We start from the raw sequence: 144179 nt of genomic DNA, 5'->3' as shown, positions 1-144179 counted from the left end.
CATACGTGTTCTCTCTCCAGGCGGTTTCTGTCCTCTCGCTCCAGTGTTGTAACTGTTGTGCTTGACTGAACACGTTTTTTTTTGTTTTTTTTAAGTGAGGTGAGATCAGGTCGCGTGTGAAACCTGAACATTCAAATTCAAAATCTATTGACGTGTTGTTGTTTAACAATCACGCACACATGATAAAGATTTATGTGATTTATAGCATTTTTTCTATTAGTTATTCCTCTTTGGCTGTTATAAATAAAGTTTATTATCTTTAAATGTTGCTTTATCACAACCACAATGCTACAATGAATCAGATCGAACCTTCACCCAGAAAAAAAAAGAAGCTCTCTCATTCATATTTTCTTTGATGCAATGGATAATAATAATTAAAACACACATTCAAATGACGGCTAATCGCCCTAATTAGGAGCGGATTGGTTGCTTGTCATGTGTTGACCTTTCACCAGTGCAATTTAAATCCACGGACGTCTCAGCTCCAAGAGCAGCAACTGTCATTCTTGGCTCTTTCCCCTGCACGGCGAATGTGAGCCGCCCGCTTCCCCCCCCGCGCCGCGGTTCAAACCCTCACAATATGCCCAACAACTGCACGGCGGAGGAGAAACGGGAATGCCCGGTATGTGCTTACAGCATCACATCTCCTCTCACATGGACTAATATGGCCACAATCAAACACTCACAGGTGTGTGTTTCTTTATTTAAAAAAAAAGAGGGGGTCCAATAACTCCTGATGAGCGGTGATGATTTGTGGAATTGATTAACGAGTGTGTGGCTATCTTTGTCTCCCGCTGTGAATAATCTCCAAACAAAATCGTCTGCTCTATAAATAGTCTTTATCTTGGGAAAGAAAAAAAGCAGGTGCTTGGCACTCCCAGCAGAGGGCAATGGTCAGCTGCAGTGGAACTTCCTCCAGTCGCTTTGTACTGCTGAACCATCAAATTAACGCCGTCCAAGCCTCCCAGTCCATCTTTCATTGTGCAGAAATTACCTTCTACAGCCAGAGAGTGGAAACACCAAATGTGTGTGTGTTTTAAATGCAATCACACTTTCATTTATAGCGATTAAAAATATTTTTTGTTTAAAATGTTTATATTTTGTAAATTAAACATTATACAAAAGATTTCTTTTTGCCTCATGTGCATGTCTGTGTTGCAGCTTTGTTCCTCTGTAGGAAACCTTGAGGAGGCACTCAGAATTATAATTTATTTGATGTCAGCTTTACAAAGCCTGCCCTTGAAAAAAGAAAAATACAATCAATAATTCCTTCTTTGGCTTTATTATTTCGTCTCAAGTTTTGGCTCGGGTACAAGCATTGGCTTGTTGACTCTGTGCAGCATTTATCTGATCTGACACAGTTTCATTAGGCATTAGTAATCATTTCCATAGCACACAACATTAGAGTAGTCCTGTTTGTAAAACAGCAGATGAGGCTAATGCCGTTCCTCTGGGGAGAAATTCAATATAATTCGTTAATTAAATGGAATAATTTAATTACAGTAACTTAGAAAGCATTCATCAATATAATTGTTTCTGGAGCCACCGTTATAATTGAGGTTTAAGTGAAAACAAGTCCGTTTCTAATGTTGGATAATGTGCTGACATAGTTTTCTACCCGCCCTCCGTTTGTTCCTCCCTGTGATCTTTTTTCCTCCACGTTGTTTTTCCCGTTTGATAGCCGGCCCCGAAAAACCACATCGGCAAGAAGTAAAAAAAAAAAAAAAACATTTATTACAGCCGTTTAATTTAACCTCTCTACAGGCACGGACACGAGGACAGGGATGATAGCACGGCGGCGCTGAAAGACTCTCGCTGTTCAGGCTTTTTCTAATCTGATCCTCTCTGCTGCCCTTTCATAAAAGACACCGGAGCATTAGCCCCCCCGACTCCAAAACATACCTCGGCCATTTAAACTGTCTTAGATTTCACCGACTTAGAAGAGAGTCCGATTCATTCTCCTGCGGGGCCAAATAATAAAACATAATTTTCCTCTAATCTGCCTGAGGAATGTCCTCCTGTTTGAAGTTGACGGTGCTCTATCTTCTGGGAGGGGAATAATTGCCTTTTTTTTTTTTTTTTTTTAGTACAGCACAGGAGAGGGGCCACGGAGGTAAGCCGGTCCAGGGTCTGCACCTTACAGGTGTGCCCTTGGACGGACAAACCTCCTCCTTGTTCTGCAAAGAGCCAGACTGAAAGAATTCATCTGCCGCTCCAAACTTATAGAGAAAAAAGGCCTCGCATAGCAGCGCCACCCTGCAATCTCCACAATCACCGTGTGGTCAAAGTGAGGCTGAACAAAGACGCACTCATGTCCAGTCATTCCTCCCTGTCGGGAGGAGTTTATCATTTCTTATGTCGGGACACGGTTTGTGAAATTGACCTGGTTGTAATCTGGATAACAAAGTGGCTGAAAGTTATTGTTCATAAATGTAAGGGAACACTTTCTCAATCCACCGAAATCCTGAAAAGTTGGATTTCTCCATCGTTATTTCAAGTTATTTATATCATTTACATTTATATTTGGGCATTTAGCAGACACTTTTGTCCAAAGCGACTTACAATAAATACATTTGTCCAAAGAAAGAAACCACAACATATCATTGCCGATAAAGAGCTAAAAATAGAAACAAGTGTTCGGTCCTCGTCTGATTAAAGTAGTAGCTGTTCAGCAAACATACCTTAAGAACAACAGTGCTATGATCAAATTATAGTATATATATAGTTCTATTTTTGAAGGATAAATCAAAGCTCTGCTTCATTTGTCCAACTTGCCCACCAGATTTTTTGTCTTGTTTTAATGGGGCCTATTAATTGAGCAGAGAAATCTGCCCTCCCTTTTCTAAACATGGCATTGAAAGCCGCCGAACAGCTGTCCCAGCTCTGGAGAATCATATGGAAGAATGCATTATGGGCCTTGTTTGAATATTCCCTTAGATTTGGAATAATCAGGCAGCTATTCAGCGGTGAGATGGCCACGCACAGATGCCAAAGCACAGCTGAGGGGGAGCACGGCGGTGCGATGCCGCTCAAACACAGCGAAGCGGCGGCACGGCGGAGAAAAAGAACAGAAACGTGCATAATGCAGGTGTGCCTTCGTTCTGTATAGTGTGCTTAACATACATAATAGCCAAGACACTCTCCTCCAGTCCTTTCATCTTCTTTCTTCTTCTTCTTCTCTTGTTCAAGGTGATCCCAGCTTTGCATATGGCTGATTAATCTTATTGCACAGCAGCTAGCATTGATCACAGAAATGATTAGAAATGCATTAGTCAGCAGACTGTTTGGAGTGGTCGAGGTTTAAGTGCTAGTGCCAAGCTGGGGGTTTTTTTTCTTTCCCATAGGTGTCCATGTTTTTAATTTTGTTATATAGAATTTTGCAAATGGATGCGTTGCACGCCGCCCCAAACACAGCATCAGAGCTTTAATGCTTACGGACATAATTTAATCTCCGAGATGGCAGCACTGATGGACTGTGTAGAGAGAGGCCTGCCTGCTAAATTCATTATGCTAAAAGTTGCTAGATCTCACAGGCTGGAGAGAGAGAGAGAGAGACAGAGAGAGAGAGAGAGAGAGAGAGAGAGAGAGAGAGAGAGAGAGAGAGAGAGAGCGATGAGAGCTTTCACCGATTCCACAAAGGTTTCGGCGAGGTCGCGTTTCTTTTGTCTGCCGGGCGTCGATCTCGTCGACTGCACCGCTGAAGTGCCGGTTTTGTTTGAGACGTGACACCGCCACCTAGTGAACCGGCTCCGTCGCTCGTCTCTCACACTTCTACATCCACGTCCATTCGGGGAGAAAAACACAACAGTGGCGTTCCATAATCCCTTCAAAATAAAAGTTAAATGCAGAAAGAAAAAATCCCAACACACTTTTTTAAGCCATTCTTCATTTTCCCCTGACCTCACTGCCCTCCTCCTCCTCCTCCTCCTCCTCCTCCTCACTCATGGCTCAGATGCCTCCTTTAATCATTAAACAAAGTCTCTCTTTATTCACAAAATGTCTTTCTTCTCCTGATTTCAGAGGTAGTGGGAGTTCAAGTTCACTCTGAATGCCTTTTAGCATTTTTATATTTACTGTACTTCGGTAACACTCCCAAAAAAATAAAAGTGTATATTAATAATGAAACTTTGCAGAGATCATATGGGAATGTATGCAGGAAATAAATGAATTGTGCTTTAGTTTTATAGCGACAAAAGAGTAAACATTTAAAAAAGTCAAATCGCTGCTTGAATAAAAGAGGCTCGTACAAGTTTCCAAACAATAAAAAAATGCGCCCGATGACTTCGCAAAGGGACATCTACTCAATTAAAAAAAAAAAAAAGAAGCATGGCAACAGCGGAGGTGCAACTCATAAGGGTCCCACCAAGACAACTCTTGCCACATGTTCAACACTCCCCATTAAAAACCTGGGGAAATTAATGAGCTTCCATTGGCACCCTCACAACAAAGGGATCTATAAAAGCAGCCTTAATGTTCTCAGGGAAACTTTACTCTTCAGTAGTTCCCAATCAACCGGTAGCAGCAGATTTGGTTTTATTTCCCCTGTAACCTACAACGGGAGCTAAAAAAAAAAAATGCTACTCGCTGCAACTTTACATAAATGTTATCCCTGATTCAAAAAAAATAATCGCTCTGAGCTCACTCTTAATCAAAGAGTTGTCGATAATTAACCATGTTGGGTTGTCAGAATTTAATTATGTATAAATATACTTGAAATAAAAGGCTGAGCAGTGTGCTTTCAAAAAAAAAATCTATCAAATATTGCCAAACATGTATTTGTTATGTATTCATAGTTGGAAACAAACCCCCCTTCACGCTGCGAGCATTGATTCCTATTTCCTACCTGCTTGTACACAATTAAGAACACTTAGGAATCAAAGAGCGCAGAGGTTTTGCAGAAAGGTATTAATTAGAACTTTATTTATGCAGATGCTTTGTAAATTTGCATAAAAAGCAATTCCACAGATGGGTTTATGGCAGTAATGACTGTTCCAGTCTGCAATAAAACATCTGCTTAATCACAACAGAGACAGTCAATGGCTGCTGTGAAAACAGGCTGTCCAAGTACATCTCAAAGAAAAGTAGCGAGGTGAGAAGCCGGCGCGGACAGGTAAGGAAAAAAAACAGCAAAAAAGGGATTGAAGGAGGAGAAAAAAAAGCTGTTCAAAAGCAGCGTTAGTTAAAAGAGACACACTTCTTTCTCCCCCAAAACATTTTGCTGGAGTGTCTCTGATGTTGAGAGAAAAATACCCTTATCGTGTTGGCAGAACAATCCACTTACTGTGTCTAAGAGAAGAGAATTCTGTTCAAGTCAAGCCAAGTCTTTGTCTGCGTGTGCCAACTATTTTGAAAATATTCCACTTTGTGTCTTTTTTTTTAATCCAAAAGGAGAGCCACACACACGGATAGGCGTGCACACACAAACACACACACACACACACATGCAGTGTGGCTGCAAGGTCACTCCAAGTATTGATAAATCACCCAGCTGTGATTCCCTCCTGACAGCTCAAACTAACATCAAGCTGGATGGGGGAGAACAAAAGACCATCAAGCGGCCCTTTTCCTGACACTTTTATTCAATCACGGCCAGATTGCTTACGACAGCACCAGCAGCTGTTTCGTCTTCATCTTTCCCCATTTGATAAAGCGTGTCAAGTCATATTTCTGTAAGTACTTCACCTCACCCCATACTGTGCAGATCCGCGGCGATTCGGCATATGCACATTCCACATGAGGGGATCGTCAAATGGGTCAGGGAGTAATGACACCCCTCTGAAGGTCGCGGCGCACTGGCGTTGGGAGGGTGGGATGGGGGGGGGAGCAGGTACGTGGGTGGGGAGGGAGGAGGTGGGGGGCGACGACAAAGCAACAAGCTGAAGGTCAAAGATAAGAACGGCCGCGGAGATATCTAAGATAGCCGGCAGAAATTAAACAATGAGGGAAAAAGGCAGTCGGGCTTTGATTGCGTGATTGTGTTGTTTAAGAGCGACGAGAGGGGGGGGGGGGGGGGGGGGGGGGGTTATTTTGGGACTCGCCGTCCTCCATTCAGAGCTCTTCTGTTGACCTTGTTCCTCACGGGATGGAGGTCTGTGACAGGACAGAGAGAAACACTCCTATTGTTTGTTTGTGATCAGACGGCGGCCCGCGCAAAAGGAATGAGATTTCCACCTTTTTGTTTTTTATGTTTACGCTTTACAAGGCCGCTCCGGGCTTCCTGCACAAGTGTCTGATAACAAATACAGGTGTTTTTTTTAGGAGTTTATTGTTTAGGATGGGGGGAGAGAATGTCAGGTTCATAAAAGTAGCTGGGATTATTTCCACGTTATTATTTGAGGTCATTAAGTCACGTGAGTGTGATGGTGAACCGTCAAACCCCTAAATGTTGTATTTGTATTTCTATGTGTTTGAGTACTTTATTTTAGTTTTGTATTCTGTATTTGTCCATCATCTAATGTTAAGTGTGAGTAGTCAAAAAAAGTGCTATATAAGTCCTATGATAATAATAATTATCTGCAGATAATCTGCAGAAACGAACCGAAAATGTACCTGCATCAAACTTTTATATCACACGTCATTAGAAGAGACCCAAAACAGTGTCACGAAGATACACCTGCTCCAAGTCTCTTAAAGCAGAGATCTGCAACAGGGTCCAGGACCCCTAGAGGGTCTGCAGAGTTACTGCAGGGGGATCCCCACAATTATGTGATCCCAAAGTTTATTTAAATATGTCCAAAGGAAAACCTTGACATGAACAGATTACATTTTTCCTGTTTGTTAAATGCTATGTTGTGAAATTGTGATGTAGAAATGCTGATATATAACTAAAATATGTTGAATCTGTCAACAAGTATTATTGTAATGGCTTTTGCATTGTTTACATCCATCAAGACAATTACTGTTTGGCTTCATGTCCCGCCGAAGTCAGAGAATCAAATAATTAAAGCCCTGGTCAGCCCTCTGAAAAGCTGCTATAGATTCACTTCTAGGCTTAGAAGGCATTGGTGCAATAGCCTGTATGTCCTATAGGCTAATATGTGATTTTTGTATTTGTGTATTTTGTATGTCCTTTTATACTATTGTATTATGTATGTGTATGATATGGACCTGTGTCTGCAATAAAGCTTCATATTACAAAGTGTTTATACATGGAACTATAGGCTGCTACACATTATTATTATTGGCCCGGTTTAATCATTTGATATGATGTATGTAATGGGGGGTCCCTCCACCAGGTCACTATCAGCCTTGGTGGTCCTTGGTCTGAACTACACTGTCTTAAAGCACTTCATCTGAAACACGTCTGCATCACCTTTTCAGCATCTGTGGTCAGAAACAAAAACATTTTTAAAAAATCGAAGTTGAGTGCTATTTTTGATCCAGAGAGTGAACGGCCCCCACTATTAAGAAGGGGGGAGACATGTAAATCAGGTGGAATGTGGGAGAGACGCTCGCATCAAAAAAAAAAAAAAAAATAGGACAGCTCACTCCACTCAGACTTGGCCTGGCTCCCAGGAATGCAGTTAGCTAGCGCACAATCACTGCCTATTCACGGTGGCACAGCTGCTGTGGACATATGTTCCCCCACCAAAGGAGGAGGACATCAACCGGGCGCACCTTGAACAGGTTAGCAGATGAATGGCGTTCGCTCCCTTTGACAGTCTGCCCTCGTCGCGTTTGCATTTTTCCCTTGCTCGACAAATAAAGTTCCTCTCTGGTGTGACCTAAACTTTTAAACCCCCCCTCCACATCCACCTCCCATTTTCTGTTCATCCGTGACAAAACCCGAGGGCAGATAACGCAAATCTGAGATTAACGCCACTTCTGTAAATAAATATCATTTAGACTGTTTCAGAGGGACAATGGAAACCTCAAGGAACAGTAATAAGGAATATTAATAGCGAAAGCACGTACAAAGACTTTTTTCGTGGTCCTCAGCAAACGGCCAAATGTGAGAGAGAAAAAAAAAGATTACATTTATTCATGGTCGTCTTTCATCAAGAAGCTTAAAATCCAAACTTCCAATGTAACCCCAAATTATATGCATATTGAAGCTGACCTCTTTCACCCTTTTTTCTTAAAGCCACGGTGGAGGTGTGATATGCAAAAAAAAAAAAAAAAAAAAAAACCTACAGATCCTTCAGCTCATCATTTAGACGATTTCAGCACTTTTTGGTTTTTGCTGCTGTCCAAGGGTGATCACGCTAGTCGCTAATAGATAAAGAAAGAGGCTCCCCCATTAGCATGGAGGTCACACAGTGAATCCTAAATCTAGCAGCCGGAGAGAATGGAGGGGGGGGGCTGAAGAAGAAGAAACAACAATGTGATTTGCACTCGAGATTCACTCGATGCAATGTCAAACACTTTGAATTCAAGAGACGGAGAAAGCGCAAGATAACTGCAATCTATTCGCACATTATCCATTGTTAACACTCGCACTTTTGTCACCCCCCACCTCTGCAGCTATGACCTATTAGCTTTTTTAGTGAAGTGCTCCGAGGGGCCACCACGGAGCCGACGTGGCTCACCCATCCAACACCCCCCCCGCCCCATTTACAGGAGAGAGACCCCGGAGACGCAGCGCAGCAGCCCTCTCTAATGACTCCATCAGCCACACTGATGGGAGCAAATGGCACCCAGAGATTTCAACACATCCCCCCCCAGCACACATCACATTTCCTTATTTTCCCTTATTGTGTCGGAATGGTAATGCATGTAAGGGCATTTGTGAACTGCAGCAATTTGAGATTAATATATATATATATTCTGCAATTGAGTGTGCTCCAAAAGTTGATGCAACTGAAGTTGCAAAAACATCTTCAAATGATCCGTTAGCTCTTTAACCTAAATGCAAACCGAGGCATAATTATTGTGATTTCCAAAAGGGAAGCTGCGTTGATCTTCCACCTCAATCCAACAATTACAGGAAACTTTGTGCAAGATAAAAAAACAAGAATACGTTGCTTCTCCTTTTGTGAGAGATGGTGTGAAGTCACAGGAGTATTCATTAAGGCCTTTTGTGTCCTGTTTGAAATAGTGCTGTTAAAGGCTTTAGCTGTGGGCATCTCTCTGGAAGAGATATAATGATCCTCCAATTAGAGACAGAATCATGAGACCTGTTTATTAGTCCTAATTCATCTCCTCATTGTGCTGAGCATATCAAATACCGCAGAGGAGGGAGGGGAAAAAAATAAATAAAAAAATCAACAATTTGCCCCACCATAATTACAAATCTATTAATAGTTTCACAACAGTGACAAGAGACACTATTCACATCATTTTGTGCAGTCAAGAACAATACCGCGGCACTGTCAACGTGTCCATTAAAGCCCGCATTTATACCAGCTCGGTGACATCTCGCATTTCAAAAGATGACTCTGAGCCTTTACAGATAAATTACACTTTTTCATTAGGCGGAACCGTTGTGGAATTATTAATTCTAAATGGATTTTTTGAGACACCTCTTTGCATTTGTAGCTTATCGTACAATAGCAGGCTTTTGTGGCTGTGAAGGTATTTTCAATTAAGAACAAGAAAATAAAAAAATGCAATGAAATGTTGTTTTTTTTTTGTTTCAGGAGACAAAAAGGTAAAAAAAGAGAGAAGAAATTAGTATAACGTAGTGCATTGACAAATAATGATGACTTGTAATACACATTTAGATGGAGACCACTGTCCTGCTCAGATAAACATAATCCTTAATGTTAGTCTGTTTTTAACTCTAAAATATGACGACAAATGCAAAATGAGCAAATTAATTCTTGATTTTCTGAGTGTGCAAATGTCCCCCGTAATGACTTCAAGTCAGCACTGGGTCTATATGGCTCGGAAAGATACAGTTGTTTATCGTTACGAATACATATTCCATTAATTTCATATATGCATCATCCAACAAATATTGGAGTCAAAAGAGTTACAAGTTTCAACTTATTTTCATGCAGTTAATTAGCTGTTAAGGTCCAGAAATACAACATCGGGTGGCATTTTCTTTCACCATTGTTGGTGATGTCATGGTACCAGTAAGGAGTACTGGTACTGGTCTTGGTACTGGTGTGAATAACCAGGCCAGGGTACTGGTCACAGTTCAAATAGTCAACAATGGTTTGTGCTTGAATTATACACTGACAATAATCATGGGACGATATGAAAATTCCATGCCACGATCATCCCTGGCCAAAAATAATTGCGATTCACAATATTATCCTAATAATCATCAAAATTAAGATGCTTAAAATGGCAGCAAAACAACATTTCGTTAAGTGATTCCATTAAATATGTATGAATGTGTGTAAATGTGTATGCATTAAACATGTTAAATATGTATTATTTAAAATCAGGCTCTATTTTTCCACTTAATCTACCATGTCAGCGACCTTACAATTCCGATAATGGAAATTCATCACCTATTTTTTAATGTATTTATCGCGATTCGCAATATAATCAGACACACTGGTACTTACGTAACTGCGCATTATATATTTGTATATCAAAACCAGGACAACGATCTGATTTCCGGTATCGCGAGACATTACACCGCGCGTTTTCTGCGTTAGGTAAAATTAAAAGTGACAAGTGTGTTTGCTCACCTGTATTTGGAGCTCCGGCGTTGTCCGGCCTCCGTCCTTCCCCGTCCTGCCGACCGAAGGTCAGTCCGAAGAGGAGCCAGCAGTAGCCGGATAAACCTCCGGAAACGTCCATCGGAGCGGCTCCAGCGGCCGTTACGGACACGAATCAGTTGACGTTAGTGCGCAAGGTAAGAATGTTCCGGCTAGTTAAAAAAAAAAAAAAAAGTTGTCTTCAAAGCTATTCATCCCGATGACACAGCATTAAAAGCTTTGCTCGGAGGTACTAGCCATGTTGGCTAACGCTGTTAGCCAATGTTAGCTAACGCTGTCAGTTAATGTTAGCTAACGCTGTTAGCCAATGTTAGCTAACGCTGTCAGTTAATGTTAGCTAACGCTGTTAGCCAATGTTAGCTGACGCTTTTAGTTAATGTTAGCTCACTCTGTTAGCCGATGCTAGCTAACGCTGTTAATACATGTTAGCCGACGCTATTACTGTTAGCCAACGTTAGCTAATAGTGTAATAACGACTCCGAAGGCTTCCCACGTTGTGACGTCGTTATTACGAGAATGTCACGTTCAAGTGCTTTTGCTGTCGGGACGAATTGAGAGGGGGGAAAATGGCGGACGTAACTGTGGACAAGGTAACGTCAGTAACGTAATTACGTTGCACCGCGCTATCTGACTGTAGTTCATTTGTTATAGGTAGAACTACAATAGCATTGGTTTCTTATTAAATAAAGAGTGAATTATATACACAAGCTACAGCTCATACTTGTATCCCCGAGTTGGCAACTCGTATTTACTATAATGCTGATAACACTGGAAGGCAGCATAAAATAGTGTTAGTTTAAACTAATACAGTTTAAAAAAAATGTTGGTAGTATGCAAACAATATACAAACACAACTAAAACAGTTAAAAGTAAAAACAGAGGGAATGTCAGGAAGAATACATAATTAAAAACTGATTAAATATGAAATGCTTATGTTGGACAAAAGGGAATGTTTTACACAAGGTGATATTGCACGTATGAATACTGCACTTGTTATTCATAATAATTAATTCATAATTATTACGTATCCTTTGTTTATGTAGGGAGATCTTTTGATTTATGATCATCTTTAACATTATTTGATTATTTTTCACTAAAAAGATGTCTCATCTGTGATGTAATAAATATATTTATTTATTCACAAAATATAAAATGATTCCAGTAATGTTTTTCTGTAATTTTAAGAGTTTTAAGCACATTTTCATGATCACCTGGATGATATCGTGAATTATTTTGGCTGGGATAATAGAGACATGAAAGATTTCCACCTCGTCCCACGTCTAATGATAAGATCTACTGGTTTCCCTGAACGTTTGTGCAGGCTGATGAGACGCAAGGACGTTGTAATGGAACATTGGCCGTATTCAAATAGTTACATTTTACAGTCCAAACATTTTACAGTCACTGACCAGAAAATACAGCCTGCCTCCTGTACAATTTAATGCCACAAAGCACAAGAGCGAGGCTATAAATCCTCTTAACTTGGTGAAACTTAAAATATGACTTCTTTTTTTTCCTCTTTTTTTTCCCTGAGACTGTGACAGAGAGGTGTTGATTCACCTTTATGGCTCACAATACTTTATTGGGTGATTATATTTTCACTGCATGAGGTGACACGATCTCACCATTAACTCACTTCACAACATCGCAGACACTGCTTTGCTGTGGGGAAAGTAACTGATTTCAGGGTCTAGAGGACGTTTGTCAGCAGGAAACCTGTTTGGCAATGTGTTAATAGTAATTTAGTCATTAACAGGCTTAGTGCTACGGTATTGTTGAACTATGAAAAGATAATACATTATCATTATACTGGTAAAATGTTTCATCATGCAGTGGTATCAAGCGGCCACAGTCCTTGCTATATTTTGTGTTAAACTAAAAATAATCGCAGCATTTCTGCGAGGCTTTATTTAACTCTTAATCAAAATGACTTCAAATTGGCTGAAGCCCAAATTACACTTTCCTCAACCTACATGACTGAGCTTCCATGTAATGTTACGTTTATCATCCGTCCACATCCGTCAGCGTTACTTTTACTGCCCTGCTGAAGATTTAGGAAAATTATGTGGAATGTGAATTTGATAAGGGTTAGGACATTTTTCAACATGTTTATGTTAGTTCTGGTTTTATAATTCTAGTCGCTCTTAATTGGTCATAAACGAAATATAAATATGTTCACGGCTAGTCATTCTTGGTACTTATTCACTCATTTTACTCTTCCTTAATAATCATTTCCCTTTGTGTCTAAATGTCTGCTAATGATGGGTCTGTTTGTGTTATGTGACTCTGTCGTGGTCCTGTGTGGACTTTAATTAAAGATGCTAATTCCGAGCGCGTCTCGATTGAGGGATTTCCTCCACACAGCTCTCAACGTGGCAACGGCAACACTGCCGCTAGTGCAAATGTATCAGTTTATTTTGATTTACAATGTTGTTTTTACCTAAATGACCCTGAGATAATGGTGTACATAATTGAAATCAGGAAGAAGAAAAATAAGTAAATACTTCCACATATACGCATTTGTTAATCGCAGTGAACTGGTTTCAAAGTGTGATGTAAAAACAAAACCATGTCTTTGAAATAATACTCTCTATTTGCTGAGAATTATAAAATTATAATTATATATAAGTTATAAGTCAACACATTACTATATGATTCCATCGAAGGACGATAAATTGTCGTATTGAACTATGAATGGGACATGCTATTAAAATAAACCACAGAGAAGCTCGTATAACAACACACACAGAGGGAGGGTGACTTCATTCTGCTCAGGTAGACGTTGCTCTGTTACACCTTTACATAGCAAATTGCTGTTTGCTGCTATATTGACGCTCCAAATTTTTAATTGAGCACGTTTAGGCAATGCGAATGAAAACCAGGCTAACATCAAGCGTGTGTTTATTATTTATTACAGTACGCTATCATCCTAATTAGGCAACATGTTTTGAAATTGCAGGGTTTCAGTGATTTTTCTGCAGCACCCGGTCCATCCACCTCCACCTGGCTCCAGATCGTTGGCAAGCTTCTCCGATCCCCCACAGCGATGCCGACCTCAAGTCAAGGTAATCCTCGTTAAGAGGCAGAATAGTTTCATAGTTATCAACTTTAGAAAAGCCACAACAGCAGAAAGAACACATTTGATACGGTATTCAGGACAGCTGTCAACCCCCCCAAACCCGACTTGTCACGCTTACATTTCCTGTCCCCCCCCGAAGAAGAAGAATCTCTGCTGCCTCTGTGATGAATAGTTCGGCCCACGGCAGCGGAAGCTTTTTGGGAACAAATCGTGGACTGCACCAGCGCATCAGTTTCACGTGGTGCCGGCTTCCTCCTGAACTCCATCATATTACCAGCCAGAATGAGGCCAACACGTTGGCACAGCAGAGGAAAAAAAAAAAGAAAACGCGAGGTCGTCTTACCAGTGCAGCTGAACCTGTCCCTGGCCCCCGCTCACGCAACAACACAATGCAACATCATCCGGCATTGTAACTCGAACAAGGTAATTCCAGTTTATCTCCCCATCGAGTTGTAAAACACAGTCTCTCGTAGTATTATAAACCACCGTGCAGTGTTTTGGCATCTGATAAACCTTCAGACTCCTGGATCAATTACTCAAATCTGTCCTCCTGGATTGTATTTCCCTTCCGCTTTATTTTCTTTTGTTTTTGAAGTCTGGACAGCCAGCTAATCTGCAACATTACGTTTCACAAAATCCCCGGAATAATTTTCACTCCGTGTTTGCTCTTTTTCTCTCGGCTTAAACAAAGCATTATTTGTGTCCATTCAGAGTTGATTTATTTGTGAATGGTTGAGTTCCGTGTCTGATTTGAACAGAATTTATACAATATAATGGGCTTGAGAGACAGATTGACCCGTAAAGAACATCTCTGTAACTTTTCCATAAGTTTGGGTCTTGCTAATAATATAATAACTATTGTTTTGGCGATAACATTAAAGCAAGAGGGCTTTTTATGAATCCCTATAAATGATTTTGATGTCAACACAACTTTATAGTTTGTAGTTGTATACATTCCTAACATGGTTTGGTGATTAAAGTTGATCATTAATTGGTATGGTTAATTATTCTCACCATGTGCCCCACTGTAAATAAGAATACAATCAAAGGTAAACCATGTGTTCGCCAGGCGTCTAAAGTGAGACAGACCGAGGACCCGTCTGTCTGTTTGGGACGGGGCAGCTCTGCTTTGGACAAATTAATCTCCAGCAAAGATGACTTGGATCAACTTTGAAAAACACTAAGATGAAAACCCATAAAAATGATTAGGAACGGCGGCCAGAATGACAAGTATTATCAACAAAAATTAATCAGGTGCATCTTTTCATGAACTCAATTAATAATGTGCAACAACGGGGTCTTTTTTCCCTGGAATGAAAATTAATTAGCAGGGGAAGGTCACTCGGAGATGCTGACATCACTCATCAGGCCGCCGTGGCAGTTCTAATTATTTGTCTTCTAGGCTTGGCTGATCAAAAATTATTGCCATACCTGAGCAACATTTAGAAAAAAAGCTTTGTTTAAAGCGCTTTTAATTAGACCTGCTATTTGATTAATGCCGTGTAAGCGCCCAGGATCGGCCCTCTTATCAGCATTTCTGACAAGTTTGCTGGGTATTGTTGTGTGAAAGACGTTTTACTGACGCTAAGCGACTGTTTAGTATCTAATTCGTTCACTTTGGTTGCAATTAAAAAGCTATTTACTGCGAGGGGGCACTTGTTGATATTAATATAGATGTTGTAAACTTTGACAAAGCACTCTGTGCCGATACTTGAAATAAATGTGGCATTAAGTGATAATAAGCAAATAATCTGGCACGATGTGGATTAGACGTAATAAAGTTGCTAACAAGCTGCGATATCGGGGCGGCGTTATGAATTGTGCAACGATCACCCGGGTTGCTCCCTGCTCATTGTTGGAGTGAGTGAGTGTAGCTCTGAGGTCCCACAATGTATTGTGTGTTCGTCAGCCGTAATTAATAACAAAAGACAAAGGTCAGCGCGAGCAAACAGGATTGCCTAACCCCCGCCTGATAACAAATCTCACCACGACTGGGCCCCTTTGGTCACATACTGTACAGACGAGATGAGTCACAAAGCGCCGTTGTGACCGAGCCCCCCTTTTTTTCTTTTTTTTTTTCTCTCCGCGTGGACTCATCGCCCGGACTGTCTCCAATCCTCACTGCATCAATTCACATTACCTGCAAATTAGCAAAGTTCTTACTTTCAAGCCCGCGCGGTGTACGTTTGATCCAAATAGACTCTAAATGCCATTTCTGTTCCTATTAACCTACGGATCGGTGTGGCAGATATTTTCATGAGGTTGCCGGGGAAAAAACACGAGGCTAATGGCTCGGTTGTGACAGCGCTATTCATGATGATTTATGATTCTGTGTTTAAGTTGATTACTCCACTGCTGACTCGGAATACTATTTCAATTAGTGCACTGAAGGTCACTCCGCGAAATCCCTCCATAATCTATTCCTATTAACACTAATGCGCCGAGTATCCATATCTGTTCACCCTTGTTGATTCAAATCATCCCCACTCCTAACGGCCAGCTTGTTTACCAGTTTACTGGTTCGGACGTATCCTAGATGGTAATTTTCTCTCCTCGGTGTATCATTAATGTCTTCAGTCTTGACACATGGCTAGGAGGGACATCTCAATACAGCTCGGTTGCATTTTTATTGCTTTTATTATTTCTAATTTGTTTTACAGATCAAGTGATATTTATGCTGAATGAAATTGATCCTGAAAGCCCTATAGGCAAACATGGTAATATTGCGAGGTTAGGAAAAAGCAACAACCCCCCCTATTACTTGTCATCATGAGAAACCAAAATAGCCTCGGCGTGATCAAAATTTTAGAGGTCTAAATTAATTTTACATCACTTTCATTCATACTCCCACTCACCCATGCAGAGGAGGAAATTAGCTACCTGTATTTAATGTAATATGTTCTCACTGTAAGCGCTGGTGGACATGAGAGACTTAATCAGTTCACGCCACATCAAAAAAGCTCAGCAGACAGCGCTGAACAATGTGCAGGTTTCTGGGTAATAGAGGCCTACTTTATTTTACAGCGTACTCTCACCGTTAGTAGTACTGAGGGCGAGATGTAAATCAGATATCCAGCCAGTTATAACATTCAACTTTCTGCTTTGTTTGGGGTTGAGCAGCAAAAATGTTTTATTACATTTTAAACAAGATCTGCAGTGAAAAAGGTCAAAACTCGAGCGGCTCTTATCAGCCACAACAGGCCTTCGGGACGGGAAGCATCCTTTTTTTTTTTTGAGGGAAGGGTAAAAGTGCTGACATTGTCACCAGTTGATGGGACTCTATCCATAGGGATAGGTGAAAACACTTGGGCACAGTGACATCAATTTTCAAGATGATTTAACTCCAATGCTCCTGTGTTGGAGGAGAGAAACTTCAGGCCTCTGATTTACCTCCGATGACAGCCACGCGGCCCCCCGAAACAATGTTTCCAAGGCTACTAGCGAATGACGAGTGGTCACGTCTGTACAGCCGTCCCCATTGGTTTGATTTATGTGACCGGGATCCAATAAAAATGGCAATCAAATCAACCCAGCCACTTTACAGGTAGAGGGCTGTCTGATTGAGTTGTCGAAGGCATGGCTGAGGCTCAGAATGATTATGCCAGGAAACGGAGAGGGGTCCATCTCTCCCGCGCCCAACAAGGACACCATACATCTCCCCATGCAGCTTTCCTACTCCACTGTGAAATGTATCCAAAATAACTGCACACCTACCGCTCGCCTGCCTCCCCGCTCTGAAGGTTATTTGTCGTCTGAAGGACTCTCCCTGTCAGCGCATGATGAATACCATGTACACAGACAAGAGCAGCGTCAGGTCCGGGATTAGCCGGAAAACTCACTGATCTGTGAATAACCTAAAAAAGAGGAGCCGAAGATTAGCAATGATGCTTTTAGGAATGATCCATCAAACTCAACTACCTCAGTCACTCAAATGAATCATCTCACTTGATTCTTTAACCCAGGCGAAGTGCGAGCGACTGCCGCGCTACCTGCAGGTCACAGAGATCATTTCGAGGATGTTTATTAAATCAGTGCTATCAATTTTCTTACTGATCATCTTTTATCTGTCCCGTCCTTGGGGACGAGTCAAGCGCACAATGATGTTAAAGGTTGCGGTGTTCAACTTATGGCTTTTCCATTCCACCTCCAGAAGCTCCGCTGGCAATATTGAATTACAGCCATCGCCGCGACGTACAAATTGATACCTGAAATACGCCCCGTATTGAGAGGGGCCTGTCACCGAAGTTAACTCACTTCTGTTAGCGGCAAGCAGCGACTGTACAAAGCAGAACAACAACAACAAAAAAAGAAATGGCAAACAATAATTGTGAACTATTTGCCTTGGCTTTGAACTAATGACAACTTAGGCAGGCCTGTTTACTGTGCATGAGGAAGCACACATTCAGGAAGTAAATTGGATCAAAGTACAAGCAGCTGCTTAAGTACTTACTCGCTTCAATAAGCAGAGTGAAATCACCATCATTGTTGCATTAGAGTGACTTGCTTCAGTCACCGCCAGGAAAAAGCAGACAGGAAGAGGAGAGCGGGAGCTGATAGTGTACCAGCTCCATGTGTCATGAAGGAGCCGCTGGCGAACCGCCAGCCTGAAAGAGAACAATTGAACATCGCCGTAGAGTCTTTTTGTGCTGGAAACACAATCACCTTGTTAGAGAACAGAATGCATTGTACAACAGGTACAAACACATCCTCTGGAATAATAGCCGAGCGTGTGCAATTTAACCAAATCAGTCTGCACACTTCAAGACACACAGAAGTGTTTTTTTTTCTTCCCTTCTGGCTGTAATATTATTTCACAGAAAAGTCAACAGAATAGAAATTTAAATCAAAAGATGGAATGAGCTTGTTAGTTATGATAAGCAAACAAACGAGCCCCCCGTTTCAATATTTTCCTTTTTAAGGGAGTCGAGGCGGAGAGCGAAAACACACACAAAAAATCGTCTCATCCAAAAAAAAAAAGGACCCGGAATGACATCATCTCGAGTTTCCACTGAACTCCGAAGACCTTTTCCTCTCCGGCAACGAGGACACGGGGGAAAGTTCAAGGATTGAGCAAGTCAGTTGGACTAACATGCCATGAAACAGGAAATAGCCATTCATTGATTTTGTGTGTGTCCAGAAAGATCAATTTTATTCTTCCTTTGTTTTCAGACTACAATGCACTAAAGCTCCTTGCAGCAGCAGGATGTGTTTCGTACAACCGCGGTCCAAATGAAGCTATAAATCAAGTGTTGGAGCAGAAACACATAATGTCATCCCCCATAGACCACGTACTGTACAGAGCGCCGCGCCTCAAACTCCTCCATTCTGCTTCCTTTTCTGTCTGTGCAAACAACCTCACGAACGTCAGACAAACTGATTAATACGACTGTCAAAACACGGGGAACACCGAGGAGAAAAGGTGGCGCGACGCATGTTATTTTATTTCGGATATGTAGGCGTGTTCTTGCTTCGAAACTCATGAAGAAGTTAGTCACGGTTTGATTACATCGCCATGCATTCACCTCTTTTTTTATGACTGTTATCGGCCTCGGCATCACTCTGTTGTTATGCAGTTTGCTGATTAAGTGCGTGCGCGTGCGTGCGTGCATTAACTGACACTTCTTTAATTGTATTGCACTCGTGCTATCTGCCGCCGGAGTTAACTCGTAAAAGTGAAGTCTCAAGCAGATTCCCAGCGTCTGCCTATTTAAGATTCATAGAAAAGACCATCCACCCCAATCAATATCTACTTGAGATTTAAGTTGCATTATGTGTCCCCTTCACAGGCATGATTTAAAACATCAGCACAAAGTATTCTTAATTTTATTGCCTGCCGTAAATTAAAATTAATGATGCTGACATCCACAATTAACAATGAAAAATGCAGATTCTTATAATTACTTTAGCAGTAATATTGTTTTCAGCCCGGGCTCAAGGTGCTCCTCATATGCTCCTCAACATTCAGTAAAACACAAAAAGACAGCTTCATTACATTTTATTTGCTATAGGAAACAAAAAAAAGGGGGTCTAACAAAAATCCACAGCTCATTTGGGAATATCTCGCCATGCATAATTAAGCAAATTTGATTGGAATTAAGCATGACTTCTTTTGGTTGGGTTTTAATGAATGCAAATCAGGCATCTACATCCCTAAGATTAATTTCAGCCAATTAAAAAACAAAGCTTGTTGGAAAGTGTAAAAGTGTTCAAAGCAGGGTAGCAAAGCAGTCTCTCTCTCTCTCTCTCTCTCTCTCCTCTCTCTCTCTCTCTCTCTCTCTCTCTCTCTCTCACTCTCTCTCTCTCTCTCCCCTCATCTCATCTTCATAACTTGCACTCAGGAGAATCCCCCCCCCCTCCTCAACTTTGATCATTAGCATGAAGTTACAGGCAAACAGTATGAATTCAAATGTGGCTGAAATCCACTGCCAAGATCCTTACGTCTTTTTTTTTTTTTTTTAATCTCAAAGTTGTACCCCCTTAATCGTTTCTTTGCACAATTACTGTTTGAGCACTTCTGTTCTAACGCACCGACGGGACAGTTAGAAGACACGTTTGTCAGTAGGTCGACCCAAAATATACTCCAATATTGACACGATGTGCTAATTTCTCACTCGTGATTGCAAAAGGTAAAAAGAAACCTGCGTTAAATATATCATTGTTCTGGGTTTTTTGACGGGGGACAAAAAATATGACGATTATTCTGCATTAGCCGGCCCCCCACAATAATGTTGGCACAACCCCTCGAAATCAACCTTTATCAGTGTTCAAGAGCATTCAATCCATCTGACTTAAGCGCTCTGGAGATCTCATCGTGGTATTTTCCATGTGAAGGCACCAATGCACACCGGACCAGTGACAAATAAGGCTGCTCCACCAATAACAAATGCCAGTGTCAGGCAGTGTATGTGGCTTTATGTGGTCTCATTATGACAGCCTTACATTACCCCTCCATCTTTAAACGTGCTGCAGTTTATTATATATATGTTTTTGTTCTTGCAGCTATCAGTGTGCACCGAGTAAATCCTGATTATTTGGAGAGTCGAGATGCAAACGCTAATGATCGAGGGCAAGCAGGCACCTTCGGGCTAATGCTAATCTGCCTGCACATTGCTCGCAGAACGGCGTGTACATTGATTTGATCTCTCACATCAAAAGACAAACAGTGGTGCAAGTCAGCACATCCCCAGTCAATGTCATTCCTTGAAGTGATCCCCCCCTCCCCCCTACACGTGCATCTTCATGGGCCTGCCGAGAGAGGGGGAGGAAGGGGGGTATACAGAATGAGGTGATCGGATCTATTGGCATTTCTTTAAAGGAGATTCATGGTGGGAGGACACAGGAAAAGTGAGGAAAAGTGGCTCCCCGGTCGCCTGGCGAGCCAGGGCCAGTTCTGAGAGGCTTGCTGTGTTTAGATTGCATTAATCCCTCTGTCTCTACCTGTTACAGAGCTTTCATTAATGTTGTCTTTTAACATCAAGTCTCCTGCAGAGTGGGGAATAAGTGGAGAGTTCTCAGAACTCGGACCGTAAGTTCAAAGCGCCGCGAGAAAAAAGAAAAAAACCCTTTATGTGTTGTCCCCTTAATCATTCAAAAAGCCCGTCCTAGTATGCCACTTGCGTAGCTCCTCCATATGACGAGAAGAATTAATATTTGGCCTCTGATGCATTCTTTTTGAAAGAATAAAGGAATGTGAAGGAAAAGCATTATCTATTCAAGGAGCGCGGGGAATACTCCGGCTGGTGTCTCAGTTCTGTTGTAGCTGCTGCGTCTCATTTTGTCTGTGGCAGATCACAGGGCCGCAGACTGGTGCGTTTCTGGGAGGATGGCGAGCGGGGAAATTGTACTGTTTTATTAGAACCCTGTGGGAGAGTTTTGTAGAGGCAGGCATGTCATTGAGCCTATTTGCATCATGCTAGCAGTGAATAGATATGATAATATTGTAATACTTTGGAATCACTTCCACACAGAAAAAGTGGTGTATGTGATGATTTTTTATGTCGAGAGCCTCTGGCAGAAGCCCTCGTGATATCGGAGCGATGGGTGCAGTTTGCTGGGTCTTTATGTTCATTTATTTTCACACAGAAGCACACCTTTTTAGACGATAACTTATGAGCCCCACTTTGGCGCAGAAGGATTTGTCAAGATATAAGCCAGAATAATTATTATTTCAGTACAGTTCTCTATCATTTGTTCTGCTCTGCTTTTCTCTTATAGTATATTTTTGTCTGTTAGCCCCCTCCCGTGTTAATGTATTAACTCCGATGCCTTAGGCTTTTCATTTTCATTCAGTAAAGCCTCATTGCTATAGAGTTGGCCTTATGCTTACTTTATGCACCAAGGACCACACATTCAAGTTCATCAGAGCAGACCTACGCGCCTTTTGAAGCACTTGGACCGCGTTATTATGAAAGTGTAGCGTTCGTACATTTGTAACTGCAATTGCAACTCAGCCATCAGTGTAAAATGTGCTATTCTGAGGTTTCCTGAATGCAACTAGACAGAGGTGGGGGTGTACCCTTTATTTTCCACACATAATAACACAACAGAGATGATTATTCAGGGGATAAAACCAATGAAAGCCTATTCAGTGCATTTGTTTTCAGACTGGAAAACTAAAAACTGGAGCACTTTTATAGCATTCTATACATTCAGTGGTAGCATTTAAATTAATTTCATTAAATTGCATTTAATTATTTATAAAGAGGGCACTGTGGAGAGAAAAATACCCCGTGTGTCTGCTAGGTGTAGGGCTAAATCGTGTGAAGAGATGTTACTGGGAGATGGGAAGCCCAAGGGACAAGCAGGAGGACAATGCTGTCTCTTGGGAGGATTTTATGCTGCTGAAGTGAATTTGAATACATAAAGGAGAACTCGGGTAAAAAGGAAAAGGGGGGTACAACATAGCCTGTGTTCTCCTGGTCCCCTGTGTGGGAAAAAGAGGCAGATTACCCAACGTTTTTTTCTTTTTTTTATTATTATTATGGCCCTATTTTCAATGACGAATTTTTGCATTTTAAGGTCTGCAATTGTGCCACGACAAGTACGTTCTCAAGGATTGCATATTTTATATCATCACATCCCACTTCCAAGTGTCAAATGTGTTGCTCTTCAATGGTAGTTAATCTATTTCTAATGAAACGATCCATCAGCGCTTCAGAAATCTCTTGCAGATACATTGAATTGCAGTAAAAGTGTTGCTGAGATTTATTGCTTCCGTGAGAAAGAAGTTGCACGTTTTCCACATTTTTTTTTTCTGCCTCTCTCTTTTGTCAGCCGGATATCTCCAAAAACCCCTCAATAGATTAGCACCCAAAAACAAATTTGGTGGACAGATGGGCGTCTCGCCAAGAAGCGAAGGATTAGATTCTGGTTTGTGCTCTGGATCCAGGATTTCCTGATTTAGGACTCGTCTTATGTGTGGCTCTAAGAAACCTGATCTCAAACCTCGTTCTCTAAGAATCTATTTATGCTCCGATTGTGTATACATAAAGAGAACTGGGATGCTTTCTGTGATTACATCTTTAGTTTAAAAAAAAAAACTTGCAGAAAAACAACAAAAAAAAGAAAGCAACATATTCGTATCAGTACATTTTCCGTTGCAGGCCGACAACGCCCCGCACATTCTCCCTTCTTAGTTTTCCTGTTTGGTCTGCCCTCTTTACTTTGGGCCTTATCTAAGCATCATTCATTCCTCATCCGTGATCCTGCACTTGGCTGTGGTCTGCCTGGCTTGGCTCCTCTACCCCACTAAAGACACTGCTCGCCACTGTTCTTTGTTTGCAACTCAAAAGCAGAGGGGTCGGGTGTGTGTGCGAGGGCTTCTACTTGTTGATATGCAGCAGCCTCACCTGTTTGCTTTGCACCTTTTCCGTAAAGTCTCTCTGCATCTTGATCAGGACGTACAACTAGGGACGTCAACAGTATCGTGTTTAAATGTGAAATCTTAGATTTAGATCATATGTTCCGTTTCTTTTTAAGCAATATCAGTTTTGGTCTTTTTTTGGTTCATGGGTCCCTGTTGGTCCTTGTTGAGCTGGATCCAAACTGATCCAAAGTAGGCATGGCATAATATGCACATTTTAACCTTAAGATTAACCTGCCCAAATAATTACGATTCCAGATAATCAACAAAATGTGTCTAAAACTCTTGTCACTAAAAGATACTGGAATCTGTACAAACAAATATTGATAAGGTTTAATCTAGGTAAACATCCATTTTAGTGAAAAACAATCAAAATATCTGAATTAAGATGATCATAAATCATAACGTCTTCCTGCATGAATAAAGGATAAATACATGTTTCACATCTCTACCATGAAACAGCTTACACGATTATCCCAAATATTGAAATGCATATTATGACACATTGTTTTTATCCATACTGCGATAAAGACCTATATTATATTATAAAATTCATAATAATATCACATAGAGCATACAGTCAAAGAATCTTAACGACCATACATAAACCTGATTCTAATACCACCAGTATATCAGCAGCCAGAGATTTTTTTCTTTTGTGCAACAAAACCCGGTCAATTAAAGGCTTAATGCATCCGTTTCAGTGGTGCGAGAAGTGAAAACATCCCTGAGACATGCAGAGGCATGCGACGGTGTCACAGTGAGCATGAACCAGATTCACTCGGTGTGTTGTGTGCTCCTGTAGAGGTCACTGTTGTGTGGTGCCTCCCCTGTCAGATTGGGATGCCATCAGCAGTGCCTTCCCTTGTTATAGATATATTCTTCTTATGAAGTCTGCAGCGAGGCACTGTGACATTGAAATAGGACTAACAGAACGCCAGAATTACAAAGTTAATTTTGTTTTGCCACGCCAAGATGTCTAGTGCAAACAACATCTTGAAAAGGAAAACTTTGTCGGTGCTTAATCTGTACAATGATGAACAGTAATTATTCCTTGTGCCAGCCGTTAATCATGCTGTACCAGTGGTAAGTTAATTTGCAACCAAATAAAGAATCTTATGTACATATGTCTGAAGGCATCTTAGAATTGTAGGATTAATTCCCCTCTGGAAGAAAACACATTATGTTAATCACAAAATCCCCCCATATTTGTGTATCTGGGAGATGATTGTAGTGAGCAATTAAAGAGTGGGCTTTATTGCCACGAACACAAATTAGACGCCATGAATGAGTTCATCCCAAGCATTTGTATGTGCCATTTAACTCCGAAATCCTTGTTTAATAAACTCCAATTGCACATATGAATCAACTGTTTTGGCATTAATCACAAAGTACAAGGGCCCAGATGGTACAATCTTAGCCAAGCTTGAATTAATACGAAAGGTTGAATCGCTGCTGCGTGGAGATCCTCTCAAGGACCTTTGAAGAATGACATGAATAATCATTGTTGTTGGATGCATAGTTTACTAAGTCAGCAGAGCATAGTAACCTACTGCAAACTGAGAGATATTATAGCACACGGCGCTGCCCTGCTAACCCTTTTCTGATGTATTACCACGCCGACGCCATAAGTGAAGAATGACTTCCTCGCACTAACTCGTAATGTAAAATTTTTAGTATCGTATCATGCACCTTAATATGAGAATCATACGGTGATAATGATAACTAAACACAGACACGGACAGCATGACAAGCCGATAATGGTTACGCACCATTGGTTCCCCTCCATTGTTGTGGCCTGCTGATGCCATTAATGGTGAACAGCCTCTATTTAGCTTGGCTTGCATTACTGGCAGTCATTTCGAAGTTTGTCTTTTGGTGTTCACGTTAATGAGCCAATGGTCCGATACTGAAGTGGTGTCAGTGCTGATGGTGACCTTAACTCATTGGGTATTGGCCCGGCATCAGTGATGCACGTTAACTGCACACTTTAACATGTTGTTTCTTTTAAAGCAAAGAAACCCATCAATACTGATGTTAATATTGACTGAAATGTATTTAAAATCTGATTTTCATGGTTCAAAACCTCTGGATCTGAGAAGTAAAGCCAAATCTGAAGTGCCTAAAACCTGCATTCTATCTGCTGATCTATGAGAAAATGGTCCTGCTTCTCTCTGCTGGCCACCAGGGGGCGACTCCTCTCTGGTTGTATAGAAGTCTATGAGAAAATGGTCCTACTTCTCTCTGCTGGCCACCAGGGGGCGACTCCTCTCTGGTTGTATAGAAGTCTATGAGAAAATGGTCCCACTTCTCTCTGCTGGCCACCAGGGGGCGACTCCTCTCTGGTTGTATAGAAGTCTATGAGAAAATGGTCCTACTTCTCTCTTGATGTATTATCTCAGTAAACATTGTAAACATGAGTTTATGGTCTCAATCTCTAGTTTCAAGTCTTCTTCAATCCAGCATGATGTTCATTTAGTACATTATGGTCCATTTAGAGTATATAGATAATAGAAGCTAACTTTGTTAGAATCCAGATGGATGGTTGTTTGTGATGATCAAACTTTTGCTGTGACAAGTTGTTTTATTTTACTTGTATAGCGGCTGGCTACCTAGCTTCCTTTTTTTTAACATACCTGAACCCACGGGACCCGAAAAAGTATTCGTTAATCAACCACCCAAACGTGACCCACAAACCACCAACTTTATGCATTATAATAGCACAATAGACAAGGACAGAGACAAGGACAGAGACTAGGACTGCGTGTGTGTGTGTGTGTGTGTGTGTGTGTGAGAGGGGCACACACACACACACACACACACACACACACACACACACACACACACGTCCCCCTGAAAATAATGGATTAAGAAGCACTTTTCTCATTATGGAAGTTACACCAGGCCAATGTCCACCGCGATGCGACCGAGGAGAACTTGGTCAGTCAGGAAGTTGTCAGCCCGACAAACTGTTCACGTTTATAAATCTTTTAGAGCGCTGTGATTAAAATGTACTCAAACTTATAAAGTAATAAAGTCGAGTCAACAGCTCGATGTGACCTTTTACGTGCAGAAGAATATTTTCCTAATCAATTTGGTTCTACGCGGTCAGAGAAAAATGAAACCAAAACACTTAACCTCGTAGAGTAAGACATGTTTGCTTTTGCTAATTAATCTTGATATAACTTGGATAATAATAATAAGCAGCCCACAAATATCACTGTAAGATCGTATTTATTTTAATCTCACCCATTACCATATATACGTTATAGCTATTCGGCTATTTACACCCAGCCAAGCTAAATATGCTTCTGAATTTAGCAACAATTAGCTGGCCGAAAGGAGATTTAGGTGCAGTGGTAACACATTATGTTCATTATTATTATTATTGTGGTGAATGGATGGGTCAAACTCAGGACTTTCACCCAGGAGACTGGGCTCCAAGTCCTGTGAGAAGCTTACTTTTACACTTAAATGACTTTTTATTTTCTGTTTTTTCATTGTTATTGTAGGGCAACAAAAATATTTGGTTATGTTTCGACAACAATATATCCAGCCTCCAGTAGACTAGATCTTATAGTATCTTACGTGTGCCGATCACCCTAGAGGAACCCGGGTGTAATTAGCCACGTTGGCTATTCCACCCGGGTGCAAATAGCATCTATCACAGTTCAATATGTCTTATATTAATATCGGACAATAAGAAGAAGAGGAAATGGAGAAGAAACAGTAGCCATAACAAACAAAGGTCCCATGGCAGCTATACTGTCCTCCAGTGCAATTAAATGACACCTGAACATATAGAAGACTGTGTGGGATTACAACTCATATATATATATACATCCTTTTGTTCTCCACAGAAACAGTCCTGCTCCACTTTTGCTGTGTCCTCGCCTGTAATGTATTCCAGTTTAGCTGATTTCCTGATTCCAAAGGACATTGCATCTCATTTCTGTGTCACTTGTCTCCTAAATTCCTAAAGGTACAATTAGCATTTTGTTTGACGAAATGTTGAAAGGTTCATAGATTGATATTTGCAAAAAAAAAAAATGAAGCAGGGAGGGTTTTTTTTTTCTCCGAATGCAAATTCTGACATTTATTAACTTTTATTACGGATACTCTGTTTATGGATTGTAAAACTCGGCATAGATTTAATGGGAATAAAGTAAAATTACAATGTTTAAACACAATCAGTGTGGCAAACCAGCAAGTGTGTAATTTAGTGTTGTGTGGCAATGAAATGTTTTACGGGGGCCTGATTTATGTCCTGTGCATGGCATTTCTAATGAGAGAGACCAACATTGCAGAGCGCCTGTGTTCCAGGAAACTACATTTACAGCAGATCTTTTTTTCTCAAGAGTGTTTTTCCCCTGTGAAATAATGTCAGCACTTTCCCACCTTCAAAGTCCTTTTGTTTCCAGATCTATTAACAATTCTAATTGTACAGGAACACTTGTTAAGTAAGGCTGGTAAATAAAGCAGGAAGCGCATTATTTCCTTTTAGTGCAGATTAAAGGTACAGCTATGCTGGGTTGAAACACATTAATGAGGTTTTAAATAAAAATGCTGGCAGGGAATTTACACCGCTGACTGGTTTAACTGCAGTAAGCAGTTGATTTTCCTTGATGTTAAAGGGGAACATTATTTCACCCACTAATGAAAAATACATCTTTTCCACCCTCCTATCTGTTAATTAACGTGTTTGCGTTAAGGGATTTTCAAAAAGGGGATACAATCGCTTTCAATCTGATTAAAGTAAGCGATACATAATAGGGAGGTTGTTTTCCTTGGGTCCTTCTGTTAATTGAATAGCTTTGTATGACTTGGAATGTTTTTCCTAGTCACAACAGTTTTTTTGCCCGGGCCCGGGCTGCTCGGGATGGCCTCCCTATCTTAATTACGGATCATTTTCCAAATGTGGTTCAATTTCCTCAGCAGGACAGTTTCTGTTAACTGCTATTTTTAAGGCCAATAACAACGTCAAAGCTCGGGATGATTAAAGCAATTAAAGTTTCCCTTTGTTTTTTGAAAGCGCGGGCGAGATAGCGGCGGCCTGTTTGTACAGCATTTATTAAACATTTACTAAATGGAATTGAATCTGTCATCGATGAAGTTTTCCGAGACAATTACCTTTTAGCATGGCAAACAGTGTTTCACTCAGCTCAACGTCTCACAGCTTATGGCTGTGATTAGCCATTTGATTTCATCAAGCCAAACTGAAATCCTCCAGCAGAGAGAGAGGGAGAGAGAGGGAGGGAGGGAGAGGTTTAAATATAATTTTACCATCGGAATTTCTCAATTAGCATACCACATTTTCTCCATTAGATAAACTGCCTTTAGAGAGCTGGCTGGTTTAATCTGTTTAATGTCCGTGTAAACTATAATCTCCCGATTCTAAAAAGAAATCCCTTAAGGACATCATTCGCATGCACTCTTCACGAGACAGTTTTTTGAAAGACACGATCGAGTGCGGCTTTTTTTATTTAAAAAAAAAAGAGAGGGATTGTTATGCTTATCATGCGGATTGTGCAAGTTGTGTCTTTTCGAGTTTTTTAACCGATCATTCGGTAATTACGTTTTTCTTAAGAGCTTGTCCTTGCCGGACTATCACGAGAACTTACAGTAATTCCACGAGTGTCTCTGAAATCGTACGTCACTCCTCTGGAAAGATGGCGTTCTGCGAAAAAAAGATAATTCAGAAGTGAAATCGCAACACAAATCGAACGATGGATGCAGAAGCAGATGGTTAGCATCAGGATTTTTGTCGTTATCCTATTGAACAATGAGCAGGGGGGTGGGGGGTGAAATCAGAGTGTTTACATGCATATCATTGCCTTCCATCACACACTGCAGGCTGTGTGAATTAGGGCCGGCGAACGCAGCCTCATTCTCCTTGCATCACGCCAAGAGTCACTCCATTGATTACCCTTCCCCGCTCCCAGGAAATGGCTCATGCATCTCATGTACATTATAACAAATGTTCTCTTTGCATTACAATTGAATTGTGATTGTTATGTTCAATCAATGGGGAAAGGTCACGGGATCGCTCCTGCCAGCGCTTTAATGGAGAAGTCGATGAGGATTCATTTTAATCACTGCGGCAGTGGCAGAATGAGCACAACACTGAGAGACTGTCAATGGCCCGGTAATTACCGCTGTTTATACAGGTTTCTGCTTTGGCAATTTAGATATCCACAAATCTCTCTGTTTTTCTACGCGGCGCCCGTTATATTGGAAGCCGCGTGGCATCAAATGAAGTGCTGTGGGACGCCGGCCGTGACTACTCTAATTGTGGGTGAGGCTGCGCTCTTTGAAAATGAAGTGAGCTCCATTTGCTCCTCTTTTGAGCAGTCACATTACCAGAAAGCTGTTATTTTATTTTTACATCCGTGGCGTGAAGGGGGCTCGCTATTGGCTGGAGTCCTGCATGCAGCCGCAGCATCGAAGCAGTAGGGGGGGGGGGGGGGGTGTACATCAGCCATGTTTACTCTTGAAGAAACACTGATTGCAAACAGAAGTGGAGAACCTCATTTCCCAGAATTCTCGCCAACTCGCTGCTGACTTTTTAACTTTATTCTCTTCGTCGTGCATCTTCGGTCTTTTTAAAAAACATATTCTTCACATTGACTTTAACTTTGTACATAAACCTTGGACAGAGTTAGCTTATACGCTAATTTACATGCGTAGTCCCTGGGCAGCTAAAACGGGTTCATGAATCACGTCGGCAATCTAGGCAACTGAATTTAAAATCGGTGAAAGCCGATGTGTGCTGCATCACTAAAGTCACCTTTTTGTTGGTCATCCTCCCGTTATATGACGAGGTGCTATGAACTGTTTGTAATGGTGTAAACTGATCACTAGTCCAACGCTGGCAAAGAAAATTATGTATATAAGCAATAAGAATAATAAGTGAATTTGCTGAATATTATTTAAGGTTTGCAGTCCAGAGTGGAGGGGCTTCAAATGTCTTGTGTTGTCCAAAGAGATTCACTTTTCAATGATATAAATGGGATAAAAAGGGCTTAAATGGTTAATGGATCTGCTGATTGATTTGAATGTGCTCCATATCTTTGGATTGTGTGTTTCTTGTGCCGCTAAACGCTCGGTGAGTTACCGTTATGAGGAGTCTCACGTTCTGCTGATATGTAATTAGAAAGAAATCGGCGTGTCCGGTCGTGGAGAGTTATCACGCGGCCACCGCCGACATCGTGCTCCCTGACATCCCCCCCTCCTCCTCCTCACCCCTCCCTCCTCCTCACCCCCAAGTGGCATGTTTGTGTTGGACGGCGACGCGAGGATAGATGGGGTCAAGGCGGCGTAACCTTGGAGAAACAAATATTCATGATCAATAAGTGCTTTATTCCGAGCATCTAAATGATTCTAATGTTTGAATCCGCCCCTCCTCCTCCTCCCCCATGCGTAAAAGCAGTATGAAGATTTATGCAGACTAGGTAAAAGGACATTTTAAAAGACTACACAGTATCACTGCTTTCAAATGTCATGCAATCATAGGTTAGAGGGAGAGTGCCGGGCACACACAGCTAAGTGATGTTACAGATAATGAATTGCCTCTGAAATATAATACAACGCCAGTATGATTCTTTGTCCCGAGCTCCGTACGCCGACTCCGTTCAATTAAAGTTATTTATCTCTCTTGTTTTTTAAGTCCATCAATTATATTGTGGTACACTTAATGTCCATAAGAGGATGATGTATGATTGGTCTAATTATTTCTTATTCACCATGCTTTCTAAAGCATATCAATTTTGTTAATACCATGTAATTAAAACACGTCAGCGCGCTACAAGTTGCCGGCTGTATTAATGACTGTGAAAATTATTTTAATTAAATAGCCAATTATAGAAAAATCCTAACCATGAGAATTGACATTTAAATGAATTCAATTTAAATTGCTTTTCAACATTGTTTTATCAAAGCTTTATGGGGTGAATAAATTATTACATCAAACAATATACTGTGTCATTGATCATACACAAGTCTTGTCCCCATATCTGTACATTTTTGAAAACACTTTTTTTCCACGATGCCATTCATCACGCCGGGTGATTACATTCTGACAGAGTCATTTGTTTACCACAATCTCATCCACGTGTACTGTACTTCGGTGTACTTTTCTTCAGGAGAACGGCTGGAAACTTCATCCCACGTACTATTTTCAAACTGTTTTTGTGCCTGAAGAAAATACCTGGTTTTCTCAAGTAAACAGCTAAAGATAGCTTTCCATAAATGTTTTTTTTTCTATAGGGGTTTGGTTATTTTTTTGTATTTGTGCTGAGTTATAACAACAAAGTTGACAGACTTTGTTTTCGTGTTGCGCTGTGTTTTCACGACCCGGGGTCAGACACAAGCAGCCCACCCAGCCTGTTGAAAGGCGTTTGTATCTGAAACATCATACATATCCTGTGGTGCCTTTTAATACCTATTAGGCTTCTCTGGCTCCTGCATAATCTTAATGAAAGTCATTTTTCAGACATTACAAGCACAATGATTTGCAGTTAACCCATGCAAACAAGAGAAATAGTGGGCAAACTGTTGTGACATTCATTGTATATAATGAAATCTTAATATGGTGCATATTTAAGTGAAAGGTTAGCAACATAAAGGGCAAATGGATTGCCTGGCAATGAATTTTAAGCAGCTATTGATTTTACACTACAAGCTACCTCCTTTCCCTGAATGATAATTTTGAAATGGCACGCTGCTTATCTTAAAGCTGATCTGACACAACAGGACAACAGGGATACGCTGCATATTAAGGCAAAAACGCAGACTGTGATGAGCAACACCTTTCCTGATGTGCCTCATACTCATCCCACCTAATGAGAACACTCGCTACGTGCTGATGAATTCACCTTTTATAAATACATCTAACAGCGAGACGGCAACTTTAATAAAATAAAGCGGTGCAAAAAGCAAAAGTAGAAGCAAGAAACCTGTGACTCACACTTTCGTAAAGTGCCTCAAGACCCCACTGCTAATTTCAAAGTGTAATAATAATCTAATGAACGCCCTCACATTGAGGAGCAGACGGGTAAAAAAATAAAAAATAAAAAGCCCTCACAGTTGTTAAATATCCACTTTGACTTCTGCAGGAACTCCACACGGACTTCCTGCTAAAACCCAGAGTTCAATAAGTCCACATGCGGTCGGCGTGGAGGTATTTTTACTGGTTCTGTCTCAGCATATCTAAGTCCTGCTTCCCTTCATGGAGTGTGATCTGTTCGTCCGAGTCGGGATGATCCAGCTGCTTGTTTGCACAGTTCGCTGATTGATCCAGCTTTTAATTCGTGGTGTGCATACGAACATGTGTAAACTCTTTATGAGCTCTTATTGTACGTGGACTTCACTCTGCATCCCCCATGATGCACTGCTGCACTTCCTCCCTCTCTGCCTTTTTATAACCGTCCCTCCTGTGCTGACTGAGATTGAGAGAAACTTGGCTCCGAACTCGGGCATCATAAAACGGTGCTGGTGTGGCTGTTCTGGTCTAAATGGTTTAAATTGTTGATTTTATTTTTTTTTAATGATTTTTTTTCTCCCACTTCAGGTTCTTAAACGTAACGAACTCCGGCTTCGGTTTCTGTCGTGTACAGTGACGCCTCTTTTATTTACAGCTAATTGGAGTTCATTAACTGTTTTAACACTGTTGTCACACGGTCACAGCGCCCACCTCTAATTCTAACGCAGTAAAGGAACAGTTATTACAGCCCGTGTGCATGAAACGGACAGTAAAGATGGTATAACTTTTAAGTGACCACAGTCAAACTTTAATGAGAAGCTGTGTTTATATTTATATTCACATATAAATATATACATATATATATACACTGTTGCTTATAAAGTTGGAATATTAACTTTGAGACATAATCCTCTGCTTATTCCTATTTAAGTGCATCAGTCATCTTGTTTGAAATGTGTTTTGGTGCTATAAAGGAAAATATATTTGCAAATTACTCCAACTTTATGGGCGACCCTGTGTATATATATATTTTTATATATGTATATTTATACAGTGTACACCATTATTGTGTCACACTGCTACTTTTGACTGTAAATGCACTAATTAAATGAGACATTTTCCCTCTCTACAGGTGACTCATACTGGCACTCTCACTCAGAAAACATGACAAATTGGTCCATGACATCAGATTTAAGGAAAATAATATTTAAAAATGCATTGCACTATGAATGTCTTCATGAAAGGAACAACCTGAGGTTTGCAGAAACTCCAGGATGCACTAAAGAAAGTGAAATGGCTCAGTGGGTTTGCATGCAAGCAGGTGTTTGTTTCCTTTATAAAGCAAATAAATGCTCGTGCACATTTCTCCACCACTGCTAATGAGAGCAGACCTGGACGAGTAGCTGCAGCCCGGTCTGTGTGCTCTTCGGAGGCTCGCTGTCCCCTAGCTCCTCCCTCTCTGTACCGTGTGACAACAACAACTCATCCACAGAGCGGAGCTGCACTTTTCAGCTCATTTTCCTCCTGTCATTCCTCCTCCTATCTTTGATCATTGTCCCGCCGCTCAGCCCCCCCTCAAGCCCCTCACTCAGCACGCCTTTTTTATTCTACTTCCCAACTTATCCGAGGAGCTAAACTCTCGTGGATTCTTTCATTTCGGGGTTTTGTCTCGGCAGGCTGGGTGTAATACTTTGAACTTCGGGCTTACTCTCGTCTCTCCCCCCCCTCCCCTCCTCCAGCCTGTAGGTGACCATGGCCGTGCCGGCTGCTCTGATCCCTCCGACTCCTCTGGTCCCGCCGCCTCCGATCTCGACTCCCTCCGCGACCACGTCCCCGCCGACGACAACTTCCTCGCCGTCTCCATCCCTGGCGCTGCCGCCGCCGTCCGGACCCCAGCAGAACCTGTTCCGATCGGAGCTGCTCGCCACCGGCAGCCCGGGCATCCAGACCGCGGGGCTGCCGCCCGGCAAGCCCGTGTACTCGACCCCGTCGCCCGTCGAGAACATCCCGCAGAACAACGAGTGCAAGATGGTCGAGTTGCGCGGCGCCAAGGTGGCCTCGTTCACCGTGGACGGCTGCGAGCTCATCTGCCTCCCGCAGGCGTTCGACCTGTTCCTGAAGCACCTGGTCGGCGGGCTGCACACGGTCTACACCAAGCTGAAGCGGCTGGAGATCACGCCGGTGGTGTGCAATGTGGAGCAGGTCCGCATCCTCCGAGGGCTCGGCGCCATCCAACCCGGCGTGAACCGCTGCAAGCTCATCTCCAGAAAGGACTTCGAGACGCTGTACAACGACTGCACCAACGCGAGGTAAGACGCGGCTCCGTGACCCTTTTTTCCTTTTTCTTTTGCGGGGTTTAAATGTCTCCGTCGGAGCGCCGTGCGTAAAGGCGCGGGAGCGAGCAAAGGGGGAGACATTTTCCCCTTTTTTTCTTTTTATTTTATTGTTGCTATAAAGTGTGTGAATATGTTATTAGTGCGTGAATATGCGAGGTTTTCTAAATGTGCAATGTGCTTGTGGTTGGATGTTGGATGGGGAAGAGGCCGGTGCGCAACATCGTGAAACAAAGTTCAGTGAAAGTTTTTTTTGGGGGGGGGGGTTAACACGTGCAGGGCAAAGCTGTGCCATGATGGATGAAGCCATGTATGAATGGATAATTTAGGTGCCGAGTTCCACTGTGCTTCTCTGATGAACTTCAGCTGGAACACAATTTTACTTTACTGTAATTCCTCTCTATTCGACTTTTAGCCAAACTTTATTTCAAAACACTCTGGGAGAAAAGTGGTTTATGTGTTATTATATGCCCCTTGCCAAAGGGGCAAAACAATGTCAATTCTAAGTTTGAATTTTAGAAGGTAAACGAGACAAAACCACTCCAGATTATCAGAATTAATTTGTGTTAATTGTCCTCTCGGTGTTGACGTCTCCTGTGAATCCAGTTCCTCACGCTGTAAACTCACACACACATACGAGTGAACCTCAATCAATAATCCTTCATTTGTATGAAACAAAGAGATTTATATAAAGTGACGTGACATGTAAATGAACTCTGTGTTACCAAATTAAATATTTTGAGCCGTATATGTTTTTAACATGGGGGGGTGATTTAAGTGGGAGGATCAATATTTGATTAAAAGCCATTTTTACTGTCCTGTTGCTCTTGGCTTTGATGTATCGCTCAGTCTCACAGGATGGTTCAGCCTGGTCAAATTTACCATCTTACCTGTCACTATGATTGATTCCATATTGATCTCCTAGCCAGAAATGAGCTGGAAATGCAAATATGATGGAAAGGCTCACATCAGTGGGGAATAGCAATAAACACTTTGAGTCACTTGGTTATCTCAGCGTTAAAAAAAAAGAAGCATTTTGTATTAAAAAAAAAAGAAAATTATAGAGATTCAATTTAATTCCCTCCTTTTTAAAAGATGCTTAGTTATCACAAGCATATGTGTGTGTGGGAACACTCATGCACACACTTTGCAAACAGACAGATTTTTTTATGTACCATTTTGTGCCATTAAGATCCATATGTATGATGAGGTGGAATACGTTCTGACCCTGTAAGAACTGCTGTATCTGCAAAGTGCTCTATTAGGGGCCTGGTCAGAAGGGAGAGAGGGAGCTTATCACAGTGCAACATTTTTAATTTAAAGCTTTTTTATTTTATGTATTTGAAAAATTGTATACAAGCGTTGCATTATATTGGGTGCTTATAAACGCTCCGTATTTCCATTCCCGTTGCAATCGTCTCAACAACTCACCTGTGCACTTTCATGCTTCATTTACATAAAGCATCAAGGGAGCAGACCCCCCCTCCTCTCTCTCGTTCTCTTTATAGAGGAAAAACATACCGAGCTGTGATCCTCTCCTCCAGCCTGTCGTGGGGCTTCAGGTGACAAAGTACGTGGTTGAACTCTCCGGGTTGTCAATGGGGGGATGGCCAGCGATGGGGTTAAAGGATAATGCAGTGCCTCGCGTCGCTTTAATGACGCTAAAGTGGTGGGCTATTACGGGCACACGGACAGGACTGTAATTGTCTCTGAAAGCAGCCAGGTACTCCCGGTGCCGGGGCTGAAATCAATCACTCAGACCCCGGCCTGCCCGCCCGCCCGCCTGCCTCCCTGCCTGCCTGCCTGCCTGCCCCATTTGGAGAATTACATCACGGAGCGGTCGAGGCATCCGCCTGGATAAAAGGCTTCTGTTACTTTTAGAAAAAAATAAGAGTTGATTTTATTTGCGGGGATGTGCGGCGGTGCTTTACACCCGTCTGCCGTTTGAAATCACCGCTGACAAAATGATCAGTAAACAGGATGCCCCTCATTCTCTCTGAAGCGTTTTGTTTCTTGCTGTCAGTTTTTTAAAAAAGCATCCCAGTCCACCGGTTGACCCCCCCTTCTTCTTTTTGCTCGGGTTACACAACAACAGCCTGCTGCCCGGGTTAGTTTAGCCTCCCATCACACGGCAACGCCACTGCTCTTATTATACAGTGGCGGAGTGGTAACAATGAAGTGAATAATACTCCCGTACAATGGCTCGTACTATTTCACATGCTGTTTTTTTTGCCCCTCTCTCCCACCGTCTATTGTGTTAAGACAACACTACTCTCATTTTGCACACAGTGTGAATGTGAATAGCATCACAGAGCACCGCCGCATCCCTGCTGCTTTTCACTTCTGATGTGGACACAAACAAGCTCCGACCGAATCGTCCCCCACCATGCTTACTTTAGCAGAACGCTTTCCAAACACTGAATGGAAAAGGGTGTTTTTATTTTAAATGCAGTTTTAATTCATGATGCTGAATACGCAGTAATTATTGTTCATCTTTATAGCGACTAGGAGTGATTTTTGACCCCTTCATATTCTGAAGGACTCTCGTGCCAGATTAGCAGTGTTCATTCTGACTCCCAGACTGATCCAGGTTCAGTAATCCCCCCCCCCCTCCCTATACATTATGACTCCGGCTCTCCAGGAGCCCTCCAGGAGCCCTCTGTTCCAGCTACTTGTTTTCCTTTTCATTTTCCTCCCGTGGTGGGATGGAAAAGGTCCTTATTGCCGTGTGACACTTGAACTCACTGAAAGGTTATTATAACACGAAGGGGGCGGCGCAGAGATATCGCATATCTCTCATTGGCCTGCTTTTGTAAAGGGGGGTGGGGGGGCAGGCTATCCGACGCCGGGGCGCAGAAATGCAGCAGTTAATTGACAATCATTGTCTACCCTTGAAGGTTAACCACACGCCCCAGACAATGTCCCACCACTGGGAATGGGACGGCTTTTTTTTTTTTTTTTTTTTTTTCACTTACATGCCCTTCTTAAATAGATTTTCTCCCCGGCTCGTTTCAGTCAAACGGATCTCACTCCGAAATGTTCCGAGTGACAGGTCACAGCGGAGCGGCTTCTTCCTCCAACAGATATATTTAATTGATACTGATATGACAGAGAGTCTTGCAAGAGCTATCACCTCTCTTGTCTCCCCCACCTCCCCTCCCTCCCCCCCAGTTTTCAAGAGTGTTTATGCCTAAACACACATATTTGCAAATGACGGTAATTGTTTTGTTTAGCGCTCAGTGTGAGCTGCCACCGAGGGTGCCAGCTTGTCTCTCTCCCTCCTCTCCTCCGCTGAGCTCTTCTTATAATATATTTGTTTTCTACAAGGCACGGATGTGTTTACAGGTACTCGGGGGAGATTTCTGGATTCCATTCAAATCATTCCCAGTCAGAGTGGGTGCTAAGATACCCCGTCACCCAGCAACCACATCCAAGAGGGAGCTGGGCGATAATAACTTCAAAAACAGAGTGACAGATGCCTGATTAGAGGGAGAGGGAGAGAGAATGGTATACAAAGCTGTTTAAAATCCAAATCTATTCAAGTACTTTCTTGAAAGTCAAATTGGCCCTCATATTGCGAGTTGTTTCTTTATTAAAGGGAATGAAACACACTCTCTCGGTCTTTTTTCTTCTTTTTTTTTTTACATTTTTAATCCTTCAGTGGGGCTCTGCTAAATTTGATTAGGTATAGTACATGTGCTCAAGTCAACTGTGCAGTTGGCAGATGGCAGCAAGGTGTTTTTTCTTTTTTCTTTTTTACAAACAAATAGTCTCCTTGAAAATCAGAATTGCTTTATTGACTTAACGTTCATTCAGTTGGAACGAGTACAAATTAAAAGTTTTTTTTTTCTTTTTAAACAAAAATCCACGCACAAGCTCAGTTAACAAAAAAGTAACATTCATTTATTTTAAGAATTAAGAAAAGGGTTTTTTTTCTAGCTTGCAGTGAAGCTGAGCCAAGACTGTGGAAACTCCCAGATTTCACTCGTTAAAGAGGCTTTGTTTGACACCGTCTAGTGTCATTTGTTGGATTTAGAAGGCTGTTTGCATGGCAAAGAGGTCTCTATTGTTAATTTGCCTGTTGGACGCATTAGTTGTCCAGGCCTCCTATCTTATTTGCATGCCTTTACTGGATCGGCAACAGCAATTGAATCACCAATTAATTCCCTTTTTTGCAGAAGAAACGGATGTAAAAAAAAAAAAAATGGCACATGAACATCTTTCCACGTTAATCAGCATATTTAAATGAGCTATTTTTTATGATGCTCACCAACCATAAAGTGGCATTAGCTTTGTTTGTTTTTTGTTTAACAGACAAGAGACTTAAGCTGTTTAAAATCTATCTGTCGACCCGACTTATCTCAACACGTTGGACAAGATGTGCTAACGGGTGATTTTACCTGATGATGTTACACGAGAGACTGATTGCCGCGATGGATTTTGGGTCAGTCTGATTTCCGTTTGCCTCGTTGTCCCCCCCTAGTCAGAGCTCCCTTGCTTGTCTTCACTCGCGGGCTCCTTCACATTACAGCACAGTTAGGGAGCATGGCGGAAGTCACTGACGCTCGTACCAGGATATTAAATGCTACTGACAGAAGTTAGAGGGAGCAGATGAGATTTTCTGATTGGAGAAGGAATGCAGGCCCTCGCCTGGCTCTGTCTAATATGGTCACATAGAGAAATTGATTTTCCTCAGAAATTAATTAATTTTTCATATAGCCCAAAGCTGGAGTTTAAAAAAGAGTGCTCACTTGCTGGTTTCCTATTTTCCCCTTTTTTTTTTAAAGAATTATTGCCTAATCATATTAATACTTTTGCCCCAAGGATGAAAAGATAATTGTACAAATGCATTTGGAAATATGTATCACTGAGTATTTATGATTAAATTATGCAAATAACTCCGCTCCCATCCTTCGTGGGCCCAGATTGTCTAATTAGGATTGATATGGCGAATAGATGTTGGGGAATCTGAATACAAGCATGTCCAAAGAGCAGAAAATTGAAAATGACAAGGCTGGAATCCTTAAAAAGTGTTCAGGGTTTTTTTTTCTTTTCTCCCCCCTTTCTCTGTCTAATTCAGCGTAGCTGTATCAGGAGTTAATTTTCCCCGGCTTCATTTCTCGTCTGAGCTGACAGGAAAAGGAATCCATCAGGGAAGCAATCTCAGATGGGATTCCACAAATTTCCTCCACTTGTTTTTTCTCTCCCTCTTCATTTTCGCGGAGGCTATCAGGGATGAATCTTCTCCTGAGTAAACATGCAGATGTTATTCCTGCAGTGTCGATGTTTTCGGAGCTCTCCACTCAATACAAAAGACTCCTCCTAATAATTGAAGTATATTAAGAAAGGAATGTCATCCAACAGAAAAGCCCCTTTGTACTTTGGGAATTTCAGTGAAGTGAACGCACAGCATTTATTATGATAGCACAAGTTTTGTTTTCTCATTTCACTGAGAGAGAAACCCCCTACGCAGATGCACCTTCCTGCATGCAAAGAGAATATTGGTCTCAGGACACGCAATTCACATTGCATCTCGTGTCAAGTTCAATGAAAGTTAGGAGTCGGCTTTCATGTGCTGGTGGCAGGTGATTGCAGAGTACATTTGTTCAAATGTCTTCAATCTATCGCTGTATATTCCTATTAAATAAACCACAAACATGGATGTGTTCCTGCTAGTGCAGGTCATAGAAAACAACAAATCATCTTTATCGTAGTTATGCAGACGACATGCCGATTTATATCGCTGGATCCCAATACGAGTACCTAAGAAGTTCAACGAAAATTAGCGTAGCTACGCAGACGACATGCCGATTTATATCGCTGGATCCCAATACGAGTACCTAAGAAGTTCAACGAAAATTAGCGTAGCTACGCAGACGACATGCCGATTTATATCACCATAAATGACTTGGCTCTCAGCAGGATTTAGAAAAAGTTGCTTCCATGTGTTTTTGTCTTTATGAGTCTCTAAAAAGGTCCATCAGACCGCTGCAGCTGATTCAGAGTCCTCACTAAGACCAGGAGAGACCACATCACTCCAGACCACCAGATCGTCACACTGGCTTCCTGTTAGTCAACGAGTTTTTATAATGCTACTGTTGGTTTATGAAGCACGCAGAATGGTTAAGACCTTTTTGAATTGCTTTGTTTTTGAATGGTAGATCCCTTACCTAGAGGTGCGCCTTTTTAAAATCTAGTTGGACCTACCTGAACACACACAGTCAGACAGACAGACAGACAGACAGACAGACAGACAGACAGACAGCACATCGACACTAGTTTGAGCAGTTACATGTGATTTAACAGCAGCTCCTCGGGAAATTACATAGACTTCAACACACTCTTCTTCTTCTTCTTCTTCTTCTGTTAGCGTCAGATGAACGGCTCCGTTGCCTCCAACAGTATCTATTAAAGGGCTGATTGTTATCTAATCTTTACCTGGCGCTAGCTGGAAAAGCCCCCAAGCTAATGACACTTGAGACTAGCAGCACATTCTATGGCGGTTCAAAGGCATCTGCTTAGTCAATACCTTCTGATGGGGGAAAAAAAAACCCGGCCCCAAAGCTATTTACGTGAAGTCTGAATTCACTTAGACGCCAGAAACACTTTATGCAGTCAATTTGTTGCGTTGAATTATAACTAACAACGTGCGTGAAAGGAGATCGCAGACTAGAGCTCAGCTGCTTTCTTGTGTCTGAGCTTCAGACTCTGATGTTTAAATGTGGATTTTAAAAAGTAAATCAAACGTTTATATTGAGGTTAAGCTAAAAGATCATAAGTAAACAAGTGATCTCTGTGCTACAGATTTAGTTTGCTCTCTTAATACATTTAAAGGTCATAAAGGAAGGCTCTTGCAACAGCATTTGGACACTGATCAGCAGATTGTCCCAGATCTGTCTTTCAAACGATGGAGAGAGAGAGAGAGAAAAATTAATAAATATATAACCTTGCTGTATCTGCTCAATCAAAATTCAGTCATTAATCTAAAGGTCATGGTCAGCAGAATACTTTTTAAATTAGAAAATGAAGAAAAAAAAGTGAACATGTGCCTACCGTTAAATAATAATAATTAAATTAGCTGATATATTCCCTTTTTTCCCTTCCCTTTTTAAAGAAAAAGTCAGCAGTTCAAAGTGAACGAGGCAGCTTGAAAAAAAAAAAAACGATAAGGTTTGCAATTTTGGCTGCCATCCACGGAGATGGCCACACCCCGAAAGCTGCTTCCTGACGGCATGGCACACCTGTAGAGGTTATGAGCGGGGTATCAATATCACCGGGTCAACACATTTTCATCTAACACTGACATCTCTTCTTTGCCTCTCTCTCCCTCCTCCCTGTAAGCCTGGTGAGAATATAGGTGGGAGTCTTTTTTATTGGTTGCAGTGCTTAGGTTTCTCCCCTCGTAGACTCAAATGTCAGCGTCTCCCTGATGTTTCTTTAAAATCGGCTGTGCCACCACTTGCTGTGGCGCCCCGGCTATTATTACCCTCCTCTTAAAGAGTGACAGTCGGGGTCCTCGGAGACGTGACACAAGCCTTTCCGCGGATGGAGCTGTAACGCTGTGTGTGTCGAAGCCAACCGCTCAGATAGCATGGGGGGAAAAAACGGGTTCGGTTTGCGTACGTTAGCGACGTACGAAAAAATAACGAGTTTGTTGAACAGGAATGAATTTGAACTGTGATGTAAAGTTGATGCGTGGAGCAGCGTTTACTTGGGAATGTTCCCAGTGAATCCCACGGTTAACGCACATAATGCAGGGAGACGCGTTCTCTATGGAGACCGACATTGGTTATTATGATAATGGCTGAAATGGTTTGTCCACATACATTAACCCTGTGCCACTTTCACATTGAAAGCGTGTGAGCCCCGTTCGCTTGGGTTGCTCGGCGAGAGAGAGACAGAGAGACAGACAGAGAGAGAGAGAGAGAGAGAGAGAGACCCCTCGCACAACTTCACATATGAATGGTCTTGTGTGAAAAGGAGGATGAATTGAGTCAAGCTGACATAGCATGCCAATAAGCTTTGTCTCATTTCCAATGCCGTATTCATTTGTGCCACAGAGAGATTTATTGCATGATTGACAATTATGAGAGGGTGACCTAGTTCTTTGTGATGGAACAAAAATGGTTTTCATCAGTTGCCTTTGCTGTCTTTTGCATTGTGTGTGTGTGTGTGTGTGTGTGTGTCTGCCTGCTAAAGAATAGGGATAGTCTCCGTGCAATGAGATACTTTTTTTTTTCTCCTCCCAACTATTGAAACTCATGCATTTTTCTAGTAATGGCTTCATATATTTTGCATAGAATCACATCATCCACTATGTCTGAGGAAGAGGGAAGAAAAAAAAATGAATTTCCTACCCCATTAAGCAATGTGAGCTGTCCAAATGGATCACGTTAAAGTGACATTTTTTACGAATGCTCTTCAATCTCCAACTTTGGTGGGGAAATAAAAAAGAAAAGGCAGAGTTTTGCCTTCTGTGAATATGTATAAATATTTATGTCATCGCGTGTTTTTATGGTTGTTAACTGATCACTCAAATCACAAATACATTCATCCTTTTACCGTTTTGACTGTCAGTAATGGGCTTCATTTGTGCCTTACGTTTCCTGATTCCTTTATTCCTTTATGGTTCATTCTACCTGTCTATTAGCTGTGTGTTTTCTGTGTGTGTGTGTGTGTGTGTGTGTGTGTGCATGCACGTGCGCGCCCAGTCAAGCTTAGATTACTACGACTGTGAGGAGGAAGTCTCTGCTCCTCCTGGGACTCCTGCTTGACTGGCCCCACAAATGATACAAGCCAGGGTTTAGTTGGGAGTTAATATCCTGCAAAATTGTCCTGCACAGCCTCGGCAGAATGTGGATGATTAAATGACACAAGCATATCAAAAACATTTTTCTCAGACTAGTGGCTGTTAAGTGTTGCGCCGGTGCAGCCCGTCTCCCAAGGTTACCATTAAAAAGAAAGGAATATTCAGCGGGAAGTGGGTGTCATTGAGCTGTGAATGTGTGTGTGTGTGTGTTTCCTTTTTTGTTGCACCTGTATGAGCGTGTGCGTGCTTTTAGATGTTTTGTGTAATGCAGCCTGTTTGAGTGGTGGTAATATCTCAATAGGATTCCAGGGTCTCATTGAGAGGTTTGGTAGAAGGTTGAGAGGACATATGCTAATTGTGCCTGAGAAGAATCGCTTTTTTTTTTCCCCCGTTCAGAAACACATCCCACAAGAGTTTTTCCTTGTACACTGGATGCCAGAATCTCCCAGTGACAAAAAGGCTTGAGGCTCCAAAGCGATCCATTTTATCCCTTCTTTTTCAAAGGATGCAATGCTTTGTTTTAACCTCTGCAGGAAAGGAGATGAAAGGCAGCGTAATAAAGCCAAAAGGTCTTTCTGTAGTTATCAAATGGCCTTTCACTCCTGACCTTTTAAGATGCCACAGTAGGAACTGGAGACAATGCTAGAAATACAGATCGGATTTCAGAGATCAAACACGTCTTTGTGTAGTTTTTTACTTGCACAGCAGAAGAAAAGAAACAACCTTTCACAAGCCCCCATCATTTCCAACGCAGGAAAAATAAACCACGTTAAAAAAAATATATTTGCTAAAGAATGTAGTGCCTTGTCGGCGCCGGCACGGATCAAAAAGTCAAAAGCAACGCAGCAACATTTCGGTTCCTTTTATGTGATGTTCTGCTGCCACGGCGATGGATTTTTTCAATGATGCTCTTCTGGGACGTGACTCTTAAATGTGTGTGTGTACTGCTCTTTATATCATAATGTATGTCATTGACACGTAATAGAAACCGTGTCATGAAGCCGTGCCTTCTGCACTTCCTGCTGCTGCTTGTCAGAGAGGCTAACAACATTTTAATAGATAGCCTTCCACCGGAAAAAAGCTTTTCACTACGCCAAGAGTGGACTAAACCGAAGAATGTTGCAGCTTTAGGGGAGATAGATGTGTTAATCTGAGTTTCTGAGCTGTACTTACTGGACTCTGGTGCCTCCATTTACACACAGATTCATTTTTAATTAATATGGCCACTGAAATGATTGATGTCCGATGTGATTCGGGGGTTGGGGTGACTCAAAAGTGACAGTAATGACAGGCCTACAATACCCAGCAGCCCATTTGTTCATAAACTGAGGGAAGGAGGGCTGACTACAGCTAATCATGCTCTTAGATGTAGAATGTTATCAGGAGGCGTGATGGCACCCAGCATTCCTGTCATTCCCCACATTCTGGCAGAGCGGGCCACTCCACTCTTGAGCCTCTCTCTGGACCCCGAAGGAGGCCCAGTCGGCCCCCCCCCAGCTGGGGTCCGGGCCCTGTTGACAGTTCCTTGGCACTGTTGTCTCAGCAGGAAGACATCAGTTGGAGGCCGTGGATGGTCAGCTGTAGAGAGAATGGGAGATTGGGAGAAGCTTAGGCTTCACCCGCGGGTCATTGTGTTCCCAGAGACCGGGGCCCCGGGGCCCTCGGTGTTGTTAAAGGGGAAAAAGGTCAGGTCCGACGACCAGGCTAAGCCTATTAAACAACCCGCACAGCTTCGTCCTGGAGACCTGACTGTGCTTTCTCTTAACTACCGAGCGGGGGGGGGGCATCAGCTTTGAACAGCTGAGGTCGGCCATATCCTGATGTGAACTGGAGACCGCAGCTAATTGAAAATAATATAACTGTACACCCATATGAAAGCATTGCAATCACGCTCCGATCATAAACGCCAGGCAGCAGTTTCATATTGCATGTTTCATTTTCTGTGAGTGGCTAATTGTTTCACAGAGAGTCGGCGTGTGTGTGTGTGTGTGTGTGTGTGTGGCTGCCGGAGGTTTTTCTTTTTTTTTGCTCTGACAGATCCTTACCAGCGTCGGACAAATCCTCACATTTATATCCTCTCAGTGCTAAACGCTTATGTACCGCATTCATAAGGTCGTCTGAGCCCCAACACACTCCCATAAGTCTCCTTTAGCCGCGGTGATGGCTGATGTCAGGGATGTCTGCCGAATGAAAGGAAACACGGGGCGAGATAGCGTTTGATCCGTGATGGAGATGAGTCCACATAGAAGTGGGGGAGCCGGTGATTAATAATGGCGCATCTGGGTAAAAAAAAAAAAGGGGGATGTCATCCCCTGGACGTTTAATGAAAGCTCTTGAACATATCTGGGAGAGGCGATATGTTGACAGTGGATGATGCAAATGAGGCTAAATGTGAGAGGAAACCTGAAATGAATCACCCCGCTGTCTCTCTCTCTGTGTGTGTGTGTGTGGTTGTGTGTGTGTGTGTGTGTGTTACCGACTAGCAGCCAGCCGTTTTACGCCGTACAAAGCTCGGTGTGACACTCTCTCTCCTTTGTCTCAAACTGCTAACTGTATTTAATTTCACATCTTATCGGGCCGGGCTTTGTCTGTCTGTGAGTCTCTGCACAGTGGAGGCGACCCCCGGAGATAAACTCTGTCAGGCTCTGGGGTGATTTATTAAATTCTGATTTCTGTGAAGGACTTTAATGTCGAGGGGGTGGGCAGAGCGGGGAGGGTGGATGGAAGGGAGGGGGGGTGGAGGGGTGAGTGTTGGCGGGAGGAGGAGGGGGGAGAAAATATGTCGCAGGTGTCTCTGCCAGCCCCGGGCACTGTTCTCTCTCCATTACCAGTATTGTTAGGTATAGAGAGGCAGGAGAAAAGAGAGAAGTAGGAATCTATGCTGAATTTCCTGTCTTTGTTGTGGCAGCGGGCTTGTTTTTTCCCTCCGTTCCAGGCCAGAACAACGCTATCAAAATCTCCACTTGTTTGGACTGGAGATAGCGGCTGGTGTGTGGAACGTGGGTCGGTTTCTCCGACCCCGGCTCAGGGTTTTTTACATTTTATAACGCTTATATATATATATATATACTCTTCCATGAACCTGAACAGGGGAAGGGGGGGCCTCTAACCCTCCATCCAGATCTATTAGGTAAATCCTTTGACCTCCTTATCCTCCCCATGATATTCGAATAAATCCCCGATGTCAAGACGTGTGTGACACATTCAGCAGATTTTCGTGTGCAGCTCCGTCTTTTTTCAAACACTTCCTTCGTCGAGCACACTTCACAGGTCAACTGAGCCGAAGCTCGACGTGTTAATTTTAATATCATTTTCTTCATCTCCGATGCATCTGCTCCTCCTCCTCCCACCTCGAAAAAACCCGTTTTACATTTCTCTTTCATATCACCTTAATCTAAATTGATGTGTTATCATACATGGATCTCAGAGGAGGGGGATCAAATAATGGCTGTCAGTGGTGTGCACAGTGAACTGTGTTTTTTGAACATAATTTAGTCCTCTGCATTATAAAGCGTGCTTTTAAAAAGCTAAATCACAAGGTGCTTTTCACATGACCCTCTCCTTTGTCAGGATTGTTTTTTAAACAGGCAACAGAGCTGTAAAAGTGATGTGTTGCTTCCTCTTGATATCTGTGAAGCAGTTTTGATCAAAAGGTAATATTGGCGAGGGGGAGGCCGCCGCCGCCTCCACCGCCGCTTCCTCCTCGTCTCCCACGCGCCGCCTCCCAAAGGGGCTCTTTTCCTCTCTGACACCTCGATTCTCCAAAGTGATGAGCGGATGATAAAGAGTTGTGGATTCCATATATTTATTTATTGCTCGTACTGAAGAAGTTAATAGAAGAGCGCGGGGTCGTGATGCGTGAAGGGCTGCACGGGACGGCACTCCCCTCCCGGCTGGGGATGCAGAACGGTAGGAACGCATACATCAAAGCACACAGACAGTGTGCGTGTGCACGACGCCACGCAGATGCTCTATATCAAATAGTTTACCCCCCCCTCCCAATCCCATCTTTCTTCTCAAACCAGGACATGGGCTAGCCCCGCTCTCTGTGTGGCTACTAAATCACAAACCCAGAAGATGAGTTTGCAAAAGCCGGAAACTCCAACCCTGCTTGTACTTTTCTATAAACAGGCGGAGCTCCGTTTTAAAACACACTTTCTCCCTCTCTTCCGGCGGGAAGCGAGAGTTTGTTTGACCCAGTATGCAAACCCCCTTTTTTTTTTTTTTTTGATTGAGCGGAGCCGGGGATCTTTGAGGGCCCGGCGCTCCTCTGATACCTACGTCTCCCTGTCTCCATTGTTCTCGGCGAGTCAGCATCTTTTGTCTTTGCCACTGATTTGTCTTTTGATCTGTGCGAGTGATTTATCTGCATGGAATCGTTTTTCTCTCTTGTTTCCCCCCTCAGGAAATTTGGAATGAGGCTGGCCTAACCTTGCCAGGGCCAAACAAAGCCCGAGAGCTGATCTCATGTATTTTGATGCTGTTTGTGAAAACGACACACACACTGAGAGAGCTCAAAAAGAGAGAGAGAGAGAGTGGGAAAAGCACCCTGGTGGTGTCCGTTGTTTAGTGTTTTCTCTCCGACAGATGTAAGTACCTCCCAGCAAAAAGAATTTCCATTTGGAAGTGACATGTTTTTCAACTTGAAATCATTAAATGGTAGCAAGTGGATTTAAGTGGCTACTTCTGACGCGTCGGTTGTACGCCGCTCCACGCCGAGGGCTCTAAACTTGTGGGCCGAGATGGCCAGGTAGGGCTAATGGAACGATGTCTTCCCGACTGCAACAGTTTCCCTCTGTTTGCCTGGTTAAAAACGCCAGAGGTTGGGGAGGGTGGAGGGTTGGGGGGGATTGGAGTTGACAACCCTGAGGGGATTGGAGCTGTTTGCCTTGTGTGTGCTTTTTTTTTTTTTCCACCCACCCTCATGTGCAGCTGTTATAGCGTCCTCCTCCTCCTACCAGCTGCCAGAGAGAGAGAGAGAGGGAGGGAGAGACATAGCAAGACAGAGAGAGAAAGGGAAAAAGAGCCTCAGTGAGAGGGAAGGGTAGGAAGGAGGCGGTGGAGGTGGGGGGGGAGTAAACACAACCACTCAACACCTGCTGCCCGGTGAGCAGGAAAAAGGTGTGTGCAGGAGAGAATGGGAAGAAGGTGGAGGTGGTGGAGGAACAGATACGTGGTGAGGGGAGAGGCGACATGAGTACAAAAGCCGGAGATTGTGTTAATGTGGGAGTGGGGATTGTGAAAATGCAAAGATTAGAGGAGAAGACAGGTGGAGGGGGGGTATGCAGGTAGGCTACAGTATCACACAGTCAAAAAAACAACCTTTGGTATTCTAAGTGCTTCCCTCATGCAGCAGGCTGCTTATCTCCGGTGGTGATCCTGGAAAAATATAGATAGATATCTTTGTTCCAGTCGTTGCTCCAGATGTTTACGTGCTTTGATCAACATTGTTTTTTTTGGGGGGGGTTGTGAAGCCCAGTGTGTTTGTCCGAGACTCTCAGAGAGAGAGAGGGGAAACTTTTCCTCAGCAACGCTAATTATTTTTCCATCACCACGCCGTCACCGGTGAGATGTCCTCACATCGCCAACATGTTCACACTGGGAGGAGCTGTTGATTGTTTGCACAATTAATGTTCACAAATGAATAATGAGAAAAAATATAAATAATATATATATATATATATATATATATATATATATATATATATATATACTGTGACTTCAACAAATACTTACAGCACGATAGCATTTGCGATACGTTTTGGAGCGTGCAAAAGGTGTTTGACTCCTGTCCAAAATATATGCATTTAAATCAAATCTTTCTTTTTTTTTTAATCAGCCATTTTCTCTGTATCAGAGAAGTGCAGACCCCCCCCCCCCCCCTGTTCCGTTTGGGACCGAATTGTCAATTGGCTGACATTATCTAAACAAGAAATATTAAAACTAATTAAAGAAATGTCTCTGTGAAATCTTGATAAGGCTTAGGTTATTCTCTCTCTCTCTCTCCCCCCCGACTAGCTGCTCTGTTCGGAGACTTGCCACAGGCTTGCCTGAGTAGAGGAAGTTATGAAACTCCGACTGCCATATCATTTGCACAAGGAAGTTTCAGCCTGTTCCTCTGGCTCTGTTGACTGGAGTCCATAAAACAGCTTTATTAAAAATGACACCATTCCACTCTGTATTTGCTCAGTGGCTGCTCATCTAGATTAGGTCACATGTTGCCGCGGAGCGCCGGGGCCAACAATAGCCATAGAGTTTATGACAGATAGCAGCTGTCTGGGGGCCCCCGACCCGTGTTGTGATAACATATTGCACACTGTACATCTCTAAAATCTGCTGCCGTCTCATTGAAATAATCTGCTTCTGTTTTTCGACAGAAAACTGTCTCAACCACAGTTCAAAAGCAAGTCAGCGCTGTTCCAATTTCCTGTAACCAACTGCACATGATAGTAAATCATGAAACCTGACGTGACATGGCAAACGCCGCCCCGGCTCTGTTCTGCAGAAATTGATGTAACACACCGCTACTTTGCATTGCACATTGCAAAACCCTGACGTTAAATACTTCAATGAGGAAATGTGTGTTTCTCAACCGAAACGTGTCTGATTAAAGGCCTTGGACGTCGAAGTGCAGCAGCAGTAGTGTGTTGGTGTGCAGGAGAGCTTGTGTGTGCATGCCCACGGATGTATAACACAACGCCACGGAGAGGGAGGGGCAGAGCATTCAGAATTATGTTATGGCTGCCTCCTGTTTAGCTTTTTTTCTTCCCGGAGCCCCCCAGGCGACTGGAAGGCATCAAGGACACCTGGGTGCGACTTTATTAAAGTATGAAATGAGAGGTCAGCGACGCGGCGGTCCCACACATGACATCCTGCTGCTGGCCCTTTCTTCGCCGCCGCCGCCGCCTCCTCCCCTCAGCCCCATGTGCTCTGATGCCTCCTCTATGAAAGTCTGTTTCATTAATCCCCCTGAGGGACCCCTCAACTGCTCTTTCTGCCGCCGATACAAATTTAATTCCTGATAGGTCTGTTAGATGGAAGCCCGCGTCTATCAAGGCTTTTAATTAATGTGGCACTACTCGCCGTGTATCACAATGTTTATCCGAAATTCATGACCAGGGCGAGGACGGACGGGATTCTTCAAAGATGAGCTTGTTTTCCCTTTTTGGGTGAAATGTGAATTTTAATTAGACATGGTTGTTACTCTGAGGGCTTGTAAAAAAGAAAGAAAAGGGGGCTCTGTGCTTGTTATAGGGACACGGTGTGTGTGTGTGTGTGTGTGTGTGTGTGTGTGTGTGTGTGCAAGGTTACCACGACACTTTTATCTGTTCGCTTACCGTCACACCTTTTTTTTTTTTTTCCCAATGTGTTTATTTTCCTTGTATTAATGCTCAAGGATGCTAAATGCTAAAGGGAAACAATACCGTGAAAAGGTTCCAGGAAACTACCTACAAAAGTGCAATTGACTTAGATTCTTTGGGCTTCGCTGTAAATCCTGAGACCTGACAATGGGCTGGCCCGACCAACTGTTTGTATTGGCAGGCTATTTCCAGCCTCCTAATAGCTGTACAGTATCATTGTCAGCCTCTTATCATGGCAGGCACAGCCCTTTCTGACACACTGACACTTCAATGGTGGCGTGAGTGTGAATAGTGCACACTTGTTTGCATGCATACATCTTTTTTTTTTATTGTTATATATAGATTTATTTCAAAATCTGTTTGTCTAAGAGAGAAGGTTTCCTGGCAGAAAGTGTCGCAGATTGCGATTTTCCGTGGCGTTATTTGCGCAGCACACTTGTTAGTCCTCGTCCCCGAGTCTGGTTTCGCGGAGGCTAATTTGTATGCTGTCCTTAATTGTTGTGTGTTTGGGTTTGCGTCTGAGTAGCACAAAGCCTTTTAATTGTGAGGTTTAACATTTTGCAATTAAAAATCTCCCCTCATTGCTCTGAGGAATGAATGAGCCGTCTTTGATGTGCTCTAATCAGCCGAGATGTATTGTAGTTTAAGAAGCATAAAGATGCCAGATACATTTCTGATTTTAAATTGACACACTCTTTCCACCTTTGAAGATGATAGTTCCCCCCCACCACCCCACCCACCAACCCACCCTCCTCCACCCGCTGGCTTAAAGCAGTGAAAGCTCAGTCCCTTGAACCCCACTCTCAGATTCTGGGGCAACAGATCCCTATCTGCCGTTCTAAAGTGGCCAAACAGGATTAGCGAGAGGAGCGCTTCTGTTTCACCAGGACCAACGGAAACAAACCGACGATTCACCGGAGCCTGACTAAACATCTAACATGCACACTGTGACTGTATCAGCTGTTATGTTCCTCACCTGTTAGACGGGGCTTTTAGTCATCCTCTGGAAGACATGCTGATGTGATCAAAAAGACAATCCACTATGAATTTTTGATTTGTTGGATTGCTAATTCCAGGTTGCACCATTAGGAAATGCGCTGGAATGTAGATGCCACTCTCCTGAGGTATCCTTGCCTCGCTGAATTGTTGAATAAAAAAACACTCATTAAGATCAGGTGGGGGTGGGGGTGGGGGGAAATATTTGTATCGGCGAAATAGAGGTGGCGGTTTGATGAGGGCTGATTGGGAGCATCTGGAGGCTGCTTTCAGTGGACGTAACCCTGAGCGAGCAACCCTGGCATTTGAGTTTCGGCCCCCGCTCCTAGAAAACGGGGAAAAAAAATCTCCCAGCGAGCAAATTAACAGGGCGCAGGGATTCGGTAGTAATGGAGGTCCACGGCTTTTGTTTCACCGTGACAGATGGACAGTGTGTGCTCAAATTGAATTTGGCTTTAATTGCGTTGTGGCGTTTGTAATTTATCTGCTCCACAGATTTTGTTTACAGGTTTACGGGGTCTTGAAATGTGTGTTTGCTCCCCTTTTTCCCCTCTCTCTTCTAGTTTTCGTCTGTTTTTTTCCCTGTGTGTGTGTGTGTGTGTGTGTGTGTGTGTGTGTGTGTGTGTGTGTGTGTGTGTGTGTGTGTGTGTGTGTGTGTGTGTGTGTGTGTGTCGGCCCAGATCCTTTTTCATCCTCCACTACAGCAGGATAAAGGACACTGTAATTCTCTGAGAGTGTGGTGTTCATTACCGTAGCAGTTTGCCCTCCAGGGTGAATGTGTTCAATAAGTGAGATTGTCTTTTTTCCAATATACACTTAAACGGTATAAGATTGCAAATGTAAGCTCCGTCTGCTCCAATGCTCAGTGTTCAAATCATTTGGATCACTTGGATAGGTGAACACAATATAATCAAATATCTCTCCCTCTTTTTGAATAACTCGTGCACACAAGGACAACGCGACGAGGCGAGAGGGCAACGCTGACGCCGCCGACGTCGGCGCTGCTTTTTTTCCTCCCGCCGTTATGTCCTCCTGTCCTTCTCTCGTATCCCGGCTGGTTGCCGTCTTGTAACGTCCATGCAAATAAGAGGTGGACACTGGAGAAGCAGTCAACGCTTATTTGTGTCTTCAGAGGGAGAAACGTCGACGCGGCGAGCTTGACGAGCCGCTCTCTGATTACTCGAATCTCATTCTAGCCACGGATATAAAGCTGGTGCTTTGTCTCATTAATTTGTGCAATATTGGAGCTTTTTTTTTTTTTTTTTTGACCCCCTCCTTTGGACAGACCTCCTGCAGCATCGCACCGTGGTGATAAAGATTATATGCTTGTCTCCTGCTCCATCTAGCCCGTCTCTCCTCTCCTTATCCTAGCCTCTGCCACCCTCTAATTGATGCACCCCTGCCAATTTACACTTCAGCCCTAGCTCTGACCCCTATTAACTACCTGGCCTCGCTCTCCCAGGGATAGCACTGTGTTCAGGGAGAAGCCTCCACCCCCAATCAGCTCCTCTTAAGACCTGCCGCTAAACACATTTTCATACTCAGCCAGAGAGAGAGGGAGAGAGACGCACTTCACACTCTGGCCAACTTTTATCTGGATGAGTGAGAAGGATAAGCCCCTAAACACACAGCGGCCCACAACACAGCAGTTTGTGTTATGGCCTCACGGTCATTCCACAAAAAGGGCTCTTTTATTTATTTATTTTTTCATCCCGTCCCTCAGATTACTGTGTTAGCGGCGCTGCGGCGGCCACTCGTCATTGTCTGTGTTTCACTTGTCCTAGATCGGAGGGTATTTTGAGGAATGTCCGCTCTGTTCTCTGTACCTGTCCCAGAAGTCGGCTCATGTGGGCTGTGGGAAGGAAAGAGAAAGTGGTGTGTGTGTGTGTGTGTGTGTGTGTGTGTGTGAGTGTGTGTGTGTGTGTGTGTCTGCCTGCAGCATTCAGGCTGTGTCTCTATCAGCTCTATGGCTTATTTGTGGTGGGCTTAGCCTGACATATCTACTCCGGGTTTTAACTTGACCTGATGTTATATCATCATGAAAGTTCTTTGAGGGTCCTGACTGAGATAATCGTGTGTGTGTGTGTGTGTGTGTGTGTGTGTGTGTGTGTGTGTGTGTGTGTGTGTGGGAGCCGCTGATCGTCTTATGTTTATATTTAGACGATGCGGTCGACTCCAGTGGACATATTTAGAGGATTGCTGGGATGGTGGACGCCCAAATAAAATACGGGGGTTAGTCACGTCGTTTGCTGCAGACTGTTAGGTCTGTGTACGCGGTAATGAAGTAGGGAATCATTCTGTGTTCTCGATTAACAGTAATCACAAAGCAATTGAAGCGTGAAAAATGAATTTGTTTCTTGCAATGCAGAACAGTCTCACACAGCAAACGTATTAATTATAAAGCGCCCGTTGTCGCTAGCGGAATAATATTTTTTTGAAACCGCTTGTCATGTTTTGTCTGCTTAATTGTAAACTATTGCACATGTTTCCCATTAAAGTAGGAAAGTGAAAGAAAACAGAAGCAGTTAGTTTTTACACACACACACACACACACACACACACCATCAGCTCCACTCAAGTAACATTGCGGCTCTTTAGCCACTTTTCTCTGGGCAAATTGTTTTTGTGACCCGTGGAATGTTAGAGGAAATGCTTCTTTCTCATTGGCGGTCCCCCGGGTGTGGAGGCCATGGCCCCTGTCATCGGCCCCAGTGCACACACACACACACACACACAGACACACACACACAGGATCACTCTTTGCTACAGGAAAGCAATCCACCACAGGAGAGGGACCTCCAGGCCTTTTTATAGCACCAACACCCCCCCTTTACCCCCCAGACTCCCAGACGTGACATCACAACAATCGGAGATCATTTTCAGTGGTATTATCATAACCACACACCCTCACAAACAAAGACAGCTCACATCCTTTTCCCCTTTGATTTTTCCTTTCTGTATCTTCATCCACCGTTTGCTCTTCTGCTTTTTGTTTTTTGTTTTAAGGGGGGAGGTTTTTTTTTTTTGCATTCAGTTTGCGTTATCGTTAATTAACCCTTGCTTTGCACAAATAAACAGACACCAGACAGCGATGATTTTTTTTTTCTTCCTTCTCCCAACCTCCTTAAAGAGACGTTAAAAAGTAATCATGAACAGGTCCCAATTCGAAAAGGATTTCCCTAGAATGTGCAGTGAAATATGCTCCTCAGATCAATTAAGTGTTTACAGCCTGTAAGAATCAGCAGCACAATAGAGAAGCTGTCTCTCCTGGACCCCCGGAGGCTACCGTAGCAATGTTTCATTAAGTGCACTCACTCCTGTGGCCCCCTATAAACACACATTAATTAAGGCACACAGAAACGCAGCCTCTGAGCTTGCACTATGGTAATGATGATATGACCCCAAAAGGAGAGGTGCACCAGGGGTCAGGGAATAAAAGCAGGGAGCGTTTTAATGCCGAGGCTCCGGCTGATCAGTCAGAAAAAACGCCGTCTTAACCGCTCCAAATTCAAATTAGGCTGAGATTTTGTCGTAACTGACTAATTTAGACGGTAGATTCATTTTCCAGCGGCGAGTATATAGCAAGTGGGCGTTTTCTCCTTCCATAAAAATTATGAGGAAGGGGTCAAGATGACAATATCTACGTATGTCAGCGCTTATATAATCATTTATACACACTGGGGAAACGACTTAATAATAGTTAGAACAGTCTGTATTCTATATAAAGCTATAAAATGTATCATTCACCTTGCTTATAATAATCATACGGACATAGGCAGATCTTTTGTTTCTACTGCACAGCGGCTGCACATGTGTTCTTTGACATGCCGCTACGTGAGATTGAAGATTTCCAGAACTCAGAGCTGTACTTTGTGCCCCCTTAAACGGATGAAAGTACCTCGTGGAGGCGCTGACCTAAGATCAGCGGTTGCTCATCCCTCAAATCACCCTGTTTTCCAATAACACTCCACCTCCCGTAGACAGTTTAGGTAGATTTGACAGTGGCAAATGGGTGTCATCAATATGATCCCAAACATTGACATTTTCCTTTTGGTTGGGGGCTAAGTGGAAAGGCCCGACCCATCCTCTGAAGATCTGCGGCGAGAGGCCGGGGGGGGGGGGGCTGGTATCCATCTTCGTAACGGTGACTGTGTTTTGGAGGAGGAGTTGAAGGAAGAGGAGGCGAAGAGATGGAGGAGAGAGGGAGAGGCAGCATGTCAATGAGCCTGCCCAGTGTCACTGAGCACCACACAGAACAGCCATCTGGAGAATCAAAGACTCCTACCATCTGGCTGCCTCACCCACTCTCTACCCCCACAGAATAAGAATCAACCAGATAGTACTTTGCCATAACACTCCTTGGCCTCTCCGAGAGGAGGAGGAGGAGAACAAAAAAAAGAAAAGTCAGGTAAAACTACTTTCAAGTCACAAAACATTTAAAACATGGTAGCCTCCGTTTTCACCGAGGGAAGGTAGGATTCATCACGTGTTAAATCAGACTTCATAATGAACACTCCACTACTTACTAACCCTCCAGATTTGTCTCGCGCTTCAAACTGGTTTTCACACCTGCATGGAAAATGTTCACTTGTTTTAGATCTGAAGTGTAGGGAAAGTTTCAGAACGACAGTATTCATGCTTAATAACGAACAATAACAGCACATCATCACCTAATCATATTTCACTTTCATTAAATGCTAATTTACTGATGATTAACACACTATTTTTAGCCCACAGACACTTCTGCACTTGCGTGTTCTGCAAATTGTACATTAGACTTTACCCTCTTTTCAACGCTGGTTTTCACACAGATATTAAAGTCTTTGGTGAAACCCTGAAGTTCTACTAAACCGTATCGTGGTCCTCTTAACAAGGAACCAGTCTTGCTCGGTGGACCCCTCAGAGTCTTGATTTAAATTATGCATGCTCTGTAAGTATGTATTTGGCAGGAAAGAGTGTGGAGAGGAAGCAGGAGGAGGAGGGGAGGAACCCCAAAAAGTCATCAGCCATATTCCAAAAATGCCATTTGCGTGTTGCCGAGGTACCATTGTTTACAGGGGCTTTGATGGAGAGGTGCCCTGATCGCCACTAGCTGTTTCTCTTCCCCTCTCTCTTTTCTCTTCCCTCTCTTAGTTGGAGAGAAATCTCCTGACGCTGTAAAATGGGCAATGATGACATATGTGGATGCAGGCCTGTTCATATCTTTGTGGGGCCTTTAGGGAAATAAATATCTGAGAACATTCAGTGAAATGAAGCTCACTCAATAAATCACCATGACACAATAAACACTTCTGGCACATGAGCACCCCCCTACCCACCATCCCCTGGTGCCCAGCCCCCTCACACACACACACACACACACACACACACACACACACACACACACACACACACACACACACACACTCAGACACCACCTACTTCTCCCCGCCTCTTCTTGTGCTACCAAATGGTGCCTCCCCACAGGCCAGTAAATCAAATCCCAGCACAAATACAGTGGGAATTTATTTGGAATGGGCTTTTGTTCTCTTTAACGCCTGATTGTTAGGCCGACTAGGTCGCATGATAAATTCTGAGCAGGTTGTTTTCTGTCTTTGTTGCCCCCCCCCCCCCCTCCGCCTCGTATCCAACGTGAATCACACCGTCTTTAAAATCCACTCCGTCGCCCATTTGCAACGTAATGTAGAAAAACGGTGTAAAAGGGAACCTGTGCCCAGAAGGGATGGTGGTCCTTTACACCATCCGCCTGTTTAAAAAAAACACATGGAGTAGAAATATGAGGGGAAAGTTGGTGTATCGATGCAACGGAAACAGACTTTATAAAGTAATCGTTATTTAACGTACAAAAGAGAAGAAAAACCTGGAACTGAAATAAAATACGAGATATATTTGGAGACTTAGGAATCGAATGATACGTCTTAAAAAACACTTTCATTATCGGGATAATAGTCAATATCGTCCTGAGTAACTCGAATAAGCTAGCTAGCTCTCATTGTAGAGAAGAGAAAAATATGATTCTTGATCGTCTTATTTAAGATTATTTGAGGGTTTGTCTTATCCGTGATGCAATGTAAATGGAATGCAAAGTGATGCCAGTATGTTTAAGTGATGATTATCGGGATAATATCGCGATTAGCGATCATTTCGGCCACGATAATCGTATTTTCATATCGTCCGATGTCTCAGGAGACCGTGACCCTCCCTCATATTAATACGTGAAAAATACATTCATTTTGTTTTGAGATTTGACGTTCACTCTCTTCTTCTGCGATGGTTTAACTAGCTGGAAAATTAGCGCCACCATCTCTGCATTCGTTGCCCCCCGATAATCCCGATACAACCTTTTGAGGGCCGATGGCGATTATTGCTAATCGAGGAGAGCGCTGACCGATATTTGAAACCGATATTTGTCTGCGGTAAACACAAACTCTTAACGCAAAACGTCTTAACGCACATTTATTCACAGAACCTTTCAACATGACCTGAACACAAAAGTGTTAATAATAAACAAATACAAAAAACATCAAATAAACAGAAGTTAAAATAAATGAAATAAAGGCCATAGAGAAGTGACTGAATGGTACTTTTTAAAAATTACATAATTTTAGCGGCAAACAGACTATAATAAAATGGGCGATACCGTTAACCATAAAAATGCTGAATATCGGTGCTAACTCACCACAGCTGATGGTCTTCTCTTGACGATGTTCTAGAAATGTGTTTAAACTTGGCTATAGACGAGTGAGTTGAAAGTACAACTCTATTTTAATGATATTAGCTTCTTTTTAAAATGTAAATAATGAGTTAATGGAAACAGAAAAGCCTGTTTGGGTCTCGGTAACGACGGCGACGCCTCCTCGGCGTTTCCCTTGGCTCGTGACACCCAGTCAGTCTCCTCCGACAGCCGCTGTTTATGCAGAGGTAATACAAGCGGCAATATAACAGACTCTAATTGGTTTATCAGTGTTTGCTATGGTAACCCACATGGAAACGGCCTCTTAAACAATTATATTTTTAAACCGCTGGCCAGGATGTATTTTTGCTTTATCTACGGGCAGTGCGGATATGATTGCTCACTGTTATAAATGGCACCTAGTTAGTGCGCGGAGAGAAAGACATTGTTTACACTAGGCCTCATGCGGTGAATCTGTCCAGTGTAAGGTAATCTGCAGTAATAAGCTCCATTTGTTTTGTTTAGCTTTTAAGCTGAGGGAAAGAGGAAGGGGAGAGAGAGAGGGAAAAAAAATCTCATTTCAAATCCTACCCACCTTCTTATCTCTATTTGTTCAGTTGTTTTTAATGCCACATACTGAAAGAATTTCAATGGCTGTTTTGCCATGAAGTCATTTGTTATCCTTCAGCGGGCTTTCGTCTCCCTATTGTGTGACAGCCCCCGAGTGCTCAAATCCTCCAGATGGAGCAGGTCAGACACACACACACACACACACACACACAGGCACAGGCAGGTTCTCACACACACACTTTCTTTTCAATGCTTGACATAGATCTACTTGCCTTGTGACATATACGGAAATGATAATGTCATTTTCTGCAATTTGTCTTCCCCTCTACTTTTCTGCCGGTTGGCTGTTAAGAAGCCGGCTGGCAGTTCTAACAGCATCATGTCATGTTTACAAACAGTCCAAATGAAAATGTTTCACCACGCTCGTTCTCATTTCATACACGCATATTGTCAGGCGGTCTGTTATTCATTTGTGAAGATTTCTCCTCTTCCTTCCTTCCCAAAAAAAAAAAGACTCTCTCTGAACAGATGCATCTGCTTTGTCTTATTTTTGGCAATTATACTCATCGAAGGAGTCCTGCCCAAAAACAAAAAAACACAAACAAACACAAAATGTGAAACTCTTTATTCTGGAGATGAAACACATTATGGTTTCTCTCTTTCACTTCAGAGTTTGACTGACTTCCCCCTCCTGTTTTCTCTTTTCCATGTGCCGTCCTGCTGTTGGGATCCTCTGACGTTCAGGTTAGTAGTCTTTATCCTCCCTTTTATTTCTCTTATATCTGCCCCTTAACTAAACGCTCCACACTTTGACCCTAAACGTGACGACACAAGTTTGCAACATAACACCTCAGTTATGTTGAGACAGATGGTTCACGCAGCAGACATCCAAGGAATATATGTTATGTGTTATCATGAAAAACAACAGGTGCAATCCGGCTGAGTGTTCACTTTCACTCGCCGGCAATAAAGGTAAGAGCGGGTTCCATAACAAGCCAAACGTAATAACCGTAACAGCCCCCCCTTTGTAAATGATTTGATTGACTCACGCTAGACCTCAGCGCTCCATTTTAAACCCTAATGGTGTCTGGGTATAATTTGACCACGCGCTGATTGACAGCCCCTTTTCTCTATCTCAACAGTAACCCCTGACGATGTACATTAGAGTCGGATTAAGGCGAGGTGCTAACGCATATTAAAAAATTAAGCCCAAGCCACTGGACTGGTAAAGCTCCTTTTTCCCCCTCTCTCTCTCTCCACGCAGCTCCTTTTTCATATGGTCCAACATTATAATTTCAATGGCGTGAAGTAGCGATAGGAAGTTGGTTAATGCGGCGGCGACTTGCCCTTGTGGGTGAAATCAAATGACACAGTGCAGCAGGCCAGAGAGGGGAAGACTGATAGGTACATTATACCGCTCACACGGAGCCTTGTAGCGTAGAACAACGCAGCCTTCGTAACTAGCTGCTTAATTTATCAAAATGCCTCACGTTTTTATGTTTTAAGTCGAGGGCATGTTTTCCAGCGCCTCCAGCCCCTTGGCATATTTAAGAGGAGCGCGGTTGGTTTTTCCTGCGGCAGGATACCAGCCTTATTGTAGCGCTTCGGCTGCTGTAAATAGTAGTAAATCTCACGGTGTTGCATTTATTCTAGCATGACACCAAAGCCTTCCCCTCCTTCCCTCCCCGACGCGGGGTGATTGAACGCAACTTATTCCATTCTGCTTCCCCTCATTTGGGGGATTTTTTGTGAAGAGCTGCTTCTGGAAGACAATGAAGTAACAGAAGATTGTTTTAACAGCTGCGTGTCTTTGATTACACGCTCCGTCTTTGAAGTAATACTTTAACTCGTAGCCTTTGAACTTGGACGGAGATCAGAAATGAAGCAGGCTTCTTTTTGATGTGAGGACGAGGACGAGGAGGGTTTATTGTTGAAATGTTCATAAACTGCTCCCGACCGTTTAGAGAACAAGTTCAGTGTTGATTTTTAAATTGAGGAGGGGGGGGGGAGAGGGGAAAAAGGAGGGTGAACGCCGGTTTTCGTGTTCATGCACCCGATGACGAGGAAGAGGAAATCAACATTTATCCCCCCCGCCGCCACCAGAGGAGACTTCTTCATCTTCAAGTTCCTCCAAAAGTCAGTCGCGTGGCTCGTTAGAACAATATGCCATCCATATGTTACTCTAAACGACCCCCCCTCCCCATACATGAGGCGTTAAACCTTCCTGCAGCAGTTCTACTTAATCTGCTTGTTGCGTCTGACAGCAGTAATAATGGTCGCATTTGAGGTACTTTGTTGTTTTTTTGGGGGGGCAATAGTCAAATTCTATTAAAGGATTAAGTAATTGAACACTAATCTAAAAGACTTGAGGTTTCTGTTCTTGGGTAATGCCTTTTAATCTTGGCACAGTTTTAGAAAAGAGAAAAAAAGGCAGTGAAGTAGTGAGTCACCGAGGGGAAAAGCAGATTAGTTCAATATCACGTATTTCTTTTTTATAAAGGGGGGTGCACTAGCTTAGATGGATTACTGTAGAATCAGTGAATTGAAAAGCATAAAAGAGTGACGCAAAAATATCTATTTGCATAAAAGTGCAGCTGTGTCAACTTCCCCTTCGTCAATTAACAGGGAGAGGTGGATCATGGGAATTGTGTGGGCTGTTTGTGTACTTTAAAAAAAACAGAAAAACATCAGTCGTGGTGATTTATTACTTTTATTTCAAAATGAAAATGAAAGTGTTGCTCAGTATCGGATTGGTGAAACTACAAATTTCACACAATACCAAATGTAGTACTATACAACACAATCAGCTGTAGGCCATTGTGTCCCTTTTCTTTCTTTATAATTTCCAAATTAATCATGCTCCAGATCCACTCCTATTGTTCATTTTTTTTACTGTTACCAGTAACAATAAAGAAACAAAAGTTGGAAGAAATTGCTTGCCCTACATCTGTCATTGTCACTGAGAGACTGGCCATAATACTTTATTTATATTCCGCTCTGCAGATATTCCTGTTGTAAATGTTCATTGATTCAAGGGCAGACAAATATACCCCCCCGACACCCTGCGTGACCCACATAGAGCAATACGTGCAATTCACCCTCCATTAAAATAACATGATGGACACAAATAAACCCTATTATACATTTTGGTTACCCTTGCAGCTCACTCCTAAAATTACATTTTCAATGTCGTCCACTCAATCTTGCTCTCGTCTTTTGTGTCTTCTTTGATATAAATAGACATTCTGGGGGTCTGAAGAGTGGAAGTTGGAATTAAAAAAAAAAAGGGAAAGAGAGGGAAATTTAGATATTTTTAAATGATGTCCTACATTTTGTCAGCTAAAATCAGGATATTGCCTGAGCGGGGAGAAGCCATGTTCTTCAGTTGTCAAAAGGCAGTAAGTAATGATTAAAATAGCAGTGTGAAACGCGGGGAGATTAAAGTGATGCTAATGATAAGTGAGAGAAGAAAAGGGCAAGCTATATTTTAATTCCTGGGAGAATGGTTAATGACTTCTATTGCCTGAGATTAAACTAAACCTGTCTCATCAGCTTTTTCTGCTCGCTGAGGAAAAAAAAAAAGGAAAAAAAAAAAGCCCCCTGCACTTTAATTTATTAAACTCTTTTAAGGAAGCACATTGATCTACATAGGTTAAACTTTCAAAAAAATTTGGGTGAAAAGATGCCCCCATAAAGCTGTCATGCAGGGCAAAGCTGTTGAGTTGCTGAAGGCACACTATAAAGAATTCATTATGTCCAAACTGCCACATTTAATCAGAAAATATCAATTATTTAAAAGGGGGGACTTTGCTCCTGTTTAGAGCATCAGGTTTTTACTGGATTTAACAGGCACGGTGAATAGATTTCCCTGCTGCTGCTGTGAACTTCTCCATTTGATTATTTATTTTATTTTCTACACCTTTTTTGGCTGGGTTAAAACGTGGCCACTTTTAAACGGGGGTTGCCCGTGTAATCACATCAACGGCATAATATCATCCAACAAGTAAAAAAAAAACCCAAATGTTTATCTCCCGGTTTCAGCTTGTCGGCGGGACTGAGACTGTCTCGGCTTTGGCGTGAACACAGAACGCGGCGGTGACCTCTGTAATGAAATGTATGGTACTGTTGACACGGCATTACAGCGATTCAACGCCGTTCATTAATCTTTGTTTTGCTAGAACCCTTCTGGCATGTCCTTCGCCAAGGTGCGGAGCCATGCCAGAAATTGTAAGGCTCACCACATATTTCTGATGGCAATTAGCATGCATTCCGATCCACTGAGCCCCCCTCGCATAACAGCCCCATGCTTACAGCGGGCCAGAGTCTTTATCAGCGCCCGGGTGATAGGAGTCATTGAACATTCTGCTGACAGCAGATTATTTTTGTTTTTATACAGATGTCAGGCTTGAGTAGGTGGTGTTTTCCACTCTTTCTCTGCGGACCGTGGGCCACTCTTTTTTTTTTTTTTTTTTCCATCCACAGTTTCTACATTCCCTCGCCTCTTTGTCTTCTCTTTTTTTTTTATCTCTGCCTTATCTTAACCTCGTCGTTTCCCAGTCTGGAAATAGGTCTGATATTTAAGGCTACTTGGTAAAGAGTAGCTGTCATCCCCCCTCGGAGGACAAATAACAACACTCCCAACCAGCCTCCTAAATCCTCAGTGGATCTGTCAGCGGGGGGAAGCAGGCGTGCAATTAAAAAATAAAAAAGACTCTTTTTTTTACCCTTAATGTCGCAGTTTCTGCCAAAAAATGGAGGGACGGAAATTGAAGAGACATTTAACACGGAAGATTTTCTCTCTGAAGAGAGGAAGCACATTTCTAAAGTGCCGACTTGATGGCCCGAGTATTGTCACAGTAGCCGGCGTGATTGTGATCGATATCATCAATGGCCGTTGCCGCCGTGCAGGATTTGATCCAAGAGTCTCGTCAGACACAATGTAATCTTCTTCTTTTCTTTGAATCAATGACACTTTTCTTTTTTTTAATAGTCTCATTTTTACTTTAACACTTCTGGAGTTTGCAGGATGTGAAGCGCTCGCGAGTTATGGCGCTTTACGATCATCGGCGAGGTCGGAGGGAAACTTCCACAACCTCGCCGGCGCTCCGTGGCACTGAGCGTGACCTCCTCGCGTTGTACGAAAATTCAAATTTTTCATCTTCTCTGGAGTGTTAATGATTTAAATCTGTAGATTTTGCCTGAAGTCAAGAGGAAACACATCTCTGTATTATTTTTGTTGACATATTCAGGATGAAATTATATATTTTTTTCTCCTTCCTCCTCTTCCTTGTTGCGTAAAAGTAATATCTCCGTGTTTCTGGGGACACATTACAATAATGCATTAAGAAATCACATTAATAATGCACATATTTTGTCACATATTTATAACTATCCCCCAGACATCAACATGTCACAGTTGTTGTTAGATCCCCTTTGGTTTCAATTAAAATCTCGCTGAGGCAATAAAAATAGCCAATTAAATTGGAGCATGCTCTTCAGAGGTACAATTGGTCTGATTAGATTAACCTTGAACATCAATTAGGGTTAAAAAATAAGCCTAAATATACTATAATAACTGCCCACCGTGTTTTGACGCTGAACTACGCTATGTCACCCCCTGTATTGGCCGGCATAAGTGCCATTATTTTCACTTGATTAGCCTGCGTTATAGTTTATTTGTGGCTTAATTATTTAGACTCGAGTGTTTTCTGAAACATTGAGACTTCATTATCTAATTACAGGAGTGCGTTTCCAACTTACAACAGACAATAGAGATGTAATGATGTATAACAGGCGTCGTTCTACATGTTAATCAACGATAGAAGCTGAAAAGCAGAGGCTTTCTCCAGCCGTGCTCCTTCCTCTCCGTGTCACTCATCGCTGCAGTGTGTCACGCTTTCCTCTCGCCGCTGATGCCTGGCTGCCTTTCAGTCATCCCACCTGGTGACGCCGAGCCACCGCGGACGCTAAAAATACCGCCTGACGCTAATGTCGCACCCCCTTGGCATTTCCAGCACCCGGGTTCCCAAAAGCCCAGGCTGGTGTGAACGGGGGAGTGAGGCGAGCAGACATCTTTGTAATTCTTTTAATAACATGTGTAAATGGGCAAGGGGCCTATCGGTCTTTATCAGGCCTGGCGAGCGGAGCAGAGCAGCTGATACCACCTAGGGGCTGGGAAACGCCTGATTCATCTAACAGCCCGTGAAGCTGATTAATTTCACTCTTCATTAAGAGTGTGTTGTGGCGTCTTCTCTGGACTCCAGCATACCGCGTATCTCTCTCTCTGCTCGCCACTCGGTCATCTTTTTTTTTTTTCTCACGTCTTTTTCCTGGGCAGCGTTAGCAAGCGCCGGCCACCACCCTCCTCCTCCTCCTCCTCCTCCTCTCTTTTGCGCCCTTGGCAAATGAAAGGTCAAAGACGCTGCAGTGATTAATGAGCAGTAGACTCTGGGATCTCTCCGTCAACCCCCCGCTAGTCCCCCCCTTCCCCTCCTGCCCTCCCCCTGCTCTTTGCATTATTTCATCTGCTAATCTCACACAACACTACTTAGTTATAGCATGTCGCGGGGAGACGACGACACCAAACTTTTCTTTCCCCCGCGGAGCATAAAGACGACGGAGGGGAGAGCATTATCGAGGACGGGTGGAATGTTTTTAGGGCTGAAGAAAAGGTGCTGTAGTGTAAATGCTGAGCTCTCCACTCTGAGCTTTTCATCTCAAGATGTTGCTACCAAGTCTAATGATTTAAGTAGTGCCCCCCCCCCCCCCTCCCTCCTCCACTTCAGAAGCTGGGCGGTTTTTATGGCGTAATTGAATGCGAGCGTCACCGCTCCCTTTCACAGGATAGATGACACTTCACGGGCTCAGACCAACTGTTTATTTGAAAAAGTAATGAAATATTTACTCTCCATTGCAGTACAGATTAGCAGCAGTAATTGACTGAGGTCTGTGCACAAGTATGTGTGCGTTTTATAGAGAGAGAGGGAGGGAGGGAGGGAGGGAGAGAGCTAGAGGGCCCCTCATGTTTGAATGCAGATCTTCAGCACACAATAGGCCTGTTAGCGAGGCTGAGTTTTGTGCCTGTCACTTTCTCTCCACATGTTGCTTTTTCTTTCAGAGATAAGTGGGCCTAATGCTGAACAAATAGTGGAAATCAGAAGCCACTGAGAATCATTTGCCTCTCCTTTTCCCAGGGCTCCCACATAGACACCCAGACTCAGAGACGGAGGGGAGTGACGATGGGAGGAGGGGGGGAAGAAAACCTCAATGAGCAAAACAATTTTGTCACCACAAGCAGATCCAATTGAAAAGTCTCCTGGATGGGGAAGAGCTGGAGTTGTCAGATCAGGGCCACGGCGATGAATAGATCCAAGCAGGCTAAATTGGCATCAGGTGTGGGCTTCCCCTGGCCGGTGATAGGCTCCCACATTGTGCCGGCTAGACATTTGGCCATTTTCAAATATAATGGGAGAAATGAATGCAAATGAGTGGACTGAAATGTATTTAAATGCAGATTTGAATGGTGGAGGGGTGGAGGGGGGGGCTCTGCGGAGCGCCTGATAACAAGTTGCTTTAGGAGAAGGGCCACATTGTGTTGGATCATCCCCTTCCAACCCCCACCACTACCCATCACCCCCCTCTGTTGCACTTGTGTCTCATAAGGGCCCATTGTTCACTGGGTAAACTCTCTCAAAACTATTTACACTACTCATTTATTTGAATTTCAAATATTTTGGGTGCTTTTCTTTCTGCTGCATGTATAGCTGACACACATGCAGCCTCAGGCCAGCCAGTAAAGCAGTAATTGCAATAGGACGAGAGGGAGGGGGGGCAGAAAAGCCGGAAAAGGAGGGGCTCAATCATTAATGATAATGTTGCTTATGTCCATAGCCTCATTAGAGGCAGTACAGCAGCTAGTAGCATGTGTTGTTCCCGCTGCCCACCGCCGGTCCAACCTGCGAGCCCTACGGCCATCCATCTTCTCAAACGTCTCCTTCCCCATATTTAAGGAGCTCTCGTTACAAGCCCTTTTCCTCCAGACCCGTGAATTTATGGTGCACTCCAAGCGGTTAGCATAATCGCAGGGAATGCAAGTCGTTTTCAGTGTGGGGGAATGTGGGAATTAGGCCAGGAGAGGGGGAGGGGGGAGGGGACGGGAAAAGCTTGTTTGGTGCGTTAATTGAATTTCATAAGAATCACTTTTTTTAGCAGCGTGGACAGGTAGAGCTCTGAATCCCATCCTCCCTCACTGTTTCTCTATAGGACGCTTCATATCAGACTTTTACAAACTGTTCATCTTCATGCTCTCTGATCTCAAGTCCAGAGTAACAACAGTGTTTTCTCCTCATAAAACAAGCTTTTTATTTATTTCTTTATTCCTCATCTGCATTTATAATACAATTTACATGCAATTAAATTTGATTAATTAGAGACACTAACCTCTGCCTGTTTCCACGTGTGTCACGCATTTCAATGTCAAACCGACTCCATGTTTACATCGTCTTTGTGCTTATCCAGTGCCATCCTTATGTTTAGTTTCCATAAAGTCATTTATTTATATAAATATATATAAAAAAACAAACATTTCACACGTTGAACCCTTCAACATAATGACACTGGCTTGAGGGGAGGGGAGCTTTACTTTTAGATAAACAAGAAGTTTTTCCCCTGAATGCAGGGTTATTTAAAGTTAGCGCTTGTTAGCATAAGGCGACTCGGCAGCGACTGCAGAGATGTTTCAGTGTCCAGAAGTTTCCATGCGGTGATTAATAGGGGGGGTAATGTAGTGGGGAAATGAGTAAACACTCCCTTGCTCCTGGCTTTGTGCTTCAGCGGCTTGATGACAAGGGCAGAGCAAGGTGAGAATTAAACAGAGCCGCGAGAAGAAGAGGAAAAGGAAGAAAAAAAGGGGGGTGATGGGGTTGGAGGGAGGAGTGAAGCATGACAGACCTGGGCAGTTGAGTGGGAGTGAAGGTAAAAAAAAAAAAAAGAAAGAAAGAAGAAGGCCTCCCCGCTCCCTGACACACACAAAAAAAAGTGGAAGTGGAAGTTTCTCCCGAAGAAGAATAATTAAAAGCGCTCAAGGGAGGGCAGTTTTAATTTCACATGTAAGGGGGGGGCTAAAGATTTCATTTAAAAGGCAGTGGCGAGCGGAGAGGAGGTTAATAAGATGAACAAAGCGGGAGAATGTGAGAACATACAGTGTTGAGGAAGCACGTTGGACTTTTCACCTGACACGTTTTTAATTATTGAACCTCTGATATTTCTCCGTCTGAATAGAGACGCGGGGTTAAAACAGAAAGGAGATTAACTGATTAATTGGTTGCGGTGACCAATTACTCACGTAAGGGGAGGGAGGGGGGAGGGAGGGGGTAGATGTAACTTTTAGTAACGCTGCTCTTCGCCGTCCAACACCAAAGCTAAAAGCATACTACTGGGAACACAAACCACAGCATTGCATAATAACTCCTTCCAAAAAAAAAAGGAAAGTGAACTTCTACAGTTGAAATATGCGCTCTTGATCATTGAAATCTCACTCCATTAGCGCTATCTGAAGTTGATGTATCCCAATTATCATAATCAGATCAGCTCGGTCCCGTACTCCGTGGGACTCCAAACTCTCTCACCGCCACACAAAAATGATCAAAAGCACTGTGAACTGGACTCCAGAGTCCCAGCTGTGGGCTGATTTGTTCAGTAGTTGTGAGAAGAAGGAGAGGGAAAAAAGCACTTTAATTGAATATGATGTATTTCTTTACTTGGGGAGGGAGGGAGGGGGGGGGGGGGGGGCTCCCCTGTCTGCTTAGAACAGAACAACAGAGACTCTGTATGGCAGCTTCTTTTTTTATTATCATCTCAGCTAGATATCAACCCCAAGAATACTTTTCTTTACTTAGATCACCGTTCAAGGATATAATACAATTCAATGTTTGCCAAACCTGCACCCCCCAGATAGACTTCCTGTCTGTGATGTCAGCCGCCCCCCCTCTTCATGAAATCATATGTAGAGCCCGACCGATAAAGGATTTTGAAGGCAGATACCGATACAAATGTTTGTTGATTTAAAAATCTGATATTCCGATATATCGGCCGAGAATTTATTTATTTATTTTTTATTTCAGAAATTTGTAACAAAACATTAACAGATTTCCCTAACATTAGTGATTTGTAGTTATGTAGTCTTCACTTAAATAATATGATAATGCAGTTTAAAAATAAACCTGTTTACAGGAACAGAGGAAAATCTAAATATATTAAAGTTCTGATAAATAAAATGTATAAAAATACAAACTTAAAGTCCTTTGAACAAAAACACGATAACAACAACAACCAAACACAAAGTTACCAGTATTAAAAGACTTGGTAAGCTTCATAAATATAACTTCCAACAAGACTGGAGACAAAATCTGTTAAGTTCTATAAGGGTGTTTCGTCCGTTTTTAATTTTAAAATATTCATTTATCGGCCATTATAAATGCCGATACCGATAGTTTGGAAAATGCCTAATATCGGCCGATAAATCGGTCGGGCTGTAGTTACATGTTTATCCCCTGAAACACAGACAGGTTCCCCTCTTGCACAAGGGATGCTGTGTTTCATTAATTGCCCTTAAGGATCCTTGGGCTCACAAAAAGACTGGTCCTATTGCAGCCTCCCCCCTCCTCCCCCTCCTCCCCCCTGGAGAGGGGAAGATATTAAGCAGCGTCTGCACTCTCTCCTTCAGTCTCTCTCTCCTTCAGTCTCTCTCTCCTTCAGTCTCTCTCTCCTTCCCTCTCTCTCCCTTGGAAGTTGGGAGGTGTCTCTTCCCATTTCCTCAGCCGGGCGTTACTTGACCACGGCGTTTGACAAACAGAGCCGTGTCAGTTAATTTGTCAGGTTGTGTTTGTGATTGATTTATTCATCTCCGAGCCGCTCAACAAATGTTTGTCCTGCGATGAATTCCCCCCCCCCCGAACCATAATTTACTGCAAATTAAAAACCTCTCAGGCCTCTAATGACACACGGACACGTATGTAGGGTCTTGATTAAAACCATAACACCTTCCTTTCTTTCTTTTTTATTACTTAGTTGGGACATTTTAAAGATTTGTGAAGATGAAATCGCACCAAAAGACATTTATAACTTTTTTTTTACTTCTTCTTCACTTTGTACATCTCTAATCACGGCAGTGTTTTAGGGCCACCGTAGGATAAAAAATGCAAATTTGCTAGTTTATAAAGTGGCAGTTGATGTTTATTGTTGGTTTTTATTCATATGAGGCCATGTTGTCATCTTATGGGTGTTTTTATTGATCGGGGTGGTTGGGCAAAGAAGCTAGAGGTAGCTTTCACTTGTTTCATAGCCGTTTCATAAGACCGGATGTTTCCCGTTGCTATGACAACGACTTTTTTCTTTCCTACAGTGGCCCTAATACGCCGTTGTGTGTAATTAGTCTCCCTGTAATTCTTAATTTGTATCGCCATCTCTTCACATTCATCTCCGCTTGTTACTCAGAGTTTATTTTCCACAGCTCGTTGTTTTTCTTTTCAAACGTGAGAAACTCCTCTTCAATCCCCGCCGCGTCGTCTCCTCTCACGATGAGCCGTGATCTCTCCATTACAACGTGACAAAACATTTGTTCTCGCCAAGAAAATTACGGTCTGTAACATCCCCTTAATGTGATTCACAGTTTATTTGCAAGTCCGTCGTCGTCGGAAACGAAGGAGGGTTACGAACGCGTCGCCACACAGATAATTCTAAGCAGATGCATCTGGCGTTGAGGCTACTACCACGCTATGATTAGTTTCCAGAGCGTTTTGTGTGAGTGTGTAAACCATGGCTGACACGGATGAAATATAGCCCAGGTTCACTGGGAGTGCAGGCAGAAGAAATGTACCCCCCATCTGTAATACACTGTGTAGACTAATATCAGCTCCTTTTCTCTGATATTGCAGCGAGATATCGATCTGGTGAAATTGTCCCATATTGGAGCTGTCTGTTGTGATATTCATCATGCTGTCACCTCCACCCAACACCTACGCGTTATTAGAAACCCGGGTTTGAAGAGGTTGAAGGGTTTTAGTCTCCGAGATGTAGCGAACAATTCATCATGAGTGAGAGAGAGAGATGGAGAGAGAGAGAAAAGGATTCAGGTGAGGTGATGCTTGGGTAAGATTTATGTCTAGTCAGGCTGTACATTAAGAATTATATCATCAAGCGAGAGGACACCAGCAGCCTCCCTGCTATCTGCTGAGCAGGCCTATTTGCTCTGCTGCCAGCCTTAAATGGAGCTTTTCTCTGTCTTATGAAGCTTTTAAAAGGAGTCTGGAGGAGAGCAGTATCTCACACAAACACACTGTGAAATAAACGCTGGCCTGTCGAAAGCCATTCTTATACATGTCTTCTAGACATATATATATATATATATATATATATATATAGGAATAATTTGCTTGTCTTTCATAACGCCAAACATATGTTATGCATGAATTCATTTCACCTAAATAGTAGTTCTAGTTTCTAGGATCTACACATTATCTAACTGATTCGTACACGTATTAGACTTATCTTTATTGATCTTTATGGATGACTCCCGCAAGGAAATTGGATATCCAGCAGCTTACAAAAAACTTATCGAAATATAGTACATATATATATATATTTATATATATATATATGTGTGTATATATATATATATATATATATATATATATATATATATATATATATATATATATATATTTAAAGTAGAGATAAGAATACAAGTAAAAAAATAAAAATAAGTGTAGAGAACTGTATAGAGGATGGATATAAATAAGTATGTATGAGTATATATATATACTATATTCCGGCCCCCTGCTGTTGATGGGGGCGGGACTCTCCTCGTCGGAGTTTCCTGTCCTTTTCTCCTCACCATCTCAGTCCAGAGATTTCTTCCGGGAGGATCACAGAAAAAAAAATCTCTTCACAGACGGAATCCGACTGGCCTCGCAGACGGAGTCAGACTTTGATGCGTCTTTAACTCGGTGCGAATGCTCGTCTGGGAATGTGGTGGCTGCTGGGGGGGGGGGGCTCCCCCCTCTCTCTCTGTTAGCCGTGGTGTTATTGTTGTAAACAGCGTTTAAAGCCCAGCTGGCCACATTGATCAGGGCTGGCGTTGGAGTGAACTTGAGCTGCAGCAGAGAGTGGAGCTGCATAAACAGGGCCGCTTGTATCTAAATATGCAAACACTCTCAGAGCCGGCCGGTTCTCTGGGGGGGTACGTCTGATTGGTGGGGGTGGGGGGTGAGAAACAGGCTATAACCTCTCCATGTATACAGTATGCAGGAACATTCTCCTGATTGTGTAAACAGTTCTACATCCCCCCCCCCCAGATCTTGTTTTTTGGACTCCTCCCGAGTATTTACTTTTCATTAATTGTCGAGAGAGAGAGAGAAAAAAAACGTGAATAAACAGAAGATAATTTTGTTTAAATGTTTCACACAGGATTCCAAATCCTCAGTGCAATTAAATGCTAATCACCGCGGTCTTTCCTGTTTAGATTGAACTCGGGAGGGTTTGTGTGAGTCGTCGTCGTCGTCCTCTCTGTCCATATCTCTCTCTCTCTCGCTCGCTCTCTCTCGCCCCTCCATCTCTGCTGTTAGTCACCGTGTCTCCTCGTGTTATGATTACATCACCCTCGCTTGTCTGTTGTGTCCATTTAGACCTGAAATTAATCACATCCGACAATCTGGCGGTGCTATTCTCAAAGTTCAAAAGCTTTAGTGGTCAGAGAGAGATGGAGGAGGTGGTGGTGGTGGTGGTGGTGGTGGTGGATGGGGGGGCACGTTGGAGGTACTTACCGTTGGAGAGTACAGTGTATTAATTGCTTATCGGTTTTTGATTTCAGAGTCATTTAGAGTCAATCGAACGCATAATTTCCACAGCCATTGTTCTTTGGGGTTTGTTAATTGTCACCCCACTGGCAGAATTAAAAGCAAATTAAAAGCCTTAACTGTTGACTCTATCTGAAGTCACTCTCCACAACAATTTCACAAAACAATGGGGAGGATTAATGAAAATGCAGCTTGATTTCTGTTCTCCAAAGCTTTTTGCTATGGGGAACCAATTAACTACCCTTCAGGATGACTTTCACTTCTAACTGCCGGTCTGTTCCACTGCCAGAAACCGGGATTAATTCTCAATTAATCCCTCCACCAGAACAACTCCTGCCTTTGTCTGCTGGGGAGGACATGAACATACAACACGGAGGTTACCCCGATGCCTGTTTGGTTGGAGGAACTCCACCCCCCCCCACCCCCCAAGATTGATACACCCCCGTAGACCGGCTCTCCTCAAGCTGAAAATAAGAGCCATTAAAAGGGGAATGGTTGACAATGATTTTTGTTTTAGGATTTTGAGCTTTATTAGCCATGCATATTAATGAGTCAATTAATTGCATTCGTCCTCGCGAGTGGTCTGTTTGTTTTTTTCCTGACCTTTTTATCTGAGATGCGTTCACGCTCGGCTCGGTTTAAGCACTTTACTCCATACTGTGTTTCCCATAGCCTCGCGTCCAAAAGGGGAGTTTTTTTATGTGTTTAGCACTAAGATTCTCTCCCCCTCTCTTTTGTTTTCTCTCTCTGTGCAACTCTCTCCTTCCCATGCCTCCCCCCTCCTCTCCTTCTATCTTGTGTTTTTTTTCCTCTCGCTCTTTCACCCTCTTGTCAGAAATGCCTGCTGGATGTATTCCTCTCTAAATGTGACAGGAAATATGCTATTATAGCATGCAGAATATTTGCCTGATGGGATTTGCAATAAAATTACTACATTTCCTTTCCATTAGGATCTCTAAAACCCCTCTCTCTAATTTATGATTACCCTGGCAGAAAGAAAGAGGAAAAAAAGACATGTTATATACATAAAGACTAAAGTAGCCCTCCCCAGTCCACATTTAGCCCGTCCTGCTTTCAAAGTTGGTTGAGAGGACAGGAGAAATAATTGAAAAGTGCAGCTGGACTGTGTACAATCTTGTAAGGGATGCCTAGAAAATGAGATTAATCAGTGCACAGACATTGTGGGGAAAAGTTTGCAGTGAATGCCTGACAGTCGTGCTCTTTCTCTCATTTCAAATGTTGGCAGGCTAGCAGGCAGCTCCAAGGGAAATGCGCTCCTTTCATACTTGAGTAATTGATGAATTGTATGCAATATGCAAATGAGAATCCATAAATCTTATGAATGACAGCTTAATTTATGTGAGCCTTAATGAATGCAGGATTAGATTTTAATTAAATATCCTCAAAGGCACCCTGACTGGGTAAGTTTTTAAAGCCTTGTTTTGAAGACTTGTTTCATATGCATCGCAGTTCATGAAAAAGAGAGATCAGTGAGAGTGGTTTAGATGAAATTTCCTCGCCGTTCTGAAGATAAGACCTGTTCTGTTTTGCTAACCAAAGGCACTCGCAATTAATAAATATTGGAGCAAAATCATATCTAGCGATCTCATTTAGGCTTTTCCTGGAACTGCTCGTTCCTCGTACATTTGATTAACTGCCTTTACTTTTAGCGCTATCTTGATTCCCAACATTTGGTACAGTATCTTTTTTAATTAAGAGAATCATCCATTAGGCATGGAAAAGTCAACCAATTAGGCTTTCCTCGTCAGCAGCCCCGTGATGTCGGGAGGCTGCTTACTCATTATCGGAGTCTTGTCGATGCGATACTGAACAATCTTGGACTCTGTAGTTACGGGACGTCACGATTATGAAATCGGCTTTCTAACATTAACGCTGCGTGGGAATAATCAAGCGGTTTTATCGTGTTTTCAGATCCTTTTTTTTGAGATTCTATTTCACAGCTGAGAGGCTTCAAACGGCTGTAATAGGATGTGATTACAGGCTCTGTGTGAGCGACTGTAACAGGGACGGGGACTCTTCCCCGAGTCCTCGCGTACCCATCCGATGTGGATGTGGTCTCGGGGTTCTAATCTGGGCCTGAGCCCAGACAAAAGGCAACCGGGTACAAAAAAAGGGGGCTCTGCGAAGCTACCCACTGATCTCAACCCTGCACGCTAGTCCACACGGGGATCAGAGCGCAGACAGCACTTTAAAAGGGGTTTTAGTGGGATTGATGCTAACTCTCTCCCGCCTTTGATTTCACACCATTTGATCTGTGATATATTGTTCCGTAACAAAGGTTCACAGTTTGCAGGCGGATGCAGCTGTTCCTACCCCCCCAATAAATAAAAGCCTGTTTTTTTTTCTTCTTCTTCTTCCTCTCTCTGTCTCTCTCTCACCAAACGCGCTGTAATCCAGCTATCTGGATCAGATAAGAGCCGATGTGTGCTACCTGTGCAAGGCGGGCGTTTGACAGGTGCAAGAGGAAGCTGATTGAGATAATCCCAGAATAGGCTCAATGCAAATACAGACACACGGAGGGGGATGGATGGATGGATGCATGAAAAAGATGGATGAGTGAATGCATTCCCATGTATCACACTGTGACTCTGAGATTATCATCATCACAACCAATAGACTGCCAAGGTCAGCAGGAAGTATAAATCATCTTTTCTAACCCCCCCTCCACCCTCTTGTTGGTGTATTCCTGTCATTTTCAGTGGTTTGGTCCGATGAGTCGGTGTCTGGGGATACAACGATTATTTATTTGTTTTAATTACGCAGCAGTTTGATTAGAATAGAAACGTTGTTTTTTCCATTTTAAGTTCTCAAATTCCTTGTTTTGTCCTTTCAGAATAAAAGTTTAAACACACATAAAAGCAGAGAAAAGTCTTCACAAACAGGAAGACAAATGCAGCTATTGATTAAGTGGTAAAATAATCTCAAAGTTGTAGATGATTAACAAAATGAAACTTCCTCGTCTGTGCGTTTGCTCGGATGTTGTCTGTGTTCTTCGTAGCTAAAAGCAGCTCATGGAGGTGAGAAGACATAATTAATTAGACATATACGTTATCAGCGGTGAATCCGTACGTGTTCACGTTTACATACTTTGTGTGTCAATCTTTCTTTTTTATTGCCACGAGGCAGATTTGTATTCTTCAAAGCGAGAGGAACTCCAAAATAACTCATGGAATTAAAGTTAAACATTTCATCTTTTTGTTCCGACCCCTGTTATCTTATCTGGGGGTTTTAAATTGGTAGTAATACACCGCAGACGTGTTATCCCTGTCTTTTCCCAACAAACACGGTTAACCTCTCGGGAGGAGTTTCGTGCATATCGTTAAACTCGCTTTGATTGAACCCAATAATAAAAAGCAGAAAGTCAGCAGAGTCGGCGGCGGGGGGCTCCCTCCCTTCGCTTGGTCTGAGGCCTTTTGAAATTTCTGCCTGACCTGGCACTTAAAAGGTAAGGAGCTTGCTTTTGTTTTATCAATAAGACCTTGTTTTCATGGCTGGTCACCACCCCGGCGAACCAATCAATGGGGCATGCTCCGCTATCGCTGTGAGAGAAATGAAAAATAAACCCCAGATAATCCTTCAGTTAAAAGGTTACTCGGGGCGATAAAAGCTATTTTGTTAATTTATTTACTCTCTGCACCGGAGAGATAAAGAAAAGGAACAATTAGGGAATTCTAGGTGAGAGATTTTAAAAGGGCAATGACATTGGGTTAATATTTTATAAGGCCTGATTGGCAGAGACCTGGAGAGGCCTTTTGTTTACACAAGCCTCCCAGACGGGAATGATTCACTCGCTTGTTTTGGCCGACCGGGCAGGAAATGGAATAAATATCTTCATCCTTTTACCTTTTTTAGAGACGTCAAACAAAAGAGCGAGATAAAAGGTTAATGGCTCAATCATAACTACGCGGGGAAATAATATTATGCTCTTTCCCTGCAAACCGGAGTCACTATTTACTTAATCAGGTTGAATTCCTAAAGATATCCGAGGATGGGAGGAGCAGATGATTTGTTATTTTCTATCTGTGTGTGTGTGTGTGTAACTTAATCCACCGAGGGAGTGTGCTCACTTGGGCTAAACATTACATTTGTGGTTTCAATTGATTTATAACAGATCATAATCGCTGCATTAACGGCGTTCTGGGTAATAAGATCTCCGTCGCTGCTTCCGTCGACAGAACGGCGTCTGATGGCGAGATGTCAGAATTAAAAAAAAACACCCGTCTTTGATATCTCATGCCATTATTATACCTCTCATTATACCCATCACCTGGCTTCCTGTAAAACGTGGTGTGTGTGTGTGGGGGGAGGGGTGGTGAGAACGTGAATTTAATTATTGTGCTTTTATTGCATTGTTGCGCTGAAATTGGACTCGCGTGGAAGTGTATTGTTGGGCCCCGTGTAATCTGATTGCTCCGCGCGGCCGCTGGTGTGTTGGATGGTATCGGGTTCCAGAGACTCTGCTGGGTCAACACACGGCCGGGGCCATTAAAGGGAAGTCTGGTTCAGGGAAAGTTCACCGCTATTTTCCTTTCACCATGGCAGCGAAACACCAGGAAAAAAAGAATAGACGTGTAACATGTTTGTGGGGGAGGGGGCTGTTTAGTTTCCTTTAATTGAAGCCAGAGATATGAGAATATAAATAAAGCATGATTATTTTTAAAAAGCAGAGATAACAGGAAAAAAAGAAGGGGAGAAAAGTTTAGGAAACAGTGGATAAGGCATGAGAAGTCCAATCATTAATCCAGTTGTGCTATCTGTTATTTTTTGGGGTGTTTTTTTTACAATAATGGCCTAGTTTGGAGACGTTTCTGTGCCAGGCTATTTAGGGAATCAGCATCTGCTGCTTGATAAATAGCCTGGCTCTTTTGTTTTAGGCCAGGTTTGACTTCCTCTCTGGACAGCCATGTTAGCATCCTCGTTCAGCGTGGAAACACGAGGCTCCGCGGCCGTCCATGACTTCTGGTCTACGAGAGTCTTTCCCCGTTGCCCCGGTTCAGAGCTCCTCTCCAGGCGGCGTATTGCTTTCACGGCCCCACGACCCGGTGTGATGCGAGCAGGGGGGCTAACACATTCTCCTAACGTTACCTTTTTTAACTTAACTGGCTCTTTGTACCCGGGGTTCACATCCTCCGACATGATCCGAGGTGGATGTGACATTTTCTTTTTTTTTTTGTCCATTTGAGGCCTTTTTTTTTTGTGCTTTTAGTATTGTTGGTAAAAAGCCTTTTACCCATCACATACCCTCTATTGAGGTCTTTCATAAATAATTCAGCCAGAGTACAAGTGAAAGTGATGACAGCAAAACTGTGTGCGATCTCTCCCTCTCATAAGATCAAAGAGGTGCTTCTATAGAAATAGGAATTACATTTCCAGACGTTCCAGGTCGAGCCGGTGCTCATTTCTCTTTCTCCCTCCTCTCTCTATCGCTGCTCCTTTTCTATCACTTTTTCTTGTATCTCCCCCCCCCCTCCTTTCCAAAGGGACACAGTTGGGTGAAGGTCTAGCTTTTAGTCCTTAAAAACCCCCTCCAGAGCCGGGCGTACGAGAGTCAGCACAATTCAGACAGATAGAGCGAGTGCACTCTATTAGCAGGACTGAGGTAAATAAACCTCACCAGACACGGCTGAATAAATTCTAACTGCCGAGGCCCGGGTGGTATCTGAAAGGAGAAAACAGCGCGTCGCTCTGCAGATGCTGCCTGTTGGGAGACGTAGTGAAATGTAGTGTAACACAAACAGCCTCGTAGGCTGTTAACCGGCTGATAAAGTCCAGGATGAACCATCGTTCAGAGCAAAAACAACAACTTTTAGATCGGAAAACAGTGTTGCACAGATGCAGACCGTGGCAAAGGAAAATAAAGTCGTTTACCAATAACTCTAGATGATGGAAGATGGTTTTAATACATCTAATTATTATCTATTAAGGTCTGTTTGCGGTGAGACTTTGACACCTTACAACTTTTTAATCCCGATATCTGGGACTGTGAGAATCCTGTACTGATCGAGCCTTGAAAACACTTGAATTTTAGTGGTGTTTTCAAGGTTTGGAAAGTGCTTGGATGTAGAATAAAGGTCTTGAAATGTGTGTTGTATGTGATGACATCTATGATAGAACAGAGAAAAGAAGATCTCCATATCTGAGGGACTGAAAACAGCATTTTCTGACATTTCTTTATGAAAAATGCCTTTTGATGATGAACAGATGATGAAAATAGTTGGTGATTATATTTCTGTGGATCTGTTAGTGGAATTAGTTTTCCTTTCATTTGTGGTCCTTCTGTAAAAAGCTGTCTCCAAACATCATGTTGGTTGTTTAGAGGACAATAACATCTCATTTAATGTGATGAACAAGTGACATAATAAGTAGACTGAATACTGACCATTGGATTGGTACAAATATGGAGTTTACCACAGCTGGAAGGGGCTGGAAAAGCATTGAAATGTACCTGGAAATGCTTGGATTTGGTGGAAGCCTGTTATTAGCACTTAATAATGTATATTTGTGGAGAGACTTGCACATTGGCAACGTGACTTTTTCAATCCTGATAACTGTACTGTTGCATTTTCTTCAGACTAATGTACTTATTGTAAGTCGCCTTTCATAAAAGCTGCTAAATGTAAATGTAATACCAAGCACAGCGTTCAATCAATACGTTGTGTGGAAGTGCATCCGGCTGGACTTAAACATTGTTTTTCTCACTTTTTAACACAAATAAATCCGTAAAATGTGAATGCATTGAATAAATGGTATCGGATATCGGATGTCCGTACCGGTGCGTTCTCTAAATGGGCACGCTGCTTCAGACCTTAACAAAAGGCTGAAAATGACCTGGAGTGGTCTGAAGGTGCGGACGCTCGTCCAACGGGCTCCAGGTTTTGATTTCCGGGCCTGTCCTCCGCCCGTTAAATGTTTCCTGTTCGTGGTTACGCCACAGAAAAAGCCCCGTAGGTGTTTTAAAGATGGATTAAACTCAGTTCGTATTAAAGAGAACTTAGTATCCCGGTAAAGCTTGAAAATGGACTATTGTATGTGAAATAATGTATGAAGCCAATATGTCACCAGTGTCAAGTCCCCATAATTCATCTTCGGAGGAGACATCCAGCTCCTTGTTCATAAAGAATATACCTCGGTAGGATCTCGGCCCCTTCATTATATGCACATTGCAGTTTTTCTCCTTTTCTTTTTCAGCCTGTAGGCTTTTTTTCTTTGTAACTATAAGCCAGCAAAGTAGGTATTGATTGCAACTGGAAGCTGTATTAATAAGTGAATGAGTAAGATGTGTGGAAAAGTCAGGGGTGTATCTGCTTTGAAGGCCCTTTTTTTCTTTTTTTCCCTCTCTGCTGCACAGTAAGGTGGCACGGTCATTTATCACGGCTGGATCTGTGCCCCTCGTTTGGTGTAATAAAACTCCCCCATCAGAACCGTCCAACAGGTCTGAATCACTCTGTCACACCACCTTCCAGCTAAGGCGCGCATTAAATCAAGCAAGCAGAACATTTCCTAAGGCAGCCATTGCCTTTTAATTTCCTGAAGAACCTTAAAATATCATTCATTACCAGAACTACACATATTTGGTTTTTAAAAGTCTCATAAATCAATAGTGGCCTGACTGCAATAATTATAACAAGTTAACATGTAATTTCCAGGCCGAGGGGCCGCGGCACTGGATTTTAGCATATGCAAACGAGGCAATTCAAATAGTGTGGGGATATTAATACGGGGGAGAACAGGTAACGAGGTACAGGTTATGAATTATGCATAAAAAAAAGTGGTTGATCTTCAATAAAGGAAATGAATTCACCGTGTAATCTAATTAGTTGTGGAAGTCTATTATGTTTGAGCTGCAGAAAGCAACTGTCCTTGAAAAGAAATTTATTTACAGTACATGTTAGCTCTCTGGGATGAATTGCATTCTGGAGTGCTCCAAACGTTAACACCCCCCTCCGCCCTCCTCCTTCCTCCTCCATGTCGCTCACCGCCGTTTCTCCTCCTCCTCCTCCTCTGCTGTGTAGCTCCAGACCCGGCCGGCCTCCGAAGAGGACCCAGAGTGTGACATCGCCGGAGAACCCCCACATCATGCCCCACTCGGTCCCCGGCCTCATGTCCCCCGGCATGATCCCACCCACAGGTATGGTTTAGTCTCTTGTCAGAGCTACTGAGGCTCTAATTCACTGTCTGGGTGTCTCTCTGCCTCTCCGTCACACACACACACACACACACACACACACACACACTAGCCCAGCCTCCCCACCAGTGGCCTCCCTGCAGCTTGTCCTCGAAATGGCAACCAGTCCAAAGTGACACATGCACCCAACCGCCAGACACCAGCCGCTCACTCGTTTACCAAAAACAGATCCTCTCCTCCCTCCCTCCCCCCTGGAAGAGGGGGAGAATAAATCGGAGTGGAGATCTTTTCTCTCAGATTATTCCAGTAGATGTTCGCGTTTCGCCTGGAGTGCATTCTAATTAGTGCGATTAAATCCACTCCACTGGTATATGTACATAGGCGGTGGTGATGCTAAAGCGAGCTTATCGCCACGAGAATCAACAACAAGCGTTTGTGCCCTAACTTGCCCCCGGGGGCCGAGTCTCATTGCAACCAATGCTTTTGTTCTATTTGTGGCTGGCTCTTCGTTTGGGACTGCTTTGATGTCGCTGGCTAGTAAAGTGCTCTTGATTTGCATATTCTGCTCTCTCCGTCTTGATGTCTTTAACGATATTGTTCCCGACCGAACGGAGCTCTTTGAATACAGTACAGTACACACACACGGCTATTAACTATAGTACTTCACAGCTGGTTTTTACGTGGTAGAATATTCAGTGTATAACCGTTTTAACAGACTTGTAATTATCTTGCAACGTGGAGTGGGTTTTTTTTCTCCAAGAGGCAATGTGTGATGGAGGGTTTGAAATCCACACATTTAACACAGATTGGGCCATCCTCGTGATATAACACACACACACACACACACACACACACACACACACACAGCGAGGCTCCGCAGGCCTCGGTGCTTTGAACTCTGGGAAATAGGGTGGCGTGGTCAGCCGGCTATCTGCTGCGTCGCACAGAAGGGGAAACTCAAAGGCTGAAAGTGAACACAAGAGAAGGACAATGATGAGAAAGAGCCGTGTTATTTAGTGGAACATAAAGCAACAGAAAAAAAATCGCCTTTTTGATATCATCCCCTTTAAGCCCAGAGGGACTCTATGATCTTGACATTTAGTCGGAGGATTCAGGGGGCAGAGATAAAATAATTGAGTTTTTTTTTTTTTGGACTTTCTTCTAACTGCCTCCAGCTTCTCCGGCTGGTGGACGGTTAACTTTTTTCGCCCATCAATCTCTTTTTTTATAATTAAAAACCATTTATTGTTTTGATTACGGCATTAAGCATTAAACGTCAAGGAAGTCACAGATTCTGACAGAGTCGTAATTAAGTATAATTGACCACACGTAAGTTGGCATCTAAGTAGGCGACTAATTGATCTCGCTGTCACGTCGCCAAAAAAAAAAAAAGTACTGATTGATGGTTTGAAAAAAAACCTGACGTTGAGAAAGAAGTGTCTTAAATAGTTCCAGTATCACGTCATGTCACATTAGTCCATCGTGGGATGAGTTAGCGCCCGGCGGCTCTTTCCTGAGGCTTCCGGCCGGACAACGTTTTTTTATTTGTGCGACGTGAAACGCCTGTCATCGTTTCTAAACCCCTTATCTCTCAGGAGCGTCCGATTTGTTCACCTCACATCCAGCCAAAGGTCTCATGATGGATGACGGGGGACATTCTTTTTCAAATATCTCATCTGGGAGCGACAGATCAGTTCTTCACTGTGATTTTTATAAGATTTTATCAATGCAAACTGCACATTTTTTTGCACAAATCACATCCGATGAAATCAATAAGCGTATTCAAGGCGGTGGGAAGATGTCGTCTTGGCTCTCTTTAACGGCACCAGAGAGGCCTTTATGTGAAACACATTGTTAACATATGTATCTTTGCCCTTGACACCAGTTCCATTTAGAAAAGGACATCTTAATATGCTTAGCTTTTCCATTTAAGGAAATACCCTCATACATGTGGGTGGAAGTGTGTATGTGAATGTGCCCCCAGGATGGAGGGAGGAGGAGGAGGGAGGGGTGCTGGAGCTTTTCCAGTTGCTGATGCATTACAGGCAGATTGCCCCCCCCCCCCCTCCCCTCCAAATCGGATTATTTGCTGTGGACTGACACCACACTGAGATGACATCTCCTTTAAAGTGGAGAGGGCCTTCCACTCACACTCTCCGGCCACTACTTAAGCAGCAGCTTCAATATAATTCATTTATGTCCGGGATATGGCTTCAACCTTTTGAATAACGCAGGAGTACTGCATTTACCATTAGAGAAATGAATGTCACCTACGTCTAAACCGGGGGTGCATCCTCTACTTCCCTGATCACAAAGAACGCAGGAGATACTGTGGAGAGGCTGCTACTCCTCCTTCAAAGTACCACTCAGGTGTAATATTTGTATTCTGATGTACAATTAGCACGTATCTAATCCTGCTGCCACTTGAAGCCGCTTTAAAATAGATCCAGTATGCAGCAGGTAATTTAGTGTCAGCTCTTTGTGTCCCCCCCCCCTCCCTCTCTCAGGCCGCTGCTTGTCATGAGGTTAGCCTGCTGTGTAATTGATACTAAATTTGTCATGATGTGGATAGCGGCGGGTTCAAGTGGCGCCGTGTACCGTAGAGTCCCCAACCCCGCTTCGTGGTCGCCACCGCCGCCACCAGGCCATGCATACAATTAGGGCCTCGCTCACTGACGTGGAGGGTCTCTCACCCCCCCATAAATAAAGTGTCTTTTCATTGTTGTAACAGGAAACACAACAGATAAGCTCCCCCCCCCCTTTTTTATTTTTTTTAATCGCTGCTAGAGAAAGTCGTAAAAGTCAGTCTTTTGTGTACTGATGTGAAGTTAATCTGATTTTAATTTAATTATACGAGTTAGTTGCGGAGGGCACAGGCATTGGGGGTGTTTGTTGTAAGAAATGTTCTGACATTGGCGCAGGTATGGGGCAGCTAGCATGTTAATTAATGATGAAGATCCTGACAATATGCAGAGGCATGACAGCGTTAAGCCAGTCGGCTGCTGCTTCCTTTGCATATTAATAGATCCTTCATTATTATTTAATATGACAGCTGCTCCAAGGGCTACCATCAGACCTTGTCTCTGTTATTTGCTGTTTTGTGCTCCCCATGTGACAGTGCCACGCTATTCTCTATTTGTTGAAATCCCCCCCCCCCCTTCTCTCCTGACTGGCGTGTCTCGCCGCACGCCGCCGCCACCATGATGTTTGTTTGGTGCTCGGACTCCGATATATACGGGGAAAGAGGGAAAAGTGTGTGAATCTTAAGGTGACTTTGAAAAGAATATATGAGGCAGGATTGTTTTGTTTGCATAGTAATGAATGCAGATTAAGCCTGAGTGGGATTGGCTCTTGTTGACGTTTCGACTTCTAGTGGCTTAATGGACTTGTTGCTTCGGCGCCGCCACCCATCTCCCCGTGGCTTCCTTATTACCGCCGCCCGCCGTACGGAGGCGGTACCTGGATGTGACGATTGATCCGGCCAAATGAAACAATTATCAGAACATTTCAGTTCACGGAGTGTGTGTCACGGCGGTGGAATGATGAATGGAAATCGTGTGTTTCACGATCAAATCGATGGTGAAGCATTTATTCACTCCATGCGTATTCCATCAAAACCTGTCACCATCGTGTTGTTTCGTCCTGAAATTTGTTTTTTTGAAAACGTCAGCCATAAACCACACCGTTCGTCCTCGCAGCCAAAAAGTTAGAGAGCATCAGAAAGAAAAAAGAAGAAGAATCAGCACCGCCGCCGCCGCCGCTGCTGCTGCTACGACACTCCCTTTTGAGCGGCACCTGATTTGTGGGGGGAATTTATCACACAAACAGCCCAGAGGTGATTTCAATATTTACTCGGCAGTCTGTTCTGCATACGTCTCATTTGGAAAACAGTTGACTCTCGCCCATTATACACAAATGAAGGCTGACCTTCAGACTGGGCAGAGGCCACATTCATTATGTGGAGAAGTATCACCTTCTTATGAGCCCCCCCCCCACCCCCACCACTCTGTCCATGCATATTGAACAGCAAGCCAGAGAGGGGAGGGGGGGGCTCCCTCGCTGACATGATGTATACTGTACGTCAATATGGTACTGATGTTTTTTAAGATGCAAACAAGGCTTTAAATTATATGCACCTCCATGTCAGTGGCTCAGAGTGACTCTCGCCATCTGCCTATCAGCTGGGGGGGGAGGGGGGGAGAGGAGAGGGTGCCCAGGCCGGTGTGTTCTCGTGTGTGTGTGTGTGTGTGTGTGTGTGTGTGTGTATCTATTAGAGCCACATGTTCGATTCTGCTTCCCCGTGTCCCGGCGTCTCCCTCACATGCATGGCTAATAGCTGCTCTCCAGTCCCATCACGGAGACGTGACAGCTTAGTGATGATAAACGCAGACGTTGTTCTTGTTCTGCGTCAAAACGTAAAGGCAGACCTGCATACCCCCCCCCCTTTACTCCGTATAACAGCCAGGTGATATATCGTGTTGTGGATATCTGCTAATAGGTGCATATCTGTTCCTTCGCCGTGCATCTTTGATTCCGTTTCTGTTGCCGAGGGTTTTTTGGCGAGGAGAAGCGGCGGTGCTCTCCCGAGACGCCGCCGAGGCCCGGAGGAGCTTTACCGCCGCTATCTCGTCCCCGCTGTTCTCGACCGGGAGCCTCATGAATAAAGATTTCAGTCACGTTCAATACACCAGAAATACCACAATGACAAAACCAATGCTTTATGATCTCTGCAGTGTGCCCGGCATATGCATGTCTATAATCTCGGGACTTACTATATCAATCAGGCCGGGGTTTTTGGATGGAGGTGGACGAGCGGAGTGTCACACATCGCTGCATATTTCAGAGGTGGAATGTGAATGATCAGTGTAAATGCGATGTCAATAGACATGGGTGAGCTGTGAGAACGGGAGCCTGGAGGCCTGGAGGAGGACTCGTGTAGGATTGTCAGATATTTGGCACGTTGTCAACATTTTTCAAGTGTTGCAGACTAAACAATTCATTAGAAACGCTGTATTTTAAGATGGGAGCTGTCGGGATGGAATTAACCTTTTGTAATTTTTTTTCTTCTCCTGGAAATTGAAAACACCACGTTCTGCTATAATCTATCCTCCTTTATTCATTTGACTTTTCTTCTTTTTCTTTTTTTGTGCCTTATGCCCAGTGGGGCTCTTTTTTGTCTATCGCCTCATTAATTTCCTGAGTATGTTGGAGTTTTTTTTTTTTTGTGCTTTTGAGAATGTAATAGTGATGACATTGAATTGCATACATTCTCTCACTTTTCATCTTATTTTATAGAGCATAAGTTAATTTCCACACATGGCCGTCCAAGTATTGAATGTACACAAAGCCCATTTACAAGTATTAGAATAAAAAAAACTCAAGACACAAAAGAACTTGAATCCTTGGTACATTGTTTATAGTTTCTGCTTGATGACTGGCCTTGACTCTCAGAAGAGCCGGTTATTATGAGACACTACAGTATTATATAGCCGTGAGGAATTTGAATAGCAATGTTAGGCATTATTCAGGGCGATTAGATCAGTTGAATACATTAGAAGGTATCATTGAAATACCCTCGCTGAGGAGAAGGCACACTTCTCTCTCTGATCTGTCTCACTTTCTGTCTCACTTTGTCCTCCACGCACTTGTGTCACAGCGTATCACTGTCCCTCTATTAGGCTATACAATATACACACACACACACACACACACGCATATTTGTGTAGTATAAGTTGCCCATACAAAATGCTTACTTCATGCACTGTTATCTTGACTGCATCTGTTCCCATCAAGGCAGAAATACATCAATATAGTGGCGAGCGATACCTCCAGTCTGTGAAACATTCATAAAGATCATATGCTGCCGCACACACACACACACACACACACACACACACACACACACACACACACACATATCCATCCCATCAGCATGATAACCTGCTGTGAAGATATCCCCTGTCAGAAGATGAAAAACCAAGCTGTGATCTCATAGGCGCTTATTCCCCATAGTGTATGAAATTATTCATTGTTTTATTATTTCAAAAGTCCTTTCTCTTTGTTGTTTTTCTTTCTTTCTTTTTTTGATTTGAAGTTTTCCAGAGTAAGGTGCGATGGCTTCAGTCTCTGTAAGTGCTCTCTCTGTCTCTCTCCAGGCCTGACAGCGGCGGCGGCGGCCGCTGCCAACGCAGCCATCGCCGAGGCCATGAAGGTCAAGAAGATCAAGCTGGAGGCCATGAGCGGCTACCACGGCAACGCCAACCACCACGGCATGGACGGAGAGAACGGCGACCTCAGCTCTAGCGTCGGTGAGGACGCCTTTCACAAATACGGTCAGGAACACATTCATACCTGCATGCAAGGAATCCTTGTTACACACACACTCTCACACACACACACATTATAACTTGTGTTTTAATCCCCATGTTGACAAACAGAGACCAAAGTTTTTATTTATTAGCTATTATTCTAGATGATTCCGAGGGAACCGGAAGTTCACAAATGCTGCATCATTTCCGGGTCGAAGGATTAATTCCTGCAGCTCTACTGTATTAGAATCGACCACTCACTAAGCCCCGCCCCCCAGCTGCTGCTCCATCTAGCTGTCGGAGCTCCGACGGAGACAATACTGTCTCTAACTGCATAAATATGTCCACAGTTTGTCCAGAGTTTTTCAGGATTAATCCAGGATGTCAAACTGATTCAGCACCAGAATACAGGTTTAAAAAAACACTAAAACATAAAAGTGAACATCAGCTGGCGATCGAGACAGGAACAACGCTGTTGAAAAGCAAAAACAGCCATTTCCCTTCAGTAGCTAGTGTAGCATAGAAGTGCTAATGCTAGGTAGAGTTTGACATGTGCTGATGTCAGATAGTACAAACTCATTTTAACCAATAATCATGATCATCAATCAATCTGCAGCACAGATGCACGGAAGTTAGATGTTAGCGAACGCAACGTTTAAGACACGTTGATCTCAACTTCTCCAGGAATTATTATTATTAATAATATTACAGCAAAAATAGCCCCACATACTCAAAAACCAGCCTGGAAATGAAGACGACAGGCTATGACGGCTATGATTGGCCAGTCTGTGTTTGAGGGGGCGGGACTTAGCCACTCGTATGTGTCTCTTATCTCTCTGAAATTGCAGTTTGTTAAGTAGCTTTTTTAAACCTTTATCCACACAAACAGGCCCAAAAACCAAAAAAACAACCTTTGCTATTGGTAACAAATAATCCCACACAAACCACAGCCTGCTCCACCATGCTGCTGTTTTCTTAATAAAGAGGGAGGGATATTGTTTTTGTTTGTATGCAGTGTAAAGATCCGCGGCGGCGAGGTGAGTCTTGTTTTCTCTCTCCGAAGTGTTGAAAGACACAAAAAAAACAACATTATTAATAGCAGAGTGAAACTGTGAACACAGATTCCCAAAGCCATCAGCTTTTTAACAAGGTCTAATTGAATCGCCCGAGAGAGCATTGGGTTTTTTTAAACTATGTGCCATTTCAATTAATTATTAGCCCAAACAAAAATTGTGGAAGTATTTTTCTTAATATCACACAGAACCACTTAGTGTATTAAAAAGGGGGGGATGATAATGCATCTTGCTGCGGATCCACGAGCCCCCGTTCCAAATTCTAAACCAAATGTAATCCCCGTAGCTTTGCTTGCTAAATGGCGGCTTTGATTCACTTACTGTAATAAATGGCTCGACTCCCGAATACATTTCATCGGCGCCACTTGACACCATGGAGCTCACGGTGTGTGTGTGTGTGTGTGTGTGTGTGTGTGATGAAAACAGGATGTGTTTTCTAAGCGGATTTAACAATGCAAAGTGTGAGGTCATCACTCTGAGAGAATGGAGTGTGTAGGCAAAAAAAAAAAAAAAAAGAAAGGAATACGAGCCTACGAGGTCACGGAAATAAAGATAAATGTGAGTACCAACAGCAAGGCTGTGGCAATGGAGCTAATAAGAAACTGTTTTATCTTTTTACAATTTAAATTGTAACCTTGAGCCCACAGCCAGCCACACAGGCTCCCGGTAGAATCATAATTCTGGCAAAGAGGGGGGGTGGGAGGTGCAGGGGTGCACGGGCCTCAGCATTAGCTCTCTGAGTGAAATATATGGCAGCGACGCCTCTCGGCCCCATCCACAATCAATTGGATTCTTTTCCTTTAATATTTACTCGCAGCGATGAGATGCTCGTCTGCATGGTGATGAACAGTCTGCCACTGGCGTTTGAAGGTGACCTGTCAGTGAGTATGGACAAATCTCTCGCTCGCAGAAATGTAGAAAATAAATCATTAGGGGCTCGGCAGTCAGACAGGGGCCTCTCTCTCTCCCTCTCCCTCGCCCTCACTCTCCTCGGATTTAAATCAGCCCAGATTTATGATTTGAATTAATGCTTCGTTTGGTCAAAGGAATGGTCGCGGAGACAAATGATGTTTGGTACTGAAACCATCCTAATATTGATTACCGGGTGTCGAGGCAATCTCTTGTTTATATCAAGCACTCTGCTGTGACAGGGTGGCCAGCAGGAGTCATCCCGATAGTACAGCCGGGGAGATATATGAGGCTCCGCCACCGGGGGCTCCACCGAGCACCAGCAAGGGGGTGTCTTCATTCACATGTTTATTAGTGAATTTAAAAAGCTTCATGTGTAATCTGACAAGCAGGATTATTCCAAAAGTCTCATGTTTTTGTGAATGCCTAATAAGTCCAGCACTGGAGTCCATTCATCCAGCAGCAATCCAAACGTATGAATCACTCCACTGAGTGTTTGGCTGCAGCTTTGTTGGGACTGGACCGGTGAGGGAATGACTTCATGACTGTTTCCCTCTCCGACACACAGCTGCTGCAGCTGAAGTTTGGTTTATAATCATCCAGCTTTAATGTAAGACTTGCGTGTTTACCGACACAGATTATGTCACCGACCAGCGATCCAGGCCCGGGATATGATAATGAACCCGTGTGTGCTCCTGATACAGATCCATTTAATCAGGAAAAGAGCTTCTTCGACATAAAAAACAAAACAAAAAATCCCTCCTCTTCGGGGCTCAAACACAGGTGTGTCGTCTCAGTTGTTTGTCTGAAGCAGATCTTTGTGGAGAGCTTAGAGCGAGGCAGAGCCGGCTGAAGGACACTCTGTTCTGTTTGTAGAGTTGGATTGCCCGTCGCTGTCTTTGTGTTGATGTAAATTGAACAGGCTATTAAATATTCATCACAATTAGACCTTCCTGTTTGCATCAATGTTATTAATTATAAGGAGAGAGAGAGACACAAAAAACACTTCCAAAATAACCAGAGAAAGAGGAGGAGGGGGAAGAAAAATATCCGTTTTTAGGAGTAATTGAGGGAGAAGATAGTGAGATAGACGTGGTGATGTAGCGACATGGAAATGTAAAGAGTGTGTGTGTGTGTGTGTGTGTGTGTGTGTGTGTGTGTGTGTGTGTGTGTGTGTGTGTGTGTGTGTGTGTGTGTGTGTGTCTTTGATTCCCCCCCCCCTCTCAAAGCACAATGTGGATTGTTCCCGCGCCTCTCAGGAAATGCCACAATTACAGATCACAGACCAAGCAAAACACGTGTGGCGCTGGGCCTTTGGAGGGGATAACCAGCCCCCCATTCCCCTCCCAGTGCATTGACCCCTAGCCACAACCTTCATTACTGGGAGAGAAAATATTGTCAGCTGCCCACTAACAAACACCTGCCAATTTCAAGAGAAGGAATTGCCTTTTCTCAGCCGAGGAAGAAGAAGAAGAAGGAGGAACATAAAGTGTTTCTTGGACCTGCAGGAAAAGGAGTGGGAGGTAAAGATAAGGCTTTTTTTTTATTTTAGCCTCCCCCCTCCCCTTCTTGTCTCTGTTTGGCCACTGGGTGCTGCCCTGCCACTCATCTGACTCCTCGCCGCACAACTCTAATGGAGCTGAAATCCTGTTTGTAATTAGATATGGGAATTCCACTGTCATCAGCCAGATGATGCCACGACACGGCGACCAACAAATAACACAACAGACAGGAGATGCTATCTTTCCGGGGTTTTTTAATGTACATTTTTTTTATTTAATCCTACGTAAGCCGTATAAGCAGTCACATTGTGCAGACGTATCTTCTATAAAATGAAAAACCAAACAAACAGCCCTTTTGTCTCACATGTGTGGCTGGAGTCCAGGCGGTCTGGAGGACCGGAGGGCCACATGCTGGAGCTGGACGGCTGGTGACAGCTACCTGGAGTGTTGCCTGACTGAGAGAGAGAAAAGGTTCTGGGTGAGATGATGAGGAAGCATCATTCTCTCTTCCCAGGGTCATCAGGCTAATTTCTGCAAGCCCCACCCCCTCGCTTGTATGTTTGCATGCACGTAAGTGTGTGTGTGTGTGTGTGTGAGAGAGAGAGAAAGAGGGGGCCTTGGCCCCTGAGAGCGCTCTGTGAGGAGACCACAGCTGTACACTCCCAGCAGCTAATTGGTCCTTATCTAGCTGTCCCATTCATCTTCATTTTTTACCAATTACTGAGCATTATCTGTGTTCTCAGTTGGGTATGGGACTTAATCCTTTTTGGTTAAGCTGGTGCTACAGCTTGCAAATTTCAAATGGAGAAGAAGGAGGGAGGAGGGGAGGGGGGGGAGGTGGAGGGGAAAAGGGATGTAGGGATGCAAAAGTCATAGCAAAAAAAAAAAAGTCTGAAAACTTCCCATCATCCTCCTCTCTGGCTGGCAGCAAGCAATCGATAAACAATGACATCACATGACGGAGGGAGAGAAAAATGGACGAGATCAATTATTGGCATTATAATTCAAGTCCTTGTTTGCAAACGTTGCAGCCTCATTGATTAGGCTCGCTCTTGTTGCACTCGCCATTATTGACTTGTTAAAACCATATTTTCTCATCATCAGTGGTTTTTACGTTTGCGGTCGCACAGATAACGGAGAGGGGGGGGAGGGGGGAGGAGGGGGGTTCGTTAATTATTCAAGACGTATTCATTCTAAAGCACAGCCAGGTCCAAATCATCCTGTTTACTCCTACAAACAACAGAGTAGAGTACATTGCTCATCCAGAAGGTACATCAAGACGCCCGCAATCTGGGGCAGTTAGCCCTAATTTTCTAAGATCAATGCATAACTAGGCTCCGCTCTATATGGGGTCCCTTGCTTGGCCGGCCCCGAGACCACGCGCTAATTACTGGAGTGTTTACTGCTCTGCTGGATAGCATTTGTACCATTTTGGATCATATCGTATGAGTCAACGTGCTCTCCTGCTGCTGGACGGCGAAATAAGACATTAAGATGACGGCCAATGAAATTACAGAGGAAAACAACACAGTCATCAATTATAAAATAAACACACGGAGTGGTTTTTAAAAGGGGAATATTAGCAGCCACACACGTTGGATGCTTACAGTAGAGAAAACAGGACAGCCGTCCACACACACACACACACACACACACACACACACACAGAAAACCAAAAAAAAGCAGGACACATATAGAGACGGCGCTTTGATAGCGATCCGTTTGGTCACACTCTCTGCGCCAGCTGTCAGCCCCAGCTCCACTGCTGCGATTTAATTAGTCTGTTTATGTCCTTTCTAATAATAAAGCTCTCCGGGTGGAAGGACACATCCGACATCCCACAACCTGCTAGGCTAGGCTAGGCTAGGCTAGGCTTGGTGGGCCCTCGAATGTGGGCCACGATGGAGGATGGTCTGCAGCTCCTACAGACAGAACAATGGCCCCTCCGGCTCAGATCTGGTATCACCTCCCTACTCAATCCTAACCTTAACCATTAGGGGATAAAGCACACACTGACCTGATATGAGTGTCTAGGGGCAACTTCATCCATCTTCCTCTCTTAGCTCTCTTGTGGGAGCCTTTGTCAGCCGAAGCTCTTGAGAGAGACTAGATTGTAGCCATGGGCTGAATGGAATTCATTCCACGAAAAAAAAAAACACATATGGCAACAACCCTCCTTCGCCCGAGACGGATTATTGTCTCACATCCGGCGTGGGTTTGTTTTCCCCTTCAGTTCCGATGTCACGGCTCCACCGGACAAAGCTGGTTCTGTTTAAGCTGCAGGTGTTAACCCAATCAGAGCAGACAGACAGGCTTTCCAGCCCGAGTATGTCTCTCTCTCTGGGGCTTTGGCCCTCCCCATCTCTCTATTAGTCTGCCAGGCTCATGGGAGCCAGGTGACAGATAAGTGAGGGGACGACACACACATTTTAATAGACATTTCAAAAGATAAACCTGATAATCATTTCTCTCTTTTTTTTTTTTTAATGAAGTCTAATGTCCTCGTTCTAATTCCGGTTGCGTCGCGCCCGTTAAGCATCGGGCGTTAACACTTGAATATGCATGATTGTGGAAATTGCGAGGCGCGCTGATGTTGCTGCAAAACACACAGACAACTGCAGAAATAGATTACAATTATAGGGAGGTGAGGGGGGGGTTTGATTCAACATTATTTCCGTAATGATCCATATCAAGTTGTATCATGTTTGAGTGGCGGCGGGAAGCAGGAGGAGAGATTTGTGTGATTGTCTCTTGCGGTTAGCTCTAAAAAAAACAACAACAACTGACCAGTCGAGTTGTCATCCCTCATCAACATGAGGCCTCATTCTTCATTAATTGGTTAGATTAATTTGGAGTGCTGTGATGCGGCGGCGAGGGGGGGTGGTGATGCATGCGTTGGGCTGTCCCCTCCTCACTATTCTCTGTCAGGTTGAATTTAGCCAGGGAAGGGTCTGACCTTTGAAAGTGAAGAGATCAACACAATTTGAAAAGACAATGTCACTTGGTGTAAATGTGATACGTGTAATAAATGACATTCAACCTTTCGGTGATGATGAGCGTTCGCAGGTTGCAGTAATGTGAAAATATGCGCGGCGTGCGTGTAATTGCGGCGGCGGCGGCGGCGGCGGCTAAGATGCGGCGGATATCATTGGCTTCTCATTCCACTATGATTACGTCTAAGAGGGAAACATTAGTGCAGGAGTAATAATATTACTGTGTGCACAATAGCAGTAATGACAACAACAAAATTACTCTTTGGCTTTGATTACCCTGTGAAAAAAATACAAAATGTTCCATTGCTGTGCTGCAATCAGCGAGAGGAGGGGAGGGGGGGGGCGGGGGTAGAAACGATAGAAATAGTTGGTTCTGTTCCACCAAAACACTCTGTCTGGTTTGCCTGAACCGAAAAAGGTGTTTCTTCTCAATTATGATATGGGAACCTTCATCCAAACAGAGCTATCAGCCGCTCTGAGGGCCAGACATCTTCACCATCACACAGCTCCTCCTCTGGGACCCAGATAAAGGGGGAGGGCGGGGGAGGAGGGGGGGAGACTGGAGCGAGTTCAAACAATCTTAAGGAATTTCACAATCGCAGCATGTCCTTCACAGTACGAACAAGCAGGCCAAAAGGTATTCCTGTGATACTGAATATTTGAACCTCGATTCTGTTTCCCTCTTATATGATATTATTTACAATATAATGGAACTATTTAACAAGAAAATACTCTGGATTTCTGGATTTTTTTGTCAGAGATAAGGCCGAAAACTCTTGATGTAAGAGGAAAAACATGTATTTTATTTATTTGTTGGGATTGAACTGTCCCTTTAAGTGTGATAAATCTTTTTTGGGGGACTGCAGTCATATAAAAAGTGACATTCTGGTGAGTTCACCTTGAACTCATTAGCACCAGTGTGAACTAGACACTGCATTACCGACTCCCTCTCAGGAGGAGATCGTAATGGAGGAAGTGAGAGAGGGAGAGCAGGAGGCAGTGATGCTAATTTTGTAATTAAAACAGATGATCTGATGACCACATGCAAACTGATCCCACACACACACACACACACACACTCCACCACCACCACCACCACCAAAAGCGATATGACGGCAGAGTGGGCCGTGATTGATAACGCTCGTCAATATATTTCATTTCAGGAGCCTTAGTCAAATGACAACTGGTTGTCATTGACTGAAAGCAATCTTTTTAAAAGGGGGAGCCTTTGCTAAGTATCAGATGAAAATGATTCCTCTGTCTGCTTGGGTGTCACTGTCTGTACGAGCTTTATTGATTGGGCTTGAATATATTGCACCCGCAGTAGTAACAGCTGCTGGTAATATCTCTCCTCTCCGTCTGCTGCTCCTCTCTCTCTCCCTCCCGCTCGCTCGCTCGCAGCACTTTTTTTTCCCGCCGCCACCACCGCCGCCGCCGTTGTCAGCGATCAGGGTTTTTTGGGTTGCTCGGCGATGCCGGCGTATTTATCAGGAGTGATGTGTGACAAATGCAAAGTGAGCTTGGTTCCGACCCAAATTAGAGGAATAGCAAACGGGCGCCTGCTAATGTGTCCTGAAGGCCTGGCTGTCCCGGCAACCCCCCCCTCCTCTCTCAGCCGTGTGCATGATTGCGTTAACTAATCCCCCCCCCTCTACCACCAGCACCACCACCCTATATACGCTCTGTGTTATCTAGCACAAGGATGCTGGCGTTGGTTAGTAAAGGTCATTTACTGTAATGAGATTTGCCACATGCAAGCATATGGCTTGATTATTGCCCTGTTCGTTAACATTTTCAGCAAAGAGACAAATGGACAGCTAAAAACCAGGGGAGGGGGGGGGGACGTGTTTAGCATTTTCTCCCTCAACTTTTTTTTTCTGTCACAAACATGATTGATCTTTCAATTTTCATAAGGAATGCGTGCCATTAGAGCCGAGGATTGGAATTATCCTTTCTATAAAAAAAGTTGCCTGCTTTAGATTTTATACACTTAAAGGACAAACACCTCTGTCTGTCTCCTTGATAATTCCTTCCACATGTTACACTCCAGTGGGTTTTTGGAGTGCAGGGAAGCAATTATGTTACCTCATCAAACCAGAAATGTTTTCTTATCATGGCGTTCTCATACATTACATTACATTAAGGCATCTTGGCAGGAAATCTCACTGGAAAGTGCGTCTCTTTATCCTGGCGTGTGAAACCCATTTTTATTTTTTTTGTGCTTGTTTGTTGAGTTTGCTTGAAACGTGTCCAATCATCGTAGCGCTCTCATTGTAAAGGATATTGTTTGCATGTGTTTTCATGTTTTTCCAGCGTATGTACGTAAACCAGTCACCGTGCTTTTTCCTGTTTACCTCACCTTGTTACCGCGTTTCTTTTCATGTGTCCGCTCGTGTGTGTGTGTGTGTGTGTGTGTACAGCAGGTATTTAACAAAGGCAAGATGTTTGCTTTATTATCAACATTAACTGCGTAAACACAAAAGGCTTCAAAGTTTTGCTCAATGACACTGAGGAGCGGTGGGTGGCTACATCAAAGCTGGATACCTTCCTCTCTCCCCCCATTTTAATGAGAAACAGGACTCACCAGCCTTGACTGAACCTGCCATCTGTGTGTGTGTGTGTGTGTGTTTCCTTGTTTGCATGTGTGTGTGTGTGCATATGTAAGCATGCATTTGTGTTAAAGTGGCGATGCCAGACAACATATTTATGGAGGGCTGTGTCTTTATGTTTGATCTAATGGCTGTAAGGCTCCCTCCATCTCACATGGCGGTGCTTCTGGGTCTTTTTTTTGGGTGGGGGGGTGGGGGGGGAGATTAATAGTTATAGTAAAGATGAATAGCTGATTAGTGCCACGGAGGAGACCTCTAAATGTCTTGCCGCATGACAGACACTTTTTCACGAGCCGTTCATTTCCTTTTTTGTAAAGGTGGGGGGGGGGGCGGTGTGCAAATCCTTGATACGACCACAACAAAGAGCCCCTCCATGTGTGTGTGTGTGTGTATGCCGCCGCCTCACCTTTGTTGAAGGAATACATACACGACATGGGGGCATTTTTACAAGCGCAATTAGGAAGAGGAGGGGCGGTTTGGGGGGTGGGGGGGGGGGGGTGAGGTTGTACAGCCTATGCATTGTTGCAGTCGGTTCATTTCGCTGCCTGACTGGAACGGTCCTGTTACCGTTTGACACATCAGAAGAAGGAAATATCTCAGAAACCAAAAGGCTTAGCGCTGCTGCAAATCACCCCCCCCCCCCCCCCCTTTTGTCTTGTTCAATTCAAATCAAAGGATAAGCAGGAATGTTTGTTTGACAACACGTTTTTACAATGCATTGTTCTGAAGCCCAGAGCCTCCCAAACAAAGACAGATAGGCTTTAAACAAGTCATTTAATTAGCAGCGGATCCCCCAGCTTTGGCTGCGCCAACCAATTATACATTCCTGAGGCATGTGCAGGTCCTCTCACAGATCCTCTCCAGCCCCTTGTCTCTTACAGTACATCTCTTCCCCTTTCCATTTAAGAGAAGGTAAATAGCCCAGACAGACAGCTTCATTAGCCAGCGTCTGAAGAGCGCCGGGCCGATTGTCGCTTAAATAGTGCGCTTTTTTACTGCAGGGCCGGGCCGGCGACCTCCGATCAATTCCAGCTGACATTATTGTTTGTCGGGGAGCTCCTTTTTTCTTTTCTTTTCCTGGACAGAGAGTAAAAAACGAGATCAGGCCTGAGCTTTGGCTGGAAATGTAATCTTCCCCCCCTCTCTTTGGTTCGTTCGCTCCACAAACAATAAATCATTCAGTTGAAGAGATAATAAAGTGCCAAGTAGGAGCTAGTTTAATTTTTGTCAGGGGAAATCTGTCCACAACAGAGTTAAGGGTAAAGGGCCGGCTGCTACCTCCATACCATTTTCAATGACAACGGCTTAGTTTTTCCTTTCTTATTTTCCTCCGTGGGGTTGGACGTCCAGGACGGCTGAAGTCCTGTTTAGATGAAGATTAAGTGCTGCACAAATCACCGCAGGTTATCATTTCTGTCATCAAAATAAATTACTGCTCTCTTTTTTAATCATTTTAAAGCATTCAACATTCAATCTTTTTTCCGTGGCGATGGCTTTTAAGTGTCGGACTCCGCGGTTCTGATGTAACAGCTTTTTAATCATGCCGTTACCGAAGGGCTCTTTTAATTCGTTGGATCCAGATCTCTCCTCTGCTTATCCGTGGGAGAACCACACAACAGCTCAGCTGTTTGTATTGGTATTAAGTGATTTGTACTGTTAATGATGGTAAATAGGAGTTCACCTTTTGCAGGTCCCTCAGGCTTACTTCAGGTAAATTACTCCAAATGCATTGTTTATGCCCTTCAGGAGGAGAGAGGGGGAAGTGGAGGCTTCTGGGAATTCACCTCTCATCCTGTGTGAACTTCTGTAGCGGAGATAAACACAAACTGACACATATAACAAATATCTAGGTGATTAATGCGTCAGAGTGATGTTTGTTGATTCTGTATTTTCATAAAAACTCACTAACAGTTTTATTAAGCAGAGAATGAAAAGAAAAAGCCAGATTCCTTCCTCACCTGGCTCCTTTCAGCGCACAAATAAAGGGATTTGCTGGGCCCTGGTTTGGTCCGTGGCACATTCCCCTGCAGGGTCCTGAATGGGCCTTTATGGGGGGAAACAGCGCTTTAGGACGGGCTGACATGAAAGGGGCTGGACAGCCACTGGAAGCGAGACTAATACCACTTAGAGAGAACAGGAGTCCAGTGTTAGCCCTGCAGGCTGGCTCTCAGGTGGACTAGCCACAGAAATGCATATATATATATATATATATATATATATATATATATATAGGGGTGAGTATTGGCAAGAACCTCACGATACGATACGTATCACAATATTGCGATATAAATAAAGATGTACCTTATATGTAAATCCGATGATATTGATCAGAGGACAAATTGAGTCAAAACTATTTCATTCAAAACAGCCTCTCCATTTTATTAATTCCCATGAAACTCACTGGAATAAATATTTTTAAAATATAATGGAAAAAGGATAAAGTACTTCATTCTCAACGCATCTAAACATTAATCTTATTTTTGTTAAAAAATCGATCTTTGGAGTTGAAAAATGGATATTGTATTGGGGGGCAAAGTATCGCGATGTATTGCCGTATCGTTATTTTTACCCACCGTTATTTTTTAAGGGTTAACGGTTAACGTTTTTTTAAAGAGTTAAGATGCAAGGAGAAGATTGTGATTAAAAGTTGTTTTAATTGACACCTTTCTGAATTGATTTTGGTGAAATCGTGGCGATGGCGCTGAAGTGCGAGCCTCTTTTCTTTATGGTGTCGCTGTGTTTGATTGAATGGGTGTAATGTATCCACCTCAAAGGCAGAATAAGTCTCTTCACTCTGGCCCTTGAGTGGCCTTGAAAGGCTGATAGGTAGCCTAAACCCTCCCCATGTTGTCCTACAGTAAGTACCCCCGCAATCAGGCCCCTCTGTGGGGTTTTTTAATTGAGCTTAGCCTGCTGAGTGGTAATTGATTCAGTCTGAGCTTCGGCACGGAGAGAGAGAGCGAGCGAAGCCGCTGATATAAGGTGCTGCCTGGCTTCCGCCTTTCTTTTAATCTCCACCGCTTTAAATATATTGTTTGGGGATGCTTGCCACTGAGAAGCTGCATGCCATCTTTCTTATGGAAATCAATGGTCTCCTTTGGAAGGAGGCAGAATGACGGAGAGGAGTACTTCTCATGTCCTTTCATTTCCCGACCAGTGTCCTTCTCTTTGGAGGCGTCGCCATGCAGATCTCCTTGCCCTTTGGCTACTGATGTTTTGTCAGAAAAACAGGAGTGGAGTTGTTTTGTGGATCAGCTTTCTGTAGCTTTTTTCCCTTCCTCTCCCCCTCTTTCTTTCACGCAGCTTCTTTTTTCTTTTTCTTTCTTTTTGTGCCTTGAACCCGGCTGCCAAGAAAAAGAGAAAAAAAGGAGTGAAAAATCAACAGAGAGGCTCAATCAGATCCGATAGTGTCTGTGAGGTTTTTTTTTCTTCTTCTTTAAAGCATTTGAAGGAAAAAAGCATCTGAGTGGTGGAGGAATGAGACCAAACTGTTCCCAGTCACTTTTGATCCTGCCAGTTCAAAGTCCCCATAGAGCAGAGAGGGAGGGGGGTACGGTGGTGGTTTTGGTGGGGTGGGGGGGTACAGACACCTAGCTTTGACCTTCTGCCGGCGCTCATGTCCTTTGAAAGTCGCCTTGTTTTCATTAAGCCACTCAGAAGCAGCCTGACTAACTGCTGAACCCCCACGGTATCTTTGTCAGACATTCTTTACATTTTACATCGGACTACTAATGTCTTCAATTCTCCCCAATTAGCCGTCTTCTTATTTGCCCGTCTGGAAAGTGAATAATTTAAAACATTTGTAAAGACATCTCTGATGTTGTAATGGAATAATTTGTGTGCATATTAAAAGAAAGAAGGAAAGAAATGGAAAAATCCTATAATTGTGTGAGCTGAGAGCTTCCTTTTGGTCGTCTCCTCCTCCTTCTTCTTCTGTTCCTCCTCCTCCTCCTTCTTCTGTTCCTCCTCCTCCTTCTTCTTCTTCTTCTGTTCCTCCTCATTCTTCTTCTCCCTCTCCTTCTTCTTTCTTCTACTTCTCCTCCTCCTCCTCCTTCTTCTGGTTCTTCTTGTTTCTCCTCCTCCTCTCCTCCTCTTCCTCTTCTTCTTCTGCTTCTTCTTGTTTCTTCTTCTTCTCCTCCTTCCCCTCATCTTCTTCTCCTCATCATCTTCTTCTTCTCCTCCTCCTTCCACTTCTTCTGCTTCTTCTTGTTCCTTCCTCTCCTCCTCCTCTCCTCCTTCTCCTCCTCCTGGTCTGGATCATGGGTGTCTATAATTAGCCAACATGTGGTCTGGTGTTGCTTGTTTGTCGTTAGCATGTTAAACTAGTCATTTGGGTATAATCCAACATTGTCTTTGTTTTTAACAGAGATATTTTTTATATGTAAATATTGAGACAATTTCCATAATGTGCCCTTTTTTTTATTCATGGCAGAATAATTGATGCATCTTTACTGCTGTGTAAACTTTGATCTTTGGATGACTGTGTGTATATAGTTATCGTCCCCCGTTTTCTTTATTATTATTGCAGTAGTATCTATTATTAACATATGTTGTAAAACATTTATGTGTGTTATGTTAACATGGAAAGATACCCGCGAAGCGATTAATTTGAATCCTTCTTTCCCTCGTTCATCCCGCCCCGCTAATGGACGGCAGTGTTAAAGCTTTAGTGTTATTGGACGGTGATGTTAAAGGGGATCTCAGTGGTGGGAATTACTGATTGCTGAATTAACAGCAGCAGCTTTTTGAGTTTTCAGCCAGAGCCTTTAGAAGTTTCCCCCCGCGACGCCTCGCACTCATAACACGCATCATCGAGTAACCAACGACCTTGTGTGTGTGTGTGTGTGTGTGTGTGTGTGTGTTTCACAGGCCTGGAACTCCCCTTCATGATGATGCCACACCCTCTGATCCCCGTCAGCCTGCCCCCAGCCTCCGTCACCATGGCGATGAGCCAGATGAACCACCTCAGCACCATCGCCAACATGGCCGCCGCAGCACAGGGCCAGAGTCTGCCCTCCAGAATGGTCACCTCTGTTATAAAGGTAGATTTTAAATCATCGACGGCCTGTTTGCGGCGTCCTGATCCGGCCTACGGTGGATATTTATTTTTGGGTTGTGTGTTTCTGGCGCTGCTGGGGTTTCAGGAACGGGTGCCGGACAGCCCGTCCCCTGTTCCGTCTCTAGAAGACCACCGGAGGCCCGGCAGCCACCCGTCGTCCCACCGCAGCAGCAGCGTGTCCAGCTCGCCGGCCCACACGGAAAGCTCCTCAGACAGGATACGTACGTTTGTCACACAGATAAATGGTGAAGACATGACGCGATGCACAGATTGTTGTTGTTGTTGTTGTTGTAGAAACGTGGGCTTCTCAGTCCTGATGGGTCATCTCTCTCTCTCCAGCGATACACCACAACGGCCTGTCCATGAACCACGCCCTGCTCGGCCTGTCGCCCAACATCCCGCCGGGGCCCAAAGAGGGGGACCTGGCCCACGACATGAGCCACGAGGTGAAGAGGATGCACACCGACAAAGGTGAGAGGATCCACATAAAAGCCTGATTTAAAAAGATACATGATGCAAACATACATTATAAACACCACGTTTATACATTTACAATACATACTTCCCCCCCTTGTTTTCAAAAAAGTTGTCATTTTCATCAACCCGCATAAATCCGCCGTCGAGCGCCGTTATAACTATAAACCTATGGGCTGCAGTGTAGGGAGAAGGGTAAAGCCATGCAAGCCAATCAGAATCCTCAGAATCAACAACAACCAATAACACCAGCGACTTCCTGTGACGCTTGAGGACCTAAAACCCCGTTTCTCCCACGTTGACACAACAACTATTATTAGAAAATAATTGTATTCTGTGATAAAAACGGGGTTAATATCTGTGTTTTCCCTTCGTGTAAACGAGACCCAAAAAGTAGTGTCTTATCTATAACACAGTAAACATATGTGTTCCTTCACTAGATGTAAAGGGAAGTCCCATTTTAAGAGTCTCATCCTGTCCCTCATATAGTCGGGTTTCACTTCAGTGAGAACAGTTCGATGGAGTTGAAAGATTCCCCTGAAAACGCTCCATTCTGCCGTTTCTGCTCACAAACATCCATTTTTAAGGCGAGGACGTTTCATCATCTCTTCTCGTCGGCGTTCAGCGTGGATGAAAACCACAGATGTTATGAGAAACCATGTCTGTGCTCTACTGGTCCGGCTCTCTGCTACCAGTAAGGTGTGTTTGTGTGAGATTTAAGACAAAGGCTCGACAAATTTAAGGAGAGAGAAGAAGGTTTTTTATAAATCTGCAGAAGAATCAGAGAATGAGTGACGAGGACCGTTAATGTATCACCAAAGGCTTTTATATGAAGATGAACAAATCTAAGTGAAGGATAACATCACTTTTATCACAGAAAGGAAAAACACACGAAGACTTGACAGAAACTTGACATTTCTGGAACTTGAAGTCAGCTTGAATCAGCCATTTAAACTCCTCCGATGAATATGTTTTATTTCATCCTACAACTCAAACACTTATTAAGAAGTGACCTGTAGTGTAAATGTGTTGGAATGTGATTTAGATGCTGCAACAGAAACACTGTGTGTGTGTTGACCTGCTGTAGATGCTTGACATTTATTTTACACAAGCAGCCTCTTACAGTCGAGATCAATAGATAACATGCATTATTCCTGCAAAAACACCTCGTTTCCACTTCTCCAAAGCACTCAACATCCTCTGCTGTAGCAGGACACAGAATATTATTCTGTATATATATTTTCTTTTTAGTAATGGTAGATTTTACATGCAATAAGAAGCCATTTGTACAGAGCAACTGAACTTATTCTATTACAATTTTTCCGTGCGGAAAAAAAGAAAAGAAGAGAAAGAAAAAAAATCTCCTCGACGTGGCAGATTAAATACAAAATGAAGCAAATAATAGATTTTGGTATTCTCTGTTGGCTTTGCGCGGGGCGGCGCGGTGCTGTACGGGTGAGACGGGGTTGGGAGAGGCTGATAATGATATTAAAACCACTATGGAAATCATTGGGCTGTATGTTCCCCCGGTGGTTAGGCTTGACGTGAACATCAGTGTTAGACCTTCGCTCACAGGGTGTGAAGCAGTGAATAGTAATAATTAGCAGGATCATGAGCTGAATTTATGGGTCACAAACTGTCTGTGTGTGTGTGTGTGTGTGTGTGTGTGTGTGTGTGTGTGTGTGTGTGTGTGTGTGTGTGTGTGTGTGTGTGAGAGAGACAGAAAGGCAAACCAAGTATTTAACCAAGTATCCACATGCTAAATCAACTGAACGTTGTCCTCGGCTGCAGCAGATCTCACTTCTAAACACGAGTGCCTCCTCCACACTCACATAATCAACACAAATGGACTGTAATTCCTTCGCAGCGTTAGAGGAGAAAGCAAATGACCCAGCGATCCGCACCAATCCGAGCCGGGTGACCCGCACGCACACACACACAGACACACACACACACACACGGTGGCGTTATCTTCCGAGATTGTCGATTCCTAATATGTCACCGGACTTGATTAGGATTCTGAGCTCTCCAGCGTGCCGCGCCAGAGGTCTCGGGCTGTGGAAAACATTTTTATAAAATAACCCATTAATGCAGAGGAGTGCAACTAAATTAGTTACCAATTTGCTGAGCATGAATTAATGAAGAGAGCTTCTCCCGGCTCCCACAGTTGTAATTTTCATAATAACCCCAGACCTTTATTTGGCAGGTTGTTTAGTTTTTTCGTTTGAAGGTTTTCATTAGTCTAATGAGGACTGTGCAAGGGCGAGCAGTCAGCACAATTTACATGAGGAAGCTATCATAATAAATGAGGCAATTTGAATAACATGCACAGGTTTATGCAGCGAGATAAGAGAGATTGTAGCAGCCAGATTCAGAGGTAACCAATACATTAGAACCAACTAATAACCAAAGTAATTCCAATAAAAGCTTTAAGTGAAGGGAATAAAATTAATGATAGATATATTGAACTGTAATGATATGATACATGATGCATTAGATTAATAAAATAAATGTGTTCCATTGTTAAGGAGGGTTGAGGGGCCTCGCCATCCGAAGCTTTGTTTATGGTGAGCTTTTTAATTAGGCTTGTTCATCGCATCAGTTTGTTTAGATAAATGAGATAACATTCCAATGGTTTAATGATATCTCTCCACTTGTTTGATCTTTATGATCCTGGCAGAGCATTAAATTAATCTCTCGCTGTGCACTCTTAGAAGGGAGGGGGGGGGGGCAGTGCCCCGGCTCATATGGAAGCTATTTAAATAGCCAGACACCTCAGAGGCAGCCACTGTAATGTCACATCACTCACATCCTTCATGCTTTTCATGTCATCTCTGCTGATGAAGGACAAAAGGCTCGTTTGTTGTCCATTCCCAAAGTTGTGTCACACCAGTGCAAAGTAACCAGATGGTAGCGCTGCTTTTTTTAGGGCGGTGTTGTTTCAACTTGATTGTTTTTTGTCCAAAAAAATATATTTTTTTTACGCCCAAGAAAAAAGAGATGAGTGAGATTGTGTGAGGAGAGGAGGAAGAAGAAGAAAGCTAAGTGCTATCTCACATGTGACTAATTGAATTGCTTCAAACAGGAAAGAAAGTCTGCGGCGATAGCTTCCGACAAGCCTCTGTCTCGTGAAACAGCAGGTAGCTGACAAACAGGGGGGGTTTGAAAGGTACGGAAGCCTTTGGCTGTAAACTCACTTTGGACATCAAACACTTGACATCATTTTATTTCCTCGGGGAGAAGGTGTTTGAAACACAAGCCATATGTACGTACGTCGAGGTATGAGACTTTTCTGTAAATACCATGTGGCAGTTTTAAGCTTTTTTTTTGCCAACAACAAATTCCCCCTACTTCTCTCTGAGCCCCTCCTCAGCGCAGTTAAACATGCCACATCTCTTTTACGCAGAGCGGGAAACGAAGGGAAAAAGCTCCTGACAGGAGCGGCGGCGGCGTGTAAACTGATTCTGTAAACCATATTTTAAAAGCGGGGTGATTCACTCGTAACACGATATCGGCACTTTCTCCTCCGGTAAACCCGGTTACACAGCCGCGATGACACCACGCCGCGGTGATGCACTAATGTGGCGGCATCCTTTGGTACCCGACGTGGACGGAAGCAGATCTGGTTTTACAGTCCGAAGTGGATCAGGAACCGGTGTCACACCCTTATTACGTAGAGCTGCTCCGGGTCCTGTGGAAAAAATCTTACGTAAGAATTTATTAAAAAGAGGAAGTGGAGGACTTGCAGGTCAGGAGAAAAGTTTTAGCTCGGGTTGTGTTTTTTTAAATAAATAAATATTCCACTGACATTGACGGCGTTAAAAGTATCATTAAAAAGTTGCGTTCAGAGTAAGCTCCTTTTTCTCTTCATCTTTCCCCTGACTTTAATGCCGGGTGTTTTGTTTCAGTCCTCCCCTCGATGTCCTTGGCGTTTGCGAAGCTTCAAACACATGCTGACTACCTGACTCCCCCCTCCTCACCCCCTCCTCCCCCCCCTCCTGTAAGTCGGGAGGCAAGATCATTAGCCATCACAACCCTGAAATGTGACTTGGCAGACAATAATGCTTTATGATCAAACAACTTGTCAGTGCGTCCTGTTGAAATGAAAGAGTGCAAAAAAATAATTCAATAGAGGATCAATCAAATTTCTCTTCCCCCCCCCTCTGAACCCATGTGAGAGTGCTGATGGTGCAGAAAGGGGCTATTCCTCCAGGACACGGGAGTTCATTTGGATATTTGTTCTCCCTCTCATGAATGTTCCATTGCGTGACACCATCTCCTGCTAATCACATTTCACTGAGGGGGGGAGAAAAGAGTGGTGTGTGTGTGTGTGTGTGTGTGTGTGTGTGTGTGTGTGTGTGTGTGTGTGTGTGTGTGTGTGTGTGTGTGTGTGTGTGTGTGTGTGTGTGTGTGTGTGTGTGTGTGTGTGTGTGTGGAGGTGGGGGGGGGGCGATGCTTTTAGGGACGTTGAAAAGAGAGAGGTTCTTTTTAATCTTTGAAATGCCTCAAAAGTGACAGAATGCTTTCTCCTGCCAAGACGTGAGCCCTTCGGATGGGGAGATAAATATGCTGTGGTCAGCTAAGTGTATCTAGTGAGCAAGAGAGGCAAATTTAATAATGCATTATCATTCACTGGCGAAGGTGAAATCTCCCTGTCCATCAGGAGGAGGAGGAAGAAGAAGAGGGGCTGTTTCATGTTACCCTTCAGTGCAAATGAACAAGTGCTTTACTCAGCTGCAGCCCGAGATGCACAGTAGACAATCAGAGCCATCATCCCTCCGTCCTGTTGAGATCACACTCTTTAGTTTTCCTCTCTGAGAACACAAGGTGCGTTTTACATATCTGAGCATCTGCTATTATGCAGATTATAGACGGAGGTGGGGGGGTGTATTTACCCCAAACGCCCTTGGACAACGGGCGTTAAACAATTATGAAGATTATGTACAATGGCGAGAAAATAAATTTGCGATTCCCATCTTGCAACTGTTGCAGACAGATAAGGTTGACCCTGAATATGTATTTCTGTACTTTTTTTTTTTTTTTTTTTGGAAAGACATTCCTTCGCCCCGGCTTGTTTGTATAATTTAATATTTACATGTAAACAGTAATTAAGTGATGCTGGCCGACATGGCCAGGGCCGAGCTCTGCCAAGGTAAACACCGCGGCCTCGCACAGTCCGCCACAGTCCATCATGTTTACAGACTTTGCGGAAGCAGGCGAGTGTGTGTGTGTGTGTGTGTGTGTGTGTGTGTGTGTGTGTGTGTGTGTGTGTGTGTGTGTGTGTGTGTGTGTGTGTGTGTGTGTGTGTGTGTGTGTGTGTGTGTGTGTGTGTGTGTGTGTGTGTGCGTGCTCTCTCTTTCCTTTTTGGCAAAGCCCATAAAACACGAACCCCCCCTCCGATTGGATGCCGGGCGTCGAAACACAGTCGCTCTTATCGCCTGGCAGTCTGCTCGCCGACTTGAGGACATTGTGAGTCAAACCTTTAAATTTTCACTCTGCGATAATTACGCCGCTATACTTGAGCTTTTATATCCTTTCACTGGGAAAGTAAATCATTCCTAATAAAGAGAGGAAGAATGGGGGGCGGAGGGAGAAGTGCTCCAGGACTAATTCTCCTCACCCTCTCTCTCCTCCATTCTTGCGTTTTTGAAAGCCTTTTCTCCGAGTCTTCCAGTCACCTTGACTTTGCAGTTGCAGCCTCCGCAGCCGCGTTGCTTATCCCGCCTCACCCCGGCCTGTCAATTAGGTGTTTAAAAATTAATCTCTTTAACTGGAAATACCATGACAGCTTTCTTCTGTCTGTAAATGAAGTGTTATTAATTCACGCGGCGCAAAAGCCACTGTTATGAATAATGTTATCAAAACAGATTTCCACACGTTTAACACGTCGCTCCGATTAAAAGCCCCTTAAGTCTTTTTTCGAGCTGTGAAACCGAGGCCTGCTAACGGATTTGCATCCTTGTTCTCTGGTCTCTTTTCTGGAGCACACCAGGCTCCTAAGCCAGGCCGTTTAAAGTTTACATTCCCCATTTCCTCTTTTCTTCTTTCATCTCCGTTTTAAAAGCAGCTCAGTATATCCAGTCTGGATTAGCGCCAGCCGCCGCCCGACAACGCCGCGGCCTCCTCTCCCTGTAGGATTGCAATGCCATGCAATGACACCAATGTGTCTCCCCCGTTCCTCCCCCCAAACCCAGTGAAACTCTGATCTAGCAGCAGGCTATCTGGCCGAGCACACCAAGCTAATACTTGTTCCATTAAAACCCGGTGATTACGGGGGGATTTCCTCTCTGTTTGTTTGTTTGAATGCTTAATTATCAATATGTAATTGGCATGTGTATTGTGATGTCGGGGTGCACATTCGGTGGCATATTTTACGGCGAGCTGCCGCGTCGTCGCTATCGGGTGCAAACAGGACTCCCCAGTCACCGTCCTCCGCTAAGCTGCATGAGAAGTTGCTCTAATGAATTAATAAATGCTAAACAAAGGAGAACTAAACAAAGAGTGAGAAATAAATGGCTCCATGATTAGTGGGTCAGAGAGATTAGCGGGGTATACAGTACGAGTGATCCCCCCCTCCTCTTCTGAAAGGGAGGAATGATTCAGGCAAAACACCCAATCAATAGTCGAGGCCAATTTAATCTCTGGGATTCTTCTGTCAATAGACGGAGCCGGTCAACGGAGGTCAATATGCAAAGACAATCTCAACACCTTCAAAGCTGGAACGTCCTTCTGCAGGGTTTTTATCTCCGACGCTTTTCTGCTCAATACTGGAATCCCAGCAAGTCTGCCATTATCTCCTCTCACACACAAGTTTCCTTTTTACAAACACACTGAGGACGCCGCGATCTCTGACCTTTAATCGGCCTCGGCCTCTCGTTCTCTTCCACTCTCTCTCCCTCTCTCGCTCTGTACAAAATGCCATTTTGTCTCGGCGTACGCCGCTCGCCTTTAAGAGCTCATTTGAAGGTGCGCTGCTGAGCAGAAACAAAAAGTCCTGTATGCTTTTATGCAGTCATCACAGTCAGCCAAGCCTGTAATCCTCAGAGGTCCGATAATGACATAGCCCCCCTGCATTTATTACATGGAGGAGAGGAGAGAGGGAAAACGCTGACTTTGAACAAATGAACACTCTGACCTTTATGCAATAAATATGACACGGGCCGCATAAAAAGACAAGATATCTTCCTCCTGAATGGAAGTCAACACGGATGCTGCTCCCTCGCCTCCCTCTCTTGCTGTTTTTTTATTTCTTCTCTCTCTTTCACCTTCACCTTAAACAAATGATGAAATCCATATTAATCGTTTGCACCATAATATCCTAATCTATGCTCCGAAATCACGATTTTGTAGTCCATAATTTCCGTCAGTATTGTAATCTCCGAGCGTGGTTCGATTCTTAAATGGACTCATGTTTTCTCAGCAGTGAAAGCCATAAAAAAGAGGTTTTAACAGAGAATCAACCTTTTAACTGCGTCTTTTGTAAATCTCGTCTGTGATACCCCCCAACATCGCGATTGTCTCTCCCTCCTTCTTTTTTTTTTGTCACCTCGGACCGCCTCCCTGACAGTAAAGGATTTATGGTTATTTCCTTTTTTTCTGCCTGTCCATCTGTGGCTCCGTCTTCATGTGGCCTTGAGAATACGATTCAATTTATTAAGGCAAAGCAATGGACTCATTACTTTAAAAAGGTGGCGAGAGAGAGGGAGGGAGGGAGGGAGAAGTGACACACTGAATTGGTTATTAATGGAAAGGCGCAGCCATAGGGCAGTTTGAAATTTAATGATATCCCGCAAGAAAAATATGAGGGTGTCACTCTCCAAAAAGTCATGCTAAATGTCAACATTTTCAGGTCCGCGGTGCTAATTTTATGCCTGTGCACAGTAATGTTTTGGAGAGCATTTAGGAAACACGGCCCAGTGGCCAGCCTGATTATCCCGCTCACCTTCTCCTCCCTCCCTCTCCAAATGGGTTTGTGCAGCAAGCGATTTCATCTCTAAGTGAAGGGAACATTAAGGGGAGAAAAAAAGAGGGAGAGGGTTTGATTTTCACGCTGTGATAAGAGAGTGGGAGCCAAATGTTACCTGTTAATCTAGCCGAAAGAACCCGACCGGGGCTCTTGACTTTGTCCCCCAGCAGGGATGGGGCAAACACTCATTTTCCTCTCTCCGTGATGAAAAGGAAATTAGCTTAAATGTGATGAGGGCACATTAAGTGTGTGTGTGTGTGTGTTATTTGTTTGCATGCACAACATATGCAAATGATGGTCGCTCACATCCGTCACGTGCACTTTTCTCCCACCGTCCTGCAGCTTCTTCTCACTTGGACGGGAGTTCATGTTCAGATCTACATTCATCGCAGCGCCTCCGTTTTACAAACTAAGGAGTGCACACATCATTTGCAAGATAAGCTCGGAAGCTCATGTTTTTTTTAAAAGTGCCTCAAATTGCATGCAACTCCTTTTTTTTTTTTGCATCACTGCATCCGTACGGACGAGACAGATATTTCCCTTGACAAGATTTTTCCAAATCCAGGGCTTTAAGTGCAGGTGGAATAATGCTGCGTTAGCTGCTAATGGCTGTCCGAGAGGTCATAACTGCTCCATTTGAAGGAGGCTGGTTTCCTGTAGCCCCCCCTCCCCTCCCCCTCCCCCCCTCCCCTCCTTTGGCAGGTCAAATCAAATGTAATTGTGCAGTGAGAAAGCGTTTGCCTTTGCTTTGTGTTTGGGCAGCGCTGACAAGCCTCCAGGTTTAGCATTCACTTCTCCTGCTGGGAGGAACACAGGTTTGCAAGGACAAAGGCTTCACCTGTCAATATATCACACTGACTGGCCGGCCGAGTGTACCCTCTCTCCCTCTGTCTCTCTGTCTCTCTATCCCTCTCTCTCCCTCTCTGCTATCCCTCTTCCTCTCTGTCAGTCTTTCATTCTCCACACACTCATTCTATCCCAGCCTCCTCTTCCTCAGACTCGGCCTCACCTCTCCATCCATCCATCTTCTGTCTCCAACCATCTATCTCTCTCTCTCTGTGTGTCTCTGTGTGTCTCTCTCTCTCTCTCTCTCTGTGTGAGGACTCAGCTGAAATGTCCTGAGGGACTCAGTTTCAAACACAGGAACCAGAAACATATGGCACATTTTCAACTCCCAAGGTCAATTACAGCTATTTATCCAGAGATTGCAGCTAAATTTCCCAAGGTTTCTTCTAGATTTACCACAGATTGCAATGTGTGTCTGTCACATTTTAAATCAGGCCACTTCCCCCCCCTCTCTCCCCGCGTCTCTCAGTCAAATATTTCAAAGGGCTTCTTCAAGTGGGTTTTAGACATGTTTTATCTCTGGTTATCATGTGCCCCATCTTTTCTTTTCTTTTTTCTGAGGGTCCAAGTGCCGCTCGCAACACAAATCTAATAACATGTAAATTGGAGATAAGCCCAGATCCCTCCAAGTGATATTTTTTTTTTTTACATTCATAGTTTGTCAAGTCAATTCCTGGGCCCCCTGTTTTAGCAGCACAACACATGAGGAGTGAGAAAATTAACTGGATAGGTGATTCATCATTGCTAGCACACTGTCAAGGACTCCCTCTGCAGCTATTGAGAGCAGGGTGGAGGCGGGGGAGGACGGAGGGAGGGAGGGAGGGAGGGAGGCGTTGTTTTAAATTATGGCATTTCATTCAGAATGCATTGTATTTACAGCGTCCCATTTTTATTTGTGGCTCCTATTATCCGCCGAAACAGTTGTGCATGAAATGTTATTTGTGACAGGGTGACCTGCGAGTGTTTTTCCACACAGTATTTCATAGGCGGTGTGGTGGTGGAGGTGGGGGGGGGGCGGGTGGAGGACTTAACTGTACCTTTACCGTACGGTAAGCACAAGAGGCTGTCACAGCTGCTGTTGGCAGCCTCGCTAGTGGAGAAATATCACCTGGAAACAGAGCACTCCATCGCACCGGCCCCCATCACTCCAACGCCTGTCGCTGTAATTAAGTTGAAGTCAATGATTCTGGAGCAATGGTGAGAAATAAACATGCAAACACATGCCAGCGTTCTGCAGCCAGGTAGGGAGGGGAGGGGGGGGGGCAGAGATCTAGATCGTGTTCTGCTGGAATTTACATTTGAGTTTCATTAAGCCAGTTTTGATTATATTGATTAAATTAGTCACTTATTAGCTTTTCCTCTTTCTTTTTTTAATGCCTTCATGTATGCGTCGCTCCTGGTGGAAATGTTATCTGACGGGGGAGGAGGGGGGAGGAGGGGGGGGTTCGCTGTACTCTAGTTGTGGAGTCTGTCGAACAAAACACGCTGTTTGCTTTTCCCAGAGCATGACAGGTTGTTTCCCCTGCAACAAAGCCATCAAATATTCCGTGTGATCCAACATGGTGTTGGAGGGGAGGCCTGCTGAGTGGGAAGCCGGAGTTTGTTAAAGCAATGATTTATGATTAATGCCAACGCTAAATAAGGGACAAAGTGCCTACAGTACAAATCAATTACAAAAGCTGCAACAGCAGACCTTTCCCCGAGGTCTACTAACGTCTCTAGTTGTTATGGTGATTTTATTGGAGGTGGGTGATGCATGCATATAATGCACGCAATACATCTATATCAACCTGAGCTGGAGCCAACGTAATGCTTTTGATCTTTGATTAGCCGTTTTATTGAGATAAAATAGGAGGGGGGGGGGGGGGCTTTCATGTTGTGCCACCGTTGTTGGAGGAGGAGGTTTTTTATATTTGTATATTTCCACCCCAGACCCGCAGACAGGGCCTGCACCAAACAAAACAAATTACCACCGGAGTGGCTTCTTAAAAGTAGGCAATTCATTATTTTTATGAAGTCAAATTATAAACAAATTTTAATCCATTAGGCAACCATCCATTCTAATTAATCAACAGGAGTGAACTCCGTCTGAAAAAGAAGGGAAAGGTTGTTTACTCTCTCCACGGACCAGCGGTGCATATTTCACCATCTTCCCCTCTCGGAGAGAAAAAAATCCAAAATATATAAATAAATCCTTCTTTCAAATTACAAACCTAAACTGTGAATCCTAACACTCGACTTTTTGGCGGCGGAGATGTTTCCAGGGCATTTGCAGATGCTTGAAATAATCTCCAATGTTTTTGCTCAATCTGCTCTGAGGATGGGTGAAATAAATACTTTAAACTAATTAATGTAAGACCAGCTGTTCCCGGCACTTGGCTGGCGTCGGTGAATATTGATGGGAGGGATGAGGCAGGGCTGCTCGGCTCCACGCCGCTGTTTGTACAGGATTCAGGCTGCCACATAAACACGTATGAATACTGGATGAGAGCGGTGAGAGGTGCTCCACGCAGCCAGGGCTCCACATTACAAATAAAAAGTTATTTTTATTATTAAATTAGCCATTAAACGGCTGATGGTGCAGACTCTCCCCCGCGGAGACGACGTCTTTAGGCTGGAGATTTAATAAACCGCCGGTTGCACTTTTACACACCGGCGGTCTGATGACTGAAAGCCGTGTGTCAGATGGAGACGGAGCAACAACGGCGGCGTTTTTAGTTCTGACCAGGATGTTTCTGCCGTTCCGCCTCCCTCCCTCCCTCCCTCCCTCCCTCCTCTGCTCCTCTTCCCTCCTCGGAGGCCTGGCGGAGAGGCTGGACAGCAGATGGCAGGGCCCTACCCCTCCACCGCCGGTGATGAATGGAGGATGATGTCATCTTCGGGTTGACAGGCGCCCGTGCGTGCGTGCGTACACAAAGGAAGCCTGAAAAGCCTCTGGGGTCGAACCTGCGGGGCCTGCTTCTGATTTTTGGGAGTCCACATGACATCCCTTAAATAGGTGGGAGGGGGGGGGGGGGATTTATGTCCTGGAAGATATTGTTTAACCCCACAGTTGAGAAGAAGCAATACAAAGAGGGGTCTCCGAGGGCCCCGGGTCGGTCCACTTGGAGGGGAGAGATGGGTTTTTTTTTTGCTGCTTGCAGATCAATATCAACCCGGTTCAAGCATCATATTCCACCAAACCATGAAAGATTAATAGATGTTTTTTGTGTTTGCAGAAGACAACTCCATGTGCACCCCGACGGCGAGAGACAGCTACGAGAGGTTGTCATTGGCCGGACAGGCTCTGCCCCCCGGCTTCCCCTCACCTTTCCTGTTCCCCGACGGCCTGTCGTCAATAGAGACCCTCCTCACCAACATACAGGTAGCGTGTTTTAGCATCTTCTCAGGGTTCCTACAGTGTGTCATCTGCTCGCCGCGAAGCTTTAAACCCATTTAGACAAGGAAGGATGGAAAACATCCATCGGAAATAAAGTATTTTATTCTGGTGGAAAAAATATTATTCTGAAGGTGCGTTCACACCAAGCAGGATCAGTTGTGTTTATCCCCTTTTAAAACGCTGGTTTTCTGAATGGAGTCTGGTTGATGGTGCTAGGCTACGCTAACATTGTAGCTGCTCCATCAACACTCCATATAAGGTCATCTAGACATAAATACAGCAGAGACCTTGTTTGGACCACAGACAGTCTCTGGTTCCTCCACATAGTCTGGTCTGGTCTCTGGACTCATGTGGGCTACTATCTAGACCTCTGGGGGACCACAGACAGTCTCTGGTTCCTCCACATAGTCTGGTCTGGTCTCTGGACTCATGTGAGCTACTATCTAGACCTCTGGTGGACCACAGACAGTGTCTGGTTCCTCCACATAGTCTGGTCTAGTCTCTGGACTAATGTGGTCTACTATCTAGACCTCTACAGACCACTACGATATGTTTAGTCTCCGTTTCTGACGACCAGAGGAGAATCTCCGCCCTGATTGGCTCTTTGTTTGGTGTGACCTCACCTCCAGAGAAACCGTTTGATGCTCTTGACTTCATGATGGAGGCTCCTCCTCCCTCCAGGACACACATCATCACCACCAGGACGCCGTTAACCTGCTGCATGCCTCCAGCACACCTGTCTGCTCCGGGCGGCGTTCAGGCCTCGGCTCAGACGGCCTCCGTCAGAAAGACGGATGTGTCGTTGCACTCGTGGCGCCGGACTCCCAGAGTCTCCGTTCTCAGCTCGCCGTGGTTAATGAGAAAAAGCCACCAGTAAGAAGCCGTCGCCGGCTCCCCAAACCCTCCGCTGCTGAAGTCATCTTTGATAATGATCCCCCACGCTGAATATTTATATACAAATCAACAAAATGAAACCAAGCAGAAAATTAAGATAAAGCAACTTGGAATAAATTGGGGTCAGAAGAATCAACAATTAGCAGAGATATAGCCCGGCGCGTTTGATGTATAATTGCGTGCGGACGGGGAATAATTGTGTTGAAAGTGGTCCGCGGTGCCGAACCGCCGGTATCTCTCACTTCAGGACTGTCAGGAGTCTATTTGGACTGGCAGTAATGTAATTGATACATGATGAGATACTTGTCATTCATATTATTCATTCCTGCTGTGCTCGTGTGAGGAGCTCGGAAATGTGCTACAGAGACTAATTCTGTACATCAATTCCGATCCGGGGAGGATTGTCAGCCGTGCAGTTAAATGGGACGGGAGGCGCTCGAACGCATCGCGGAGACATAAAGAGTCGGGGAAGATGCTGACCTCGCCTGGAAACCTTTTAGCCTTCCTCCACGTAGCTTTTAGTGTTTCCTTTCCTGCTCCGCTCCTCACGTGGCCTCCGTCAGGACGCTTTCTGAACATCAGCGTGGAGTTAAAGCGTGGAAACGGAGCTACCTACAGTCTAAAAGAATCACAATTCACGAAGTCATCCCCGATAATCATCCAAATACGCTTTAAAACGGCAGAAAACGCTTCATGTTTAGTTGAGAAACAAATACGATTTTATATTATTTAACTATTAATTCAACACAATGTGGGTTTTTATTTCTATCTGCCATAAAATCCTACATCTCCCCGTCATTAGTTAAATAAATCCTTGGCGTTTGATTGGACCGCTGGAAGAAGTGGGCGGGCTTTGAATGCAACACACAGAAACGTCCCTTATGGTTGGAAGGTTGGGATGATTGATGGACGGATGTCGTGATTTACGGCAGGATTTTATCGCGGTGGTGGTGAATCATCGGGAGAATCGTGAATATATTATTATCGTGGTAGAGACGTGAAAAAATAAAAACACGTGGATCATAAGAAAAATACATTATAATAATATCACAGATATTCTGTCCAGGATAATCACACTTCATATATTGTTATCCAGGATTTTTTATCTCTCCACACTTGCATTTCACAGCTTTGACCAAAAGGGGTCAGACATTCACGGCAGTTAACGTTATTCATTATTGTAAAAGACAATGGGAGGAGGTCAAAGGTCACACACTTTAAAGCAACGAGGCTGTGACACACTGACTGTGGTTTCCTGTCACAGAAGCTCTTAAATATCCATCATCACTCTCTCTGCTTCTGGTTTATTTATGTATGTATTTATATATATTTATGTGTGTGTGTGTGTGTGTGTGTGTGTGTGTGTGTGTGTGTGTGTGTGTGTGTGTGTGTGTGTGTGTGTGTGTGTGTGTGTGTGTGTTCGTGTGTGTAGGGGCTGCTCAAGGTGGCGATCGACAATGCGCGAGCTCAGGAGAAGCAGGTTCAGCTGGAGAAGACGGAGCTGAAGATGGAGCTGTTCAGGGAGCGGGAGCTCCGGGAGACTCTGGAGAAGCAGCTCGCCATGGAGCAGAAGAACAGAGGTGCTGACCACTTCCTGTGTGTGTGTGTGTGTGTGTGTGTGTGTGTGTGTGTGTGTGTGTGTACACACTCAGCTCTGCATGTTTGTTTCATGTCGACATGCGCCGCTGCGTCGTTTCTTTGGTTACACACATTTACTGCGAGGCCGCTCGCCTTTTTTTTTTTTTTTTTTTTCTTTCGTCGACATAATTGGCGATACACACATTAACTTAGTGAAATTCTCCCCCAGTCTCATGTTAAATGCATCAGCTCCGTACGCTAACTGTGCCGTTTATGTTTAATGAGAGAAATTCATGAAAAAATATCTCAATAAATCTTTCAATTTGCTTTAATTCCCTGCAGCCGTTTGTTAAGCTGTATTGTCTTATTATTATTATTAAGGGAGATCTTTATATACCATCAAATATTTAGCTTTAATTGATTTGTCTTAATACTGGATTTTTAAACATGGTTTTTCTGCTCCGCCACGCAGCGATCGTTCAGAAGCGCCTGAAGAAGGAGAAGAAGGCGAAGAGGAAACTGCAGGAGGCGCTGGAGTACGAGTCCAAGAGGAGAGAGCAGGTGGAGCAGAGCCTGAAGCAGCCGTCGCCCTCCGACAGCATGCGCTCGCTCAACGGTCAGACGTCCCACAGTGAGCCTCGCACTTGAACCTCCCACGCCGTTGCACACACCCGGCGTCCGCTTCACGGGATCAAACCTTACCTGTGAATTCAGAACTCATAATGAAAACTCATACATGAGAATGTTAATGTTCTCCTTCTGATCCATGAAGGTTTGCATTAGAACTACAGGGAGTTGGAATAATAATTTTATAGCTGCAAACAAACTGCATGAATGATTCCACCTGGACACGTGATGTAATCATTGCACCTGGTCAAACGTGACTTCACGTCATTTAAATAAAGTTAACAGTCTGAAAACCAAATATTACAACTTAATTGGCAACAGTGTAGTTTGTGAAATGTCAAATAAGTCATCATTTTAAATAATAATCATTATTGTTCATCTTTGAGTGTCTGGTTTTAGTCCAACGAACCCAGAATCCTTCAGTTTCCAACGATGTAGAACCAGAATGTCGGTTTCAATAACCAATCAGTGATGAAGTTGCAGGTGAATCATGTGATGCACATTTTCTGGGATCGATCATTAGAGGTGAAAGTAGCCAATATTCAAACACGAAATATACGATTTCACTTCAAACCAAACAGAAATGTCACATTAATACATCAGAAACCTTTTTGATTTATTGATTTTTTTAATGCGTGAACTCATCGGTCGCCACCAAAAAAACCCAATATGAATATTTAATTCTTCCTTTGACAGCCGTCAGTTTGTTTAAATGGATCGTTCTTCCAAAGAGTTCCTAATGAAGGATTTCACTGATGTGGCGGCTTGTTTTGAACGCTGCTCTGTGATTGGTGGGCGTGTTTAACGGCGGTCTCTCTCTCCCTCCATCTCTCTCTCAGACTCTCTGACCCCTGAGATGGAGAGCGACCGCAGCAGTGGAAGAACAGATGCTGAAAGGACAATACAAGGTACAGAGGCTCAGATGAGACAATAAATCTCTCTCTCTCTCGTTCTCTGGCTCTCACTCTTCCTCCCCCCCTCCCCCCTCCTCTCCCTCACACGGCTTCAGTTTATGAACATTAGTGTTGCCGTGCCTGCTGTTCGGGCGTGCAGCTCACCATCTGGGCCGCAGCACCGGGTCAAGATCATTGGTTTTCTCCAGAAATAATATTGTTCTTTTTTTCAGCCGGGGCCGGGACGCAAAAACGGAGAGTCGATAGAAAAGTAGAAACAAGTAAAAAAGCCGAGAACGTCGCCGAGAAGTGGTTTGTTTACAGCTCGGGAAGCATTAATGAGTCATAAAAGCCAGAAAAAAGCAGTGGAATCCCCCCTTTGATAGTCATAAACGGGGCAAATCAATCCATTTTATGAATAAGCCTTGTACATTTTTAATGGTTTGTTTGTTTGTCGGCCTTGCGGGTGCAGTCTGTGTTTGGGGAAGGGCGCAGCGGCGATAACCTCTGTGGGCCGTCTGCTATCTGTGTTTACCCAGATACAAGACACCAGCAGAGGTGGAATATCCTCATTATTGCTCCGACGTCTTCCCTTTTTAATGCTCAACCTTTCCCTTATCAGTGGGAGGGGCTCCTCCTTTACCCGGGGAAGAAAAACCCTGTAATTCGCCGTGAAAAGTGGGAAACGTTCCTTTTAACTCCTCCGTGTTTGATTCGTCTACTTGAGCTGATTTTTTTGTGAAAAGGGCAAAAAAAAAAAGAAGTGAAACGATGACTCCGCCGTAATTAAATGTCATTCAGACGCTGAGGAGGAAGATCTGAAGCAGTTTGATGTCCAACAAAAAAAAAAAAGAATGAAATCCATATGTCACCATTTCAACACAGAGATAACTTTAATTATGGCGACTTATTTCACACCGGATTTGTCTAATTTAGCCGCTAATCGTTTCTTTGCACTCGTGTGAAGAGCTCCTCTTTTTGTCGTGTAATTGTATCAGTGTGTTTAAACTTCGTCTTTATGCGTCTAAAATATCACATTGGTCTCCAGAAGCAGCGTTTTCTGTTCAATTAGAGGAGCGTTTGTCTGCCGCCGCGTCTCCTCTGCCTCCGCCTCGCTGTATAATTAACCTCAAATGGCAAAAGAAGAAAAAATGATGTTGATAAATTACACAAGCAAGAAGGGGGAGAAGAAAAAACAAGCCTATCACTCGCATGTATTCTCAACTCCAAAGCCAGGCAGGAGAGAGGCAGAAATAATGAGGGCATAATTTTTAGAGAACTAATTATTTCTATTTGTCTTTTGTCACACTTCTCTAATTCTGCGATATTAACACAGTCTGTGTTTATTAATTGCTTTTACAGTGTTTTTTGAATCGGGTCCAAGAGGGGAAACGTGGCTCTTTTCACGGGCAGGCGAGCTGCTGGGATCGCACCGTCGCCAGTACCAAACGCAAATACCCCCGCCCCTCCCCCCGCCGGTTGGTATCTTCCTCCGGTTTCCTCGCCGCTTCCCCACTCGATGTGTTCGGCGAGTTTACACGACCCCTGTGAGCCGAGATAAAGTTCTTTGTTGCAAGATTAAACATCAAAACAGTTAAAGTGAAATTAAAATTAAATGAATGAATGTCACTGAAGCAAAAAAGACTGTAATTAATGGATCCCTTAATTGTCTTCATAAAATATTTGCATGGGCATAATTTGCATAATTTACATGTATTAATTAATCTTTCAAAGGAATTTTTATGCTGAGAGAAGCCAAAAAAATTCCCTTTGTTTTATTTAGCATCTAATGAAATATTTATTCTCTTTAATGAACTTTTCATCTTGATTTGAATATAGAAATACTGAAGTTTTTAACATATTTTTAATGAGGCGGGGCCTGTTTTTTTGCGTAAAACAACGCGTTCGTGGACGCGTGTTTTTTTCCCGAAGTCGTGAAACGTAAAGGGGGGAAACGTTGAGAGGTTTTTACGGATCATCGGAAGTAAAAACGCTACGATATATCGACATGTGACGGCATGACACGCCCACAAACCGCCAGGTAGGAGGTGTGTGTGTGTGTGTGTGTGTGTGTGTGTGTGTGTGTGTGTGTGTGTGTGTGTGTGTGTGTGTGTGTGTGTGTGTGTGTCATGCTGTAATGACTTTTACACAGAAGTCGTGGTTGTTGCTTGAACAGAAGCAGAGAGCGATGCCTCTGAGACCTACGGCAGTGCTGGTAATTAGCCTGTGTGTTTGTACACCCCCCTCCCCCCAACACACACACACACATACACACACACACACACACAAACACACACACACGTACACACACACACACACACACGTACACACACACACACACACACACCCAGCCTTTGTTGTCTCCGGTCTCTACGCACGGCGACACATAAGGAGAGAAACCCGACTAATTGATGAAATATTGATAACGTATGGATGTTTTAAATCTAGAAAGTGATGCGTTAAGTGTGACATCATAATCAGGTGTATCCCACACGTCTCTGCAGACCAGCAGTCGGGCGCCGTCTCCTCGCCCCGCCACGTGCCGTGTCATGTCCGACAACTTGCCGCGGTTAAGTGTCTTTTGTTCGCGTTTCTCTTTTTACGTTTGAATTATTCAGCTGCCAGAGAGAGAGAGAGAGAGAGAGGTGCTCTCCTTTTTCGTTAAACGTGGAGGTAATAAACGTCAAACACAGCCGGCCGCGCCTAACAGCTGCTTTTATCCCGCTCGCCGTCGGACGCGCCGCGTGCTCACTCAAGCGAACGCTCACACGAGAATGTGTTTTGGTTTCTGGGTGAAAAAGGGACGAAGCTCGTTGGGTCGGAGGTGTCTCAGATTAAACGTCGTACTTCCATGGAAGGAAGTGTCGCCCGCTCTCACATCTCCAGTGCACTGTCATGTTCAAACGATTCGGCTTGAACACGTGTGTCGGTACGAATCCCGACGCCCCCGAGTGCAGTGAACACTTTTTACAGCGGCCGCTAAAATATGCATGTAACAGTGTAATTATATCGGCCCGACTCGTCGACTGGAGGTTGATCTTATGTTACACTCCCTAACATTTCCATCTGTTTAATTGTCTTTAAGTTCCTATCTAAGAGTGAGTTAAAACATGGTGGTTGGTCATGTGACCCGCTGCTTTGTCCAGAAATAGGATCTCCGTGTCTGTGGCCACATTCCCGCCGGAAATTCAAAATGAGTTTTATCTTTTTCCGTCAGTCAGCAGGTGGAGCTACTCATGAAGTATGCTGCGTTTACTTGAAATTGGACATCAGTAACTTCCACCTGCTAGTCAGGCTCCCTCTAGTCTAAAGTGTTTGGTACATTTCATTACTGCTGACTCACAATGGAGGATCAACAGCAGAGAAAGAAAACCATTCAACTTCCAGTCCAAGAAAAAGAAACAAACTAATGGAGTGAAGAAGGAAAGTCATCAAGAAGCAAAGAGACGCCAACGAGGGAAACACGGACCTCCTTTCAGTGTGGAGCATTTGAAGGCATCACGCAGATGAGAGACAGTCACACTGTTGGTGAGGGAGATGAGTCCCAGAGGCTCGCCTGCAGTTCCATCTATCACCACAGAGGCCGCTAGAAGCAGCGATCTCAAACCTTACAGACTGACCCTTTAAAGACAAAACTCTCTTTTTCTTCCTCTTGAACATCTTATATATAAAACAAGTTTTATTATCTTTTTAATCGTATCCGTCACGGCTGCTACCTTAATCGGCTTTGAATCCGCTGGAAAAAGTGTGAAAAAGACCAGAGGGGAAGGGGGGGGGCATGTTTTTGAAGTTACATCAACAATCACATCCTGAATTAGCGTGTTTTTGTTGCGTCAGCAGGATTGTTAGCTGTTGGCTAATGTGTTGGCTCCTGTGTGTCCTCTGTTGCAGATGGGAGACTGTTCCTGAAAACCACAGTGATGTACTGATAAGGGCCGCGAGGAGCTGGAGGAAATAAAACATTCAAAAAAAGAGAAGAAGAAGAAGAAAACCACATGAAGATTCTCAAGAGGCCGAGTTCAGGCTGATTTAGTGGAGGAGGAGCTGCTTGTGAGGAGAAATGCTGTGTTCGCCCCCAAAATGCTGCGTCTGAATGTAGGATAACGAGTGTTTTCCTCTCCGACGCTAAATAGTTCGCAGGTTTTTATGACGTAGCGGGGTTTGGCCGACGGCGTGAAGGAAAAAAATCAATTGAGCACAGTTTAAAAAAATAAATACATAAATAAAATGTACCCGTGGTACACTGTTGGTTAATAAAGTCGCAAAAATTCACAGCACTGAAGATTTTTTATACTGTTATCTCTGCCAGCGAGAAAAAGCTTCGAAAAAGAAAATTCCACTGAAGTTGCGTTTTTTTCTCTCTTTTTTTTTTGTATTTCAAATTGAATTTTTTGGGAAGCTTAAAAAGTGACGACGTGTGGAGATGAACCTTGTGAGAAAAAAATATAAGAAAAAAAAATGGGAATCGATCCACGTCGTTCGACCGATGTTCGATTTTCATGTTTTCTAAAAAATTAGATGACGATACAATCAAGTTTCCTTTTTACCATTGTTGTACATACGAGATCCGAGGACGGCGATAGGAAAAGCTCGGCGGCGCGGAGGCCGAGCGGACGGAGGAGGTATGTGTGTGTGTATATAACGTTAAGAGGTATTGTGTATGCAGTAGAGCTATTAGGCAAACAATACCACATTTATATAAACCTACAGTTCTGTTCTATTTCTGAGCCATCATTCTTTCCTATAGCTGCCAGTTTTTGTTTTTGTTTTTTTTTTTTGGTGAGAAAGCATGCAGGCATGTAAATGTTTGTCCTGGAATTATGATATTTAATAAAAAAAAATCCTATATTGTGCTGAACAAATACTAGGGTTGACTCACTCGAGCCCGGATGATTTTTTGAAAAACATAATTATCTCAAAACATTTCACTTTCAAAAATGAAGACTTTTTTGCTGTCGATAGTACTGTAATCTTTGTAACAGAGGTAATATTTCTTGGAATTTACTGTATTTTTCTTTTCTTTTTTTTTTTTTTTTTTTTGTCATGAGACACACAAAGTCTACGATGGGGTATCAGGGCCATTGTAGCTATAAAAAAAATGAAGAGAAAAAAAACAGCCGAGAGAGGGCGGCAATATTCGGAGAAAAAAAAGTCGCAAGAATGTAGGCGAAAAAAGTTGAAAAATTTATGAGAAAAAACTCAAAAATCTATCAAAAATAATCAAAAAAAACAATGTATTGCAAACATCTGCTGTTTGCAGTTGCTATGACAACAAGTGAAAACTCCCGCTAGCATCTTAGCCCAACCGCCCGATCAATAAACACTCAATATTTGGCCTCGTATAAATAAAATCAACAATAACCATCAACAGCGATCACCCACAAGATGTAATATATTTATTATTAGGGGAAAAAATGCATAGCTCCTTGGGAAGTTACGCTAGCATAAATGATGGCTGTTAGTATCGTTATTTACTGTACAAAACACGAACATTACTAATTTGACAAAGCACAATAATTTAAACAGAGCAATATAGAATATAATACACACAGGCATCGCACACAGCAAATTCGTGATTGTTTTCTTCTTTTTTCTCGTAAATTTGCGACTTTTTTCATGGAATATTGCCCCCATCTTTTTTTTTAAGTGGCCCTATTACGCCGTCGTACAAAGTCAGCGCCTCTCAATGCTTTGTTTTTTTACATAATAATAATAATATCCTGACTAATTCCGATCAGCTTGAGAAACATCGGTCATGACACAACGTTTCGAATGCCGTTGACTTCCGTTCAACGAACACAAACACGTTTCCTTTCTGTTTTTTCTCGAGTGTTTCATGATATCCTGATGAGAAAAAAAGAATAAGTTATGATTTCTCTGTTACTTTCCCCCCGAAGACTTTCTTGCGTTTCGGTGCTGAACCACCTGTGTATATTCTCTAGACATGAAGAAACAGTTTAGACCTTATGTGTTACAATCAGGAGGAGGAGGAGGAGCAGGAGGAGGAGTTCCCATGTTCACAATGTGTTTGTTCTTTTTGTTCTCAATGGAGTGTCTATAGGTCTGTTGTCACTGATAACTTATATATAGCTTCTCGAATCATCTCTTCATTGTACTTCAAATTCAAATAAAGTTAACATGTTGATGATAAACCATGTGACTTAACTGTGTTAACGCACTTTCTCCGCGCCGAACGCAGGAAACGGCCGTCGATTTAACGTTTTAAGGGATACGCGTTGTAGCGGCGACATCGAATGAGTTTTATTGGCTCGCAGGAAACGCACGTTGACGTTGCCATAGCAACAAAGACGTCCAAGCGGAGAACCGAGCCGTGTAACCGTGCAATATATTTACATGCAAATAAGTACAATCCCAGAGGTTTGAAAGTACAAATACTTTGTTACTGTGCTTAAGTCAAATGTTCAGGTATCGTGTACGTTTACTCCAAAACATTAGTACAACATGAGTACATTTCAGAGCCTGTACTTCTTATCTGTTCTTCTACTTGAGTATTTGTACTTCTACTTGAATATCTTACTAGAGTATCTGTACTTCTACTTGAGTATCTTATATATATATATATATATATATATATATATAGTTTTTACTCCACATTTTCTTGTCCTAAATCTTGCTGCTGTTTGTTGTATTTCACTAAGTAGATATATTTACTTCTGTTCAAACTAAAAAAAATCACTTCAGTTAAAATAGAAAATATGCTAATTTCTCTCAACTTAAAAAGCGTGATGAGACCGACACAAACATGCAAATGAGGGCGTGACGAGCCGACTGAAACACGCTGTGTGTCGTGTGCACTCTGAAGCCGCCGCCGCTCGCTCACGACGCATCAGCGTCAAATAAACAACACGTTTGTACACAATGTTCACTTTGCATGAGAAGAACTCACGATTCTGTAAACGTCGTCAAATCCTTCCCACGTTGTGTAAATGTGACGGTTGTTTTTTAATTAGAACCGTCGTCGGCAACACTGTTTGTTTCCCCGGTTGGGAAACGGCTGTAACAGGTACGAGAGGAGGGAAAAATCGACATTGAGGGACGAATTTCTTTAGTAAGCAATTCTGAGTGAATGTGTTGACGCAGCACGGCTTTCCCTCCATTCTGCATGCTTTTTAAAGCGTGGCCGTAACGCAGCCGCCCAGATGAATAATTGACTGATTGCTGCATAATTCAATGCTGCATTGTAAAAATTCAAGGCCGGGAAAATATTTCAAGCTTTTCTTTCTTCTTCTTTTTTTTATTAAAAATGAGGTTAAAGTTTCGATCAACCTTGAAAGAACAATATGACACGACGACGGCTGATCCATCAGGAGAAGCAGGCGCTCGCCGACTTCAGACTCACAAACTTGGGAGTGAAAACTGTGACATCACGTCCACTTCATCTCATTTAACGACTCAATCCTTCGACCTGCTTCTTTTTTTATTTTTTTTGCTGCAGTGAGAGATTCACGCCGCCTGCAATGAGACTGTGGGCTGTTCGTGAGCTATTACTCAGATATTCTGTTTATTTCTCTATCTGATGCTTTTTTTTCCCTTTCCTCTGCACTGAGTCGAGAAAAAAAAAAAAGCCCCGCGGCAACATGTTTCATATCACTGCACATTTTGTAATAAATTCAATTCGGTACAAATATGACCATGAGGCACGAAGACTTTAAATACCAAATGTGCATTATAGCTGTTGTTGTTGCGTTTCGCTTCACGCCGGCCCCGATGTGTGCTCACAAAGACGACGCCGCCGATTATTCCGCATCATCCCTCGCTGGCGCCGCTTATGTTTTCTACCGCCATGTTGGAGAAGTTGTGTGCTTGACCAGCCGAGGACTTTTTTCTGTCCTTCTACACTTAAAAAAAAGAAAAAAAGTAGTATTTATGCTCCGGCACAGACTCGACGCCATTGTTAACCTCAGAACGGAGCTAATTCCTTCGCTCGCCAGATTGTCCATTTAGTAAAAAAAAAAAAAAGCAGCAATATTGCATGTCGCCTGGTAACTGGGTGGTGCCCCGAGTCTGCGGAGAGACATTATAGGGGGGGTGGGGGGCTCGATCGTCTGAGAAGATAGGGACTAATGTCACCTAATCAGATAGACCATTATGTATTAGTGAAACTACAAAACAGTTTTATCTGACAAGGGCCAGGCCACATTACCTAAATTAACATTTTGCAAGCGTGAACATGGAAGAAACCACGGAGGCGAGAGGAGGGGGGGGGCAGGGACCGCGGCCCTGCGCTTAGACATTCGGCGGTAATTATTAATTTATGATTGTCTCTGGTCTTAATGAAAATGAAAGCCAGGAAAGGGAACAGGGAGGGATAATGTGGCGTGAAATTGAGTTTCATTTGTACAGGGTCCACCTTTTAACTCGGCGCTTCTTAGGCGGAAATGGAGCCAAGCGCCCCCCCCCCCCCCCTCTAGAGAATGCATTTTTTTATCCTTCATCATCATGCTCTCTCTCTCTCTCTCTCCTTTCAGTGAGAGTCAAAGCGTGTTCATATCCTCTCATCCCTTTGTGATGCGTGAGGCCAACACGCCCTTTAACATCTCCATTACTCTCGTCAGGCCTTTTCAGAATGACACCCGGCTCTCTGATGTCTGATAACTATGTCAACAAGTTTTCTTGAATGGAAATGTCTCCGCCGCCGCCGCTCCTTTAATGTCAACAAGGCGCCGCGGGAAAAGGTCTCGGACCAGGTTTTGGGCCGAAGGGGGAAAAAAAGGTAGATTGATTTACGGCGGAGATTGTAACGGCAGGAATGGTTGGATTGTTTTACACATTCTTTTTAAAATCAAATACTTAAATCCTGATAAAGTAGTAGCTTGGTCGTTCCAACTGGGTTCCAGAAACTTTAATACTCAATATACTTATATATAATAATAAAAGAACCTTTCTGTTCGTTTTTTGTCCGTTAGAGATGAATCACTCTGCCACGTGTACGGTTACAAAGATTAATCACTTACAGTGTGCAGTGTGAAATTACTTACTTTATCTTATTATTTTCAAGTTTATTCGCCAACCTTTTTATAAAGCATTTCAATAAGTTCACTATTCTCTCTCTTTTTGCTCTGTTTTTGGTCCCCACCAAATGCTGGAGGCTCTTTAGATGCTGCATGCTACGTTTAGCAGCCGCTTACCGACTTTGTCGGTAGTTTGGTGTTTGGTAGGAAGTATTTTCTAGCTTTTGCTTTTTGCCCGTTGTTGCCGAAAACGTTGGAAAAGCTGTATGGAAATGGCAACGTTCAATAAAACTTCCACATACATTCAAAGTGGTTGATCATTAGATTATGGAAACATGGTGAATAAATTCTGCTGTAGCAAACATGTAACTCACAATCTGATTCTCAGATATTCCCACAATGTGTTCGTCTTCGTTCGCCAATATAATGTAGCACATTTCTGAAGACTTCTCCCGATGTTTCTCTCGTAGACGGTCAGATAGCCACGATAACTTTGTTTTGTTTCTTCTTCTTCGACTCCTTAACAGCCATGTGAAGCCTGTAACACCAACTTCTACACCAAGCTACACTTTAACCAAGTTTATTCGCTTCTAAACCAGACGGTGACCTCCAGTTCTGAAAAGTGAAGCCAAATCCGGAGTGCCTTAAACTGTTATTCTCTCTGCTGGCCATCAGGGGGCCACATCAAATCTATTATTCTATTGTAACATATTGATTATTAGCACTCCACTTATTTTGAAATACGTAGAATTCAAACCATTCAATGTATAAAATGAGTATTTGAATAAGACATCGCAGTAAACTTCGATAACGTACAACGATCAGGTGACTTTACGCTACGAAGCATCAACGTAAGGCTGAAGACGCTGCAGATCGGAAGTGGCGTCCGTGCGCTTTGGCAGAATTACTCACAGCACACGAGTTTCCAAATCACCAGGGCCGCTGATATTAAGTCAATTACATTTCTTTTTTTCTTTTTTTTACAATTGTGAGCGAGGGATGGTTAATTTAGTTTGACCCAGGAGCCCCCCGACGCTCCCCCAGATAGCAGATGGATGAGCCCTGTGACCACGGGCATGAGAGAGTGTGTGTGTGAGTGTGTGTGTGTGTGTGTGTGTGTGTGTGTGTGTGTGTGTGTGTGTGTGCCCTCTGGATTAGTCTTCATTTGGTGGCTCTGTCATGAGGGAGGGCTGAGACCGAAACAGTGTGTTGGCGGAGCAAAGAAAACACACGAGGGTCAGTCGAAGACACACAAACACAAACGCACACCATTAACCCCCCCCCCCACCAGCTCATCAACTTTATTTTGCAATCTTCCCTCAGAACCATTAGAATACCCCGAAGAAATGACTTTCCAATTAAAGGGGATCTAAAAAGAAGAGGTTGTGTTTTTTGTGTGTGTTTTTTTATCCCCGGCTCCTGGAGTTCTTTATTCCAATCATTTAAATTGGAATTGATTTTTCAATTTGCCGCCGACGTCTACGGACAGAGAGCGGCGAGGCCAAAACGGGCCGACGTTCCCAGAATGTTTGTCACTGTACGTGTAATATTTTTTTGCGCGGCTCGACCGAGTTGCGATACGTTTTCCTCCCAGCCACTAGGTTTCCTTCTAACAGGTCAACGCTGATTACATTCAGCGCAGACGCAACAAAAACCACAACACATCATCGACGATAAAGTAAGAGCGAAAAAATAAAAACAAGTGTTCGGTCCTCGTCTGAGTAAAGTAGTAGCTGTTCAGCAAACATACCTTAAGAACAACCGTGCTATGATCAAAGTGCTATAGGTGAGAACATAGAAGTGCATTGTGGGGGGGTGATTAGCCAACGGAAGAGAGAAGTAGGACCATTTTCTCATACACTTCTATACAACCAGAGAGGAGTCGCCCCCTGGTGGCCAGCAGAGAGAAGTAGGACCATTTTCTCATAGACTTCTATACAACCAGAGAGGAGTCGCCCCCTGGTGGCCAGCAGAGAGAAGTAGGACCATTTTCTCATAGACTTCTATACAACCAGAGAGGAGTCGCCCCCTGGTGGCCAGCAGAGAGAAGTAGGACCATCTTCTCATAGACTTCTATACAACCAGAGAGGAGTCGCCCCCTGGTGGCCAGCAGAGAGAAGTAGGACCATTTTCTCATAGACTTCTATACAACCAGAGAGGAGTCGCCCCCTGGTGGCCAGCAGAGAGAAGTAGGACCATTTTCTCATAGACTTCTATACAACCAGAGAGGAGTCGCCCCCTGGTGGCCGGCAGGGAGAATCACAGCTTAAGGCACTTTAGAATTGGCTTCACTTTTGAGAAATATGATTAGCCTATAAAGAAACATACAGTCCGACTGTTTCTCGTGGCGTTTGCGTTGAACGACGGCGGACCACGTTAAACGACAACATGCACCGCCTCCCTCTCTCTCCCGCCGGTGAAGACATCTGTATGACATGATGATGCTTAATAAATAAAGGGTTGAGATTAGCTAACAGAAGCATTTTATTCATATTTAGAAAAACGTCATAATGTTTGCAGCGTGTGTTTTACGATAGGCGGGGAGCTCGGGGCGTCACGTTTTAGCGTTGACGAGCTAAACCCGATGAACTCCGCGACGACAGCCGCGTTCTAACGAGCATTTATCCGCCGCCGAGTCGAGCTTCAGACGCCTCCGACCGGATTCCACGCTCCTGTTTCACAGATGCGTCTGGAAACGCGAGGCCGTCCTTCTGTGGACGAATGGTTCTGTCTTTTGCTCCTGACAGCTGCAGCGGCTTGTTGTTCTCCCGCTCCCTCTCTCCTGAGTTGTTTTAATAAAGTTGTGCTGCAGGAGTAGTGAGGGAAGATTAATGGACGCACAGGAAGTGTGGCAGTTGTGAGAGGATGCAGGACAGAGCGGGCCAGCAGCCATCTGTTCCCTCTCCTTTACAGCTCTCTTAATGGAGAAACAAAACCAAACAACATGGATCTGAGCCCCGCAGACAGACGTGCACGCTCACGTGCACACCGCAAAACAAAACACAAAGCATCACTTCATGTGACAAGAGATGAGAGCTTCTTTTTTTCGTCATTGTATTCCCTCTTTGCCTGGATGCGCGTGCACGTGTGCACGTGTGCATGCTTTTTTCTTCTTCTACCTTTCAGCGATGTAAAGTTGGGCGCGAGCCACGGCTGTGAGATTCAGATGAAAGACGGCAGCCGGGATGGAACGTGATTAAGAGATACGTTCTCCAGGCGAAACAGGACTTTGGCATTTGCTGAGACGAAACCTAATCAAATTAAAGCAAAAGAAGAAGAAAAAAAAGCCCGGCCGATGTTGTGGAGTGTGTTCTCCGTGTGTGTCACGTTTGAAAACGCTGTAAAACGTAGACGTCTCTGTTTTTATTCACATTCACACACTCAGGCACACTTGACTAATGACGGTTGAGCCCAATGACGCCGAAAGCACTTTATAGAGCTGTCGGGGTTATAAAAAAATGTTTACTATGATGGAGCTGAATGGGCTCGCTGAAAGAGTATTATTGTTTACAAGTTAGTGTTTTCTTTTAAGATTCATTCACTCAGCAGAATTGTTAAACTCTATCGAGAACAGCATCGCCGCCCACGCTCCCTCGCTCCGCCGTCGGAATTAAGGATTCGCCGCTTCGCCTCCCGTGAGCCGCCACGCTCCGTTAAAATATATATACGGGCCAATGAACCGTTTTAACACGAAGGGATTCTCTGTATCAATTTTTCACAGGTGTCTCGCCCCAGCTTTCTTTATTTACGCATTGAATTGTGGGAACAAGAAACCTGTGCTAGGCCCCCCGAAAAACGTTTGTAGATTTGGAGAAACCTTCCTCACAAATCTAAAAATGAATGCTTATCTGAAATGAAGTGTTGTGGAGTTAACGTGATACACTAGGAAGATTTTGCAGACTCATTTTCAGACTCTAAGGCGAGTTTGATCATTTATTTTTTTAGCGTCATTTCGGTAGACGTTGTCATGGTGACGTCACCTGTTGGTTGGTGGACTAACTAACTTTAAAGCATCGAGTTCAGCATTTTGGCCGTCGATATCTTCTCCAACCAGTGAAGGACGTGACCATATTTGGACTGTGGAGGAGCGACGGGTGGATCAGCAACCTTACCTGCTAACAAAGTTAGCTTCTGTAATTCAAGGTCAACTTTACAGCTAAGTGTTACTAGCTTAACTAACTAGCATTCAGCAGGTAAGCCCCGCCCCCTAAAGCATCCCCTGCTTTCTGGTCTGGTGGACTCTAAATGGACCATAATGTACTAAATGAACATCATGCTGGATTGAAGAAGACTTGAAACTAGAGATTGAGACCATAAACTCATGTTTACAATGTTTACTGAGATAATACATCAAGAGAGAAGTAGGACCATTTTCTCATAGACTTCTATACAACCAGAGAGGAGTCGCCCCCTGGTGGCCAGCAGAGAGAAGTAGGACCATTTTCTCATAGACTTCTATACAACCAGAGAGGAGTCGCCCCCTGGTGGCCAGCAGAGAGAAGTAGGACCATTTTCTCATAGACTTCTATACAACCAGAGAGGAGTCGCCCCCTGGTGGCCAGCAGAGAGAAGTAGGACCATTTTCTCCTAGACTTCTATACAACCAGAGAGGAGTCGCCCCCTGGTGGCCAACAGAGAGAATGCAGGTTTAAGGCACTTCAGCTTCAGCTTCACTTTTGAGAATCGGAGGTTGCCCCTTGGTAATTTGGTGTAGTTAAATTATTTATGAAATGTCCGTAAACTTAACTAGAAAAAGGTATACAGAATGTTTTTTTCTCACCACTGTTCCTTATTTTATATATTAGCCGATAAAGAAACATACAGTCCGACTGTTTCTCGTGGCGTTTGCGTTGAACGACGGCGGACCACGTTAAACGACAACATGCACCGCCTCCCTCTCTCTCCTGCCGGTGAAGACATCTGTATGACATGATGAAGTTTCCTCTCTGAGTATCAATCGTGTAATTGAGCTCAGGGAGAGGAGACGTGATGTGCACACAGAGGAAGTGAAAGGCCTCTCTCGCTCGCTCTCTCTCACACACACACAAACACACACACTGCGGGCCAACACACACACACACACACACACACACACACACACACTCCTCTCTACTTGCTTTTACATTAAATCTGTCAGTCAGCTCTCCTTAGATGCACATCAGCTGAAACGAGTGCATTAGCCCGCCAATAATATCACAACGCACACAACGAGCAAGACGGCGTCCCGCCTTTTGCTCTTTATCCGTCCCGCTAACGTTTGCTCTCTCTCTCTCTCTCTCTCTCTCTCTCTCTCTATCGTTTGCCCGCTCACACGATGCCTTGGATCATGAGGCAAAACTGAAGTGAGACCGGATTAAATATTAAAAACGCCAGCCTGACACGGTCCCCCACCGGAGCTCCTATTCCACTTCACGTGATACAATTAAAAACGTTTCCCACATGCATTGAGCGGAGCACTTGTCAAGAACATGCTGCTTTACAGGACTTAAAATAAATCTTATACTAATCTATGGAGAACCTGACAAGGAGGAGGAGGCCAAGGTTTTTTTTCCAATGCAGGCACTTAGCAGAGTAGAGAGTTGGAAAAAAAAAAACGTAGCGAGAGAGAGATGAGGGCCTTTACATTATTTATACGTGCTAATGGTGGCTGTCTATGTGTGTGAATCAGCAACAGAACAATCTGCTAAAATAAGACACACAGCTGTAATCAAGGCCGAACATTTCCCCTTCTTCTTCTTCTTCTGGGGGTCAATTGGAGTCAAGTATTTGAAACTCTCTTGTAGATTATCTCCTTTTTAATGGAGACCGAAAGACAACGCAGGAGTAGATGATGTCGTCGCCAAAAGGGAAAGATTACCCCTCCTGTGAGCAAAAAAGGAAATACCTCACAGCCGATAAGAAACTCGTGTACTTAAACCTGCAGTTTTAGTCCCGTGAAAGGAATCCATTAGTCTTATTGTGCAGCCCTTAAGCTCGTGGCATCACGGGGGGGAAACCCACTGTTGCATCCACGCACATGTGCCTCTCATTTCCTATGGCAGTTCAGATGTATCCTTCAACATCCTATTGTAAAGTTTACCAGGGGGAGAGCTTCGGTGTATTAAAGTGCCCTGAGAGAAACGCTAAATGATGTAAATGCAGGCAGCTGCTCGCCCGCTAATGCCGTACAGTAGACGGAGGAGGAGGAGGCCAGGCGAAGGGCCGGGACGCAGTACAGTATCTATATAACATTATGGGCCCTCTTTCATGTGCTCGTGCTCCCTAATGGGAACAATATGAAGACTAATGGTATAGTTAAAGAAAAAGTGTGCATGCTTCAAAGCCAAAAATGCCAACATTTTATTTTTCAGTTGCCGTTTTTTTTAAAACACAACAACATGTCCAGGTGCTTCAATTGTTTTGAGGTTTTAGTATAACTGTATGTGTTGGATTTAACACTAATATTTCCACAAAATTATATTTCCACAAATGTACTTATTGTAAGTCGGATATAAGCATAAATGCCCTAAATGTAAATATATATGTACGTTTATTTTTGTTTTTATATGATTTAAGTGTTGATGTTTAGGTTTGTTTGTTATTTGTTATATATATTTAACCATTAATCGTTACTTTTAGCCGTCTTTGTCCAGCATATCACCAAACTAACTATTGCCACTCTTTATCCACAACGTTCAGCTAACTATTTCAATTGTTTAACCACTACTTTGCGCTATCTATTTCAAATCACCACTCATTTGAGGTATTTCCACTGTGTATCATCTACAACTAGCTAACTGTTTCACCGATGTATTAATTACTTTTAGTCGTCTATTTCAGGCATATCACCCTTAGCTAACTATCTCAACTGTTTATCCATTACTTTAAGCTAACTATCAGTGTAGTGGAATTGATTAATTTATTACTTTTAGCTAATTCTTAACTATCATCATTAGCTAACCGCTGTCTATACACTACTTTTAGCTAACCGTTTCAACCATTTATTGATTACTTTAAGATGTCTACCGGTATTTCAAGCATATGCCCCTTAGCTAACTAGATCAGTTGTTTATCCGCCACTTTTTGCTAACCGCTGTCTATACACGACTCTTAGCTAAATGTTTCAACCATTAATTTATTACTTTAAGCTAACTGTTTCAACCTTGATTACTTTTAGCTAACTGTTTCAACCTTGATTACTTTTAGCTAAATGTTTCAACCATTAATTTATTACTTTTAGCTAACTGTTTCAACCTTGATTACTTTTAGCTAACTGTTTCAACCATTCATTTGTTACTTTTAGCTAATTCTTAACTATCACTATTAGCTAACTTTTAGCTATTTGTTTCAACCATTTATTCATTACTTTAAGATGTCTATTTCAAGCATATCACTCTGAGCTAACTATTTCAGTTGTTTATCCACAACTTCTAGCTAACTATTTCAACCATTTCAGCTAATTGTTTAAACTGTTTACTTCAAGCTAACTAGTTCCACCATGTATTCATTATTTTTAGCTAACTATTTCAACAATTTGCTTTTTTATCTATTTCAACCATGCCATCATTCATTTTAAGATATTTTCTTTGTGTATCAAGTACATTCAGCTAACTATCACCATTAATTTTAGCTGACCACTTCTAGATACACTAGGCTACTTACAGCTAATTATCTGAGCCATTTATTTTTGATTAATTACAGCTATCTATTTCAACCATCTCTTTTTAGCCAACTGGTTAGTTTGTTTGCTCACTAGTTTTTGAGCACAATCTGTCAATATGTGGATATATTTTAATTGTAATTTCTATTATTGTTCTTCTTAATAGTGGAGCTATTCCACACTCTTTAAGTAAAGACCTGGTGTAGGCTCTTCCTTGCTCCAGATCCCTTTTTTTTTTTACATCCAGAGGGATCATTTGTCCAAAAATCCGTCTCAACGCTCGAAGCGAGCGGACCATAAATGAACACAAACTCTCGAGAAAACACTTTTAATCACAATAAAGATAAGTAGGCTCAACCAAGCGGCGCTTAGAAAAAACAAATACGGCACCACTGTCTCTGATCATCATTTGATAGTGTGCTGACACGCAAAACTCTATTAAGCTGTCTTCAAATATGCAAAAAAAAAAATGATATGATTTTTACAATGATTACATATTCACTTCCCCCAGCTGGCTGGCTCCGAGCGTCTCCATTTGTCATCGACTATTGTGTCCAATTATATGATTAGCTTTGAACACTCCAGCACTTCGAGAGCTCTCGTGTGTTCTGCCGCGCAGAGTGATTCACAAACAAAGTCATTACAACATGTATTCACACATATCAAATAACAAAACAGATGGCCGCCGCGCTCGCCGCCTGATTTGTTTTCCACACGAGTGGTAGGGGGAGAAAAAAAAAAGTATTTTGTGCGAGCTGTGTTTAATGCTGACTGTTTTTTATTCCCAAAGAAGAGCAGCTGGCTGTCGCGCTGTTAGATCAGCTCCTATGAAAGACAATCTTGTTTTCATTAATTTCTCTACAACAAAGGCACTTGTTGGGAAGATTTAGAATTACAGCGGGTAAAGCTTCCGGATAATTCATCACAGGGACTTGACAGGAAACTTAATTGTTTTAAATGCCAGTTGCTGCGAGCGGCCCGGCTGGTTTTTCTTTGATGTCTAACAGGTGGGACAGATAGACGACCCTCTGATGTTTCATTTGACCTTCGACCCCCCTCGGTTATAAATCCACTTGTAGTCCGTCGGCCAATAAACCTATCAACGTGTGATGAACTGCAGTTCCCAGAATTCCGTGTGAGATGAAAATCTTGTAGTCTGCCTCCTCTTATTAAACACAGTGTAAATCTGACCTGTCTGTAGAGACCAGGACTTCCTGTGTCCGCCTACGAGACCTTATTTGGAAGAAAAAATACTTTTGATGGCGTTTGAATTGTACGAGGAATTACACTTATGATGTCTGTCGATTTAAAGGTTAATTTTGCAATTACGTCAACGAGGCGGCCATTAGTTTGTCTTACTAGCTAGCTAGCTAACATTCAGACCTGCAGTTACACAAACATCCTAAACGCCACACGCTCGCTAACTGTTGTGATTGGTCAGAATTTTGACATTTGAATTTCCCGGAAAATATTGTTTTAACATTCTTGTTACAATCTCCCCGACAGCGTTTAAACCCAATGCTAGCTCCATGATGACAGCTAGCTAAACTCTGGACGTAAACGAGGAGGTTTAACGTAATACGTCAACTCTAGCAGTAGTCTACTTTACGTTAGTTTTGTGATTGTATCGGTTTTGTGGCTCGGTTGCATTCCCGACCCAAACAAAACGCGATTTCTGTGTTCAGATACGCTCAAAGGAACCGGTTTAGCGGGTAAACGCTCCAAGTTTCGTAACGAGCTAGCTCTGAATACGTTCTGTTACAAATGTAATGTTAACTCACCTGATTGCAACTCTTTTTTTAATCACCCAGGAAGAGAAAGAAGGAGCCATTGTTAGCGTGAGTAACGTTACATCCTGGTACCGAACCGGCGTCGTAGAGAGTTACGGCACTTTTGGGTGTATCATCTTTATAATTAATTGTTTTCTGATAATTCAACAGTTTTACCGGACTGGATCTTCTATTATTGACTGCTGAACGTATCTTTCTTTAATAAGAGTCGCAGGTCTTTGTACAAACCAACCAGGAACCACATCAGAGTCCTTTCACCACGAGCACATTATCGTCTTGTTGAGGGTTTATTTTAACCGTTAAGACGTGAGAAAGCAACAATACGACAGTGTATTAATTCCCGTCTGCAGCTGATCGGAGGTTCTACACCGTCTAATTGTCTGAGACGCTGCGTAGTGACTCGTCTACACTGACTCACTGTCTGATCCGGTTAACGCCATGTAGGTGTGACAGTCGCACTAACTCCATTATTATTCTTCTACTATCGGCTCCACACCAAATCAATTCTCAGCCCGTGGCGGTGTTTGTTCAGGACGGCGGTCCGAGTGCTTTCATTTAAATGAAACGGTGTCGAACTGTCACACACTCGGTAACTCGTCACCCGTCTGTCACTCGAGGAACGACTCGCTCGGCGGCTCTAAAGGCCTTTACACTCGCAGCAGAAACACGATTATTTCCCCCCTTTTTAAGGTTAAGGCTGCTTTAAATCCGGCAAACGGCCTCGCTGACATCTCCGGACGATGTTACTGTAAATGCACTTTGGAAGCGAAGCTGAATCATTTAACGTTGAATCAATACGATTCGCACTGAGCCACAAACACACTTTTAGTCGCGGCGGCCGGTCGGACGAAGAGGAGGAGGCCGTTAACAACTTATCTGTGTCTGAGAAAAAAATCGAAAGATTTTAGCTAGAAATGTCAAAATGCAGAAGCAAAAAAAATAAAATAAATAAAAACAAAAAGTATTAAGATTGTAGCATCCAAGGTCATGTTGCGTCTTGATAACATAATCACGTGACTTCTGTGTTTGACATTTACATTGCAAAAAAAAAAAAAAAGAACAAAGAAAAGGTGGGAAAAAAGTATCCAAAGAAGAAGAATCAAAAGTCAAAGCTGTGTTGTGGCCCCGGAGCCGTCGACGGCGGCGTCTAGCTGTGCCATGCTGCCCTCACCTGGTCACTATCGTAACCGCAGTCTGGTTTCCCAGCATGTGTGGGTTCACATACTCTGACTTCTCAGATGTGACACGCCGGGGTCAAGCATGTGCACGACATCACGGTTATACTGGAGGCGAAGTCACAAATATGGTGCAGCAGAACCCACCACAGTTTCCTGCTACACCCCCTCCCCCCCCCCCCCCCGTGGAGCCTTTTATAGGTGGCTGAGAAGAGTTTATGCACACTGTGATACTTGCAGGGCTGGTTTTTTTTAAACACTTTATTTTGCACGTGTTACACCTGATGCTTTGTCTGAAAACATCCGAGTCTCCCGGGCGACTCAATCAGCTCTGAACACAGATGTCTTTACACTGAGAGTGTAAAAAAAAAATCACACCTCGGAAAAATTAATTGCGAGTTTGGATCCTTTTTTTTTTTTTTTGGTAATGAAAACATCTCCGGCTGTGCTGCTGTTCTCGATGTGTGTTTGGGGGAGGAGGGGGGAGGGGCTTCATATCATGACGCTGGTCATGTTGCTCATGGACCGGATGCTGCCCCCTCCCGTGTGCCGGCTCTTCCGCCGCACGCTCCGCAGGTAGTTCCTGTAGAGGATGACGCTGATGACGCGGTCCTGGAACTGCTTGGACACGATGTAGAACAGGATGATGTCCAGCACCGTGCTCAGGTTCATCAGGAACGTGGTGAAGACGGCCCACGTGCTGTAGCCGCCGTCACGCCCTTCCCCCGCCGTCAAACGCAGCACCAGAGACACGTGGAACGGCACGAAGCACACCAGCACCTGGACGATCAGCGTGGCGATGATGCGGATGGACTTCTGCTTCACCTTGGGCTTCAGCTTGGAGGTGCGTCCGTGGATCAGGTTGTCCACGATGACCACGTAGCAGCCGATCATGACACACACGGGCACCAGGAAGAAGAAGACGAGGCGCACGAAGTTGACGGGGTTGTCGCGGCGCATGTGGATGATGTCTTGCATCTTCACGCAGGTGGTGAAGTTGGAGGCGCGATCGGGGTCTTCCTCGGAGAAGAGCAGGGGCACGGTGCTGCCGAGGGTCATGAGCCACACGCCGAGGCTCGCCACCACGGCCTTGGGCACGTTCCTCAGCTCCTTGGCGTGCCGTGGCTGCACGATGGCCATGTAGCGGTCGGCGCTGATGAGCGCGAACAGCCACAGGGCCATGCACGGGTAGAAGATGGTGAGGGCGGCGCTGATCCGGCAGAAGAGGTCGCCGAAGGGCCAGTGGTCCCGGTGGTGGTAGAACATCCGGAAGGGCAGCAGCAGGATGAAGGTGAGGTCCACCAGCGCCACGTTGATCATGTAGATGGTGACGGAGTTCTTCTTCTTGGTGGTGAGAGAAAACACCCAGAGCGCCGTCACGTTGACCACGACGCCGATGATGAAGACCACGCCGTAGAAGACCAGGGCCGCAACCCGGTACTCCAGGGGCCCCTGCTCCGGCAACGAGGCACCGGACTCCGCCGACATGTTGGAGAAGTTCAGCTCCGGCTTCATTCTGAAAGTTAGATACGATATATATCAGCGTTTATTTCCATAGAGCAAATCCTTTATCATCATTTTGTTATTTATTTTTGCTCTTTAAAGCCGATTTGTTTTCATGATCGGAGCTGAAGTCCTGTTAATGCTCTTGTGTTGAAAGGTCATGTGCTTCCAGCGAGGTCGTAATGAGGAGGAAGTCGATGTTCTGAACCACGTTAGTATGAAATCGATTAAATCTAACATGTTATTCTGTATTATAAACCAGAGATCGTCAACAGGGGGGTCCGGGACGCCTAGGGGTTCCACAGAGATACTGCAGGGGGTCCCTGAAATTGTTTGATCCCAAAATTATTTTCTTCCAAAAGTTTATATGAATCTTCCTGTTTGTTTAATATTATGTTGTGAAATTTGGATGTGATGTAGAAATTCCAAAATAGAATTAAAATATGAATCTGTCAACAATTATTATTAATGGCTTAGCATTGTATCCATAAACATCATTACAAAGTATTGTTATACATGGAACTATAGGCTGCACTACACATTATTATTGTTTAATAAGGGCATTATATGATATGTAATAGGGGGTCCTGAAAACATGGAAGACCTCTGCTATAAACTACAAAAGAGACAGCAATTTGATGAACAAAATCTTGGTCTTCTTCTATCGTAAACTTACCTTCCAACATTATGCAGGAATGAGTCCGCTTGAGCTTGAAAACACGATAAAAATCCATAAAAGTCGGATTTTTTCCTTTAAATGAGTGGAGAAAGTTCTGCGTTTGAGAGAGGAAAAAGGTGAAACATGTGAAGCAATTAAAAGATTTTTCCAGAAGGTGATTAATAAGCCGGCGGCCCTGTTTTTTTCTGTATCTGTATACTCACATATCTGTTTGTTTTAACAGTTTTGCAGAACCTGCTGGTTCGATCATTTGAATATTTATTTTTAACAGCGCTGCAGCTGCACTGTGAGGGACTGGATGTCATTAATTAAAACTACACGTTCAAATGCATAAAAAAGCAAACGTAAATCACATCCCACCGTGTAAAGAATGCAGAAATCTGTGTGTGAGACAATGTGGAAGTGAGATCTGATGTCTTGATAAGAAATCACGTGACTTCTGTGTCTGACATTTAAAGCTGGTTTTGTCTGTGAGAATCCTGTCTGACCTCTTTAGAAAAACTCAAGTAAAACATGTCTGCCACCCCGAGAGGTCAAACAGGACCCTTTTCCCCCTTTCTTCGCCTGAAATAATAAAAAAACTTACCGACACAACTCACACACACATCTCAGCGAGGTCGATTTGAGGTCTGAGCAGCAAACAGGGAAGTGAACGCTTCTTTCTCTGAAGGGTAATGTGATGGTGGCGAGACAGAGAAACCCCCCTCCTTCACTTCACTTCCTGTGTGCTACTCTCTGCACCTTCGGATTCCTGTACAGTATCCACCACCACCAAAACAAGGCCTTCAGCCCCCCCCACAGTCTGCAATTACAACCCCCTTAAAGAAAATGATGTGCCATTAGAAGTGGGAGTGTGTTTGGCAGGCAGGAGAGATGGCAGATTTAGGGCGAGTTATTGATTGGAAAAGTGGGGTCTGTCACAGCACATTAGTTCTCAGGGGAGTAATCCACAGCAGGTTGCTGCGAGAAGCATCTGCTGCCGGAGAGAAGTAATTAAAAACAGGATGTTGAGGCAGTTGCCATATAAACAGGAAATAAGACGGCGGTAATAGACACTTCACGCTGATGCTGTGAGATGTTTTTTTTGTTTTTTCACACCGACGTCGACTTTAATGGATGCAAAGCGCATAGCTAAGGTGAAAAGCTCAAGGTCAGGCCGGACCCGGATTGAATACAGATTAATGTGTGTGATTAATGTGTGTAACAACTATGAATTAGGAGGTTTTGGCTGCAATCAAACCCCCCACCACGTCTCCTAACTGGTACTTTCCGTTCCCGTTTATAGAGTTTATGAAACGGAGAGTAAATCACACTTTACTTGTACGGAGCAGCGTTTCCTGCTTTCAGACGTCTCACTGTCTTGTTTGCCCTCCATTAAAAAAGTCACATGTTCTCTTGTTTTCACGATGCAGTTTGATGCTGAACTTTCTTTTCTTTTCCCCCGATGCATTATTTTATTTATTTATTTCATTTTTTTAATGTGCAAAGCTGCTCATTTCTTAATTCTTATTCCCGGGAAAATAACTATCTATCCGGCTTGTCCTCTCGGTGTGTCTTAAAAAAAAAAAAAAAAAAGATACCAGATGGTACTTTGTGTTCATTGCAATATGTTGTTATGACAACAGTCTGTGTGATGTTTTTCCACTCTTTGATACTTGTCATGTGGTTTGCCTCGGTAAGTCCTCCACGCCATAATAAATCATATACATATATCTACTGTATATGTATTTAAATGTGAATGGTCCAGTGTGTGCTGACGGTATCTATCTTCTGTCTTATTGGAGCTCCTTTAAACGACCTGGTTTCACACGTCTCCTTTAATACAACCCAAACAGAGAGGAATTGATGGTCTTGTTACACCTGTCAATATTTAGATCTGCCTCTAAAAAAACAGAACAAGAAGAAAAAGAAGAAGCCTGTTTTACTTCCTCTTTTACTCTGTTTCACACTGACCTCTAGAGGCTGAAACCATCACTACAGCGGCGGTCAAAGATGTCTAATGAGTGATTTTTGTCTTGAATTATCAATAACTTGTGTCCAAGTAAGACTCATTATATATGTTATAACATGGTGTATAAATGATATTTTAACAGCAGCATTTAATGCAGAAAGGGACGTTACAGACATTAAAGCTGCAAAACAGGTGAGATTAAGTGTTTAGAAATGTTTTCCTTTATTTTTATTGTAGAAAATAGCATTGAATTGTATTTTTTGTTGATCACTTTATGTATTTATTTATTGAGTTATGTTTTCTTTATATTTCCGTCACTGAGTAAGTTAAAGGATTCCCTAAAATAATATAGTCTTCTTTGAACAATAAGAAGTGTGAACGTCTTAAAGGGGATTTTCTTGGCAGAAGTGGAGTATTAATATTAATAAGTACACCTTCCTTCATGTATTATCACCTGAAAATAAGAATCGTTATGTCTTCTTTCCTTTAGAATTCATGTCTAGATAGGATTGTTCGCATGTTCATGCTTTTGGCCACCGTACTTCTAAAATGCTTGGAACAAAGGAGAAGTTTCAGTTGGTTGCAATCTGCAACTTCACCACTAGATGCCGCCAAATACACGCCGCACCTTTAAACTCCGTTTTAACGCAATCATTCTGTCTCAAAGTATGAAAATCATCATCAAAAATAATGCAGACGTTCAAATTAAAAGCGGCAGATTTCTGACTGTCGTGATTGTCGGATGCTGCCGATCCCCCGTCCCTTTAAAATGAATACTTCCCTTTAATCCCCAACAGAAATCAGGCGACGGAAGAAAAGGGAGCGATGAAGCAGATGGCAATTATATGTGTGAAATACAGTGTTCACTGCAACACAAGTGGCCTGATGGTCCGCGAGGGACATGTTTCTGTGCAACGAAATGAAAATAAAGATGTATAAAACGTATATATATCATAAATAATATATAATAATTACATTACATTCACATTACACTTCATTGCCTTGATAGTATGTATTAGTTTACCTTGTTAGTTTTCCCAAAACAGAAAGGAATTAAAGGTAATATTTCTGATGTCACGACGCGGATCTATAGATAAATAATACGTTAGCATTCATAACATGTTTTAAATATTGATTTTCATATTCATGAAGTGTTTTAAATATTTTTATATTATATTAAATATTTTAAATCATTTTTAGATTAGATAGACGAATCACTTCTTTCACAATTTCTGAAGGAGTATCATATACGTGTTTTTAAAGTATTTTTGGACATAATATATGGATTTTGTTTATTTACAATTAATTTTCTTCATTTTCTTTGTTATTATTAGGAATATATTGGCAATTATGCCTCATAAAGCAATATGTCGCTCATTGTAATATGTTTAATATTATTATCAACCACACGAGATGTTTGTTAGCAGATTAAAGTTTTATTGAAACTATCCGCCAATCTGCCATTAAATATTAAAATGATTTGCATTTCCTACTAAACGTGACGTTTGTTGTCAAAACTGAGAGCCAATCAGCTCTAAGAATGAGGTGACAGCCAGGCGTTTTCCCATCATGCCCCGGGCGTGGCTCAAAGGCTGCGGCCTCCTCGCATCTCGTGAGTTTGATCGTTGCCTGCACGCGTGCATGACGTCAGCGCACGTCGGACACGAATGTCCGCCAGTGGATCCCGCAGGTCACTGATCTCCTCCGAGCCTGTTAAATGGAGCGCGTGGACAAGATGACGCACAGCAACGGCGTCACAGAGACACGTGACACTGAAGTGAAGGTGGTGGACAGGTGTGATGGAACCTCGACAGGTGTGCAGGTGTGCAGGTATGCAGGTATGCTCAGACCCAGTCCTTCATTTGAGTTGTTTTATAAGATACTGGTGCACAGAGTGTAGTTCATGAGGAAGTTCAGCAGCGCCACACTGCCCTCTAGTGGTCGACCTGTAGTCCTGCACCTCTGCTGAGCCCACCAAGTCCTGCTGAGCCGTGACGTGTATTCACTTTTACATACAGGTGCACGGATGTGGGAGTGAACCAACCAATCAGGAACGAGAGTCGCCTGCTGGAAAAGCAACAC

At 43.5% G+C, this 144179-nt stretch overlaps 2 protein-coding genes across 9 annotated transcripts; one reads left to right on the top strand and one right to left on the bottom strand.

The window, feature by feature from the left end:
* The first annotated feature begins 33976 nt into the window (after positions 1-33976).
* dachd (dachshund d) lies at positions 33977-124540 on the top strand. 7 transcript variants are annotated; one of them, XM_084022963.1, is made up of 11 exons: positions 33977-34846; positions 81166-81281; positions 87434-87610; positions 101542-101714; positions 101817-101976; positions 102071-102202; positions 114236-114381; positions 116723-116870; positions 117341-117499; positions 118335-118403; positions 122280-124540. In XM_084022963.1, exons 1-11 carry the CDS (start codon positions 34290-34292, stop codon positions 122315-122317), a joined length of 1875 nt encoding a protein of 624 aa, XP_083879089.1. In that variant the 5' UTR covers positions 33977-34289; the 3' UTR covers positions 122318-124540. The 7 variants fall into 7 exon arrangements, with proteins under 7 accessions (XP_083879089.1, XP_083879091.1, XP_083879090.1 ...); XM_084022965.1 differs by having other exon boundaries at positions 33992-34846; positions 101817-101952; XM_084022964.1 differs by having other exon boundaries at positions 33995-34846; positions 87434-87586.
* Positions 124541-135311: 10771 nt separating this feature from the next.
* Positions 135312-140851, bottom strand: gpr18 (G protein-coupled receptor 18). Of its 2 annotated transcripts, XR_014598115.1 has the most exons (4): positions 140733-140851; positions 140144-140240; positions 136762-139480; positions 135312-136689 (listed from the first exon to the last, which is right to left on the bottom strand). XR_014598115.1 is itself a non-coding variant. In XM_084023772.1 (3 exons), the coding sequence occupies exon 3, from the start codon at positions 139477-139479 to the stop codon at positions 138457-138459; it is 1023 nt and encodes a 340-aa protein (XP_083879898.1). In that variant the 5' UTR covers position 139480; positions 140144-140240; positions 140733-140851; the 3' UTR covers positions 135312-138456. The 2 variants fall into 2 exon arrangements, 1 of the variants encoding a protein (XP_083879898.1); XM_084023772.1 differs by having other exon boundaries at positions 135312-139480.
* Positions 140852-144179: the final 3328 nt, after the last annotated feature.

This window comes from Eutrigla gurnardus (genome assembly GCF_963514095.1).
Source record: "Eutrigla gurnardus genome assembly, chromosome: 12".
In the NCBI taxonomy this organism is placed as follows: domain Eukaryota; kingdom Metazoa; phylum Chordata; class Actinopteri; order Perciformes; family Triglidae; genus Eutrigla; species Eutrigla gurnardus.
The sequence above is the reverse complement of the archived record's forward strand: the minus strand, read 5'-3'. Positions and strand labels throughout refer to the sequence as shown.

What these genes read in the sequence shown, in the direction of transcription:
- dachd (XM_084022963.1), top strand. Translation starts at nt 34,290, where the DNA reads ATGGCCGTGCCGGCTGCTCTGATCCCTCCGACTCCTCTGGTCCCGCCG. An exon ending in CGGCATGATCCCACCCACAG is followed by an intron (nt 81,282 to 87,433) that starts GTATGGTTTAGT and finishes GTCTCTCTCCAG; the next exon opens with GCCTGACAGCGGCGGCGGCG. An exon ending in GAGGATGCACACCGACAAAG is followed by an intron (nt 102,203 to 114,235) that starts GTGAGAGGATCC and finishes TTGTGTTTGCAG; the next exon opens with AAGACAACTCCATGTGCACC.
- gpr18 (XM_084023772.1), bottom strand. Translation starts at nt 139,479, where the DNA reads ATGAAGCCGGAGCTGAACTTCTCCAACATGTCGGCGGAGTCCGGTGCC.